This window comes from Argopecten irradians, chromosome 6 (assembly GCF_041381155.1).
Source record: "Argopecten irradians isolate NY chromosome 6, Ai_NY, whole genome shotgun sequence".
NCBI classification, from domain to species: Eukaryota; Metazoa; Mollusca; class Bivalvia; order Pectinida; family Pectinidae; genus Argopecten; species Argopecten irradians.
Window position 1 is genome coordinate 3,515,242 of NC_091139.1, and position 144,179 is coordinate 3,659,420.

The following is a 144,179-nucleotide window of genomic DNA, read 5'->3' on the forward strand; positions in this document are numbered from 1 at the left end:
CGAACGCCTGTGTTTGTAATCTTTATAATAATACTTCAACTTACTTTTAGAAGGATTTGTTGGTGACATTTTAACAGTTATAGAGACCATAAATATCGATATATTGGAAAAAAACTATTGAGTTTTGTAGTGGAAAAAATAGTAATTACGTTTTTTACGAAGATTTTTAAATTAATGATGAATATTACGATTTAGAATGGCTGAGATGAGTTTTACTATGTATTTTGATGATTTTGCGAGCGCCCGAAGGCGCGAGATTTTGGTGTTGGGGGGGGGGGGGGGAGTCTCCCCCGGGAAAAAATATTACGATTTAGAATGGCTAAGATGAGTTTTACGATGCATTTTGATGAATTTAAAGCGTTCTTACCATGGTAATTTTTCGACTTAAAGTAAGCTGCATTTAGAAATGATAATTGTGATAGTTGTGTTGTCATATCATTGTGCAACCCTGCTCGATCTGAACATACCTGATACCGGCTTCATACCATCGGCACATTGTTTTGTAACTCAAAATAATAATGAATTAATTGTCTTGCTAAGACATATAAACAAAGTAGTCTTTTAAGAGACATTTTTTGAAACACAAATGTAGTACGTAGAATCCCTTCATGGACATTTTTAGTGTAGTTCATGTGTATTGAGATTCTACTATTAAATGTTTGACATTATATGTGCTTTAACATTTTAGGAAATGCCCCGCGCAGTGCAATTTTTTTAGAATGAAGTATGAAAAATGAGCAGGAGGACCCTTTTTTCTTTCAAATATGCATTTCTAGAACTTTTCAGTCGGCGAAAATGGGTGGATGGGGGGGGGGGGACAAAAAGACATGTTTGCCCCCCCCACCCCGCTTCCTACGCCCCTGCATGGTCACATGATGGTGGTATCACAAGCGTTTGATTTTATAGACATTTTTCTATATATATATATGCTATAGGTCAATTAAGCATTGACGTTACTATTTTTAATTTTATAGCGGATTCTCACAAAAGTTTGCAAACAAAATTTATTTCATAACCCTATGAAGTTAAAAAATAGTTACATCAATGCTTATAATTAATTTTTTCAGACTACTTGATAACATAATACACGTTTAAACGTATGATTCCATTGGCTATCAAATGGATGATTTTTTCTATATCAATACGCAACATTGACGTCTCTATTATGACGTCATAACGTCGGGTTTTTGCGCCATTGTCAGAATTTTTTTCTTCATAGTATATGAAAAAAGTATCTGCCAATCAGAAAGCTGGATTTAGTATGAAAACAAATAAAAATTAATTATATATATATGCTATATGTTCAATGTCTATAGTCAAACGCCTGTGGTGGTACAGTACCTATGCTCCGAACATTTTCGAGGCTCCTCGTCAACGCGAAAATGCGGACTCACTCCAAAGTAAGTCAATTTAGAGTAATCTAATATGGCTATACAACATATAAATCCTGTTATAAATTTCACTAATATAATACCGATTTTAGCAAGTCAATAAATCTATTTACTCTAATCAATGTTAACATCATATGCAAAGCAAAACTTATTTTGCACTGAATTTGTTTCTTTTATAATTAGTTTAACGTGTTATTGTCCCTGTGATCAAGGTTATCTTTCCTCTGCATTAATTCAATACATTTCACTTCGAGAGAAGGTTGACGAAACTAACGAGGCGACAGTTGAAACCCAATCTATGAGTGAGACAGGGATATCGACTCACAGGGCAAAATTCTCACATCAGCTGCCAAACAGAGACAAAACTTGGACATTATTCATCCTCGATACTCTAGGGGTTACTATTACCGACGTTATAGAATATCTCGCAGAAAAACTGAAAGCAGTTCTGGAGTTAAAAACCAGACAAATCATAGGCACGCAGAGATTTCCTTTGAAGATGACAGAGAGATCGAGAGAAATGTCTAACTTCAAAGCCACAGTCAACCAAATTGTACCGGTATAAGATTCTTTTGATGTTCATCGAATGATCAAATTACTTGTGTTTTCTATCGTCTTTAGTTTTACTTTGATTTAGTCCAGGGGTGGATATAATGTCAGTGATAATAACCCCTGGATTATCGAGGATGAACAATCTGAATCCCCAGGAGGAAGGTTGAAAGGTTTTTTTTCCTCTCCTCTTGCACTTTTTGAGGTAGTGCAGATGTAAGCTTACAAAAACACAACAAAGTATTTTAACATACAGGTACAATGTATACAGTTTATTTTGAATGATGTTTAACAAAAATAATGGCTTTTGTTTATCCAGAATATGTACACCCCCTTAATGAAGTATGAATCTGTTCCAATCTATGTTTTCATGTATTTCTAAAATGAAAGTAAGATATATTGTCTTACTAGTAATATATGAATATATTAAAGTACATATTATTTTTAAAATGAAATATTTGAACTGCAGCATTTGTACTTATTTTAGAGGTATTCTGATTTTAGAATCTTTTGCACTCACAAAAATTTGTAAACATGTACGGAACAAGATATTGTGGTTGCACAAATTTTAGAGCTAAAATTTGAGTGTGCTTTGTAAAGGACATCACAGGAAGTAGAATTGAGGGACAATGAAATCATACATCCTATCTTTTTTTTTTTTAACCGAAAATCCACAATCTAATGTAAAATAATTCTGTGAGTAAACAATATGAGTTTTATTTAAAACAAAACATGATTATGGATAGAAAAACACCTTAAAACAAAATACGAGTATAAAGGTTTTCCTGGATTTCAGGTCCCCTATTTAAATTTCTAATTAATTTACCGTAATTAACCAACTTTGGTTCCTGATTTATAATAACTTACACAACAAACAATAGAAAAGTCAAAAGGCACCATACTGTCCACATTTTCAAGATTTTGGCACCAAATTTATCATTCTTCACATGGATTCTGATCATTTCATAGAAATGGTCCACAACAAAATAAATACATGTATCCAGAAAACAAATATCAGCTTCAACATCACTGTTATGATGCCAGAATGTACATCAGAAATATAATTATATAAGGACTCCTTTCCGTTTTTCAGGCGGTAATTCAAGTGGTGGTATCATAATCATTTGCTTCCTTTAAAACGGTGTAGGAAAGCTTGGCTTCTTCTGAGCGTAGGTTTTTCATGCTGTAGGTATTTCCTGTAAGACAGAATTAACTGGATTATTGATAGATATACAGTGAACAGCATGTAACAAATAAATATGGGAGGTTTCATGATCCCAAGATGACGTTGGTAAAGAACAATTTGCTGTGTGTTAGTTCTTCTTTTTGGTGATTATGACGTCACAAAAATCACGTCAAAATATTGTTGAAATATGTCAATCACTAGAAGGTGAGACTAATTGACAATAAATCATACTTTTTGGGACCTTGAAACCCCTGTATAAACCAAATATCAAAAGAAACAATACCATAAGTCACTTGCATTTGTTTGGTGTTGTAAACTTAGGTCATCAATACAAATTTTCTTATTCAATATTGTTTTTTAGAAACGTTTATTTTTTGTTTTAGAAAGATAGTGGGCCTAAAAGGATGCAACAAAAAAAATCTTTTTTAAAAGAATTTTGCAACGACAGATCAGAATAAGAACAGAAATTTTGATTTTACTCTGCAATGTTAAAGATGCTCCATCGCCGCTGATGTATTGTAATAAATAAATTCCTTTACTTCATCAGAACTTCATGTGCAATCACTTTGAATTTTTGTTAATTGTGCTATTTGTTACATAGAAATCAATCAGACACTTAGAATATCGTGACCGATGCAAGAGTTTGTATGATACGCCACTTGAAATTTACACAAAACGATTGTTTTTAGCACTGTCTAATGTCACTGTTGTGAATTTATAGTAGAACATTGATGACAGGCATCTCTTAAAAAGTTGGTGTCACTTCAACACAACGAAATATATTAAACTTGAAACATTTATGAGAAGGTATAAGTCAATGACTTCCCGTATCGCGTGTGTAGTTGGAATCTGCGTCCAGCGGATGTACACGGACTCCACACCCGACAAGGAAAACAATAGTGTAAGAGTACGCTCACAATAAAAATACCATTTGCCAGCGGTTGAGCATCTTTAAAGTTGAGTTAAGGGTACTAGAAATTTTAATTTGACCAAGATGTCTGTAATGTTAGAGGGAGGACAAAGCTGATGTTTTCACTAACCTCTGGGTACAAAGGCGGAGTCGCCGGCCTCCATAACCATAGAAGTCTTGTGTACAGTTAAAGCAACCACTCCTCTTTGTAACTGAAAAATCTGAAATCACAAGCTAATGTTAATATTTTACTTAATCCAAGACTGTTTAAAAACAAGCATAAATAAATGTAATTTACACATATTAAAGACAAAATGGACAAGTGGAGTGTTGCCTTAAGATTTTTTCTAACCCAAAGTATATGCCAATTCTTATAGTGTCTGTTAGGTATAAATGTCTCAGCCATCATATAAAATTACGATGAAAAATGAACTCCAAAAGGAAATAAAATCTACCATTGATTAAAAAACAGAATAGAGTAAACACGACATAATGTAGACGTGGAAATTTACGGGTATATTTTTGCTAATTACGCAAATGCCTGAATATTTCCACTGCACTTATAATATATAATCCATATTACCAAGCACCCAAAGTAACATAGCAAAAAATAATATTTCTGTAAGGTATTTACTCCTATATATCGTGAAATTAATAATATTTTTATGATTTCGCAGCACATTGCTATGACCGCGTAAATTTAATCCGCAAAAACAAGAGGCCCAGAGGGCCTGTATCGCTCACCTGGTTTGTAACGCCAAGTAATGATCTGAATACAGGTTCATCGTTTCTTTTCTGAAGGAATTTTAATATTAACCTCTAAATCCCCTATTGGGCCCCACCCCTCCCGCCCCCAGGGGGTCAGAGCTAAAATTTATACAAGTTCTGTTCCCCTTCTTCCAAGGATGTTTATGGCCAAATTTGGTCACAATCCAAACAAAACTCTAGGACAAGAAGTGATTTATAGGATTTACCTCTATTTCCCCTATTGGGCCCCACCCGTCCTGCCCTCAGGGGGCCAGAGTCAAAATTTATACAAGTTCTGTTCCCCTTCCCCAAGGATGTGTGTGGCCAAATTTGGTTACAATCCATGCAGAACTCTATGACTAGTAGCGATTTAAAGGATTTACCTCTATTTCCCCTATTGGGCCCTGCCCCTCCTACCCCCGGGGGGTCAGAGCCAAAATTTATACAAGTTCTGTTCCCCTTCCCCAAAGGATGTCTGTGGCCAAATTTGGTTACATTCCATTCAGAAATCTATGACAAGTAGTGATTTAAAGGATTTACCTCTATTCCCCTATTTGGCCCCGCCCCTCCTGCCCCTGGGGGATCAGAGCCAAAATTTATACAAGTTCTGTTCCCCTTCCCCCAAGGATGTTTGTGGCCAAATTTGGTTACAATTCATGTAGAGCTCTAGGACAAGTAGAGATTTAAAGGATTTACCTCTATTTCCCCTATTGGGCCACGCCCCTCCTGCCCCCAGGGGGTCAGAGCCAAAATTTATACAAGTTCTGTTCCCCTTCCCCCAAGGATGTTTGTGGCCAAATTTGGTTACATTCCATTCAGAACTCTATGACTAGTAGCGATTTAAAGGATTTACCTCAATTTCCCCTATTGGGCCCCGCCCCTCCTGCCCCTGGGGGACCAGAGCCAAAATTTATACAAGTTCTGTTCCCCCTCCCCAAAGGATGTTTGTGGTCAAATTTGGTTACATTCCATTCAGAACTCTATGACTAGTAGCGATTTAAAGGATTTACCTCTATTTCCCCTATTGGGCCCCGCCCCTCCTGCCCCCGGGGGATCAGAGCCAAAATTTATACAAGTTCTGTTCCCCTTCCCCCAAGGATGTTTGTGGACGAATTTGGTTACAATTCATGTAGAACTCTATGACTAGTAGCGATTTAAAGGATTAACCTCTATTTCCCCTATTGGGCCCCGCCCCTCCTGCCCCTGGGGGTCCAGAGCCAAAATTTATACAAGTTCTGTTCCCCTTCCCCCAAGGATGTTTGTGGCCAAATTTGGTTACATTCCATTCAGAACTCTATGACTAGTAGCGATTTAAAGGATTTACCTCTATTTCCCCTATTGGGCCCCGCCCCTCCTGCCCCCAGGGGACCAGAGTCAAAATTTATACAAGTTCTGTTCCCCTTCCCCAAAGGATGTTTGTGGCTAAATTTGGTTACATTCCATTCAGAGCTCTATGACAAGTAGCGATTTAAAGAATTTACCTCTATTTCCCCCATTGGGCCCCGCCCCTCCTGCCCCTGGGGGACCAGAGCCAAAATTTATACAAGTTCTGTTCCCCCTCCCCCAAGGATGTTTGTGGCCAAATTTGGTTACAATCCATGCAGAACTCTATGACTAGTAGCGATTTAAAGGAAATGTTGACGGACGGACGGACGCGGACGGACGACGACGGACGGACGGACGGACGACGGACGCTGCGCCATGACATAAGCTCACCGGCCCTTCGGGCCAGGTGAGCTAATAACAGGCTATATGGTATTGATTTTCACAGTAAATATATGATGACGTACCAGAGTGCCTCGGCTGACCATCTGTATTGTTTTTTCCTGCAGCGGACGAAGTAATAACACCCCAATACCAAAACTCTTTTGGTCAAGTGTGCGAGACATCACAAACGGGTCCTCAGGTGTAGGTGCTTTACCAGAGGGACCCACGAATGTGTCATTATCTTTACTAGCAAACAACTCTGAAAAAAGGTAAATTGATAGTTCTTGAAAGATGCTCTATCACTGACAAGAGAACAATAATCGATGTTTAATCGTGTATTTATATATATTATGTCTAATTTACACAAAAAAAATGATAGAAAATAATTTCTTTTGCTTTTAGTGCATGCGCATTCATTACGTCATTCCATATAGGACATAGTGCCAAGGAATTTTTTTTTTCAGGATGCAATTAATTATTTTTAATATTTTTGTCTGTATCAAAATCAGAAGCTCACTTTTCAATGGTGGAAAGTAAGTAGCTTTTGTAACTAAAGAAAAACTAATTCGTCTACTCTTGTTTTTGATAGAGATATACCATTTGTCAGCAGTGGAGTATCTTTAATACTTTCATGTCAGAAATAATCTACTTCACTTTTTATTGTATATGATACGTCACAGCTGACTTGGCAACCACAAACTTTTAATTTTCATTTCATTTCAACCAATTTTATTGGATAAATCAAAAGGATTGGGCAACAGTCTAGGCCGGTATAAGCCCTTTCCTAAAAATTTTAATGAATACAATCACATCCAAATTACTCACCTACAAACACTTCCTCACCCGTGTCTGGGTTGATCACAAGAAGTTCATCAAATTCTGTCAGGCTCATATCTGATGGAAGTTCTGTGTGCATGGACAGATTCCTCGGAGGAGACTGGCCTTTTCTTCTCTCTAAAATCATTACATGTTATTGAAAAGACTTCATCATGTTATTTGCTGTATACAACTTCACCCAGAATATATATTATTTCAAATTATATAACCCACAACCTACTGCATACATGTATTTAAATCTACAGGGTCTGTATTTTGCAGTTTCGTTAATGGAACCTACCCACAAGGGGTTTAATTTTGCATTACGCTAATTCCTCTAAATGCAATATTTAGAGATCAATACTTAATATTTATCTAAATGATGATGTAGCAATTGTTTCACTAGTGTTTTGAATAAGTGGATTTCAGTAAAATCGTGACTATAGAAAAAATAAACCAGTCATGTAATTTACCAGATAATATTCTTTTTTATAACACTTTCATACTTTTGTGAAATTCAAATATTTAATCCTATTCCAACAGATTCCAAATAGTATATTATATCGTTTTTATAGAATAAATAACAAAATAAGAATTAGGTGGATGTAATACTCAAATCTTCTTCAGATAGAATAAGAAAATTTTCAAAAACTTTGTATTTCAAAACCTTATGATTTTAATTTTTATTTGTTTTCATACTAAATTGGACTTTCAAATTGGCAGATTATTTTTCTTCATACTACTATGAAGAAAAAATCGAAGAATGGTGCGAAAACCAGACGTTATCATGACGTTACAATAGAGACATCAATGTTACATAATGTTTTTGGAAAAAATAATCAATGAAATCATATGTTGATATCAAGTAGTCTGAAAAATCAATTATTAGCATTGATGTCACTATTTTTTAACTTCATCAGGTTATGAAATAAATTTTGTTTGCAAACTTTGGTGACTGCACAGTTTGCTATCAATGCTTAAATGAGAGTTTTATAATTAAAACAAAAATTATACTGTTCAAACAAACTTCGTAAAATTGAACCAATGCAATATCATTTTATCAATGTGGTGTGATTTTGTTTTCTTCATTTACTATATACTGTATGTAAATGTGAATCATTTACTTCATTTACTATATACTGTATGTAAATGTGAATCATTTTCTTCATTTACTATATACTGTATGTAAATCATACAGATTTGAAGAAAATCTCTTTTCCATACATCAAAATGTACTTACTTTTCATTCGTTTATTTACTTTCTTTCGAGCTTCTCTCTTCTGACGCTCTTTTTCTAAGATTTTGGCTTCTTGAGAGGGAATGATCCCAGCAATAACAAAACCGCCTGTAATGAAAACAGTGTTACCCATGATAGTAGCTTACGCAGATAAACAAGAGGTCCATAGGGCCTACATTGTCTAGCCATATTGTTATCTGAGCAACACCGCGAGTAGAGATCGTAAGAATGATGGGATTGTTTCAGATTTCTTATTTCGTACAAAATATGCGTTAAATTATAAATGTAATGCAGCCAGAAAAGAAAGAAAAACATAAAATATGTTTTACAAAAATATCTGACATACAAAAAAAAAACAACAACGCAAACAACATTACATTTGGCTGGATATAGTACTGCATGTTAAATCATGAAGACATTTCAATCATTGATGTTTGCTAAGTTAATAATTTAAACGGTCAATTTTCTATAATTTGATTGAAAGACAAGAAAAAATCCTCCATCTACGATGTGAAATTCTACAACCCCATTATAACAACCTACCCGACTTTCTGTACTGGTAATTCACTCTTTCATTCTTGTGCCCCTCCAAAGTCCGAACTCGTGTCCTCCTTGACCTCCTCAGACCTTCAGGGGGAGAGGGATCAGGTAGTACTGAATTAAAGAAATCAAAATCTCAATTACTAATCAGTCAGTGATATTGAGGCCTCAATAATTAAAAGGAGGACTATTTATAGGGATAGGAGTGTTAAATGGGTAGATTAGGGTGTTGTTTCTCTTGTTTGATTTAATTTCATTGTGGAAACAGTTGAATGTTGGATAATTCAAGGATTTGTAAGTAGAAGGATTCGTGACTGTCTCTTTACACTACCAAAAACCGCTCGAGACGCCTATGAACTGGGAATAAATACCATTTTTCTCAACAACTTGTCTTATCGAGTCAAAAGAAATACCAATGTAAATTTCACAATGTGTAGTTCTTGTTTTAAAGATGGTAGATTTAGAAGAAATGCCTTAAATTTTCATTAAAAAAAATACGAAAGGTCATGAAATGTTGATCCACTTCAGAAAGTAAGACAGTATGTCTGGCACCTGCAAGCTATATCAAAGGTCGGGCCGGAGGATATCAAAGGAAAATCAGTCATCGTCCAAAGTCACAGTCAGTGCACAAACACAAAAGCACTTGTGACATAATTGTCCAAAACTCAAGTGACGAATCCTTCTCACTTATAAATACTTGGTTAATTAAACCCCCATGACTTACTGATTTTGGATTTCTCTGGCATCTGGAACGGTTTGGGTGATTCTGTTGTGGTCCTCTCACAGACGTGTATAGGTGTGGATGACATGGAGATGTACGTCGTCATGTCTCCACCTGTGTAATATAACAGTCCAGAGTTGATGACACAGTATATATACACTTTTTTTGTATATAGTCAACATATGCTGACTATATATATATACTATATATTCTATATACTATATATTCTATATACTATATATATATATGAAATATTTTAGTCCTGCATTAATCAAAGCAGAGTGGACAAATAGTTTTATTTCTATTCTATATTTGCATATTATAGAGTTAGCTGCCCTTGTGGGTAGATATTGATGTGTTTTCACGTATTTGCGAGCGTTGCATCATACTTTTGGCTACCAATTGCCTACCTACCTACAAGGGAGCTAACTCTGTAATATGCAAAGATGAAATACAAGAATTTAGACCCAAATATACATGTTACAGATTGAGGCTCTCCCCCTCCCCTTTTGAATTTATTCAAAACGTTAAAATTCCAACACATCTTTGTGCTGACTAAACTTCTAATGTAATGGTTCTCGAAAATAATACACCGTCAGATCTAAGATTCGCTGAAAGTTTACAAACAAACAAAACATGATAACTTTTCAGTATATCGTACCTGAAATACTGGCGCGTGGACTGGATTTGGCGGAATCGGACGCTAAAAAGATAAACATTATCTTTGTCCATAATCTTATTATAGTATAGTCATCAGAGGTCAATTAAAAAAACCCAGAATGTGGCTCAAAGTGACCATTTTAACGTACTGTATTTGACCCAATCAGCACCCCTCTCCATTTTGAGGCCTCAATTTAATTGCCTGTGTGTAAATAAAGACCATAACTATACAAAATTATTTAGATTTGCAATAATTTCGTCTTATTAAGCACCTTTTCGTTTTTTCAATTTTTTAAACGCTCTGGGCACTCATTCGGTCAAATGCACTATTTACTTGCAGCCAAAATCATACTTATTCATGAAAAAAATAATTTTGTTTTATACATCTACGTGAAAATGGAAAAGAGTGTTATTACTCGTGTTAAGTCCTCCTGACAAGTCCTTTTCTGGCTTACAACAAAAGTGAGGATATTTCTAGTTTATATCTGATTTCCTTGCCTATTGCTACACGGCAAAATATTACAAAGAAATGTAAAACGTAATAACTTACATGACAAATCTGACGGTACATGATACACAGCCTCTGTGACTTGGTGACTAATAGTGACGCGACGACCTTTACTTAAGCTCTTCCTGCCGGGAGCCACAAGGCATGGAGTCAGGTTTAACTGTGACTCAGAAGAAGATTTTGGTGTGGAGCCTAATCCCAGCAACACTTTTGACTTTTTTGTAGATTTTCGTCCCTTAGGAGTGGCATTGACATCCTTATCAATAGAAGACTCGTGCTCATCCTTATCAACATAGCCCGTCACATCTTGAGGAAGATCTCCTCCAAAATCATCATTATCTATTTCATTAGGCATATCTGGTACAGCTTCTTCAATCTCAGCATCATTTCCCTCCTCATCATCTTGATTATCATCCATAGCATCTTCAATATCTGATGTTCTGCTATCTAAAATGTGAAATCAAAAATGTAGATCATTATAGATCATGAGAAGTAATCAGAATTTCATAATGAGTATGTAATATTAAGAAAAGAGAAGATTCTCTGAGGGGTTTGCTTCATTGAAAGAGATATATAAACACCAGTACCAGAGTCTGACGTGGTTAAGCTGCACAAAATTTTCTGCAAAATCTTACACTAAGGTAGACTAGAGATATGGAGACCCAGATTTCAAAAGAAATTTATTTCTTTACAATTAAATCTAGATCTCCTGCCTTCTTCCTTTTTGAGAAAGGTGTTCTAGTATTGAACGACAGTCTCTTTGTAGATGCTATGATACAGAATCATTGTAATTCAATGTTACATAAAATCAGGTGACTGCATTACATGTGAGTACCATACACTAGTAATTACAGTATATAGATTTTAATTTTTTTTTTTTAAACAATATATTTTTATTTTCAAAAACGAATTACAGTTATTTTTCTACAAATCTTGTCCTCTCGCAGGAGGGTTTTCACATAGCATTCTCCTTTCATTCTTTATTTTCAATCAATCAAAATATCTCTTTCATACTATTTCACTTTCTTTCTGTTTGTTTTTATTTTCTTAAGGCAGTCAGAATAATTATTACAATATTTTTTATACATTTCGTATCAGGGTATATATATATAAAAAAAAATGTTCCGGAATATATTTGAGATATCCTACAAAAATTAGGTTTTACCTGCTAGTTGTAGAGATGGCGTGCGTACGTGTTGAGTGTTGCGGTGTCTTAGATACTTTTCGGGTGCTGCGGACTTCTAAATGTATGTATATCATATATTTATATGTGTTGTATGTGAGTATATGTGTTTACTACGAGATAGTTGTGGTTAAAAGATGTTAAAATGTTAGAAATACATTTTCTTGTTCTGACTGCACCACCGTCCACGTGTTCCGTACATGTGTTTGCTGTTATGTATTGCTTTGTTAAATTAATAGACATTAAATGTTTGTTTGTTTTTCCATATTTTTTATTTTGCTTTTGTGTTATCATTATGGTGAGTTTTTGACATTTTCTTTCTCTGACCTTTCTCCCTTCTTTGGCATCTTATATGAATTAGGTCAACGTTAACGGTCAAAGGTCATGTGTTTACATTTTAGTGCGGGTATTATTAATGTAGGCCTACATGTGTACGCGTGGTTTGTGTATAAAGTACAATACTGTGAGATTTTATCTTTTTAACCTAGCAACCATGTGAAAATCCTGGCTAAACATTATGTAAGACCAACGTTAATATTGAAATACCAAAAAATGTACATACTATTTCGTGACTTGGATTTCTCTGCTGACCGCTCTATTTTCTTTTGACGAAATGACACTCCACTGCGAAACATTTCTTCTCTTCTACCCATAGTGACTGCAACAATTACAAAACTGACATTAAAACTTGACTCAATAATATTTTTTTTTTCTTTTCGTTTTTGTAATCTTTATTAAGATCATTATCATCAATTTTTATCATCTTATTCTGTTAAAGTGGTAGTATCTTAATACATATTCATGACAATTCTCAAACTAGCTCACTCAATGAATATTCAAATAATAACACTTTTTTTTAATCACTAGTCCCCCAATCTGCTCCATGTCCATTTGGTAGTTACAACATACTGGCAGTTGGTTAGTGGAATATTATAGGCAACATTAGTTAAAATGCAACAAAGTTCTGCCTTGGGAAGTCATACAAACATAAACACAAGAACTGTACTTACATTCTGATCCAGGTGTAGCTGAGAAGGGTGTACATGAACCTACAATTAGATACAGGACATAGTTTAATACATGTATCAATTTCATCCTGCCAGCCCATACAGTTAAAATTGAAAACGTTAGAGAGAAAGTAAAAGCTTGTGTGCATCACAAAAATGTCATCACCACTGGAGATATACCAGTCCTGAACAAACGTAATCGGGTATCAAGTAGCAGGTGAATTAGTCCCATTGACCCTTACGTCAAATAAAACTAAATTACAACTTAAAAGTAAGTACATCAGAATTATTTTGCTATAAAACGATGAGCTAGGTTTAATGCTTCCCTAATATGACATTCACCTACTGGTGTAATATGACACTCACCTACTGGTGTAATATCACACTCACCTACTGGTGTAATATGACACTCACCTACGGTATGACACTCACTACTGGTGTAATATGACACTCACCTACTGGTGTAATATGACACTCACCTACTGGTGTAATATGACACTCACCTACTGGTGTAATATCACACCACTGGTGCACTACTACGGTGTAATATGACACTCACCTACTGGTGTAATATGACACTCACCTACTGGTGTAATATGACACTCACCTACTGGTGTAATATGACACTCACCTACTGGTGTAATATGACACCACCTACTGGTGTTATATGACACTCACCTACTGGTGTATATGACACTCACCTACTGGTGTAATATGACACTCACCTACTGGTGTAATATGACACTCACCTACTGGTGTAATATGACACTCACCTACTGGTGTAATATGACACTCACCTACTGGTGTAATATGACACTCACCTACTGGTGTAATATGACACTCACCTACTGGTGTAATATGACACTCACCTACTGGTGTAATATGACACTCACCTACTGGTGTAATATGACACTCACCTACTGGTGTAATATGACACTCACCTACTGGTGTAATATGACACTCACCTACTGGTGTAATATGACACTCACCTACTGGTGTAATATGACACTCACCTACTGGTGTAATATGACACTCACCTACTGGTGTAATAAGACACTCACCTACTGGTGTAATATGACACTCACCCACTGGTGTAATATGACACTCACCTACTGGTGTAATATGACACTCACCTACTGGTGTAATATGACACTCACCTACTGGTGACTGATAAGTGTGAATAAGCTGGCTCCTACCATCCATTGACTTTTTAGATAGTGACAGCATAGGCACATCCGAATCAGAGTCTTCTTTCTCATTGTCTGTGACACTCTGTTCAGCAATGGATTTTTTTCCTACTATAACACTTTTTCTTTTATCAACTTCCTTCTCATTGACATTATCCGTGATACTTTGTTCCTTGATAGATCGTTTTCTTCCTTTGACACTTTTTCGTTTGTTAGCAATTTCCTTCTCGTTATCCGTGATACTCTGTTCCTCAATGGAGTTTTTTCTTCCTCTAACACTTTTTGGTTTGTTATCAACTCCTTTCTCATTGTCTTTGATGCTCTGATCGTCAGTCAAAACTTTCTTTCCTCTAACACTTTTTCGTTTGCTATCTTCTTTCTCATTCTCTGTGACACTCTGTTCAGTATTGGATTTTTTACTTCCTCTAACAGTTTTTTGTTTGCTATCTTCTTTCTCGTTGTCTGTGACACTCTGTTCAGTATTGGATTTTTTACTTCCTCTAACAGTTTTTTGTTTGCTATCTTCTTTCTCGTTGTCTGTGACACTCTGTTCAGTATTGGATTTTTTACTTCCTCTAACAGTTTTTTGTTTGCTATCTTCTCTGTTCAGTATTGGATTTTTTACTTCCTCTTACACTTTTTCGCTTGCTCTCTTCATTGTCTTTGACACTCTGATTGTTAGTCAAATCTTTCTTTCCTCTAACACTTTTTCGTCTGTTAGATTTGTTATCAAAGCTCTGTTCAGCTGTCACCCCTCCATCCTGATCAGTAAGCTGCTGTTCCTCATCTAATTGTGAGTTATGACTTTGGTTGATGTTAATAAAACTGTTCCTCTCAACCAATGAATTAGCAGAGTAAGGTGAATTTTCAGTACTAACTACCGGTGAATTCTCCACAAAACCAATGCTGATTTTTTGCTTCTTTCCCCTGAAAATTTTTGCCACCTCCTTGGTCTCATTCACTGCCACTTGTTCTTTTAAGATCTTGCCCTTTGCTTTGGAAACCTTTTTTGGAACGGTTTTACCAGCTTTTGCTACATTTGTTTTCCCACCGACTCCTCGACTTGTTTTTCCCTTTGACAGAGTTTGTTTTAGGGATCCTTTGCCTTTTCTTTCCTTCTCAGGCTGTTTTTTTCTGGACACAGCTAAAACACAAAACAGGTATTTTTTTTAAACTGTCAATGTATAACTTGTTAGCATGTGTGCGTTGGTAATATGTGTGTTTGGAAGAATGCTACAAACATAATTGGTACACATAGCAGCTTACATAAAATATTTTATGTATTAAACACAATATACCTCTTCTTCTGCTTCGAGTCTCTGGAATATTTTCATCCTGCTTCTCATCGTCACTGTCATCAGGTAAGTTTTCCTTCTCACCAGGTAAGTCATCACCAGGTAAATTGTCACCAGGTAGGTTGTCGACTGATATGTCCTTACCAGGAATCCCTACATCAGACCCTGTAACATTGTACACATAGATTACAAACATGGCAATTTACAACAAAACTTTGAGTGGTACCTTACTAAACCAAAGTTCTGGAAATTGACATTCCAATTCTTTTAAACTAAATTTTCATTACTAAAGACAATATTTCAATACAGTTGTAAATTATGGTTAAAATCTAGAGGGATCTACATCAGAGTACTTAGAAAGGAACTTGAACTGTCTTATCATATATCTATTGAATTTGACTTGAAGTGAACAGTCGGGCAAGGATGGCTAAAATCGGTAAAAATGGTGTGAATGTATCCAGTATAATTTCTTATGAAATAGAAAAATAAAATCTCTCGCCAAAATCTGTCTGCGTACGAAGAAATTAATTTAAAGTATAGGAATCCTAAAACGTCCTCCCGGCTCACTATGTCCGTGGTTACATTTGCACGCAGCCTCGCTTTCAATGCTTTCAACTTTCCTTTACTTTAATGGTCAGAACTGGGAAACATAAGCAGAACTTGGCCGTCGTATTAATATGTGAGAACTTTTGGAAGGCCAATGAACGCATTTAAACTGGTTTTCTTTGCCTGACTTTAACATTTATATAGGCCAGGCAGCAAACCAAATTCTGATAACTCTTCTTTTAAAACTAGATGTATCGTGTATGTTAAATCCATTGGATGGGAGCATTTATACAACTTCAACTCTTCTCCGCAAAAGGGGAAAGACACTTATTGCAATGAATACGGTATTCCATTTATATATTTTTTTTTTTACCTTGTGGCCGAGTGGGGCTTATAATTAGAACGCTTTTGTCATCAGGTGGGGTAGATACCAAATGAGATTTTCTGGAAGTACTGGTAGAAAACGAATGAGATTTTCTGTCATTAACTTTCGAAGTACTTGATATTCTCCTATCAGTAACACCTGACTTTCTTTTCTTGACATTGTCCACTTCACCTTTTTCAGACATAATACTGGAGTCAGAATCATAATCTCCCAACACAAATGTTCTTCGTTTTTTCTGCTGTTCTTTTTTCACCTCTGGGCCCTGATCATCTCCTTCAGATTTACTGCGCTTCCCTGATGTTGTGTTCAGTTTATGTGATCTCCTAATTTTTAGTTTCTTTAACATTTCATTTTCGAATTCCTCGATAATAGCACTGCTATCGTCATCGTCAGACTCGAATAAATACTCTATCTTTCTCATTTCTCTTTGCTCAGTGGTAACTTTTTCCTTGGTTGATTTTGATCTTGTCTTTTTTGACTTTTCATTTTCATTACCTTCCTTATGTTCATCAATAGTCCTACTTTTATTAGAAGCTTTAATCTGAACCAAGGCATTAGATTTCCGTTTTGATGTCCTACTGGGTATCTGAGGACCATCAGCCATATCCTCAGTTTTGGAAGTCACTGATTTCTTCTGTGATTTTTGTTTTCCCACCGATTTCACATTTTCTGATGCAGACACATCATCATCAGACTTCCTTTTCAGACTTTTCCGCTTTAATGTTTTATCAGTATTTTGATTATCTATTTCACTGCTTTCCTCCACTGATTTTGAAGGTACAGCTAAATTTGCCTGAGATTTTCGTTTTCCTACAGATTTGGTTGTTTGTACATCCTGTGATTCAGAACCTTCATCTCCAATCACATTTTCACGTATTACAGACATTTCATTAGACTTATGACCCTTTGACAGAGATCTTGTTCGTCCTTTTAGAGTAGATTTGGACTGCTGTTTTGTTGTTTTTATTTCAGAGTCACTCACAATTCTATATTCATCTTCCATAGAAATGTCACTTTCCTGGTCGACAGACTCAGGAACAGAGGACTTGCTAACATCCTCAACATCTTCAACAACTGAATTACTTGTTGATTTCACGCTGGACTTAATGAACGGATTACTGTTCACTACGACCTGAGAATTGTCCTCCACATCCTCAACAATTGAATTACTTGTGGATTTAACCCTGGACTTGTTGAAAGGATTATTGTTCACTACCACTTTACTAGTATTCCGTACATCCTCAGCCACTGAACTGTTTGCCGACATGTTCAATTGGTTGCTGGTTACAACTGGCAATGTCTTGCTCCTGGAAATATACAGATTTTAGCAGCAATAAACAACTCAATCTCCTACAAAGACAAAAGAATTTCAGCGTTGTTCAACATAGCTGGTTATATAGATCCTACTTTTAACCTATATAAGCATTTTGTGGAGTACAGTATCTTTCAAATATACTTTGTGGAGATAAACTTTTGGGAATTTACATTCGTGAAAATAAAATACATACAAAAGAAAATAGGTTGACAAGATAAGTTTTAAATTGTCACTGTTATGTCCTCATTATCTAGGAATTTGTGAGCAAATTTGCTGTTTTTGTTATTTAGAAAAAAAACTGTATTAAAACATGAACAAATTTTGATACTGTTATAACTTTCAACTGAATCATCGAAAGGGTTTGTAACCAAACATTATGTAGTTTTTTTTTATAATTTTTTTTATTTTTGGAAATCATTTTCATTTTTACAGACAATACAGACAAAGACAATTAATTTAACATCATAAATACAAAAACAAAAGTATTTCATTTGTATCAATTTTACATGACATTCACATTTATACTTTTACACACACAAACACACACCCTCACACATATACCAAAGAGTTTACTTAAATTATTATATACATTCAAAGGTTTCCATACACCCACATTCGTTCAGACATACATGACATTTATAAGAGGTTAAGAAAGATAGGTTAGAGAGGAAAAAGTTGTATAGGAGGATAGAGTCGAGATGTGGAAATATGTATTTTTTATCTAATGGTAGAGAATTTGTTGTAAAAGTAATACCGGTAAGTTGTCAGGATTTAAAATTAATTATCCTTGGTTCTTAATTTTTTTCGTAAAAAGAGTTCATATATCAAATTGTATAAACGGTGTCCACTTACTCCAACTTTTTATAAATTTTGCTTTCAAAAAATCATTTTGACCATTTGATATGTGTCTGTGAATATTATAATATTCTTTTATATTTTTTGCCAATGTGTTTATATTTAAGGTTTTATGAAAACATCTTGTTCTGTAAATGTATTGTTTAATGATTAAAAGTATAACATTATCAACTGGTGCATTAAGGTTGTTAGTTGTAAGACCAAGAAGAAAAGATTGTTTGTTAATTGAAAAAGGAATATAAAGAGCATCTAAAATAGTTTCAAAGTTTTGCAATAGATTTTGTACTTCTCGACATTCCCACATTAAATGAATTATTAATCATTAAATGAAACATTATGTAGTTATCCTTTGACATGACACAGTATTTAATAGCAAGAGGAATCCAGTTATTACCCAATCTTGTTCTGGTTCTCCATCATCACCAAGCTCTTCTCTAGGGCTGAGAATGATAATCTGTCAAAAGATATTAATGAGAATATTTTATTGCATTTTTCAAACCATAAAAGAGATATACTTCACTCCAGGGAAAATTTTGATTTTGATATTTTCACTCGGTTTTGACTAATAGGAATACAGTATTGACAGTGAAAATATCATTTTGATTGTTACCTCATTAGTTTGTGTGCGAAACAAAATCACATTTTTGTGTAGCTCACAAAATTATGACATAATAATCGCAGGGGCAAATTAAATAACTCTGTAAAACACAATGTAGAAGAAATACAAAGTTTTTGACCACACAAGGTTGCAATCAAACATTTCCATGATCTTAATAGAAATTGTCTAACATTATTACATTTTAAGTTAGATATCAGATAGATAGGAGTATTACTTTTAAGTTATATGTATAGATTCCGTATCAATCAGTACCAGTTTGAGACAATGTACTTACTTTTTACGAGTTCTGAAGCTCTGTATTGGGCCTGTTGAGTCCTGACCTGAGTCGTCAGGCTTGGTAAGAGATCCAGTCACATTACCTCCGATGTTTATTGTGTTGCTGGCGAAGCTTTTTGATGTTTTATCTGTGATCTCTGTTGTTACGTCTGGAGCAATTGTGACCACTGATGTTTTGTCAAGGGCAATTGCCACCTTCGGTGTTTTCCTTTGAGCGACTGTATCCTCCGATGTTTGACTTGGAGCGACTGTAACCTCTGATGTTTTACTTGGAGCGACTCTAGCCTCCGACTTTTTATCTGGAGAGAGTGTAGCCTCTGATGGTTTTTTTTGAGCGACTGCAGCCTCCGACACTTTATCTGGAGCGACTGTAGTTTCTGAGGTATCATACGAAGCAGCTGTGATGTCGGTTGCTTTATCTGGAGCGACTGTAGACTCTGATGTTTTAACTGAAGCAGCTGTGATGTCTGATGTTTTATCTGAATCGACTGTCTCCTCAGATGTTTTGTTTCCAGTAGCTTTTGCTGCTGTTAACTTCTCCACTGTACCAGTGTTACCAGTAGGAGTTGCCTCCCCCTCATCCTCTTCAGAGCCCTCTATATAATGAATAAAACATTTAGCACAAAAAATACCACTTAATTTAGAAAAGTCAAATACAATATCTAACTCATCAAAGCAAATAATTTTAAAAAAAGGAGCATTGTGAAAGTCTGTTACAGTAAACATGCATATAGAAAATATATGCCTTTTAACCTTTGAGACGCATTATTATGTCGTGATTCACATGTAAAAGACTCACAAGTTTATGTAATATGGGATGCAATGCTGATGTTAGTGGCATCAAATGTTGTAAAGCGTCGTTAAATCCATTGGATTGGGCATTTATACAACTTCAACTCCTTCTCAAGAAAAGGGGTGGGCGCTTATAGGGGGAAGAGAGCTAATTATGTTGAATACGTGAATTATAATATTGGCAGTTCATTGCAATGAGCAATAGAGAGTTCAGGGCTTACCAAAGAAACTCATTTTAACAGCACTTCAAATTGCTGGCAAAAATATGACAAACCAAATTTTATGTGAAAGGAAGCTGTTTTAAATTATCTAGAGTCCTTACCAGGTATGGGGGAAACCTGACTGGCTGTTGGAGTCATTGCGTCAGAGGAGTTGATATCATCTGTCAGTCTGTAACATTAAGAGTGAAATACCTCAGTTATCAAACTTAATTGAGTGAAAAATTTAATCAAGTAAATAAATGACAAAACTTCTCAGAATTTCATTGAAACGTAAATTCACCAAATAACAACCTATACCTAGAGTAGAACACAACATAACAATGGTAAACTTTTGTAAGATACTATAAACCACTTTCATTGAAAAAGTAATAGATGTTCGATGATCATACTTAGTATGTTTTTAAGAGGGCTGTGTATTTATTAGGATCCTCCTGACAACCAGAAGATGAACCACAACACTCATGAACTTATAGCAGGATGTTGGTTCTTCAGAATTTATCCTTCTGGAGTTTTTCTTTTTGTTCACCTATAAACCACTTTGTTTTCATGTATACAATATTTCGCATTTTCTATATTTTTAACACGTTCAGGAACACATAAATTTGTTATCTACAATGCTCTAAGTTACACTCCAATAAAAGATCTAACAGCACCCTGTTCGGGGTTACCTAATAGCATGACACCTGGCCTAGAATCGAAACATTTCGGTTCATACTGTTAGCCATTTCTACTTTTGAGAAATCAACAACACCAAAGATTTTATAGGCAAGACGATGATTGGCTAACCACAGGGGTCATGATGAGGTGGGGGAATTGTTAAATCTTGTATTGGAGCATATCGTAGAGCATCGTAGTGGAGTGGAATTACAAGTCCAATTTTAATTAGATTATAGCTCTTCCTGACCATTGTGAATTCACATATTGCTATACAATTTTACAATTATTAGCGAAACATTTGAATTTGCATTCCAGGTCACTCGCGAAATTCTCAAAAAATAAGTAGTTTACAGTAGATTACATTAGATGGAATTAGGATATTTAACATACCACAAATACAATATTACGAATTTATGAAATGATCATATGAAATCAATATTTCTTATTCTCAGGATTTATAATCATAAAATGTTTACTTACCCAGCATTTGGCGTTTCATCGTCAGTCGTAGTCGAAGTTACCTACAATTTAGTCAAAGAGAAATCTAATAATAATGCAAGCTTTGAAAATACAACTAAACACAGTATATATAATATTCTCATATATATATGTATTGTTAGGATTTGTCTAAAATTTTAGGATTAAATATCATCAATTAAATACATGTGTAAAAGAAGCAGGTCAGTGTGGTTTGTACATAGTGTTAAATGCTCTCTGTCACTCAACTGACGGAACATGCTTCTTTGGCTCAGTTAGTTTTCCATGTTCTTGTACACATGTAACAGTGATTGCTCAACAAATCTTTTTAGAAATTTGTATAGTCATAAACAAAATGATGTGCTGATTTCTCTATTCTATATTTTCTGAATTTAACATGTGACTTAGATACGTTCCAAGTTTTATCAATGTTCCTTTAGATGGTTTCCTCGACTTCATCAATGTTTCTTTATGGGGAAGTTTAAGCCATTTTTAATAGCAAGGAACATAGATGAAACTGGATTTTTTCCTATAAGAATGTGAAACCTTACAGAAGTGTACGGGTCCGACTTCTCCACGTCTGTGTGATCTAGACCTGAACTTATACGACTTTTGGACATAAACATACTCTCTGCATCTGAAATAATTAAAATATAGATCTTAATATAGAACAGATAATCAGTCAAACAATGATAATAATGAATAAATAATAAATGAAACTTATATTAAGATGCGCCACCGCTAACCAATGGTATTTTTTCTCAATCACAATCAGGAGCAGGCAAATTAGCATTTTCCTTCAGTTACAAAAGTTACTTACTAAAGCTTGAACTTTTTATTTTACTCAAGATAAAAAATATTGAAATATCAATTGCGTTCCTAAAAAAAATCCATGGCACTATATGCTCTATGGAATGAGGAAATGATTGTGCATGTACTTAAAGCAAAAGAAGTTATTTCATGCATATTTTTTTGTTAATTAAACACATATATACACATTTAAGCATCAGTTATTGTTCAAATGATGGGGTATCATTTATGCTCTGTCAGCGGTGGAGCATCTTTAAATAATAACAGAACAAACCATCGGGCAAATGTAAAAGCCATTAAACGTACATATTTTATTTGAAATTCATGCATGTTACTCTTAATACCTAACAATGCCATTCCATCGATGTTGATCCTTATATACATAGATATATGAAAAATAGAAATACTATAAATATCCTACAAAAAAAAATCACTATGTAATAGTCCAGTCAATATCATTAAACATAATTTTGAATGTGACTGGAAATATTCAATGTAAAAGATTTGGAGAGAAATATATAGATACATTTAAGTTAACTACAAAACTATTCCATCTTTTATGGTTACTTTTAAACAAGAGGCCCAGAGGGCCTGTATCGCTCACCTGGTTTTTTGTTAGAAATTATCACAAGACCCAGACAATTAGAAAAATAAGCAAAATTGACTCCCAAAGTTTAATTTTGAATCACAACCATACAATGATGCTATTGATACCATACAAATATGCTATCCAATACATAGGTTCAGAGACAAAGTAATTTATAGTAAAAATAGTAGCCTAATTGACCTTTTGACCTCGCATCTATTGCCGTCTAAGGCCCCGGGGGTCAGCCCTATCATTTGTACAATTTCAAATCCCAACCCTATAAGGATGCTACCATTGCATTATAAGTGCTCTTCCATTCTTAGTTGCAGAGAAGAAGTCGTTTATATGGAAATAGCTAAATTGACCCCTTTTGACCCCACCCTTCAGGCCCCGGGGGGTCAGCCCCATCATTTGCAAAATTTTGAATTCAAACCCTATAAGGATGTAACCATTGCATTATGAGCGTAATCCCATGTTAAGTTGCAGAGAAAAAGTTATTTATATGGAAATTGACCACTTTTGACCCCGCCCCTCAGGCCCCCGGGGGGTCAGCCCTATCATTTGCACAATTTTGAATTCCCACACTATAAGGATACTACCATTGTATTATGGGTGCTATAACGTGCTTAGTTTCAGAGAAGAAGTCGTTTATATGGAAATAGCCAAATTGGCCCCTTTTGACCCCGCCCCTCAGGCCCCCTGGGGGTCAGCCCCATCATTTGTACAATTTTGAATCCCCATCCTATAAGGATGCTACCATTGCATTATGGGTGCTATCCCATGCTTGGTTTCAGAGAAGAAGTCGTTTATATGGAAATAGCCAAATTGAACCCTTTTGACCCCGCCCCTCAGGCCCCCGGGGGGTCAGCCACATCATTTGTACAATTTTTAATCCCTACCCTATAACGATACTACCATTGCATTATGAGTGCTATCTCATGCTTAGTTTCAGAGAAGAAGTCGTTTATATGGAAATAGCCAAATTGACCCCATTTGACCCCGCCCCTCAGGCCCCCGGGGGGTCAGCCCCATCATTTGTACAATTTTGAATCCCCACCCTATAAGGATGCTACCATTGCATTATGGGTGCTATCCCATGCTTGGTTTCAGAGAAGAAGTCGTTTATATGGAAATAGCCAAATTGACCCCATTTGACCCCGCCCCTCAGGCCCCCGGGGGGTCAGCCCCATCATTTGTACAATTTTGAATCCCCACCCTATAAGGATGCTACCATTGCATTATGGGTGCTATCCCATGCTTGGTTTCAGAGAAGAAGTCGTTTATATGGAAATAGCCAAATTGACCCCATTTGACCCCGCCCCTCAGGCCCCCGGGGGTCAGCCCCATCATTTGTACAATTTTGAATCCCCAACCTATAAAGATACTACCATTGCATTATGAGTGCTATCTCATGCTTAGTTTCAGAGAAGAAGTCGTTTATATGGAAATAGCCAAATTGACCCCATTTGACCCCGCCCCTCAGGCCCCCGGGGGTCTGCCCCATCATTTGTACAATTTTGAATCCCCACCCTATAAGGATGCTACCATTGCATTATGGGTGCTATCCCATGCTTGGTTTCAGAGAAGAAGTCGTTTATATGGAAATAGCCAAATTGAACCCTTTTGACCCCGCCCCTCAGGCCCCCGGGGGGTCAGCCACATCATTTGTACAATTTTTAATCCCTACCCTATAACGATACTACCATTGCATTATGAGTGCTATCTCATGCTTAGTTTCAGAGAAGAAGTCGTTTATATGGAAATAGCCAAATTGACCCCATTTGACCCCGCCCCTCAGGCCCCCGGGGGGTCAGCCCCATCATTTGTACAATTTTGAATCCCCACCCTATAAGGATGCTACCATTGCATTATGGGTGCTATCCCATGCTTGGTTTCAGAGAAGAAGTCGTTTATATGGAAATAGCCAAATTGACCCCTTTTGACCCCGCCCCTCAGGCCCCCGGGGGGTCAGCCCCATCATTTGTACAATTTTGAATCCCCACCCTATAAGGATGCTACCATTGCATTATGGGTGCTATCCCATGCTTGGTTTCAGAGAAGAAGTCGTTTATATGGAAATAGCCAAATGGACCCCATTTGACCCCGCCCCTCAGGCCCCTGGGGGGTCAGCCCCATCATTTGTACAATTTTGAATCCCCACCCTATAAGGATGCTACCATTGCATTATATTTACACTTGCTAGGCTTGGTCACTATACGCTAATACTAGCCGATTTTGTTTACCATAACTGCATGGTAACATTGAACTTTGAACTTGCGTAAGGAAATGTTCTGTGCAACGTAAAAGGACTACTTTTTTTAAAAAAGAAACACATGGCTTTGTTTACATTTTGACGCAACATTACGTGTATATTGTTGTTTTTCATAGAATTTTGGAAAAATGTAAACAATATATACATGTTTTATATTTATATATGATTCAAACAATTTTTAAATTAACAATTGTATAAAGAAACGGAAAAATATCCCGACCGGGGCGACGTGCTTTCATTTTTGTTAAAAATGATGGGTGTCAAATGTAAACATTACCTCTGTGCCTATGTTCGTCCTACGATCGAGCCTTTGGGGTGGACGGGTGCGAGACACTCTGATAGAGGTCAGTTATAAACATATCCTCTTGTCTTTGTTCTTTGAGTATTTAATCATGTGTATTATAAAACATGCACCGCTAATAATCCACGTGTTGACAGTTCCGCGTCACCACAAATACATTGTATCCATCGAACACAAGTGAATTTGTTTCATCTATCGATGGCGATATGGATCTAAGCGTAGATTATATAATCACATGGCTCCCAAGGATGTAATACCGTCAAGTCAGACGACATCTCAAACACATTGAGCTACTTGAAAATCGGTGTTTTGCCAACTTCGGCAAACTAAAGTGTGTAAGCGTGCGTCAGCTTGGCCTCGCTGCACAATAACGGTCACCGAGTTCACACATGTGGCCGTGTACAAATTCTTTATGTTATTACGCTATATATTAACTTTTAGCAAAATTGAATATATATTTAAAGTTCTGATCTGATTAAATAAAATTATCTCTGAAATTTACTTTGTTTGTCATGTTTATTTTACACTAAAATATTGAACTTTTTTGTCGTCGCGGAAGAATAATTCTACCTTACGTGAAGCGTCACCATTCGCTGTTCAAATGAGTAAGCTCCTCCCACTTTTGACCGACTTTTATTGAATAATTACGTCACTTTCAAATGACGATTTTATTGCATAAAATATAAATAAAAAGTCGTGTGAGTGTAAATATAGGGATTGGATTTCGTTTTTATGTTAACCATGCTTGTATGGAGCAATTCCTCTAAGAATATATCCAATATGGGGCGCGTTAGCGCCCCATATTGAATATATTCTTAGAGGAATTGCTCCATACAAGCATGGTTAACATAAAAACGAAATCCAATCCCTATATGAGTGCTATCTCATGCTTAGTTTCAGAGAAGAAGTCGTTTATATGGAAATAGCCAAATTGACCCCTTTTGGCCCCGCCCCTCAGGCCCCTGGGGGGTCAGCCCCATCATTTGTACAATTTTCAGTTAGTAGCCCATAAGGATGCTACCAGCCAAATTTTGTTGAAATCCGACCAGCGGTTATGGAGAAGAAGTCGATTGTTGACGGACGGACGGACGGACGCCGGACGCCACGGTATGGCATAAGCTCACCTTGGTCCTTCGGACCAGGTGAGCTAAAAATGAGACTGAGGATACCAACCTGAGGATTCAGAAAAGTAGTCTTCAATGTTTTCGAACCCATGACTATTTTTGGTGATCACTTTCCCAGCCAGAATATCCTTCCCTGTCCTCCTGTTTGAAAAAAATAGAAATGTTCAGTATTAAAAATATCATGAGCAAAGTAATAAGTGACTAACTGCTATTTGATCTAGATATTCTGGACTAGTGTTGGTTCAAGAAATCTCTAATATTTAAAGATGCTTCACTGCGACAGAGCATAAACGATACTCATTGATTGGACAAAATTGGCATTTAATCCTGTATGAATATGTCTAATTAACACAATAAATAATATCAAATAATTTATTTTGCTTTTGGTGCATGCACAATCAATAATTCATTCCATATATACCATATATAGTGCCACAGAATTTTTTCTGGATACAAATAATTATTTTTAATATTTTTGTCTTTGAGTAAAACAAGAAGCTCAAACTTTTCAATGATGATAATGCTGTAAAGTAAGTAACTTTTGTAACTGAAGAAAATACTAATTCGTCGGTTCCTGTTTTTGATAACAATAAAAGTCAATTGTCATAGGTGGAGCATCTTAAACTAATGCATTACTTGGGTAAGTTCTTTGGATCAAACAGTTTCGCATTGAAATGTATCAACATTCAGAGATAAAAGGTCTTTAATCTGAATAATGAGTATAGAACTTTTCCCCAATTTGTAGATCTAGGAGATAAATTAAACCATGAAATAATGATTTTGTAATTTTACCTGCAATTGCACAAGAAACTGTGTTAATAGAAAAGGTACATACATAGAATTTATGTTGTAGGTAACAACATACATTTAGCCTTGACAAGAAACTTTTCTGTACATACCTGCCAATGTTTTTGTTCTTGAGATATCCAAACATATTACTGGTGGATTGACTTGATCCCAGTAGCTATAAGGGAGGAAGTCATGCCATTGTCAAATCATTAGGAAATAAAAATATAGCAATTAAAATGTTTTATAATAGCTTGTTTGTCCATGTATTTTAAGAAAGGTTGTACATAGATCTAAGTTGGGGGAATATAATGAGTGCCGGCATTTTAATATTTTATTGTTTTCATGCTTTTAAACAAGGGATACAAAAACACATTTTACAGAAGATAAGCAATCATAAAATCAGCTAGATAAACAATTTATAAATTAGATGAATGAAAGTACATATTTATCAAAGGAAATAAATATTGTCATAATCAAATTAAACAATTTAATACAGTCCAGTACATCTTCAATTTTCAATCTCGATAATCTAGTAACTATCACTGTTGTTATATCCATCTCTGGACTAAGTCATAGTAAATCAGAAGGCCATAGCAGATCTAGATGAGACAGGTAGTAGATAGGTTCCTTTAATATACATCGAAAAACAAATAATAGCAGATTGTATGGCTTAGAAATTGGCTGTTGCTCTCCTGTAATGTACAAAGGAAGTCTTGGTATAGGACTGTGATTGGTCAGTTTTTCTCTCCTGAAATACCTTTAGTTTCACTATGACATAGTCTAATTATGGATACTATAAAAAGCTATCATTTGCTGCTATTAAATTTTGTGATTTTCGTTTCAAAACAAATTTGTGAAGATTAATGTTTGTGAATTTAAAAATGAAATCAATTTGTTATCAATATAAATGATGTAAATGTTAATTCACAGAGACAATTTTTCACAAAAGTATTTGAATTGCGAAATTTGTTAAAGTTAATCATACGCGAAATAAAATTGGATTGCAGTATTTACAACAGTGAAAAGTAACCACTAGAATATTGAAGATGTATATTTCTATGAAAATAGAGCATTGGCTTGTACTGACCCCAGACTGGACTGACGAATCATATCTAGTACTTTCAGGCAGAGATACATTTTCTATGTTTGATTTCTCAGCAATGGATTTGTTTCTGGTAACCCTGGAAATGTTGACTGACAAGTCTTGTGTAAGATCTGCATCTGTAAAGATTAACAGATTAAAATAATTACAACTGTTAATTTTACTTAAGCATTGAACATCTTTCAGTTGGCATTCATAGCCATTATGAATGACAACTGGAAAAAGGCAAATTCCATTAAGCCAACTGAAAGACCTTCAATGCTTATATTTACATTTGGTTACAATCTTCAGGAATTTTGCATCTATAATGAATTAAACATTTGTTATTATCAAAGATGGAACAACCATTTGAACAGCCATTTTCCGTGACCGCTGGCACGACAATTGTGACGTCGCAATGATAATGACATCATAATATAATAAGCGCTTAAAGTCCAAAGACTATATGAATGCCAACTGCACTAGGTAAGGTTACATAGTAGGACTGCAGTGAAAATGTAAATATTATACAATAAAGTTGTTCATATGCTGTTGTGTTTCTAGTTTTCTTTCCTTTTTCTCTCTTTTTAATCATGATAAACCTTGTGTTTTTGTTTCCATTTGATGTCTTTATGAATATTTTATAACTATAAAGTGTAAATTTACAGTTACATTGTAGAAAAGACTGGATTCAGTATTTTTAAGACTCAGGTGAAAAAAAAAGAGTAAAAATATTTTAACTACAGGCTGTATTTATGATCATTATCTGGGGCTGAAACACTAAGCTTGAAGGTGGACTTTCGTTTTTTTTTTATTAAGTCCCAATATCCATATCTGTCTTATTTTTTCCATGATTAAGAAGAGTTTTGAAAAAAAAATCCTGTTGTAAATCATTCAGAGACAGGACTAAATCGAAGTCAAGATGAGCGATAATGGTTCGGAAACTTGTGTTAAAAATTAAATAAATATTGAAAATCACTAGGTGGGTCCCACTTAGTCAAACAAACGGAAGTTAACCGACATTGTAACGTCCTTGCCAAGACCATCATGTGACTACCGTAACTAAGTAACGTGAGTCCGAACTCTTCCGAGCACGGGTCATGAACTTTCCGACTTCCATTCAGCAATAATCGTAACTTCTCTGGCGACCAGTTTAAAATGAATTCATGCATATGTTTACAAGTATCAACTTTCAACAACTGCTAGTGCTATACCAAAGTTATTAAGAAATCATTATAAATATTCTTTGATATAACTTAATTTCAACTAGATCTACAAATGCTAACAATATAGGGTCAAATCAAACTTGATTTTTTGTGGATAGTTACATAAAGTGTGGCTTTAAAGTAACAACATGTTGGTGCCAATCATAATCGATATCCTGACTGTATCCAAATTTTTACCTGACTCTGAATAGTAATCTTCCAAGTTTTCAAATCCCTGTTCATTTACTCGGATGTTCTTTCCAGCAAGAATGTCTTTCCCTGTTCTCCTACAACATAAACAAGACTTTGTCAAAAGAAAATGATGACAACTATATATATATATTCTCCAACATTAGAAATTAATTCCACACTCAGCCATATAAACAGCTAATTAACTGTATAACCTTTTTTAATACTTATAGGGCCATGTTTTGAATGATAATACTGTAACATAGCTGTACTTGCATAGCAGACACCAATTACTCAAAGAACTTGATTCAAAGGGTGGTATATATATTCATCCCAAAAATTTTAATATACCGCATTCAACCCAATAAGCACCCATATGTCCATATTTGTATAAGCGTGTTAGCGCCCTTCTTCTTTTTGAGGCCTCATTTCAATCGCCTTATTAAGCACATTTTCATTTTTTCAATTTTTTAAACGCCCTAAGCACTTATCGAGTCAAATTCGGTATTGATATACAATACACATACCATCCAACATTTTTGTTCCTCAAAGGATTAACAAAGAATTCTTTCTTCTTTTTCTGAAAAACAATTTTAAAAGAATATAAATACATATTATGAAAAATTATATTTGCATCTAACATTGATTATCATACCCATCCTGGACCCATTTCTGTAAATAGCTAGGTCACTTTAACTGTAAGACATATTTCTAGTGATGATTTATGATGTAGGCTTAAATCACAGGTGTCTTGGCTGAAATTAGCATACTGACGCTGATGGAATTAATTATTATCGTAATCATAAGAAAAAAAGTATTAGTAGTGTATAAGTATGTGGCCTTTAAAAATCAGTATCAACCATGATAAAAAAAAACACTAACAAAGTTTAGTTAGCATTTACAACTGGAATATGGAAACGGGGAATGAGTTAAATAGGTAGGAAACGGGAAGTCATAAAAAAATTATAAGGCAAATGATTATATCGGCTACGTAGATAGTTGAAAAGGTTTCACTTTAGTTTCATCACCATAATCAGTGATAATACAGTTACATTCTAAAATGATCAACACTGAGACAACCGAGATGTGATCACTTTCATTTGCTTGTTCGTATAGTTTTAGTTTGATGCACCAACGCCATCATTGCATTTGTAATAATTAACAGTAAAATAGCAACATGTCGAGTTTACCGGTTTCCCCATAGTTAAGACAGTCGATTCACAACATATTCCATCGTTTGATTATGCCGCCTTTTCTCATTTTGACCAGTTTTCAAATAACCGGAAGTCTCTTGTCTAACAAAATTTTAGAGTTTGTCCGGTCTGATATTTTCCGGAATTTTATCACTTCTAAGAAAAAAATGTTGTTGAGATTAAAATCATAATTTACATAAGTCAAAAGCAATTAGTCATAAAAGATGAGTACCGTAAAAAATATCAAATTTCGATTTTTTTTTCTACTGGAACAATTCCGGCTTTACGTTTCCGTATACAATCGTTTTCTTTTTTAGTTATATTCTGCGCCATCCTTCCGCGGGAGTGTCAAATACAAGATCTGACAGAAACAGTCGGCCTAGCCTTAGGCTACTTGCTGATACCAAATACATCGATGGTATTCATTTGTTTTCTTCATTTACTGTAGGGCTACGTACCGGCATAACTTTTTTGAAAAAATCTTTTTCTGATCAGTAGCTAGTCACCTTACTCCGATAACATGAGAGTCGACTGGTCAGCCGTTTCTTTATCGGACGTTAGTATTTTGCTGACGTTAGACACGACGTAATTGTCTCATCGCTCTATACCTCTAACTTTGTTGGAGTACTAGTCACCTGTGGTCTGGTAAAAGTATTGCTTTACTGTAAAGTGACCTAACTATTGGTATTTACATAATTACTGAATTGCACAAGTGATATCAATTTTCATATAGCTTATACTAGAACATGTATCACTAAATTTAGCTGCACCTATTATATTATGATTTTAAGCAAAGCTTTTCTGAGAGCGCAGCTGTTTATCCATTCTTTCTTTGTTTGTTTTTAAAACTGTTATAGAAATATATAATTGTTATATATATGAATGCAGTCTAGATGCTATGCAAATAAACAATACATCTACTTTCACTTTATGCAAAAATATGTGACTGCAACTACAAAATATATCTCTGCGTCATTGTCCGTTTCCAGGCAGAAAATTCCGAAGCAAATGGCTACATAGTGGCTTTTAATTTAGAGTTGCACAGTCTGTGACTTCTTGTATTTTTGGCATAGAAAAAGTATTTAAAGTCTTCTACATATTTTTCTCCACCTCTCTAAGTTTTACTTTCAATATTTACTAACTTTTGTAAAGTTCGTAATCGCAAAGTTATTAAACAATTAAATTATATTATTGATTTTTAATGTGTACACATTTAAAATAGCTTGGAAGTGTCCGAACTGTTCCGATCTATTCCTATCTGTACGGGTGTTGCCGATATTGACCATGTGATACGGCTCGGGAGATTCAACTTGGTTTTCCGATATTACCGGAAAGTTTGAAACATAGTGTTGACTGTGGCGGTTCTTTCAAAACATGTGATATTTCATGCGACATTTACCACTATGTCAAAAGAATATTGGTGCTTTCATGGATCTGAACCATAATAAATGAGCATCCATATTCACACATTGTACATTTTATGAGAGTTTGTGATGGTGAAAATTACAAGAAATACAACTTTAAGGTTCGGGACAAAATGTAAGAAGGAATCAAATTGGAAGGTTTATCTTTCACTGATGTTTTAGTTCAATTTTTTAAAAAGTATATTGTTTGAAATGACTCAAGAGTGTGACTTTGGATACTGTCTTGCAGAACACTGGATCTTGTTTGACTTCTGGTTTCCGGTTTATGAGAAAGTTTTCAAACTCTACATATATGGATGATTTACATAGATTAACGTTTCCGAGACACCTCTATCACAAGAGTTTGCTGCGCTCTTAATTAAAGTGCTAATTGTTTATATCTATTATTTGTTAAATGTTGTAATTAAATAATGTCGGTTTGCTTATACAACCTAGACATTATTCATTAATATTTGTTAACAAAAACAGTTTTCCGATGATGTTGGACTAATGAGGTGAGTGTTTTGTATTTCAGAATTTCAGTAACTGGTTGTTGAAGTTGTGAAAATCTCATTGAAATCATGAGTGGACGCCAATTTGTCGACACACTAGTCCGCCTTGGCTACCCAAAGGCAAAGAGTCTGGATCCACAGAGCTTCGATTGGATGTTTGAAGGAGAGAGCGTCATCTCATTCTTGGATTGGTTTTGTAACAATGTGGGCCCCACCAATATACTCCATCCTAAAGATAAACAGGAGTAAGATTCCTTTTTAATCATTTATTTAAGACACGAACATGATCATCAGAGAGTATAATGAAGAATCAAATTTATTCTCCAAAATTTTGCTCCAGTCCCATTGACTATAAAATCTAGTATATTATTTGTGGTATATAATTTATAATGTTAAGGAATCTGATAGGATTATTGATTGATGACCTGCAGTTAACTCAATTGGTAGAGCTTTTGACTAGTTTCAGAGGTCTAAGGTTCGAAGGTCTAAGGTTCGAAACCCTCTCTTCCTGCTACATTTTCTCTTCCATGTTAATTAGGAAAGATTTAAGTTATATGTGTGAAAAGAATGTAATCAGATCTAGAAAATCATGATATTGAAAAAAATTCAATTTCATTATGAAAAAGTAGGACAGAGGTCAATTTATTTGTTATTGTTTTCTACGTTGTTATGTCAGACATAAGTCCTGACCGGATTCAACTCAACTACACAAACACATCCGAGTTCAATCCATGTGTTTTATTAACTGACTCTATACATATAACGCTCGCGTGTGAGCGTTCCCCAAACAGCGTCATACATAAACATTGGCGATAACTCTAATTGACTTATACTAGCAAGCATATAGGTATCACTACACTACATACGTCAATCTTAGCTTTGATTTTAAGACAATCAGTTTTAAAAGGAAAATCAATTATGATTTATATATTTAAGATCCCCTAAGTTGAAAAAAACAACCTATTACACAGCATTCATAAAAAAACCCTGTTATTATGAAATTGGTTCTGTTAATATTTGAAACAATATAAGAGTGCTTCCAGAACTAAAATATTGTAATCATTCTATAGGTATGACAAACTAAAGGAGTCTAAGGAAGGCGTGTTACAAGGCAGTCAGCTAGAGGAGGCTTTACGATCTGTGACGGATGGAGACGATGAGAATCTTACAGATGATCAACTCAGGTCTGGGGGCAAAGTTACAAGTCTGATTCATTGCTCATTTTTAATAATACAAAGGTTTTTGATATCCTGGAAGGATGTGGGTAAAGCATAATTTAATGTCGATTAATCCCACCACCCTGAGATTATGACGTCGTCACTGGAAGGTGGGACTAATCAATGGTAAATCGTAAGTTACCCACGTCATTTTGGGATCCTGAAACCTCCGTATTAACATCTGAGTGTAATGGATTAAAATACTGCCAAATTAAAGACAACTTGAATCCAATACCTAGTATTCTGTCTTTGCATACAATAGAGTTATCAGCTTACAAGTGTCAGTATTTTGTGTGGTAAAATTGAGGGTTTTTCCCTACCCACGACATAACAATCATCAATACCTACCTACAAAAGCAGATAAATATATAATATGTAAATTTAAATGATTTGTGACACTGTTTATTATTTGCCCTTTTGAATAGATTTCCATTTGGGAAGATGTTTTATAGAGCTTGCTTTTCTCATCTTATCTTATCAACTCAACATTTCATCGCTTCATCAACATTCTGCATGAGTTTTCTCATGTGTTTTAGCCAAAACTATTTTATCCTATGCTAATCATTTTCTATAAAATCAACTTTTAAAATATGTATTTTAGTTCTTACTTGCCCTTTTCTTATCCCGATCTTTTAGATGCAAAACTCAAACAAACAAGCTTGATTTAATTCAGTATCATTGATTATTAGTGCAAAAATTTGCATTTATTTATTAACATGATAATTCAATACTTTAGATGTAATTTCTACACTATATATACCTTAGTTTTGAATTATAAAATTACATAGAATTTTTTTTGGTTACAGGAAAGTTATAAGCCAGACAGAACATGACCTTGCAATAAAGAAAAAGAGAAAGCATGTTCTCATTCAGAAGAGGAATAAACTGAGGTTTGTCATCATACAAACTTATTATTTATTGCAGAAATTGATTCAGTTTTATAGAAATCTTTGATGATTTAGACCACTTTTATTTGTCTGTGGATGAAGTAACAAAAGGTAATATTAAATCAGGGCTTTTTCTCACTGATTTGGGAATGGGGCATGTGGCTTTGAATTTGGGGAAAAAATGGAGCGCAAAAACCAAGATTTGGGAAAATCATGATATATGAAATAAAGCATAACGATTAAGATTTTTTATTTTCAGTGTATTTTATATACTTTTTTGAAGCCAATTCACAAATATTTAAAGCCTTAACCAACTAAGTTCATGCAATATTTTTGGATAGTTTTCAAGAAACTTTAATTTTGGGAAATTTTAGAGTTGAATTGGGAAAAATTAAGAGGTTTTGCCATGGGGAATGGGGCTGATTTTTGGCCCCAAATCATGCTGAAAAAGTGCCCTGTAAATGCTGTTACTTTCTAACGAGTTTGACCTTTATCAGTATACATCAGACGAGGCTTAGTCATCGGTTGTCCAAGGTCAAGGGTACAGAGGCCAAGGTCAAATCACAGTTCAAACGCCACAAGGAGCAGTGCCAAACTGATTGTACACAGGTGAAGTAACTTATTTTAGTGTAATTATGAATTCACTTTGATATCATTATCAATACTTTGTAATAAAATGTTTGAATACAGAGGATTCCGCTTATTTGCATAGGTCATTTTCCAGAAGAAAATATGCAAATAACCGGAGTATTCGAATAGGCGGAGATGACATTTTGCACCTCCGTTTGACCCCACACATATGTATGTGAATAGGCAATAGATATCGTTTCGTTTACTTGATAAATACGTAAATTATTTACACTTAAAACGAACCACAAGTAATTATTTTCGAAGTTGTAAATCGATTTTAATTGTTTAATAACAAAAAATAATCCAATATTAGATTCTTGTTTACGTTAGATCGACACGTGAATATTTGAGAAACAGCTAAACGATCGATCAAATGCAATTATATTCTACTAAACAGGATTGGATTTGTGTCTACAATTCTAAACCTAAATAATAAACAAATTTACGTACATTTGCCTGGCAAAATGAACTTACGATCGTGATTAAACTTCAAAGTGCCGATCAACTAGTAGTGTTGCTTTTACACATGTGCATATGAATTCGAAAATGGCGGCAGGTGATGAAGCCATGCGTTCACTCGACCTAAATGTCTTTTGAGAATTCTCCCTGTATTGTTGATCTATACGGCGAATAGCTCGATAACATTTCAGAAATTAATGCATATTCAAGTAGCAATGAAAACAATTAACGTAGCAGGTATCTTTTGTATCCTAAGCTTACATACTGTAAGAAACTTGCGGTAGTCATTGCACGCCGACTTTGCATGCTTTTATGTCTCGTTCAACGAGACGCTTGATACGCACATGTCTGTCGTAGTCAACAAGACTCTGGTTGAACGAGACTACTCATGAATGGCGATTGTTGTAAGGAAGCATGGTTTCTCCAACCGATCGCGAACTAAGGTACGTTACGTTAATAAATAAACATATTTCAAAGTGCAAATGCTTTAATTAGATGTTTGAGTCAGTGAATATACTAAAGTTATGATCAACCGCTGCTGATGTAAATCGTAACAGCGTCGAATACCTTTTGCAGATTCATGCATAAAATAACAAGCCATACGATAACGTTAATCTGTCACCATGATGATTTCTAGTAAAAGCGAAGTATTTTGAAACATATATCGGCGAATTTCGCTAAAAATATATTGCAAAATTGAAAAATATTCGATTTTATTTTTAGAATTTCCCAAATATTTTATTCAAATAACCGGAGGTCATGTAAAAGTCTATGCAAATACACGGAGTTGAAAAACAAAGATAAAGAAGGAAAAAATCGGGACCGCAGAATTTTATGCAAATAACCGAAATATTCGAATAACCGTTATTCGATTATGTGGAGTCCTCTGTATAACAAATTAATAAACATTTAAATGTTTTTGGGAAAAAAAGTTAGGATTGAAATAATAATTTTTTTGCAGATGAATGCTAACATGGAAAATCTTGTGACGTCTGTTGAGAAACTCCACACTCTTTATGATTCTGATGGCGGGAAAAGTTCACCAAACTTCTTGTCCCAGTTGTCTCTTGATGAATATGCAAATGCTGAGGAGAAATTCTCACAGGAATTGACGGCTTTCACCAAGAAGCAGTTTTTTGAGGTACATTGAAGTTTATGATTGATAAGTTTAGCATACAAAATCAGTGATATTTGTAGTGAAATCTGAGGTATCAAAAGATTCATGTATACTCCTAGAATACAGCAAAGAAAAAGTTGTAGAAAGGTTTTATATTTTCATGGAAGTGCTCATACTTTTCTGTATAAAGTCAAATTTGGAAGTTTTTAGCTAAAACACCCCGTTAAATCTTGCAACGGAGTGATCCATGATCATCACTATATGAGAGATATTTCAAGAACAAAGATTATCATTGACCAGAATATCACTAATCATATATTTAATATTTATTCATGATCAGTAGCAATAGCAAAAAGTTTTAAATCATGATCATGCCAAGTGATCCATCATCATATGAGAAGGACATTTTTTCCACCAACATTATCAAACAGTTAAAGATCAATAATTATATTTATTTATGAACTTTATGATATTAATTTTATCAAAGCTTAGAAATGAAATGCTGTCAAGAGCACATCTGAAGTTTTTTTTATGATATTTAATTTGATGTAGGGGATATCTGAGATGGCTGGTGAGGAAGAAGAGGTATCACGGTATCAGATCTTAGAGATTAGTGATCCAGATAGTCTTCTGATACGTGGGGAGAGACAGGAGGTCAACCTCAGAGAATGTAAGGAGCTGGCCAGGATACGTGATGGGTAGGTTACTAGATCTCTCCAAACAGAGCATGGCTACATGATGGGTAGGTTATTAGATCTCTTCAAAGAGCTAGGATATGAAATGGGTGGGTTACTAGATCTCTTCGAAGAGAGCGTGGATAGGTGATGGGTAGGTTACTAGATCTCTTCAAAGAGAGTGTGGATAGGTGATGGGTAGGTTACTAGATCTTTCAAAGAGAGCGTGGATACTTGATGGGTAGGTTACTAGATCTCTTCGAAGAGAGCGTGGATAGGTGATGGGTAGGTTACTAGATCTCTTCAAAGAGAGTGTGGATAGGTGATGGGTAGGTTACTAGATCTCTTCAAAGAGAGGGTGGATAGGTGATGGGTAGGTTACTCGATCTCTCCAAAGAGAGCGTGGATAGGTGATGGGTAGGTTACTAGATCTCTTTAAGGAGAGCGTGGATAGGTGATGGGTAGGTTACTTGATCTCTTCAAAGAGAGTGTGGATAGGTGATGGGTAGGTTACTAGATCTCTTCAAAGAGAGTGTGGATACTTGATGGGTTGGTTATAAAAGACAACATAATCCACACAGAGATCTTTTGATTAAAGAGAGATAAAACACAGTGAGCAGGAATGGTTGGTTTTGAGGATACATTCAAAGCAAATAAAGATAACCAATGGGAATGTTAAGAAAAAAGAAAACAAGGATGTGAAATGGTCATATACTTAGTCTAGATCTCTGCAAAGAAAATGATGACATTCTACAAGTAGAGCTGCACTAAACCGTGATAGCTACCTGCTATTTATAAACATTATGAATTAAGTGTGTGGTAAGTTATATGTTTCTGATTAAACGGTTATAAATGTATTGAAGGAGTATACTGGCAGCTTAAACTTTCTGATTTTGATATTGAGAGATTTATAATACAGAAAAATCTTCATTTTTTACATTACCTACAGATATCCCAAGAGTGAGTCTAAGAGAATTAACGCCTTGATGAAGAACATGGTGTCAAATCATTGTCTAAAGTGTGCAGAGAATCTACTTCATTCCATTCAAACAGGACAGTTTGGGACCAACATCCAAGATATAAAGTAAGAAAAAGATATCAATTATAGATCCATATCCATTTTTAGAAGCTTTACCTTGTATACAAGATATAGGAACTGTTCCCATTATTTTTCTTATATCATGATCAAGCAAAGTGTTAGAGTTAATTTGTGATATGTTTGCTATATATATTGATCTACACTTTTCTTATTTCTCCTTTGATGCACCCTTGAGGCATACCACCTAAAATATACAAGCACATAGTCCTTGGATGACCTTCATTTTTGACAGGTGTACATAATAAAATAAAATTCCAGTCAAATTTTTAGTCATTCATCTTTTACGGCAAACACATTTCTCCATAACCTCTCTAATGGTCAAGCATTTATGGCTTTTTAATATTAGATTGCTGTCTTGATAGCTTCTTAAATTCTAGTTGTCAGCACATAAATCCTATTTTGAAATGAAATCACTGAATTTAGAAGCCACAATAGAAATTGGTTTGCAGTATGTGGTATAAGTTATCCTTGATGCTTACAGCTCTGGATTGTTTCTGGTGTTTCAGTAAGCAGTGTCAGGAGAGACAGGAGAGTATAAATCAGGTTGATCGTGACCTGTACAAGCTACGAGAGACGGATATTCCCGCTCTAATCATGGAGAGCACTTCCTCCCAGGAGACTCGGATACTGACGGGGGATTACAACCTTAAGCTGAGTCGACAGGATTACTTTGCTTCTAAACAGGATCAGGTAAGAATTAAAGACATCATTCAGGACTGCCGGCACTGTAGAGGTAACATGACCAACACCTGTGACCAAGATATCGAGAGTTTAGCGACAGCCTGCCAGGCAATAGCAACAGATGGCTGATGTAGTGATCAACCGAAACCGTTCACACTATTATTGCGTCGACAGTAAAAACAAAAACATTAGAATATATATATCAATGGCCTAAGATTCCATAAACTGTGAATATTCATCTTGCCATCTGACGCAGTGATAATCAACTAATTTGCAGAAATTAGGACGACTACGGAAAACGACCATCTTATAAAAGTTTGATTTATTTTTAACTGTAGTATATATTAACAGTTAGCTATAAACTTTTGTGATTCCACAATATTACATATCTTGTTTCACATTCCCATTTTTTTCGAAAAGGTAGTGGGCCTTTATAACGAAAAAAAAAAGAGAAACTAAAAAGAATTTTCTTATTTAGTGAAAAATCCTTGGTGTTAACATTTTCCATTTGTTGTATAAACTTAGGTGATTGGTGAATTAGTAAAGCAACGGTCAAGGAATGAGTTCTTAACGATGGCCTTTGAGGTGGAAACACAGGGTCACCGTGACACACACCGTCTATTGACCGCCGTCCAGCAACAGCTACAGGCACAACTACAGTCCTGGACAAGTCGATTGGTAAGCTTGGAATAGTGGTTTTGGTTGATTGGTGTAACATCCTATTCAGTTACAGCTATGGTCATTTAGAAGCAGGTTTATGAGGTGGCAGAAAGCCGGAGTACCCAGAGAAATACTCAGCTGTCAGTGACTGGCAACTTGATTACCCACTCGGAATTTGAACTCTAAACCTAGAGATGGAGTATTATACCTTGATATCTTAGTAACTACTCAACCACTACGGCCCCAAATAGAGTGAGAAACACCTGGAAATTTAAGTAATAATTTTTCATGTAGGTTACATAAAAAGAAAAACTTCTTCACTTCTGTTTCGAGAAATCGGGGCCTGTTCAGGAAACTTAGTATGCAAATTGTCATGCCTGGTGTGTGAGGACTTGCAGGTTTACTGTTGCATATCCAACAAGATTTGCTATTGTCTAGTTCAGAAGTCTAAATCATACCTGTATAGCTTTTACCAAAAGTACATTGTGTTGTTCTGTAGTTCATCTTACTAGATCTTTACCTTCTGAATAATATGTAAAACTTTTGTTACAGGCGATGATGGATGAGCCATCGCTCAGTGTGACAAAGTATGAGAGAGGAACGGTAGATTCCCGGGACAAATTTACAGCACGTCTTCATCATTTGTTAGGTAACTGTCTGAAGAAGTTTGAAATGCTCTGATAAAGCTGAATATACACCATATATGCAGCAGAATACTGTTTAACATTTCAAATGGTTCTTAATATTTGTGTTGAATGTTCTTATCTTGACCTCATTTCAGATATGTTTAGTAAAGAAGATACTTAGTTATTTACCTACACACTGATCTAGCTAATTAATAATTACCAATATAATTATTGATTTTATTGTGCTATATGCTTGATGTTAAACGGTGATTTAATAATGAACTTATATGATCCCGAAAAATTACTTTAAAATATTTGTCAGACGTACATGTATTTCAATTTAAAAAGGTGAGAACTTTTTGCTATACTGTCTAAGGACTGGGGTCTTAACTTTTAAAATTAGATTGATAGAGGTAACAATGGTCAAATTCATTCTAAGTTGAAAAAAGGACAATAAAAGTTTTGATCTTTTCACAGTTGAGAGAGGTGATAAGGGAACTGATCAGTTGTTCCTCACATTTGACGGTATGGTTGAGGGTGCGCGTCGTCTCAAGTGTGACTTTGACGCAGCCCAACACTCGCTATCATCGACAGCTGTAAAACAAGAGAACAGACTGGACTTGTTGTAAGTACTTCAAATGCTGCCAGAACTGCTATACCTCCGGAAACATTTCATTTCTTGTTGAATAACCACTCAAATGTAATTTTTGTATTGCCCGCGACATTACTTTTCTGGTGACGGTGGCGGCGTTGTCGTCAACATTTCACTTCAAAATTTTACGTTTTATTCTATTTCTCAAAATGTTCAAGTCCAATCTTAACCAAAATTTAAACAAAGCTGAAGGACATCATTATCATCTCAACACACCTAATTATTGCAGGATTCATTTCAGGGTGTGGGATGCAGAAGCTATGAAACTAAGGGGTACTAAACAATTTATAAGACTTGACTTTAAAGTTTTGCGTTTAGCTGTTTTTCAAAAACTATATATCCAATCCTAACCAAACTTTAAATATAGCGAAAGGACATCATTATCACCTCAACACACCTAATTGTTGCAGCATACATTTTTGGATGTGGGATTCAGAGGCTGTAAAATTTAGTGATGCTAAACTACACTTTTTTTTTTCTCAGATGTTTTTAAATATTTCATTATTATGTATTGAATCAACAATGTAGTATATGCGATACTTATAATTACGTGTAATTCATGTTTTTTAGTATGTAACTCATTTACCCCTGGAAATTTTAATTGGACTGTTCTTATCTTTAATTGGTAGAGTTCAAATGTGTCTTTAGGGGTAGAATGAGTTAAGAGGGTGACCCGCCACCCCCACCCCCAACCAAAGTTAAGAGGGGTATACTGGAGTATACTGGAATCGGGTTGCCTCTGTCTGTAGACTTAACTTTGTCCTGCGAACTCCTGCTAAACTACTTGACAGGTTTTGATTGAATTGGGTACACGGAACCCTGACATAAAGTGGAGTTGAGTTAACTCTATAGGGTTCTGCAATGTCCCCTATTAATGGAGTTATTACTAAATTTTTGCAGCGGGTGGTATTAGTCGTCCACTCTGGCAACAGTTTTAGTTTAAAATTGACATAATGTAAAATATATTGCATGTACAAAATTAAACTGGTTTACATTATATTTTGTGTATAATTGAAAGTTGTGCGTGTTGTTTTACAGAGAGAGTAATCTGTTGACCTGTCTGGACCTTGTATATGCTGGCTCGAGTACAACTAGCGGTCAGCCCACACTGATTCCACGACAACTAATAGACTCCATAACAACACTTGATAACCTGATTAATAAACTACAAAAATCTATTAAAGATGTGGTCAAGGACTTGGAGACTAAAAAACAGGTATGTGTAGCTATAAAGTGTAATCTTTTCAACTTTTGCTCTTTGGGAAATAAGATTCATTTGACGAAATTTCTAGTACCATAATGACTTGAAGATTTCCAATTTCTTTATCGATTGCACAATCAAATCAGATTAAAAAAAAAAATCTTAAGTGTTTGAACTGATGGATGTCATTTGATTCTTTTTCATGATTTATTTGAATTTCTTAGATATGATTTCTTTTACTGCTGTACTATTTCATAGAACATAAATTACTTTTATTTCACTTGATTTAAAACATGATGGAAAAGTAGATCAGACGATGGGAAAAAAAAGGTCAGATAAAAAGGTAATTTCATTCATTTCTTGAATTGTTTTCTTGTGTTGTAATATCTTGTTACTGTTTCAAAACTTTCAGACTCTGAGGAATGATCCCTTGCTCCATAAAGAGAGAAAGATGTTTGCATACTTCTTCAATAACCCTGGCCATATGAAACAGATGTTTGATGAACTTTCCTCTCGGCTCCAAGCACACAGAGTACACTGAAGGAAAACGACAACACACCAAAGTGATGGATATATCAAGGACTAGAAAGGATGGTGGAAATTCAATCCGTGACATACAATTTTGGAAATTCATTCTGTTATATATCAAAGACTAAAGAAGGATTGTGGAAATTCCAGACTGAAAATATGCTTCATATTGGTGCTATGTATAGTTACATTGACATTTTCTCGTGATAAGTCAAGACTTTTTTCCCCACTTTGAATACCTGAACTTAGCTTGATGTAAAAATAATAATTTATAATTGTATATCTGATGACAGCTACAAAAATATAGTATCACTGTAGGCCTATAGTTATTCTAGTTGTAGTACTTTATTGGCCTTGATTGGTTGATATATCATACACAAAGAGTGCCTTATGCCCATTTCATTCATAGATAGGTTTCATTGGTAGAATATTACTGAACTGGTTATTTTTTGACTGTTCCATAATCTTTGGGGCCATGGTCATACATTATTTATTGACCATGAGCCAAAACCAGTCAGATATGCATCAGAACTGCGAGTTTTGGGCCAATAGGCATTTTGCTATATGTATACATACGGTAAACCAATTTTCTTTGAGTTAATTTTTTTTTGGTTTCTGATATAAGAGAATATGGAGCAGATCAACTTTAACAGAATACCGTTCAATACAAGTGAGATGGATATTATGTCATTTGTGGAGATTTACTTCCAACTTTTGCAATTTGCTTTGATGGAGAAATTAGAAAAGTAAATCACAAGCGAAAGAAAATTGGTTTGTATATTTATGTACTGCTCTCATTTTATGGTATATGTATGAATTATATTTCATTAAGTATTAAACATTGCAATAGTACATTCCAAATAATGGAATTGCAATTTATACAGGTGAACTTGATAGTCATGATTCTGCTTACAAATTTTAAAGAATCCAACTAAACAAGGGGGAATAACTCAATCACTATCAAATTTCAAGAAAAAAATAATGAAACAATAGTAATACTTGCTACAGTGATTTAATTTGTTATTCATGACACATGTACAATGCTAAATATACAAACAGATGTGTCTCATAAGTACAATACTTCATCTTCTCTATCCTATATACAAACAATACAACAGGCTTAAACAGACAATAATGTAAAAATTACATCAACAAATACAAGGAATAATCCCGTGTTGGCGGCGTGAATCACAAACGTCCCTATCACCATAAAGAGCACTACAAGTCTAACAAAATACTGTCGTCTACGCTGTTCAAAGTCATTATACCTTGATGATCATTTCACCAGGATAGTCAGATTTATATCATTGAAAACCTGGACAATGTGTACTCATCTCACGATGTCCCTTATCTTATCTATTTTACAGCGCTTTTGAAAGTGTAAATTATGCATACAGGTAATCAATTTTATCTCATTGAGCAAAAACTGATGAAGCATGCTTATACAAGAACATCCTTGATGCTCAGGAGTTACTATCACTATAATTATATCTACCCCTGCATTATGTCATAGCAAAACTGAAGGCACTGTGCAACAGCGGATGAAACAGGTAATTTGGTCATCAAAAGAATCAAATAACGGTACATTATCCTGCCTCAGACAAGAATCTTTTTTCCTATTGGTTAAAATGACGTCACGTGATATCCAAGATATAGACGTATCAGGTTAGTAGAAATCGTGTCAGGTTTATACGATAGAGTTGTTGCTCTTCGCCCCTAACGTCATTAGCAACAAGATGATGGTCAAGTAACGGCACTCAAAGAGATGAAGACAAATTGTTTGAATGATAGCGCTGATGACCACTTTCAAAGCAAACCGAAATCGGCAACACTTATTTAGAATTATTTAACAGAAATGGACCATGACAACGCATTTGAGTCTTCAGTGAGGTGAAAATTGTTTTAAGTTTTGAGTCGATTTGGGTTCCATACTCATTGCATAATGCATTTTGCAACTACTTCATGGAAAGGGTCTTTGATGGGCTAAATTTGTTACACAGTTTGTTAGTGACCTAATACGAAAAAAATATTGGGTCTAAAACAAACTTGTATCAGGCGAGGCGAATATTTTCCCCCATTATGTCACTAACATACTGTAACTAATATTGTATGACTTTGAAGTTGACCTTCACTCTCTGTAAATTTTCAAAGGAATTTCAGCAGGTCTTTAATTCTGTCTTCAGTTTTACTATAACATAGTCCATAGGTGAATATGACGAGAGTGATAGTAACCCCTGGAGTATCAAGGATGATACAAGTATACATTCTATATACTCTGGTATACTTAACTGCATAGTATTTTTATCTTCAAAATGTGAATTCACATAAGCTTCACATCGACTGGTAGTCAATACTGAAACAAAGCATTACAACTTCTTCAACCAGAGGTAAAAATAAACTGGTCATCAGAACATCCGCCTAGAACACATGAGAAATAATTAACACATATACTGGGACCCTTTCAGTACTCATGAAGATAAAGAAGTCGTGATTTGGGAAAAATTTAAATGTTTGCATCTCATGAAAGACATTATTTCCACAAAAACAGAACAAATCCATCATTAAGTATTCGTCGGTAGCACCAGACATTTGGAAATCTGGACGCATAGTAGAATATGCACACAATCACAACTAGTTGGGTCCCAGTTTACATGTATGATTTTATGGTTCAAACTTTGCTTAAACTTTATTTTAATGATTATGCACAAAGACTTAGCCTATAACACACACTATTCCCATGTACAGTGTATACAAATAGTATTGTGTGAAGACTCTTTCTTATATGTAACGATAGCTATCATAAAGTCTGCCTGTCTCTTCTATGTTTCTACCATACACATCAACATAACACTGGGATTTTTTTTTATCATTTTGATATTTCCTGTCTAGACACTACATACCTGTCCCAACACCAAAGTTAAATATTCTGAGCTACGTCGTCATGACCAGAGGAAATTGACTATTTGCTGTTTCACACAGAACAAGGAGATTGTGTGATTACATACATCAGGAACTGGATATTTGGAATGACAATGGAATGAATCTTTTGTCTATATAAAGTACTGGTAACAACCTTTATAACATGGTAGCATATGTATGCAATCTATGGTACAAGTCTGTATCCGTGATCTGTGATATCAATATGACGAGAGTAACTTTTTAGATATATATAGTACCTTGCAGGAAATGTAGAGTGAATTTTGATTCCATTTATAAAAATAATGTGCTAATTTGAATATGTAATTAGTGATTATATTTGATTTCAGTATGTCTAATTAGCATAATTTGCTGGCTAAACATGTTTTCCATTTCTGTGATACAATGGCTTCCTATACATGTGCATGTATTATAATAATTTGGTACTTTACTCTACCTAGCAATATATCCTAAACAAGAGTACACATTGTATATTGTATAACTGTGACAGTTAACAAACCTAATTACAGTAAAGACAAATTTTACAAATACATTATTGCACGGTTCAATATTCTAATAACATGCAATCTCACACAACATACATGACTTCTACCGGTATTATTGTTCTGCTCATTAAATTGTACACCATAAAGAAAAGACTAATGTTTAGCAGTGTTGCTGCTTGTAATATCAAATTGAAGCATTTTCAAGCAAATGTATCTTTTTGAGCAAAAATTGATAAAGTTATCTCCCCTTCCACAATGTGAGACTTGTGTTTAGCCGTGTTACTTGTACTATTACATGCTTAAGTTGATAGAATTACTTAATGAGAAAATTGCTGACTGAAATATCAAATTAAAGCATTTTAGCTTATGTATCGTTTAAGCAAATATTGAAAGAGTTATCTCCCCTTATATTAGAACTCTTTCCAGAATTTTCTTCATGTTTAAGTTACCAAAAATGGATAAACCTTAGCATAAATGCAGCAGGAATACAATGTCAATAGCAAACGGACATGGGGTTAATCATATATAATTGTAACAAGTAATTGAAAAGAAAATGCCTCCATCAACAACTGACCTTAAATCAAATATTTTGTGTTAGTACCATGTTAACTTGTTCAGATAACACACAGGCATTATATAACTAGTAACAGACATAATAATGGTCAAACGTCCCAGCCGTGTCATGAGATCATGTCAACAAGTCGAAACATTCTCAAAGAAATAAACTTAAATAAATTCCTTTAACAGAGATCTGAAACAAGTTTTAAATTCAGGGTTTGCTAAAGTCAATAGTCGTGCAAAGGAAGGCTGAAGTCTGTCAAAATGGTATTAATATATATCCAGTATTATTTTTGAAAATAAAATTTCCTGTCAAAATCGCATGCAAAGAAGTTAATTCATATTATAGGAATCCTAAAATGTCCTCCCGGCTGGCTATGTCTGTATCAACATTTCCACGCAGCCACGCTTGTAAAGAGTTATTTTTGGAATAGTGGTTAATTTACACAGGACTTTTCCATAATTTCATTGGTCAAAACATGACAACGTAAGCAGAACTTGACCGTCGTTTTGATATGTAAGGTCTTTTGGAAGGCCAATGAATGCAATTAGACTGGTTTTCTTTGCCCGACTCTTAACTTTAATAATGACAAATATTTGTCAAAAAAACACAAAGGATGAAATATTGTTATCTATATATCTGTAACCATTACAACAAACTTGTGAGAGACACAGAGGGACACAGGGAGAGAGGGGAACACACGACAGTCACAATAACAACTCCTTTGACATAAGGCAATGGTCTAAAATCTACAGACTTAGCCCGGTATACCTCAACTACTTACTGAAAGAACTCCTATAAATACATAATGATCTTATATAGATTTCAATTTTTTTATAGTTGGTTATTCATCAAATATCTAGTCACTACAGTATATCATGTTTTCATGCAAGTACCAGTACTTTTAATTAAAATCTCATTTTTGCAACTTTTCAATCTAAGCTATATATACACTAACAAGTAATAGTACCTGTAAACAAAGTTAAGGTATACAGAGCCAGTTTGGTCCACCATTGATGCATTTCATCATAAGAAAATGAAAAAAATCAAGTCTTCTTTAATTAATGAATCTTCTAACAAGAAAATATCACACAAATACACAAAACAATCTTTAAACATAACAAATTTCAAGATTACAAGTTCTTTGGAAATAAACATATGGCATGATGGAGATGAATAACAAGAACATAAATGGTTATCAAAATGAAAATATTTAACAGAATGGGATACAACATATCTAAATAAATAAAGGCATTCTAAGTTAATAATTAAGCTTCCTTTTTTCTATGCAAAATCTCCATTCCTTAAAATCTTGTTAAAATAATTAACATAATGATAAATTCAACAAGCACAATTCTGTCTTTGCACAAATAAAGAGTTATCTTCCCTTAGGGGTAGGTATTGATTAAGACTTCATATGTTTATATATACTCCTGCTCCAATAATGTCAAAAGTATACCACGACGAGACACTTTTGAGTCATGATGTTGTGTCTCTACATTGTCTATCAGAAGTTTTGAAATGTCGTGCATCTAACATATAACACATAGATCAATGTTTATGAGTATAACATCATATTTTTCAAATGAAAATGAAGTGAGTTTTGCTCTGACAAAAAAATATGATGCCACAATTGATACCTTCACACAGGGGAAACAACTCTGAAATATGTAAAGACGTAGGTAATAATGGGCAATCAGAAATGAAATTTGGGTAAAATAACAACAACAGAGATGAAATATTTAGTATGATTTCTATGGCAAATGTAAATAATGATATCACATACTTGTCAAAAATATCAAAACCAGTAATAATTTATCGTACTGTAAATACAACTATTTTCGCGGCAACATAATTTCGTGTTTTCATGCATGAAGAGTTTTCATGGTAATTTCATTTACGTCCGAGACAGCTTTGGTTCTACATTTTCTGTATTTGGAATATTTTCATGATAATTTAAAAAGTCCACGAAATTCAATCGTACACGAAAATAAGTCGTGTTTACAGTAGTAAACAATTTATCAGCTCTGATCGAAGTGACCTCAAAGAGCTGATAAATTAATCAATCTCTAGACTGGTCTTCGTCCTATGGGAGAAGAACAAAACTAAAACACAAAGGTCTAGATATCACAAGTTTCTCCAAAACTTCAGAGAATAAGTAATGATTAATACATTTACAGATCAACTGCATTAAATAGCTGTAACTAATTTAACACATTAAACATAATTCATACTGTAATTAAATAATGCAGGTATATTTTGTAGCATACCATAACAGTATTTCTAATTTCGATGTCACAGTCCATATGAAGGGAAAAATTCCTAGTCAAAGTAAGGCTAAAATTAAACACTGTTTTGCAGTATCCTGTCTCCTGAATTTGCCAAATAATTTTTAACATTTGAGTATTTATTCTTTCTAAATCCAACGGAGGATACAGGATTTTTTTTAAAGATAAAAGGTGAACAAAGAATAATACATTATGGGCATTTCTTGATAAGAATCTCAACTGCATGGAAATGATGTTTAAATACTTCATCACAGGAACCGTCTGTCACACCGCGATATTGCATACAGGTGATATCTCTACAGGTAAACTGATCAAGCTCGTTAAGGTGTTTTACACCGATGTCTACACAAATTGCATACTCCCTATCACAACACAACAGAAATCTGTCTCACTAAGGTACTAAGTATGCTGGATATGAATTCATCGACCGTATTGGCGTAAGACTTTGTAGGATTCAGTAGAGTGATTTCATCCCTTCCTCTTCAAACTGTGCCCATGCATCATTGAGTTCAATAAATATCAATTTAGCTATATCTTCAAAAGGTGTTCCCGCGAGCTAAAATAAAAAGAAATTATTGTAAAAAATATCAAAATAAAATTATTTTTGCATACTCCCATTCTTAAAATATTTCTTTCTTAAATAATTTATAAATGTAAGCAATTAAAATACTTTTCTTGGCTTTAACTTCTTAAATATCTTTGAAAGCTCGCATGAAAATAATATTTTTCCAATACTAGGCATAAATAATGCCCTTCATCCCCAAAAGAGATAAACGCTAGAGCAGATCGATAGGATGGCGCATGGTTGGACAGAGATGGGCACTCTATAGCAAGTGCATATATAATTACAACATTAATGACCTAGTATAAAAGTAAGTAAGGTAGAAACCTTTCTAAATAAATAAATGACTACAGCTTACCTTGTCCGGGTGGACACACAGCACCGCCTTCTTGTACACCTTTTTCACCTGGTCTGCACTAACAAGCTCTGACATGCTACAACCTTTCCAGCGTGTTTCTTCCTCCCACAGTACCTTGTCCAGTGAACACAACAGGGCACGGATGTTACGCTCCTTCCCCTGGATCCAGTCCATTATCTACAAAGACAATTACCATGTGGGACACAATTCTGTGAAAATTACCTTATAAGTAGGGAAAATATTAACATGCTAAGATGTTGACTTGCAAACTTTAAACAAAAAAAGAATATTAGAAATCTGGTTTTGAAGACTTTTTCATGGTTAAAAAAAGAACACATGTGAAAAATATTCCTTTGAAAAAAAATGATTTTATAATAAATATTCAAACATAGAACACAAATTGACAAATTACCATATAGCCAGTTATTTTCGCAGGGGATGAGAGCTTCGTGATTTCGTCATAACTATGATTGCGCAAATTTTATCCATGAAACATGGAGCTAAAGTTGCGAAAATTTTGACCTGCATAAATACCCGACAATACGCTACTGAATTACATTTAAGGATTGATTGTCAATTTTGTTGCTTGCATTGACTGATGAAGAAAGTTAATCTCGTGCAAATGAAGTGAACTGCGAAGCAGTTCATGTAACATTTGCACGAGATTAACTTTCTTCATCAGTCAATGCAAGCAACAAAATTGATAATCAATCCTTATATTTACGTTAACCAATTTAAATATCCCGCTTTTGAAAAAAGTCAAATTATATGTATTCGGTATAAGATTATTATACAATTTGCAACATTGTACCAGTTATCGTACATGTATGTACAGCTACGGAACAGCCGCCAGTCAGTTCTTTTCGTCACCAAGGCAACATAAAATGTAGTTCCGAAAATAACTTCATTCTTTGCGCGTTGTTACAATTACAAACGGCGATTTTGAAATATTGTTTTGATGTACAGGAATTAATGGCTTAAATTGTATCATAAAAACATGATCATGTAGCTTCAAATAAAAAAAATACTGCGCAGTACTAGCAGTGTAATCCGGTTGCTCGATTTAGCAGGGGTCCGGTTTTGAAGAAAATGACGATTGTGGTGAAAATGCTGAATAGTTGGTATCTAAACATAATCAAATCTTTTAAAAATCAATTGCGATTGTTATGGAATGTACATGAATGTTGTATTTCCGTCTGGTAATTGTTTGTAGCTGGCAGTTAAATGTTTATTAACTAAACCTGTTGTGAAATCCAACCCCTGTGTCTATGGTATGCGATGCAGTCCAAGAACCATGCTTCAGGGGCTCAATAAAACGTGTTAAAATGTGGGATTTAGTCGCAGATCACTGGAAGACTTGTGTGTTATTCTTGAAATGTGATAACTTCTCTGTCAACTGGAGTTTTAGGATTAAAATTCTGTATAAAGTAAGTAGAGAAACATTGATTTGAAATGTTCGTGGTTTCCAACGACCCTCGAATGCCGTGGGTTTTGACACTCGCAGAATCGTTTCGTTAGGCTTATGTCACTGAAATCAGCCTGTTTGGTATTTGAGCGTATTTTTATGGAATCTATCGTTTCTAAGCTTACATGTATGTCACCGGTTCACATATAGATCTATATATTGTACACATTATCCTAACTATTTGCGTTTGATCATCGCTGCGCTCAGTAGCCTATGTTCAGCATTTTCCGGGGCTTGAGCCTAAGTCATCGTTTCTTCAAAATACGTGTAAAATATCTGTAATATCATATTACTAACAATTTCTAATATCACTTTATCAAACATTTCTGTCTGTGTTTCTAAATGTACAGCGATAGGCCACATCCCAGAAAGTTCATTCAAAACTGAAGCGGCGTAAAACTAGGTTAAAATGTAAACAATGTCAAAATGTATTCTCACGCTGGTCAGAGGTCAGCGCGTGACCAAGCATCTTCATTGGGAAATGAAGTGATCGGAGTTTACTAGTTTCATTGAGGCGGAGCGAAGTGAAAATGTAAATATTGAATATTGGGAAACACTTCAGTCTGAAGAGCTACCATAGAAGAAACTTTGACTCTCTATATGTTCATAATATCCTACCTTGAGTTTGACGGGGTCCATTTCTTCCTCAATCTCCTTTCTCTTCATGTCTGCCAGTGACTTAGGCTCATCAGACTTGGTGCTAGTAAATTTGTGATCTCCCAGCAAATCTCCAAATGTGTCAGCCCCTAACTTTGGTTTGGTACCTGTAAACAATTGGTATAAGACACTGAAACCCATATCTTTTTGAAAATATCCATCAATGTTAAATCAGAGACATCAGGCTTGTTCATCTACAGTTTTATTTTTTAGATATGCTGAAAAAATTGAAAGTTTGTTAAATTTTTATTTTCTGGTATATTTTGGGTAAAACAAAAACAAACATGCCATAAGTCAAGTCATAAGATATGTAAAACACAAATTTTTTTTTCTAGAAAGATATGCCAAAACTCGCTTCCAGATATGTACACAACACCACAAACGTACCATTAAAAAAGCTTTTTCTTTCAATAATGAGGCTAGTATCAATTTCAATTTCAACAAATTTTGGTTCATAGAAATATGAAAAGGGATCAAACAACAGACTACGCCTATACAGGCGAATGAGGCTAGTATGAATTCCTGAATTGATTGTTATTATTTGACATTTGTTTACCTAAGAATGGTTTCCTAGTGCCCCTCTCATCCCGACTGCCCAGCACACTTGTGTAGCCCACATTATAGTTAGGTTTGGTTTGCTGGGTTGGTGGAGCGGCCGGCCGCTGAGGTTTGGGTGATCCCTGTGGAGAGTTACGAGGCTGCTGTTGTTGTTGCTGCCATCCTCCCCCACTACTGAAGGCGGGTTTCTGTGGCTGGGAGGACTGAGCACCTCCTGCAGACTTGACCCCGGTCAGGGTTTGACCTTTAGGCTTGTTCCCAAAACTCCCTAAAACCAGAAACAAATTCAAAGTGCAATATACTGTAATTATATTGACAATTATTTACTTTACCATTAAGAAATTATAAAATAAATATACTAACAACAATGATTTTTCTTTTTTTAACAATGTGCTTAATTTAATATTTAAGTTTTATAATAGCTGGTGTATGTAAACTAAGTTGAATCCTGTTATTCCAACGGAACAACCAAATTTTCATTTAATGTAAATCAAAATTAACTGATTCACTCTTAAAAACAAAGAAACTCTCCTGAAACGGTTCATTTAATATAATTTTTAGGGGTGAATGAGTTAAAAACATAAGCAGAATTTTTTATATAAGATTCTAATGATTCCAAATATACAACGAACTTACCAAAGTCAGCAAATGGATCAGCTTTCTGTTGTGGACCTAGATTACCGGTGCTACCTGATGCTGGTTTTGCTCCTCCCATGGCTGTTTGTCCCATACTTCCCATACCTCCCATGGCAGGCTGACCACCCATGAACGTACCACTATTATTACGGGGAATGTTACCTCCGGGGAACTGCTGCTGGAAATTTGACGCCGAGTTACTCTTGGTCAAATTAACAGAGGAACTGGAACCCCCTGGAATGTTGATGATAGGTGTGGACCAGTTACCCATCAAATTGGGTTCATCGTCGGTCCCACTGTCCGTTTTACTTTCCATAAACTCTAAGAATTCATCTTTTTCTTTATGCTTTGTGGCTGGTTCTGATTGTACTTGACTAAATGGATCAAATGTGTTACTACTACTACTCGATTCAGTATTTCCTAACAAATCGAACGCAGTAAATGCTCCATTTTGATTGGTTGAAGATTGCGGTTTACTTTCCTCTTTGTTAGTTGAAGCAAAGTCTTGGAATGGGTCAAAGGTATTGGAAGTTTGTTTCTGACTGGGAGTAGATGATGATAATTCAGCAAATGGATCAAATGTACCGCTTGTGTCCTTGGCTTTCGTATTGTTCTGTTGTGGTTGTGATGAACCTAGATTCTGGAATGGGTCAAAAGTGCCACCGGTATCGGCTTTTCCTGTATTGTTTGTGTCACTACCAGAAAGCAAGTCTACGTTACTTGGATCATTAATGTTCAGTAAATCAATTTCACGTTCTACATGCGCTGGCGAACTGTTGATATTCAACAGATCTGCATGTACCGTGTTCCCATTTTGTTGTGGCTTTTGTCGTTCTGGCGTTCCCATATTTCTATTATGTGACTTCCTGTCATGTGACAGCGAAGCAAAGTCATCATCATCATCACTTTCACCGTCAAGCAAGTTCTGTTCCGATTCCATTTCAAAGATGCTTTTCGGCTTTGAATCACTTTCAGCACCTTGTTCATTAGCATCGCCCTGCCAGTTCAGAGAAGCAAAGAAATTTTTACCAGATATGGGAGCTGGTTTTTCTTTGACTTCTGTTGGCTTGTCCTCCTGTTTGGTCTGTCGGTCCTGTGTACGTGGCACGTGGACTGGGCTGTCCGTCTCACTCGATGAACTCTGACTCGATGATCGTGTCAGGCGCATTTTGGCTCGATCTGATACACCTGTTACCAAACAAAACAAATCATTAATATCACAGCTTTCTAATGGCAGTTACAAAATTTTCTAATCAGAGAACTTCTTACAGCATTTCCCATCTTTAACATATTTTTACTATAATATATAGTAACTTCATCAGAACAGAGTGCAGGACTTTATATAAATTTAATAACTGCCTCCATCAGGGATTCAACTCAACTGGTTAACTAGTCTTACACTCAATAACTAGTCTTACACTCAATCAATCAAACTTAAATCTGTTCATTTAGTTATCAAATCATATTACCAAAATCTGAGAATGTCTGATGAAGTTCTTCCTTCGATGAAAACAAGATTTTCGGACTAAGTTTGGTGGAGTCAAACTTTTCCCACGGATAGCTAGGATCTGTCCGAGGTCTCTCATTGGTCGCCACCGCCACATCCATCATCACGCAGAACATCTCTGGGTATTTATCTGCAGAGTCTAGCTGGTCAAGGTCAAATCTATAAAGTAAAGTCATAGGATCAGAAATGAGAATTTCATTTTAAAACTAAAATAATTTCTAAGACTAAACTCTGCTAAAGAAATTAAAATTTGTTTGATTTCAAGAATAAATTGTCAGTTAAGGTGTCACCTGCCCGATCATGTGGGTTTTCTCTGAGCACTCTGGCTTCTCCCACTTTAAGAACTCTCGCAGGCATACAGTTAGGCCATTGAAAGTGATTTGCATAAGATGTATAACTTGTTTCACAATCAATGTTAAATAAATAAAGTTTATATTTTAAATTTTAAATGTATATCACAGTCATACTTACTGTGTGAACTTGAGACTTGTAGTTCCTTGTTTCACCATTCCGGTATGTAACTGTATTTGGAACATTTTCATCGATGTGATCTACAAGTAGCACAAAACAAAAAGTTTTCATTTATCAGTCATTGATGCAATTTTACTTCACAAATCCAAGCAAATTGAAATATGTAATAACTTAGCATTGATTTGAATCTCTAACTTAAAATTACAGTCTCAGATTACATATATAAATCACTGATGGACTTACGAACTTACCTTTCCCTGAACTTTGCCCCCAAACGTTGACCTTGCATGGTACGCTACAATGGTAACGTCGCCTACTGCTGATATATTGAGCGGAACAGTGGCCCTGCCGTCCTCAATCACAAACCCTCGCATCTTTTCATACTCTTGGGAAGTTGTTAAGATCCGATCTTCGCCAACATAGATCTCCACAAACGGTCGACAACCATTTCTGTAGTAAAATAAGGTACACGGTTGATAAAATCCTCTTATCATAGTTACATTACTCATTGAAAGGGCTTATTCCAGCTTAATTGATTCTTCTGCATGGAAATATTATGGAGTACAAATTAATTTTGCTTATGATGTTTGAAATATTGAGAATAGACAGAACCAGAGGACACTTTCAGTGGTATTGTTCCACAGGTCATCAAAGCAGCAACAAAATGTAATTAATCATGTCCCTCAAACGAAGTTGGGCGTCGGATTGGTTTCATGAAGAAGGATCTGAAGGATCATTCAAGATGTTCTCCCATACTTCACAGTGTATCTCGCGGAAGCTAGGGAAAGATAACTCTCTCTTTTACTTGGATAAGGAAAAGACAGCTCATATATGCTAGACAATAACGAGATGTCATCAATACATAAGGCCACTATTGTCAGTGATGTCATTAATTTTGACACATTGCAACATTCCTGTAATAGTAGCATTTTGGAAATGTTTCTAAATAACTGCATTTTCATAGTATTTTGTAAAAGTATGGGAGAAAAAGAATAAAACATGAACAAGCCTCAAAATTTTTCACTCGGACTGAGATATCCCTATCCACTTGACTAACCCATGTAGGATTCTATTAGTCTTTTCACTATTTTATCAATTTCACCCTCCTTGTACATAATGTTGAGCAATGTTACCTCATTTTACTGAAGAGTGGTACGGGTGACATGGACAAGGACTTGAACATGACAGCTTTGTTGTGTGGGAGAGTTGGCGGGTCGCCTACGATGTCCGCTATATATTCCATGTATCTGTAACACGAACATAAAGCTTACAATACAATTACAGCCGCCTAAAAGTACACATCTTTTTCTACTAGTCTGACATCTGTAAAATATTCATTTCCTTTATAGGTAACACATAAATTTTGTGATATCAAAAGAGTTGGATAAAGTACGATTTACGGTCAATTAGTCCCAACGTCCTGTGATTGTGGTGTTATTTTTTGACATGATTCTTGTGATGTCACAATCCAAGGAAGGAGAGACTAATCCACAACAAATTTTCCTTTCCCATGTCGTTTTGGTACATTGTATTTTAAAAGCCCTGTATTCACATTGAATTCCATCTTTAATATCTTCTGAAGGAGTAGATCTAAGTAATTTGAAATTGGGGACAAAATGGGTTTTATGCACTGTATTGAAGCAAATTTGCTTCTTTGTTCCTTGAAAAAAATATTTTGCACAGATTATTGTAGTAATCAACCAAAAGGGGGAGGGGAAATTGCAAGGTTAGCCTGTGTTGTAAATCTGTGCCTTTATTGTTTACAAACACTGATCAATAACTACCTCCTCTGTGCTGGTGAAGCTCCAGGAGCAAATCGCCGTGATGTAAACATGTGCATAGCCTGCTGGCTGGACTCAAACAGCCGTGTGAACACAAGGAAAGCTCCGACTACGGTAGCTGAGGATGCTTTACCGTCCTATCAACAGATAAGGTACATCTATAGCTCCATACACTTGTTTTAAAAAAAATTGGGTATATCTACAATCTGATTAGGTAAAATACTGATCCTTATAACCACTCTGTTAAATAGAGGATCTGACATTATCCGATAAGAGGTCATGTTCGGATGACCTTTATACCATGTGTACTTCAGATCAAATGCATTTTCTACAACTTGCTACATTATGAAAACGCTATTTCGCCCCAGTACATATATACAATTAATTCTGTTGTGCTCTATGGGTAAGATGACTACGTACATGAAAATAATTCTGACATTTTTTTTCAAACTATTTCATCCCCTGAATGTCAAGATTCTGCAGACAGCAATTTGATTGGCCATTTCCAAAGGTAACCTGGACATGACCCCTTCTCTTATCAAACGTACTGATAATAAGGATCTGTATTTTAATCACATTGGGTATATCTATAGCTTAATCATCTATCTTCAAACATTTGTGTATATAGCAGTCACGTTTATCCCTTTAACTGATTTTCAGTTCTCTAGTTCTTCTTGTTCCCACCAAAAAGCCTTATCAAATTCAAAATGCTACAACTGCACTCTCGATATCCTAATACTTTTTGTATTCCGTGCCTCCATGATATACTCACCAAGCAGTGTAGAACACAAACATTTTTGGGATTCTGTCGTAACCATAGATGCATATTTTTACAGATGGCAAACAAACTAGCCAGAGTGGGAGCCTTCCGTGGTGCCCAGCCACATTCAGATACCTGACAAGTAAGAAAGGCTGTGTCAATTTTAAAATATTAACAAAGTAAAAATTTGATATCAATTTGTAACACTATTGAATTTACCTGTATTAAAATACTGAGGATAATTAAATTCTCGTGACATGTCTGATTACAGAACAATGCAACAGTAGCATGATCACATAATTTGAGAATAACTTTTAAAAACCAAACTTCAGTATATCAAACTTTCTACAGTCACTGATCAATGTTGAGTGAAAAAGATTCTACACAAGTTATGATATACGCTTATAATGCCCAAATTTTTTTTTTTCAATTTCTAAATATTTCATTGGCAAATAGATGACAATATGTCAGTAGGATTGGACATCAGGCTATCTTATTCCCCTCCTGAAAGTATCATAATAACATTCCAATATATTTATATGTTAGAAGAGCTTACCCTATTATCAAACTTTGCTACTCTATACGTTCGTTGAGATAAGTTGTAGACAGCAAAGCCATTTTTGTATTTGTACTCCAGGTAACTTTTAACATCGTCTATATGGTTCTTAAACGCCGATTCTACTCCTTCTGCTGGGAATGACATCACTGAAACAACATGGAAATACATTCCAAACTTTGTTCACATAAACATACATATAAGTAACATTAAGTCAAATTTCTGTTGTTTTTTTTTAAATGAAAAGTTTTTAAAACATGTTTAAATATTAAGTCATGAATTCATTTCTTTTGTTTTTTGGATTTTTTTTTTTTGGTGTAACCTGACGAGTAAAATTTTTAATACCCACCAGTGTGGCAATAACAAAATTATCCACCAGCACCTTTAGGTAAAAATTGTAATTATACTCTAGATGTTATACAACTCAACCTTGACAGAGCCTTACCTAATATTCTAGATGTTATACAACTCAACCTTGACAGAGCCTTACCTAATATTCTCGATGTTATATTACTAACGTCCAGGTCAGATTTGTTCATTGATCTGAAAAACATTCACAAGTAAGGACAGTTATAAATAAAACTCTCAGACAATCTGATATCTCCACTCCTGCTACCAATCATGAGTATAAATTTATAACTTGCCATATTCAAGCCAATAAGTGCCCAGGGTGTTTAAAAGCTTGACAAAAATGGAAAGGTGCTTAAAAGACAAAATTATTGCAAATCTATACAGGTTGTGTTATTTTGGTCTTTATGATGCCTGGGCAAAATCGAGGCCTCAGAGAGAGAGAGAGAGGGGCACTTCTAGGGACATGGGCACTTATTAGAATGCATATGTTATATAGTCAAACCTGTTTTAAGTGACCTTCCAATGGAAGTTCAAAATAAGGTCGCATAAGACAGGTGGTCGCTTAAGACACGGTCAATAATGAAAATAATTACGTACCAGATGCATGATTAATTGTAAAATGCTCCATTGGGACGCATAATTACGTCGTAATTTACATGTGAAAATCAAATGTTTTCATCGCTGAATCTAGGTAAAAGTGTCTAATAGAGATCATATCAAATGGAAATATAATAAAGATGAATATAATTATGTACCAGAAGCATGATCTATCGCAAAATGCTGAAGTGTAACTGTTTACAATGACAACAAATGCCAGACTTGATTTGGCTTCAGTTTTCTGCGGGGTCGTTATCAAGAAAAAACAGCTTTATAACCATAAAAAATGATGAAGTATCAATACACAAGTTATTTTTATTATTTAAATGTATGTTTAATAATTGTCTGTAGACAGTGATAAAACAATGTTATGAACGACTGCTAAAATGCACACATGTGACACATATGTTGTCAAACAGGTTATTTCCAGGAATTCTATAAAACAATTTCGCTGTGTTTTCAATGAAATAATTGGCATTCAAGTTTATACACATGCATTTCATAAAATATAGTATACAATATTGTGATCTTATAATCATCATTCTGTCGTAAAACATCGCCTAACCGAAATACGCATGGCACAATGCATTGTATCAAGCGTCTGAATGACTTAAACTCTGTTCACAACAAAATCACATGAAATTGCGCAAGATTTCATTCCAAAACATCCGGTTTCAGTTTCAAAATAGTCGCTTGAGACAGGTTAAGAACACGTTGTGATGTGAATTTTTATGATCGTTAGTTGTGTTAGGCAGGTGGTCGTTGAATACATGTCATCTATATAGTAAATATCATTGGGAGAAATAATTAAGGTCGCATAAGATAGGAAGTCATCTATATAGTAAATATCATTGGGAGAAATAATTAAGGTCGCATAAGACAGGAAGTCGCTGAATACAGGGGGTCGTTTAAACAGGTTTGACTGTATATGATTTGTAAATTGACCACGAATTCTGCTTCCCTACATTCCACGTTCATGTGAATTTTCATTTATAGGGAGTTGTATTTATCAAAATTTATAATAAATTAATAATAATCTATCTTGCATTTTTTCCCAGAGTGTGCTGTGTATACTTACAGCTTTAAAGATAAACAGTAACTACCATTATACAATACTTACGCTGATACTGTTTCCATGACTTTAGATGAGGCATCTTTGATATTTTTCATCAGATTTCCTGCCCCGCCTCGAATTGAGCTGAACAGCGCATTAGCAGTAGACTGCTGACCAGCGCTGCTGGAGTCTGAAGCATTGCTAGGTGGTGGTCCACCACGTTCACGCTGCATATGTACTTCATTATCTTCTGCAAGGTATAATAGAGCAATGAAAATATACCCTCTTAAAACACTTCTTAGTGTGAAATATCAATTCTAATCTAAACACTGTCATTATGAATATAAGAAAAGCTGATTAGCTCAATACCTAATAATTCATTTTCTGTAAAACCAGTGATTATATCTTCACTGCAATGGATCAAGTTGGTAATGAATACTTCAGAATTATATGAAAATTTTGTTGTACAAGATATTATTTTACTTTGATCTTAAAATTATCATTTAAACAGTGATAAGAATAAATCATAATGAGGAAAAACGGTATAAAGCTAGTATATTAATAATCCGAAATAAAAGGCCAAAATAAATTCAAAGTAAAATCAAAATCATTTCTATGGAATATATATTCAGCCACTATAGGGCCTTCTTCAGTCCGAAATAACACTAACACAACGTGTTCGTCTACATGTTTGTTTACATCTATTGTGTGCAGGTACGAAATGTCTCGGCCCGTTTGATGTATACGGCGGGTTATTTCGACCCAACATGCTATGTGCACTTAATCAACCCCAGTGTTTAAACGATGGTTATAACCGCAAGATACTTTATCAGATAGACTTGTGTAGCCATAAACATAACACTGACGTATATGGAATATATATTCAGCCACTATAGGGCCTTCTTCAGTCCGAAATAACACTAACACAACGTGTTTCAGACCTCCATACATTTTTTGTACTTCTCATAGATTTATTATTTCTATTTTATTTTAACAAAAGATACAGAGAAAAGTGAAAGAATGAAGAATATATCTTTTCAAATTAACACCTTGATGAAGAAGACATAACACGATCGAAAGGTCACCTACCCATAACATTAAAGTCAAGGTCGCTGACCAGTTTGAGCTTGCCCTTAAGGTTAACGTTTCTGGCCGCAGCAATCTGTTGTAACTGGTCCACTACTGCATTTATATCTGGTCGATCATCGGGGTTCACCATCAGCATAGATTCTAAACCAAACATATTAGGTTTCTAATATGTAACTCACTCCAATGTGACCAATCAGATGGAATCAAACTTTTCATGAATATTCTCCTGATTGTTAATTTTTAAATCAGTCAAGACTTTTGTCATACCTTAAAATCTTCAGTTTATAACTTTCTTAACTATTGAAATTGTTATTTCATTTACAGTTGTAAATTGAGACTGATTTAACTTCTTTTTTTTTTTTTAAATAATACTTTGTCTTAGACAAAAAGGTCATTTTCTTAGATAACTTTTTAAATTATAGCTGGAACATAACTACATGTATTCCACATAATAACATTAATGGTATTTCATTTCTGAACAATATTTCATCAAATTAAAATTAAGATATGAATGCCACTACAGTTAATTCAATGGATGTACACTCTAAAACCTAAATATCAAATAAAATAATATGATAATTTTTCATAAGCTATCTCCCTAATCTTTTATGAATACTCACTAAGAAGGTCATGGAAGACAGTGTAGGTAGTATCAGACTCTGGGATGGTGTAGTTAGCATTGATGATCCTGAGCTTGGCCGAGTCCTCAAACGGGTGAACATTGTAACATAACATATACAGCACACAGCCTAAGGCCCAGATGTCACCTGGTTCTCCGATACGAAAGTTCTGGTACAAGTCAAGCATCTCTGGGGCTCTGTACATCGGTGTAGTGTTTTTAGTAATCTGAAAGTTTCAAAAACATTGTCTCATGTTAATGGATTTATGGCACCTTATTGTCACAACATTTATTTATGTAATGCATTACTATAATACCTTATTTGTTCATAATACGTAATTTCTTAATAAAAAAACAGGAATTATATGTACAACATTAAATACCACAAGCGGCCAGGACTACTTTTACAGTTCTAGATATTTGTACGAAGTCCTAACCTCATCCTCAGCTGACTCCATTTAGAGTTATATCTAATATAGTTATACCACTACAAGCGACCAGGAACACTTTTACAGATCTAGACATTTGTCCAGTATTACTTGCCTCATCCTCGACCAAGCTCCTCTTTATGGCAGACCAGGAGTTATCAGGTGCGTGTGTTACTGTAGTGGCACTTCCAAAATCACATAATTTCACACTACACTGAGAGCTCAACAGCAAGTTTTCAACCTGAAAAACAGTTCAAAACTAATCATTACAGATATTTTCTAAAAGTGTATACTATAATGGTTTGATAGAACATGATATTTATTTTTGTGTCCCATAAACAGCCAGGGTTATTTACTGATGTGCTAAGTTTTGGAGGTAGAGGAAAACCTACAATAGGTCTGAAGAAACATCTTTGACCTATGGTCTGTGACTACCCCACATGAGATTCAAACTTGAAACCTAGAGGTGGAAGGCTAGTTGGAACAACTCTGCCATCATGGACTGTTCACAAATTGACAAGATATGTAAACAATGTAGTCATTAGATGAGATAAATTCTCTAACAAGTTGAGTTCCACTAAGCAGCAGTACGGTATATGAATGAATCATAAATTAGAGTTATACTTGCCTTGAGATCGCGATGTATGATGGGTGGGTTCTGACGGTGCATGTGCTGTGTGGCACGACATGTCTGGTAGAAAGCTTGGAGCACCTCATCACATCCAAGAGGTGACGATCGCCTGTTTAGAATGTCTACCAATTGTCCTCCTACAAACAAAATTATTACTTTTAAAATCCCACATCTTCACAATTTTCAATCAACCAGGAAAGAGTATTCATGGAAAAAGCCTTGTGATACACTTAAATAATAGAGATTTTCAACATTATAAACATCCAGTAATCAATATTTTAAATTTTTTACTTTATAAATTTACCTATCCAATGCTTTATAAAATCCATCCTCTAACGTTAGAGCCCATAGCCTTTACCTTTTAAACATTTTAAACATTAAACCTTTGACCTTACAGCTCATCCTTTAACCTTTGACCAAATGACTTTATGACCTTACCACTACACAGTTCAGTTAAGAGAAGGTATTCAGCCTGTCCATGTCCTGAGCTGGATTTGTCAATGGATGCAGCGGCGATGAACTGGATGATGTTTGGATGTCCTGATAGTTTTTTCTGTGATGCATTTAAGGATTATAGAAATATTTCAAGAATGTACAAAATTTAACACAGAGTACACTGTATTACAGGCAATCCATTACTGATGAGAAAAAGATTCATGACCAGGCCCAACTATCATGAAAGAATCTTAAACTTAACTTTTGACTTAGTCAATCATAAATCACATGACTTTTTGTAACATTATCTTTGATCAGCTAAGTCTAAACTTATGACAGTTGGACTTAAGTATTTTTCATAGTCCTGAGGCCAGAACTTTACATATCAAAGAAGTAAGTAAGCTTCTTGGCAAATAATATAATTTAGTTTTTGTGATACTGGATGAATACAATTACTAAACTTGCTAAATTATCACAATTATTTAAATTAGACAGCACAAAAGGTGTTTAGAGCACTAATAAATAAGCGTGTAACCAAGGATACCAGGAATCGAATCTCCTGCATCACCGCTTTGTTCTTCTCTTCATCATTGGCCAGTAATCTCTGTAAGTCAATCAATTACAAATCAAAACTCTATCTACAAAAGTATAACATAATAATGTTTTTTTACAGCAAGACACGTACCAGTTATAGTATTACTTTCTATATAAGTTAACAGACTAAATCTTTGAAACTTTCAAACAACAAGAAACTAGGTACTTACTCATTTTTAGTTACTAGTTGCATGGAGTACAGGTAATATAACGTTTCAACAATATTCATGTGAGCTTTTAATAAACTCATGATATAATAGAGTAATGAATCTACCCCTTGCAATCCATCCAAATTTCTCTTAATCAATTTTTTTTTTTAATTAGAGATTCTACAACTTGTGCCAATATAACATTGGCTTAATGAATCACCTGTGTAATGAATTGGGCATTTCAGATATCTAAAATTGCAACTCATGCCTATCTTTATAAATGCTGCAGAATATTTTTTACAATTAAACCAGACACAAGGTTTGCTATATACAGATAATGATACAGTCAACTCCAGTCAACAGTTTACCTTGAGAGCATAGTCTTTTCCTGTTGTTATATCTTGTGCAACAAATACAAAGGCAAATCCACCTGCAAACAAAGAAACCATATTTTAGTTTATAACTACCAGGTAAATAGATTGTTATAACGATAATTTTGGTACCTTATAATATAAAATTAACATAAATCTTTTTTCACAGGTCACTATAATTTCTGTTAAATTTCTTTGTATGAATTTATTTTTTTATATAGAACTTGTTGGGTTTGCTTTCAGATCTATGTCACCATTCTGTAACTCATAGGACATCAGAGACACTATTAATTCATAAACTAGAAATGTCTGCAAAACATAAACTTGGGCCCAAATTACGTACTCAAAATGAAATTGGGACATAACAAGACATATAACAGCCATAAGAAGACACCACAAGAGCCCCACCTCCCCTCCACCCGAGGGGACCCTTTATTAAGTGCATAAAAAGGAAGCCACTGTACTGGATATCTAAATCATCTGATATCAGAGAATTTGTATTATGTTATTCGTAAATGTTTGATCAACACAGCCAGTACTGACAGTTAGCCTGAGTTAGGAAACTGGCAGTTTATTTTATAGCATCATGATATAACAGAAAGATAAGTATTGATTGGTTTGAAAGACATATGTCTTTCTCACCAAATACAAACCTTAAATCTCTAACTTTATTACAACATTGTGTGCACCTACATTTTGTGACAGCATGGATAACAGGGTGAATATTGATTCAGTGCGCTCGGACCACTCTTTGTACTCCGTTCACATTGATTTTTTTGCCAAGTGTACAACCCTAAGCTAATCTAGCTAACGGAGCACAAATGGAGGTTGTTATAAGATTTATCTTGGAGAATATAACTTTCAGCATTTGTCAGCTTGGGTCGGGTGCAGGACAGGCCATCCTATACTGTACCACAAATACAAGTCAAATCCATGTTTAAATGTCAGCACTAAATTATATCATGCTCATGTTTTAACACACACACACATGGCCTAAATGTCAGACAATGTTAATTTAATTTCTGACACACTAATTAAGTCTCTTATCAGAAAGCCAAACTTCAGCCTGTGTTATGTGATAAATTCTTGTAAAGGTTGCTGCTAAGCTATATAGAATACACATGTGGAAAATTGAATATTACCAGTAATGAAACTTTTTCCAGAAATCCTTCTTTCATCGAAGTTAATTTCTAATAATCAATTAACTGACTAAACAACATAAAATGATGATTTAATCTAAATCTACAGTGAATTTGATTTCAACAGCAATGTAATTGTTTTGTTGTTTTCTTTCTTTTCAAAACATCTGGATCCATTCCCCTACATCCCCTGAATTCTTTAATTGAATTACCTAGCAAATACATATATACGTTCATAAACGGTGACGTACTATTTCAACTGAATTAAATTTTATTGTAAAGAGAAGAAAATAAAATAAAACCATCTATCTCACATGGGTCATGCCATAGAGACAGCCAGACAATTCAGAGCAGCAATCCATAGCAAAATCAAAGGCACAACATAGCACACTTCAGTGTGTATGATCATACAACTACATTTCATGTTTCCTGAATGTCTGAATAAAAATCACAGGAAAACTTTTTTTCTTTCATTCAATTCTAAGTATATACTTTAGTTTGCTATGTCAATATGTGGGCGACTAACAATTTTTTTACTGCTTGCTAAATTGATTGAACATGTACTCATTTGGTCATGTGTTTTGTTAAAAAAGAAGTACAGTGCTGTACCGGTATGGAAGTTAGATAAAGCTACTAACTGATATGATCATATTTAGTTATTTTGTTTTAGCCTATTATAAGTTGATACCAGGTATGTATATATGTAACCCTGATGAATACTATAGCCACAATATACCCCTCGGCTAGAGAGAGCTTCTCTTTAGCTCGATCGGTTGAGAGTCAGACTATTAGGGGTGTAACAATACATCAGACTATCGATATATTGTGATTGTATGCCTCTCAATTAGATTAATCGATGGCATTTTCAAAAAGTCGATAACAATCACCAATATAATAGTACGCCAAACTATCGATAGTTTCATTAGTCAGATATTTTTCTGTAACTTGGACTAAAATCTTACTCACAAAGTACTCACAAAGGTTTGATACAGTAACAGACTAACAGTCACAATAAAATGTCATTTTTTTCAAAATCAAAACGCAAACACCGACAATGTTCTCAATCACAATCTTCATTACGTTTGAGTTGGTGCTGATGCTAGCAGGTAAAGGGAAGTAACATTAATCCAATACTGCACTAGATGTATGGGTGAATCGTAATAGAATTCAGAGTGCAATACTATCACAATACTTTTGCAATTGTAATCTGCAATAGTTAAACTATCGCAGTAGTGTTTCCCTCGATAGCAATAGCATTGCAATAGTTAAAATTGTAGGTGATAGTCACCCCTAGTCTTATATAGCTAGTAATCCAGAGGTTCCAAGTTCTCTCCCTGGCAGAGTCAGTGATTGAATCTACATATAATAAATCCTGCACCCTGTGGTGCCCATCCATGTAGGAACTCAGGAATGATACTAAACGGTGGGGCCGAGGTGGCCGAGTGGTTAAGATGTCCCGACATATTATAATTACCACAAGCCCTCCACCTCTAGGATGCGGGTTCAAATCCCATGTGGGGCAGTTGCCAGGTACTGACCGCTGGTCGGTGGTTTTCTCCAGGTAATCCGGCTTTCCTCCACCAACAAACCTAGCACGTACTTACACAGGGCTTTTTTTCAACATGATTTGGGGCCGAAATTCGGCCCCATTCCCCAAGGCAAAACCTCTAAATTTTTCCCAATTCAAGCCTTAAATTTCCCAAAATCAAAATTTCTTGAAAACTATCCAAAAATATTACATGAACTTAGTTGGTTAAGACTTTAAATATTTATGAATTGGATTCAAAAAAGTACATAAACTACACTTGAAATAAAAAATCTTATTTGTTATGCTTTATTTCATATTTCATAATTTTCCCCAAATCCTTGTTTTGTCGCACATTTTCCCAAAATCAAAGCCACAGGCCCCATTCCCAAAGCAGTGAGAAAAAGCCCTGTTACATGACCCTGGCTGTTAATAGGACGTTAAACTAATAATAAATACTAAACTGTACCTCACAAGAAATTGCTGTGAAACCCTGAAAACTTGAAGACAAGTTCATCCCTGCAAGGGGAGTATGTAATCCTGGTGAATATACTCTAGAACCATAATATACCGCTCAGCTGAACTTCTAAAATAGAAAATTTCTCTTAAGCTCAATCAGTTGAGCATCAGACAAGTAATCCAGAGGTCCAGAGTTCAATCCCTGGCAGAAGCACTGCAGTGATTGAATTTATTATAAATCCTGCACCCTGTTACATGTATTGATATTTACTACTTATCTTTTCTCTTCTTCCTAACTGACTATCTTTCCTAATGCCTCTCTTGGCACCGCCTCACTTTTGGCCTTGAGATGAGCGTTCGCCCCTGTGAGGAATACTCGTGGTTCTGTCCCCTGGCCGAGACACACCAAAGTCTATAAAAGTGGTAGCGTCTGCTCCTGCTTAGCGCTCAGCATAACGGGAGTGGGACGACTGGTTCGCCCGTTGTCAGTATAATGTGACCGGGTGGGGTGGGGTGCTTGTTGTCTTTGGTAGCATGCTTCAGTTATAGCACTATAAAATGGGCAACAGTTCAAATATACAAGAAGTCACAACACGAACATACCGCGGTCTCCTAAAACATGCACCTCGCACACATACACGCAACACATCGCATACATGGGAGGCCCTCCTTACATGACCCTGGCTGTTAATAGGATGTTAAAATAAACAAATAAACAAACTTTGAAGCTTCATTTCTCCTAAATAAGTAAAATAACCATTGAAGATATTACAGGGGCAAAATATATATATTTCCCTGTAAATATTGATAAACTGGGTCACAACCTGGATCTGCTTACTAATGTATTGGTATACATACATGCATATGTGTATACTAGTGGGATTGCTGGAATGTGTACTGTTTGGATTAGTGATTTATAACATTGCCATATGTATGCATACACTTGTGAATTGTGTAGGACCAATGTTGAGTGTGACCAATGTTATCATCTCTTTAATTTAGAATCAAATTTCAGTTTTAACACTATTCTAATTCCTTTTGTCTCAAGATTCTGATATATAGAACCTTAGATGAGTGTTCATTTCAAATGAGATTTTATGAAAGAAGTTTTTATTTTTGCTACAGTAGCCTTGGCATAAAATATTATTGAAATTATCACAAATTTAAGATACTTATTATCATACAACTACAACACTGAAAAGCCTTCAATTTGAAGCATGCTACCTCAAAATATATATTGTGGTAACCCAACGGTGGTCACCATTTTGTCCTGACATCACAAAATTTTTCCTGACATCATTTGATTGTTACTGTCTTGATGTCACAATGAATTTCCAGCCAATGAAAAGCATTCCATGTCATATTACAATTTACACTATCTCTGGTAACTCTAGATAAAAAAACGCCTTAGCAAAATTTGCTAAAACCTTTCTTTTTTCTTTAGCAAAAAAGAAATGTTTTTAAGCAGAACATACTTAGTGCCCAACAAAGAAACTTGTCTTTTTAAAAATTATGATATCTACAATAGCGCATTGGGCAACATTTGCAATGCTTTTAATTGCTAAAAGTAAACCAAGAAAATAATAAAAGAACATGATATTTTCATACTGTTCCACATATTCCTCCCTATTCCTCAAGGCCATAACCAGGCCATTATTTTTTCAGTGTAACACTTGGAATGAAAAATGTTTAGGAACTTGAATTCCATCTTAAATCATATGGATTTGATAGCTCAGGTATTTAGAATAAAAAAAGAAATGAAATGACAAATTTATTTTCTTATTCAGCAAAAAAAAAAAAAAAAAATGGCATAGCAATAAATGCTAAAACGATTATTTTTATTTTAGCAATTAGTGTCTGCCATTAGCAAAATGCCCAAAATGCTATCCATAGAGTGAGCACAGACTATATAGTGACATATGCAAAAATATTACACAGGCAAAATCATTGGATACCAGGCAGATTATGTGACGATTAAAAAATCTATATTATGGGCTATTTATAGCTTTCAATATTTTCAACAATTCATTTCAGATAAAAACAAGGACCTAACATATGTTCAGTTAATTATATAATTACTGGCATGACCTTTCTGCTGTGATGAAACATTTTAGTTTTTCTGATAATCTGTCTATCGCATTCTGATCTCCTTTTTTCACAGGTAGTTGGCCTCGATTGTATTAAGTCCTATGGTGATAGAGGCATTCAAACACTTACAGGCTCAAAAGTCTCAATGCATATGTCCTAACAGATTTTTTAACACCCTCCATCGGACCATCCCTCCTTGCACTGATAACTTCTTTAAGTAATCAGTCCTAAATCATCTTGTTAGTACCCAAGAAAATTAATTAAGGATCAGGGCTGTGGAAAAACTCTGAAATGCATTTGTCCATTGGACAAGTATGCTGTCAACATTCACTTGTCCGGCGGTCAAATCCACTCATGATCGGACGAGTTTATTTCCCCAGCCTTGAGGATGATCCAGATTGCATAAATTAAACATTGGGGATTAATGTTGTTACACTGGCAATTTTAACTGCCAGATTCAGATTCACTGTCTCACGTGGCTCTAGTCCAAATGTTCTGCTATTAACATACATGTAGGAGATACAACCATTATTAACATTAGAACCCTTCAGATTAATGTGGCTCTATAACTTTTGATCATATACCCCAGTATCTTTACACACTTTTTCTGATTTTTAGTCTGCAAATTCAAATGAAATCTAATTAAAATTCCATGTTCATCATCTACTCTGTAAACTCTGTTCATAGTCTGAGTTTACAGAGTAGATAATGAGCATCAACTTTTCATTAGATTGATTAAAATGAGATATTTCCCTTTGATTGAATTGTGATTTAATCTATAATTCTCAAGTCTATAAATAATGCTGGTTTCTGAGCTTAACCTGTTTATAGATAGTCAGTCTTTATACAACAATAGGATTCCTACCTGGCTACATGTAATTCATATTAGATCAGTATCAGATACATGTAGGAGCTTCCAGGCATGATTGGCCTTTGACCTGACACACACCTTACAAATTTGTATATCTTTGATATACACTATCATATATATGTATATAGACTGATATTAATTACAAACTACAGTTATGTTTCTGTCAGTAAATCATTATTAAAAACAATAGTTTTAACATCTTTAATAAGAATTTTTCAATAATCATTTCAACCAGCATATATAGCTTAAGATTAGTATAATCGAACCATGTCCACAATACCAAATCAATGTGTGTACTAAAAATAAATTTATGTCAGATGTACATGTTGTACTACCAAATCACAGACTAAAATGGATGGTTTTGATATAAATTTAAGATGTAACACGTGTTATCAACCTGACAGGTAGAGCATGAAAAATCGGCTGCGGGCAAACTGTATCAATCAATCGAGTAGTGAAGTGGTCTGCTATCGTGTATCTGACAGGTGTGGGAGGAGGGATCCAGGGACATACCTTCAGCTATCACACGCCTCACTCGTAATTTCTGGTCCCCCAGTTCCACTTGTTGACCAACAAAATCATTGTCAGTCCCTCCAGTACCACTGCCACTGATATAACCCAGTGCAGACTTGAAGAAATCCGTCATTTCGGTAAAATCACTACTCTATGTTGAAACAACAACCATCCTTCGTCGACTTCAGTTTTCTCGTCGATGACGTCAAATTTCGAGTCAGTTTACGGCATGTCTCAAATTGTAAACTCTAACATCGTATTAAATACGTTTTGAAGTAGTTTTAGCACACATAGAATCTTTCACTTACTTAAAATATCTCTCTTTTCAATTTTGAATAGTTTATGTAGATTATATCCAGCTTTTTAAAAAGAAGACTTTTGCGACATTGATATTAAAAGCGCGGGAAATTTGAAATCCCTTAAAACAAGGCAAAATCATCGAATTTCATTTTAATTTATTATTAGATGTAACATTCGGGTGTTGTTGTGTTTGCTACATCAATTTGCACCCGTCACATTAATGAACTTCTATAGATAAAGTGTCATTTAAATATTTGTAAAGAATTTTGTGCTTGGGGTCAAACGCATGTAGATAAGTTAGTCCGCTAAACCCGTCTATATTGTTAGGCTTTTTTCTTTTTTTTCTTTTTGCCTACATTAGGTGGATTTTAAAAAAAAGGCTAATAATCTAGGTAGGTTTAGCGGAATAGATCTATATAATACAATCAGAAAATGTATATCCCAAGTTATTCTCAAAATCAGAAAAAAAAAACACATCAGAGATTTAGATAGTATAAATTCTTAAAGTCTTACCTCTGCATACATTATAGAGATTGGCAACTCCGGTATTTGTAGTTTTACGATACCGTGCCAAAATAATTCGGTCGCAATGTATACGTACCGAAGTTTGTTTTTCTCTATTCTCCTACATACTTTTAAAATATAGGTGAATTACTCTTATATGTTATAACAGTTCAATAATTTTTAGATGGTTTGAGTAAATTTTCAATATTTTAACAATCATATTTAAGCAGCTTAAGGATGTATTCTTCTGTGGTTTCAGTCCCGTTAAAGTCTCGTTTCGACATAGATCAAAAACGTTATGAGATTTTCAAATACGATTTATCAATATCTGTAGCATGTGGTCTGTAGCAAATTTTGTCAAAAAATTACATTTATATTTTTAGTAGATTTTTTTACACAGCGATTTTTAGAAATGGCCAATTTGGCGGCCATTTTGAAATTGTGTCTTTTTTGGCTTTGAGAAGAGCCATCGTTTTCCCATTTTTTTCTTAAATTGTTTTTACTTAAATCATCACCGCGTCAGCATTTTCAGCTGTATCGAGTTAATTTTTGCTGTTAATCTTCACTTTTATTTTTTAGTCAAAAATATTGAAAAATAACATATATTTAAATGGGGCAAAAAAGTAAGCACACGGACCCCCCATTTTTCTGCCTGATTTAGAAAGAACAACCCTTTCCCTATTGATATGCAAACTATTGACAAAAGTTTAATACCAGAACTTTTTCTATAAAGTATTAAATTTGACAAAAATGGCTGAAAATGGTGCATTTTGGAGCTCAAAATTAAGGGGTAGGGGTAGCATATGTTGTTATTTTGAGAAAAAATATGACTCTTATTAATCATAACTGATATATTTTTAATGAAGACTACTGGAAAATAAATTCTACAAACATCCATACATATCAAACACCTCATTAGGAAATTATGGCTTTAAATTCTAGTGTATGTGGTCAAAACGGTGAAATTCCAATAAAATCCACTATTTTGTCATTTTGGTATCTTTGAGTGACAATAACTCAAAAACGAGCACACGGACATATGTTTTTTCTTCCATTTTCTTTCATGGTATGAACTCCTCTTTCCAAAAATTTATATGAGAAAAAAAGTTTAATACAAGAAAATTTTGACTTCTCAGAGGAGTACATCCTTAATATGGAAAAAAACAGCTATATCAAACCGTATTATAATGTTTAAACTTCATATTTATGCAAAATAACATGTTTAAATAATACACTTAAAAGTTGTAAGCCAAGGGAAAATGCCTATAAACCGGAGATCCCTCTGTCTATTATCTCTTTTCCAGTTCAGATCACATCATATCGTGTAAACATTGCACAATATGTACTGAAGAACAGTATTACTATTTCATAAACGTCAGTTACAAATCTCCTAGGCCTATATTCAGATTTGTCAAACATTTATATTTTCTTCACTTTATGCTTCACTAAATGTACATGATAAAAGCTTATATAATAGTGTACTGTATAGATCTATGAAGCTGAAACATGCATCATTTTATCCTGATTTGCATTCTAAAACTTACAGGAAATTAAAATTTATGCACAGCTAAAATGAACTGACGTGATATGCATACAATAACAAATATAATTTGTGGAGTGAAAAGGCTAATGGAGAAGTGTGCATAAAAAGACTAACTATTACGTCATTTTGTTAAAAACATGATGTAATAAAATATTCACGCTTTGTCATCACTTCTCTATAATTTGTTCAAGGTCAACAGTTATTTATAACTTGTATATAGTAATACTAATAGTATTTCAATCTGCCAATCAATTTTATTTTAAGCCAAAACGGAGATCTAAACTTACTACATGAAAGATGCATTAGGACAGAGATTTAAATAATACTATTTAAATCTCTGATTAGGAGAATATCAGATGCCGATTTTTATCGCAAACTGAACTAACTATAGTCTGCTACCTAAGTGTAGCAGTCGAGGCGATTATCTCCCCTGTTTAGACAATTGACCAATGGAAATCGACCATCTCAGAGAAACCGGTGTTGTCAACTCATCAACTTGTCCAGCTAGCTACACCATCCTAAAATGCTCCCGAAGCTCATTCTGATATGCTGTTTGGCAGTTATCACGTCGGGTTCCATCCCGAGACCACGAGGAGTAGCTGATTCAAGTAATATACTACGTCGTTATTTCTCAAACATCGAACAAAGGAGGTGGCTATGAACCGCTTCATGCACCCCCCCCCCTCTTTTCATCGACAGTAACTTACTGAGAGCAAGGATTTATAAGTGCGAAGGATTCGTGACTGTCTCTTTACATTACTAAACACCACGCGAGACGCATATGAACCGGGAATAAAAACCGTTTTTCTCAACAATTACTTGTCTTATCGAGTCAAACGAAACACCATTGTAAAGTTTATTAAATTTCACGACGTTTATTACTTGCTTTAAGAACGAAATATTTGGAGGATAACGTTATGTCTTACATTTGCGTTAAAAAAGTAAGACAGCTCATGAAATGACGGCCACGCTTCAGAAAGTAAGACGGTAACGCTCGCACCCGCAAGCTACATCAAAGGCTGCGCCGGCAGATATCAAAGGAAAATCAGTTGTCGCCCAACGTAACGATCAGTGCACAAACAAAAGCACCTGCCTTGGACTTCCCCAAAACCCAGTGTGACTTATTCTTCTCATATACGTCCTTGCGGAGAGTAAGAGTTGATAACTCTTCCAACCTGTCTACTGACAGGCTACCAGTTCTCGCCGAGTACAAACTCTAGCCATCGCATCTGTATCCGTATGATTTAGACGCAAATCTAGACATTGAAGCATTTTTCTTATAGAATACACCACTACCATGCTGATTTCCACCAAAAAAATGTCTTAAAATTCGTCTGTGATCAAGTACATATGCAATGGCGAGAATTTGTCGCTTGCCAGTACCGTAGTCGGACGCTCCAACAACCCATTGCCAAGGTTGCTGGCGATTGACCCGACCCAGAAATGTTATACCCCTATCCCCTCACAAAACCTAAGCCATAACACCGAAACACCATGAAATCTGTCTATAAAGACCACCTAAGGATGCTAGAAAAATAAATGGTCTTTATAGCATGTGGTCTTTAAACACAGGTCAAATTGTGTTTGAATTGACCATTTGGAACCCCAAGAAAGAGGTATTAAACAAGTGGTTTTGATACAGATATTCCCTCTAGTCAAACTTTTGCTCAAGTATCTGACCCACTTGAAACAAAAAGCAAACATAAGAACCCTGAAATTCTAAACTGGTCGGTTGCTTTTATCAAATTGCTGGCTACCATGCCAGTGTTGATTAACCTGATCCATAATTTTGACAATATTAAAAATCATTATATCTGAAGCTGAGTAAAAGATATAGGATTTTGAAGGAAATGGGAAATAAATAATCCACAACACTTATCATGTAATTTTTAAGCTAATCATCTCTTGAAAAATGTTAACAAGGGTCAGATAGCTCTTGGTGGTATCCGCCTAGTTTTGACTTTTCACAGAGATCTACACTACAATTCTTTTACTACATTTTGTTCTGTGACCAGACCCTGTTTCAAATGATGTGAATACATTAGGAAGAAACGTTTTGACCACATCTAACCATCTTAATATTGTGTTAGTGGATGATCAATATTCAAAATAACTACCTTTTTAAAACTCAAAATTTTTCCAAACCATGAGAGGATTGCCATTTAAATTTGTTATTGATAATATTATCTTTCTTTTCCTTGTAGATGCCTCCCACTACCAGCCTAACAGTGAGAATGTGTTTGTATGTATCGACGGATCTCAGTCCTTCCCCTACACCTATGTCAATGATGATTACTGCGATTGTGCTGATGGATCAGACGAACCAGGTAAGATTCTTAACAACCCCGTACAACTAGACATTGTTTTAATTCAATAATCATAGTTGATGTTTACTAACTTTGTTATTTTATTTTATTGATATAAAAAACATTACAAGAAAAATTAAATTTAACTAATTCCAAGCTGAAATTTCATAATGGACTGCTCAAGTCTTTTACTTAGAAGAGTCAAAATACATCTTCAGGGTTGAATGAATTAAGGTGATTTGTAATGTTCAAACTAATGCAATAAATTTTCTAGAGTCTTTTTGATATATACCCAATTATTTATGTACAAAACAAATTTTTCAATAATGTAAATGTAAAATTTAACTTTTTCTAGATATTGTTTAATTCTATTATGCTTTTCTAAAATTCCTAGGTTAATTGACAGACAGTTTCATATTACATATATGCATTGTATATCATTTCATAGGTACATCTGCATGTCCAAATGGCAAATTCACTTGTACTAACATAGGACATAGGCCCCTGATTGTTCCTGCTTCTCGTGTGAATGACGGTGTCTGTGGTAAGGACAATTGTTTATAGGCTTCTTTTAATTGTTGGAGATCAAAATAAAATGAAATTAGTTTTTATGTGATAGATGGGTATAACAGGTGATCTAGTTAACCACTGAAAATTTCATAATGATCTTTGTCCTGTTTTATAATTACAAGGGCTTAAGTGTGTCTTTGGGGATGGGTTGGTTTAAAATGTTACTGTCGCTGAAGTGTTCATGAATTGAAATATTTGTAAATGCTTAAAAACTTAATGATATTACTTTAAAGTTATAATGAAATTTCCTGTATGTGTCATGAAAGAAGCATGGAGTATTTCACTGATTACATTGATAAGTGTTATAATTCATAACATAATATATTCCCTGATGTTGCAGATTGTTGTGATGGGACAGATGAATACTCTGGAAACATTGCATGTGTTAACACTTGCAAGTAAGTATCTTTAGACATCTATTGTTTATCTTGTGATTTGCATCCTCAGAAACTCCGTGCCAGATATATATCATTTACTGAAGATAGATTATTTATACCTGGGTAAATGAGGATGAATATGTCATTATTATGTTTCATCCCTTGTCTGTCAAAAATTACCAGGTATGAAAATCAATAATGGATCTCATTAATAGCATGATAAATGTATATAATCCTCATCAGAAGGATTTGTCTTTTAACTTAGATAATATACGTCTGTGATATTGGTTTGAAAAAGTAGCGCAAATGTACGTCTGTGATATTGGTTTGAAAAAATTATTGTACAGTGTAACAATCTGTCAATTTCATATTTAGCATGATGGATACAAACTGTAGTAACCGTCTGTATATGTTGACAGTGAACTTGGAAAAAAACACAAAGAAGAGGTGGAGAGAATCATGAAACTTCAAGAAGAGGGTGTGAGGAAGAAGAAAGAGTTCGCCGAAAGTGGCAAGAAAATGAAAGAGGAGAAAAAGGTCAGTTACTCCAGTGAATTCACGAACCTTGCACATTGAAAATTTAGTGTTTTGGTCACTTGTTTTATTTAAATGTGGAAATGCAAAACATGCATTGAAAAACTATTGTGTATGTTTTCAAAATGTTGCATTAACAGCATTGATTTATCTGTAATTACCATTCAAATTTTTTTTTTATCTTTTGTGTTCAGGCACGACTTGAGCAGTTACAGGCTGACCGAGAAGCAGCAGAAACAGAACGTCAGGAAATGGAAGGTACGTTGGATTGTTTGTTATAGCCAGGCTAACGTTAATTAACTTGTCTAAAAATATTTAACAAATAAGTCGTACAAAACATTGATCAATATTGACTTTCCTGGATGTAATCAAAGCAAGAAAATGTATTTGTTGGATATTTTGGTTTCAGAGAAAAGATGAATAAAAATATAAAATGTCCTTTTGTTACAGCCAAGAAAGATGAAGCTGAAGCGCCAGAGAAGGAAGCTAAAGACAGACATCAAAAGGCCTGGGATGGTAAATATTAAAGATGCTCCACCGTTCACAAATGGTATTTTTTCACTATTAAAAACAGGAGCAGACGATTTAGTATTTTTCTTCTGTTACAAAAGTTACTTATTTTACACCATTACCACCATTGAAAAGTTTGAGCTTCTAATTTTACTTAAGTTAAAAATATAAAAAATAATTAATTGCATCCCGAAAAAATTCCGTGCCACTATATCCTATATGGAATGAAGTCTGATTGCGCATGCACCAAAGGCGAAGTAAATTATTTTATATTATTTTTTGTGTTAATTATACATATATATACACGATTAAACACCAATTATTGTTCAAATGATGAACATCATTTATGCTCTGTCGGAGGTGGAGCATTTTTAAATCAAGATCTGGTGTAAATCTGACGCATATACAGGAGTTTTTGATATTTTATTCTAGGTTTTAATATTAAACTGTGTATTTGCTCTTTGTAGAAGAAAAAGCTCGCAGGTCTGCAGAAAAGGATGCTGCTGCTGGCATGACAGCCTTTAATGAACTAGACTCTAACAATGACAACTTGTAAGTCGTTAATATCTGTTTAATTCCTAATATTATCACAGACAAACTATGAAGTGATATTGATTCCATCTTTGTATATCACAGAGTTGTCTTTCTCTGCAGATAGATGCTGATGGTAAACGTCATTTGTTTATATGCATGTTTTCTTTGAAATATATGAATTTACATACTTGTATGACTGCTAATCATTACCTACCTGCAAGGGTAGATAACTATGTCATATGCTAAAAGAAGATAATAATAGTTGGAATGTTGTTGAATATAAATTGATGTCAAGAGAAAATTAAGTGCCATATGATTTTCAGAACCTAATTGTTCATATTAAAATTGAAGAGATTTTGATACTAGTACTTGTTTAATTCCGTTCCAGTGTTGATGTACTGGAAATGGTCGTCCACAACGAGTTTGATATAGACTCTAATGGTGTGGTTAGTGAAGAGGAAGCCAAGGTAAGACTTGTCTGTTTGAGGTAATATTTCGTATCATATTTGATAAATAAATCAATGCTCAGCAAACATCAGATGTTCACGCGCCCCATATTGAATATATTCTTAGAGGAATTGCTCCATACAAGCATGGTTAACATAAAAACGAAATCCAATCCCTATATTTACACTGGCACGACTTTTTATTTATATTTTATGCAATAAAATCGTCATTTGAAAGTGACTTAATTATTCAATAAAAGTCGGTCAAAAGTGGGAGGAGCTTACTCATTTGAACAGCGAATGATGACGCTTCACGTAAGGTAGAATTATTCATCCGCGACGACAAAAAAGTTCAATATTTTAGTGTAAAATAAACATGACAAACAAAGTAAATTTCAGAGATAATTTTATTTAATCAGATCAGAACTTTAAATATATATTCAATTTTGCTAAAAGTTAATAATATAGCGTAATAATATAAAGAATTTGTACACAGCCACATGTGTGAACTCGGTGACCGTTATTGTGCAGCGAGGCGAAGCTGACGCACGCTTACACACTTTAGTTTGCCGAAGTTGTCAAAACACCGATTTTCAAGTAGCTCAATGTGTTTGAGATGTCGTCTGACTTGACGATATTACATCCTTGGGACCCATGTGATTATATAATCTACGCTTAGATCCATATCGCCATCGATAGATGAAACAAATTCACTTGTGTTCGATGGATACAATGTATTTGTGGTGACGCGGAACTGTCAACACGTGGATTATTAGCGGTGCATGTTTTATAATACACATGATTAAATACTCAAAGAACAAAGACAAGAGGATATGTTTATAACTGACCTCTATCAGAGGGTCTCACACCCGTCCACCCCAAAGGCTCGATCGTAGGACAAACATAGGCACAGAGGTAATGTTTACATTTGACACCCATCATTTTTAACAAAAATGAAAGCACGTCGCCCCGGTGGGGATATTTTTCCGTTTCTTTATACAATTGTTAATTTAAAAATTGTTTGAATCATATATAAATATAAAACATGTATATATTGTTTACATTTTTCCAAAATTCTATGAAAAACAACAATATACATGTAATGTTGCGTCAAAATGTAAACAAAGCCATGTGTTTCTTTTTAAAAAAAGTAGTCCTTTTACGTTGCACAGAACATTTCCTTACGCAAGTTCAAAGTTCAATGTTACCATGCAGTTATGGTAAACAAAATCGGCTAGTATTAGCGTATAGTGACCAAGCCTAGCAAGTGTAAATATAATTTAATGCTTTCCATTCTGATTCTGATGACAACCAGTTCAGACAAGTCATACAATTACAATTGTATTATTTTTTGACAGGAACACCTTGAGGAGGTGGAGAAGGTAGACCAGGACACATTTGTGTCCAAAATCTGGCCTAACGTCAAACAGATCTACAAACCTTTGGTTCCTGAAGAAGCACAATCTGACGGTGAGGCGTCGCCCCCAGCAGAGCCACAGGGAGAAACAGCTACACCTCCTACCCCAGAAACTCCGGTGAGTAGGGCAACTGGTTCACCACTGATGTTGTTTTTTTTTGGGTTTTTTTATCACTTTCCCTTTACCATTCAATAATTTTTCCTCTTTGTTCATTTATTTAGTGAAATTTTTACCATTATTGATTGCAGTTTTGTGAAAATTTTCTTTAATGATTTTTCATAAAGAGTTTTCCTGACAACAAGATTGTTTGATAATTCAATGGAACTAAATGTTGTTATATGTCTATTACTAAAGGTGAAACATCAATTGATAGTTTTGTCTAACTAAATGTTGTTAGGTGTTTTTTACTAACAGTAAATAATTAGTCAAACTAGATGTTGTAAATTGTCTGTTAGTAAAAGTGTGATCATTGTGGTCAATTGGTTATAATATCCTGACATATATTACCACAAGCCCTCACCTCTGGATTGCAAGTTCAAATCCCATGTAGACAGTTGTCATTTTTCTCTAGGTACTTGGTTTTCTTCATTTTCTTAAACCTGGCGTGTCCTTGAATGACCATGGCTGTTAATAGAATGTTATAAACTGATCAAAACCACATTTGGTTTTGAAACCAAACTGTTAGTAAAGATCAAATGATGTTATAATAAGTCAATTGAATTATTGATTTAAATAGATGGATAGTAAAAACCAAAAAAAAGAACTAAATGCTCAATCTAATTTAAGGTCACTAATTAGATTTGTTAGGTTGAGTTCATATTTAGAAATCCACATTGACAAAAGGAATTACTGTCTTTAGGTATATCTTTATTTATATTCAATATATTTTTTTTCATCAAATTTTTGGCACACTAATTATTTTTTAATGTTGTTTGTCTGCATCTTGATACAAACATATTTGTACAAATTAACATCATAATTATTACAACTTGCTGTACATATTGATTAACACCAGAATTACTCGGAACTTTCCTCATATAATTTTATGTGTCGGTTATTCTTATCGGTACTTCTTAAACCAACTTTGCTTTGTAGCTACTTTTCGCAATTCCCATTACAAAGCATATTCACAAAGATAAGTTTCGTGAATTTAAAATAAGTGGTTATACTTTTTAATATACTGTAATCGCATATGATATTAATTCACAGCAATAATCTTTGCAAACTTATCTTGATTGTGAAATTTGTGAAAATAAATAGCATGTGAAGGAAAGTTGGTTACTAGACATGGAATGACTTTCAAAACACTGTTTCTTTTCCTGCTAAATGTCATTCATTGTATTCCATCCTATTATCTCAATAAAGTTTCATATACAGATACAAGTTCAAGCAATATCTAATTGACTCATTACAATTTTACTGCAAAAGTTTTGAGTCATCTGAAAGATTAGTTCACAACCATAATACCGTGCAAGTGGTCAAAGTGTCAGTTGTATCACTTAGAACTTTTTCACATGATTAAATGACATTGCCAAAATAGAAGCTGTATCATCTAGTGGATAAAATTTAATGGTTCCATTTTTAATAGTTTATGCTTTTCTGTTATTTAATTATTAGCTAGATTTTCTTTGGTGAGGTGTTCTTAGCCGACTAGATCAGTCAAAATTAGATATTCATGAAGATACATTAGAACTTTACTGAACTGTCAGATCAAGTGTTGGTGAGTTAATTTTTCACTTTGAATGGATTATATGTGTACAGTTTGCGATAGTACTTCATCCCATTAAAATACTGTACTATATCCGAAAATGTGTAGCTGGGTGGGTCTTATGCTGAGTTACCTCCCTTGTAGGGCTCGCCCGACTCCCTTCCTCCCCCTCCTCTGGACCCTGAAGATTATTATGAGGAGGATGAGGAGGAGGAGGAAGAGGATGAGGATGAGGACGATGACTTGGATGATAGGGATGATTTTGATGATGTGAGTATATCTGCGATATTCTTCCTGTTTGTGATCATGTTTTGATGTCTAAACTGACTGCATGTGGGAAATTGTTCTAAAAATTCAGTTTGTGGTGAATGTTTATGTAAAGTTGTTCACTGATCATGACTACAAGGAAATGTAACTTTCCTCGTGTCACTTTGATAAAATTATTAAGGTTAGCTTCAAAAGTCTTTTGGGTTTGGCAAAGAGGCTGTGCCAGACATAAGCCCTAGTTCCATTGATGGATCTAAAGATAAGGATCTGCCGGACTGCAGTAAAGTAATATCTATAAACTATTAGAGATTTTTAAGATAAGGAACATTGATTAAACTTGGATCTGACTCCATGTTGTTCAGTTTTCTTAACATAAGTAATAAAATCTTTTGTAGTGTTGTTTCAGTAGACAGTTGTATCTTCATAACTTTCCAAATTTATATCAAGTTTCAGCTTCTGCAGACAATATTTCTTATCTGATATATTTGCTCTTTCAGTAATTCTTATTGCTTTGTTGAAGCTTACTTTCTCTAAGAGTAACTCTATGCCCTTGTGCGTGTACTTTATGTGTTTGACTAACTTGACTGGTATGGGATTTATTGGAAGTGTGATTGACTCGTACACGTAGAAGGAGTATAGCTGTGGACATTTTTAAGATGCATTTTACTTCAAAATGATGATAGTCTTAACCAAAATTCATGCTGGCCTCTTCCCGATGTATACCTCCAAGAAAATATGTGTATTACAAAGCAGCAGATATATGGCTATAATGAAACGCAATCGTTTGTAACTAAAGGATATTGCCCCTTTGATGATAAACAAGATGATTTTAGGTTGGGTATCATTTCCCCTGTTATAGCTGTTCAAATTTACTTCGTAAAGTAACTTCCAATTATAAGGTTTTTCATCCTCAACGACTGACTGTATTAAGCTAAATCTTCAGCGACGGAGCTTTATTTTCACAGATCTAGACTATGTCAAATTTTAGGTGATTGTTCGAATTCAATAACACCAAACTTGACTATACAGGGGAAAACCTAATAATGAGAACTTGCCTTAGTAAAATTTCTCTGTGCAATCCATTGTCAGAAACCCACAAGTCACTGCTGTACGTTTATGTCACAAACATCGCTCTACATTGTGTCATAAACGTAAAGCCGTGACTCATGGGTGTCCAACGAAAAATGTAATCAGGGATGAATTATCCTGACCAATGATACAACCACATCAGCACACCAGTTATGATGTCACTGAATAATACTCCTGTACAGCTCTGGATGGCATTTGGTTATGTTTTGTCTTATATGAGTAAAGTTCAGCAAAAAAAAAAAATCCCCCTACAAGTTTAGTCACCTTATATTAATATAATATCTAACATCATGATTGTCTCATTATCATCAGTCTTCTAGCACTGCCACACCCTTACCTTCAATCTCAGCAGACGGCACTTTGGTTTCACCTGACCCACCTACTAACGATGTACAGGTAACTAACAGGTGTTGGGTTTAGTAACATACCTGTTGGTAGTCCATAGCCTTCTACACTGGAACAAACTGCCAATTTTTCAGATTTATATAATAGAAGGGCATGCTTTATAATTTAACTTGCATGTAAATTTTACTGGTAAATTAATTATTACCTCAAATTTTTCTTTTCAGATTTTAATTTTCTTTTTGGAAATAGTCTTTTTGTGTCTTTTTCTATTCAGATCTTTCAATATCTCACAAACCAAACTTTTTCCTTTAATATATCTTTAGAGAAGAGGGTACCTTTTGGTGTTTGATTTAAACATACATAGACTGTTTTGACATGTATTGAGTATTTGTTGCTACAGTAAATGAGTTTTATGTATTCATTACTGCCCTATGTAATATAGGATTCTGCAATGCAAGCAGCCATCGAGAAAGCCAGGGAAATGATTAATCAGAAAAAAATGTCTGAAAATGAGGTATACTTTAATTAAAAAAGCTCCATGATCCTTGAGGCTGTACAGGTAGAGATGGTTTCCAAAGTTTTAGTTAATTTTATACAGATTTCAAAAAAGTAGAGCCTGTACAACACCAAGGATTTATCATAGTGTTACTGTGTCTGCTGTTGGCTAGGCTAGCTCTCGACAAATTGTTCAAAGTGATCGTGTGATTTTGTGGTGGCTTAAATATCTGTGTGGAATGGTGTTGTTTAGTGATGTTTTGTTTTTCCTTTTACATCTGAAATCAAGGAAAATATGTAGGATAATAGGCTGTGTGATGTTTGCTTTGAAGATATTCAAACTACCATATACATTATGTATGATAAGTAGTTAAAAAGAGTTGTAAAATCTATGGATTCCCTATAAATTAAGTGATGATAGATCTGATTAAAAAATGTGTGATGGATTGACCTTGTCCTTCATAAATTAGGAAACCTATAAAGAACTCGTTTGGACACAGCAGAGTGTATATTGGTTAAGCACTCCTCAGCACAATGTCATTGACCTTTGTGGTTTACCTTTGGTAAAATGTCCTTGGTGAATGGGTTGTGCTTTACAAAGTATGTTTGGTGCTTGTGGTGAAGGTCTGTAACCAGTACACATTTCACTCGGGCAGTTCTCTGGTGTATCTTTATGATATGATTGATATATAAGTTTAAGTCCACGTTAATAAATAAACCAAAAGGCTAGTTGACTTGCTGCATGTTATTTCACATATATCATTAGAATATTGTATTTATGCGTTTAAGTTAACAAGTGTATACATGTAGACTGTACACTGCGGTCTGTATAGAACGTCATATCCCCAATAATTCGTAAATATTCTGTCAATTAAATGACATGATTGTCTTTTGGAATAATAAATGATTAATTACAAATGTTTTTGTATCTGTGTCTAGGATTTATTGAGTTATCTGTTTGTTTCAGACACAGGACGATTCTGACGAGAAGATGCCTGATTATGATGATGAGACAAAAGTGCTGATAGAAGGTGTGTATATTATCTAAGTAAGAGAGAAAATATTGTGAATATATTTGCAATAATTAAAATTCCCTAACATTCACAATTGGCCCCTTTTCAGCAAAGCCTTGATCGCTTTGTACATGGGTGTAATATTCTCTAACATATGTCATCTTTTGTTCCACAGCTGCTGATGTGGCTAGGAATTCTTTTAATGCTGCTGATGAAAAACTGAAATCAATAGACAGGGAAATATCGTGAGTATAATATTTATATATATGAAGTTTAAACAAAAAATGTGTGCTATTTCATGCAAATATACTTCAAACTGTTGGCAGACTAAATCAAACTTTATGATGCTTTGAACAATTCTTGATTTTCCAATTATTATGTACAAATCATAATATTTTGATGCTAAACACTTCCAATATTTTTTAGGTCGCTACAGAGTTATATGAACCTAGACTTTGGCAATGAGGAGGAGTTTTCTGTCCTGAAGGATCAATGTTTTGAGTACACTGACAGAGAATACACCTACAAGTTGTGTGTGTATGAGAGGGCTTCACAGCGACCAAAGTCGGGAGGTTCAGAAACAAGTCTAGGGTAGGTATCACACATAGAATACAGCAATTGTGTGTGTATGAGAGGGCTTCACAGCGACCAAAGTCAGGAGGTTCAGAAACAAGTCTAGGGTAGGTATCACACATAGAATACAGCAATTGTGTGTGTATGAGAGGGCTTCACAGCGACCAAAGTCAGGAGGTTCAGAAACAAGTCTAGGGTAGGTATCACACAAAGAATACTACAATTGTGTGTGTATGAGAGAGCTTCACAGCGACTAAAGTCGGGAGGTTCAGAAACAAGTCTAGGGTAGGTATCACACATAGAATACTACAATTGTGTGTGTATGAGAGGGCTTCACAGCGACCAAAGTCGGGAGGTTCAGAAACAAGTCTAGGGTAGCTATCACACATAGAATACAGCAATTGTGTGTGTATGAGAGGGCTTCACAGCGACCAAAGTCGGGAGGTTCAGAAACAAGTCTAGGGTAGCTATCACACATAGAATACAGCAATTGTGTGTGTATGAGAGGGCTTCACAGCGACCAAAGTCGGGAGGTTCAGAAACAAGTCTAGGGTATGTATCATACATAGAATACAGCAATTGTGTGTGTATGAGAGGGCATTATAGCGACTAAAGTCGGGAGGTTTGAAATCAAGTCTAGGGTAGGTTATATCATATCGGAAGGACCAAGGTGACCTTATACCATACTGTGGCGTCCGTGTGCTGGTCAACAATCGACTTCTCCTCAGTAACCTCTGGTCGGATTTCAACAAAATGTGACTGGAAGCATCCTTATGGGCTACTTACTGAAAATTGTACAAATGATGGGACTGACCCCCCAGGGGCTTGAGGGGCGGGGTCAAAAGGGGTCAATTTGGCTATTTCCATATAAACGACTTCTTCTCTGAAACTAAGCATGGGATAGCACCCATAATGCAATGGTAGCATCCTTATAGGGTGCGGATTCAAAACTGTACAAATGATGGGGCTGACGCCCAGGGGGCCTGAGGGGTGGGGTCGAAAGGGGTCAATTTGGCAATTTCCATATAAATAAATTCTTCTCTGCAACTAAGCATGGGATAGCACCCATTATGCAATGGAAGCATCCTTATTGGCCGGGGATTCAAAATTGTGCAAATGATAGGGCTGGCTCCCCTGGGGGCTGGGGGGCAGGGTCAAAAGGGATAAATTTGGCTGTTATCATATAAATTACTTCCTCTCTGAACCTATGTATTTGATAGCATATTTGTATGGTATCTATAGCATCATTATATGGTTGTGATTCAAAATTGAACAAATTTTAGTGTCAATTTTGCTTAATATTTTGTTTATTTTTAGGTCACCCGAGACTAATTGTAAGAGTCTTTGTGTTAATAAAAAAAAAAAAGCAAAAAAAAAAAAAAAAAAAACCATGTGAGCGATACAGGCCCTTTGAGCCTCTTGTTTCTTGCTTGAGAAAGTCCTTAATTAATAGAAATTCTTAAATTGATATGGAAATTTCAAGTTAGTACTTATAAGTATGTGTGTGTCTTTGGACCATAATAGAGATGATTAAGAATAAAAAATCAAATAAAATGATAAGATATTGAATGTAAATTAAGTGTTTACTTGCTGAACAATTTTTCACTGTTAATTTAATTTATCGATTAATTTTTACGATAATTAATTTTCAAGAATTCTATTCACCTGTAAAGTTTCCAATTTGAAGTATGTCTGTAAAAATGCATGACTGGTTTTGTTTTTAAGGACCTGGGGAAGATGGAGTGGCCCAGAAAATGACAGATATTCCTCCCAGCTTTACGAGCGAGGCCAGAATTGTTGGAATGGTCCTGACCGATCAGTTAAGGTAGAAATTCAATATAGTATATCTCTATGACAATACAAATATTCAATATAGTATATCTCTATGACAATACAAATATTCAATATAGTATATCTCTATGACAAAAATATTGACATCTCATCATCTGAAACATTTCTCAAGATGTAGTAAAATAACATTTCATGACAATTTACAAGACAAATTTCATTAAATCCTAAATTCAATTACTGAAAATATTTTGTATAGTTATCCTATAGTGTATTGAAGCTAAAACAGTAATGATTTTTCAAATGCAGACCTTATATATAGATTTATTGTTCTATTTCTAACATTCAAACATTTGCATAGAAACATGAAAAGGACCTTATAAATGTTTTCTACTTTAATACCATAACTTGATGCACTTATCCTGACACATTTATTTAAGTTCAGACAATTCTTTAAGCTCTTACTTTGATTATTTCCAGGTACATTTTAAATGTGGTCCAGAGAACCAGTTGACCAATGCGTATGAGCCTAGCCGCTGTGAATACGCCTTCGACTTTATCACACCAGTCAGCTGTTCCGGGAAAGTGTCACCATTGGATACACATGCTCACGATGAACTCTGACCTGTAGTTATTCACTGATAAATCAAACTTTAAACATTTCTGTCACATAAACAAATCTCATCTTTTTGTTACCATTTCTATTAACAGCCAGTATTTGGTTACACACACCATATAAAAATGTATTCAACATTTTATACTAAGAATATTGAACGAGAAATCCAGTCATCAATGGAGATCATTCCAGTTAAAAGGTTGTCAAAGAGAGTCATAATTAGTGCTACTATGTTTCATCAACATTATTTTGTGCTATCTTAGGGAAACAATTTTATACTTAGATTTTTTTTTCTCTGAATAAAATATGTCCAACATAAAATGTTAGTTTGTTTTACTTTTGATGCATAAAATGTTAAGTTTGTTTTACTTCGATGCGTTAGACGTTCCCTGTTGATCCCTGCAAGCTATTACACTGACCCTTAAATTGGCAATGCAAGTTAAAAAAAACATGCATTTGAAATTAAAAAAAAAATTATATAACAATTTTTTTTTTTTAAATTGTTTTGGAGACATCCCCCAGTTATGACAGTGTCGTATCCAAGGCAGCCATTTTCTTTTTGCTTTGCTTAGTAACCTTCACTGACCAATCCCCTATATAAAACATGATTCAGCATGTATTCTATTTAATACGCAAAAGCCACAAGCAAAAGGGTGATCGGATGTTGATACTACGAAACATAAGTACATCACCAACAAAGTCTATCATTTGAATGTATATCTATAATAACATCTGTTAAAGCACAGGAAGAAGGTATTTGACTGAGTGGGAACATAACATTTCCTTCTTCATAGAACATTGCATTTTGCACTATCATTTAACTAGTAACTATGTATGAAGTTTGTGCTTTTAGTGTTTCTGATACACGTATTCTAATGTAAAAATGTTTAGTGATGTTGGTTTATAGAGGAAAAAGTAAATTCATATTTTATATGAAAGATCGACTATTTCATATATCGCTTGGCTTGGGCAAACTATTAATAGCATTGATTGCTTCGTGCACAAGACACGTTTAGGAAAAACATAGACTTAAAGTTATATGTGCCGTAATTTTCATACTCACGAAACAAGCAGAGCTTTTAAATTGTAATTCACCACCAAAAATTACTAACATTTTGAGAATTTCAATATTTTTTAATTTTTGGAGAACAATTAAGAGTTGAACATTATTATATGCAGTACTGCCAAAAATCATTATATTGAAATAGATCTTTCGCCCATACAGTCAAATCATGAAGCCATTTAGTGGTGAACAATTTCATGTCGTATTTTATAATGTTATTAATAATCTCAAAATAAATTTCTGTAGATGTGTTTAATTCCAAATTTACATAAGCATAAAAAGCATGAATTTTACAGTGCACAGATTCTGTGTTGTACCTATTGTTTATAAGGCACCATTCATGTTTGTCTGTCTATTTCAATGCTTTTCACAGATTTATTCATCAAACCTTAAGATTTTCGATAGATTACTAAAGAAAAATTAACATGCCTAAATTTTCGCTGAGTTACGGGACACATAACTTTAAGTAGAGGAATTGTGATACTGTAAAATCATCTATTTTCGTTGGGTTCAATTTTCGGGGATTGTAAAATGTTAAACTACCTAAAAAACAAGAAGTTACATGTATATCAATATAAAATAACACTTCATGGGCATAATTATTACTCTTTAATGTATTTTTAACTTTTATTTGTATAAAAATGTTACAATGTACTTAGTCTATCAGAAACAACAGTTAGGACTTAATGCGTAAAAATCTGTGTCTAATGTTATACTGGTTGTATAATTGACAACAAATATATTTAAAATATTTGTCCAGTTATGCAATGACCTTTTCAAATCAAACATGCGAACAAATTATAAGTGAAAAGTATTTGATTAGGTTCTTGACATTCGTGTAATTTTTATGCGGTTCAGACATGGGGTAAAATAACGATTTGAACAACGAACAATACTTAGCTCTAAAGCTTTCCAAAAGAGTAAACTTTTTTATGACATACAATAAAAAGAACAAATATAGCAGAAATGAGGAAGGTAAAAGTTACTATCACTGGGCGTCGCTCTTTCAGTAATCTTGAAAGGAATTTCTTGCTGGCCTGTGATTGGTTCAGATTGTTTCTACTGGGCTGCTTCAGTTTTACTATGAGATGGTCCAGGGGTGGATATAATGTCAGTGATAGTAACCCCTGGAGTATTGAGGATGTTGGAAAGTATACGTCAATGTTTTCTGAAGTCTGATGACAGTATAATACTTAGATACTTTTACAGGAGTTCAGGATCAAGCTAATAGAATCCCTTATCTTTGTCATAATTTATAGCCTATGAAGAATATTGCTGCAAAAATCCTGGTCATTGTTTTTGGACACTAGCAACAAAGTAATATCGATTTGTCCGATTAAGAATATTTAGGTAAGAATACCGATACCTTGACTACACGAAATGACAGCCGTCATTTGGTTAACACTTGATTGATATACCTATTACAAAAATATCATCCATTTGTTCCTTTCGAATTTCTTGTTCACTGGCTTGTCTATGTCTTGGTACGCGTTGATCAACACACACTTTTTTTTTCAAAAAGTTTTAATCCCAATATAAACATTTAGAACCATCCAATTATGTGTTAAAGACGCACAAAGCAGCCCTGACGCAGGATGGTTTTTGATCTTCAGTGAAGCATGGACACCGGATATTTTCTAATTATCTGATTCACAAAATTTTGTATCATCCAAAGGACACACAGCGAGGTCCACATTGATATGAGTTATTTCTTAAACCACGACTTATGTTTCGTATCTGATGATTTTCGTTTCAGCTCCCTGGATTTTGATCCAGAGGGAGTTGTCTCCCCGTAGACTGATACACCAAGGCTCCCCTCCAGCTGAGACAAAGATTGTCCTGAGAAAGTCACCATTGGTTCCGACAATCAGAAGAATTGATCTGGTCACCCTTTCTGCCACGAGGATATCACCAGTACTGTCAAAACAGACATCATCCGGATAGAACTCTGTCGGAGGAATGTCAGCGATTTCCACGTTGAAACATTGGAACTTAAGGTTCAGATATTTATCCATCACCAAGACTCTTGGTTGTTTATCTGGTGTCTGACCAGCTATGTAGTTTCCAAACTTGACGCCATTAGAATCAGACACAGCGATGTTGTCCGTCTGGATACAGTGCGCCATGTGATGAGGTGTCAAGGCCTTCTGTTTACAGACACGACCCGTGTCGTCCACTCTCCGTCAGACGTGTACAAACCTATTCCCTCATACCCCATCCCCACCACAACCAACTCCCCAGGGTGATACCTAAAGTCCGTGGGACATATTTCACATTAAAACGTGTCACTACGGTACTATCAGACATTACCTCTCGGATACTCTTGTCTTCCTTCACGGAGAACCATACCCTTCCCGTTTTGGGGGAGATGGCGATAGAATTGACGTTGACCCGACACTCTATTTTCTCCAGTATGCTTCCCGTTTGATCAACCCTGTATATTTGTTCTGCATCCCAGTACGACAACCAAGCTTCGTCGCCTGAACGACATGTATGGCACGCATCATAAGGAAATGATGCTAGGAAACTTGATATAACAATACATGGTGGACTTTGTTGGAACGAAACGCTCTCTCCGTCAACTAGTACCTTACCAAACATCTGGTTGAGTAGGACATTTGAAACGGTTCCAGGTTCGAAAACAGCAGACTTTCGGGCTATTGGTGTTGGCGACGTAATAGGTTCGGTATTCCGGATTTCTTTTGCTACTTCTATGGCTTTAGTACTAATATCTGACGTCAGTGCTTGTTGGCATCGATCTTGTTGTCTTAATTTTCCTCTTAGAAAATCTGTCAATACACTTTTGTTCTTCTCTTTCGTTTCCCTATTCATCTGCTCCAAATTTTTACAGAGTGCCACTAGCCTGTCACTGATTTTGTCTATTTCTTTTTTCATCTGGTCCCCATGACGGGTGATGTCGTTATTCATTTCCATCAGTTCCTTACTGGTTTTCGTCCAAGATTTACCATTTTCCAGGATTTCACTTTCTAACTTTGGAATGTCACTTTTTGAAAGTTTTTCTGTATATTGTTGCATTTTATGTTTTTGGTCCGAGGCATGTTCCATTAATTTGACAAGATCGTGTTTATTATGAAAATCCAAAACACAATCTAAGCAAATTAGTTCATTGTCACAAGTTTTACAGACAAAGACGAATTCTAATCCGCCATGGCGAGAACAGCCCGAATCTGGAGTCTGTACCGCCATTGTAGAAGGAACTGGGACCTGCCCGTTGTTTTCATAGAGTAGTACTGTTTCATATATATTATATATATATATATACGATACCCTGACATCATTATGACAGGCATTCTAGGTATATTGATGAATGACGCATGTGTTTCATTTCCCCGTATATTTTTGTTTCATTATACAATTGTACTATGAGTGGTAGGCATTTAATACCTATTCAAAATTACTGTGATTTGTGTACGGGCGTTACATATGTAATGGTACGTTTAAGCTTTGAAAATATGATATCTAGTGAAACCAATATAAATGTAGATCCATCATGCTAAAGAAAATGATACAATGCATGGGAGAAGTATTCCCATCTAAACTACTCCTCTATAGCGGCTTTCAACATGCATCATTCATAGTTGAAATAAATATGCTTTTTGCCACTTTATTGTCTATCGACCATGCCGTCGTGTTAACTTTAATCACACAGTGCTGAACTAATTTTACATTACCAGTTCGTTATTGGTACAACTTAGCCCGAGATAATCTAGCCCTGACACCAGACTTCAACATTATGACAGATAGATGTCTGGTGTAGGACATCTAGCTGTCATAATGGCTAAGTCTGGTGTCAGGGCCAGAGTATCTCGGGCTAGGTACAATTTTGCATTGTTATTTTTCACTGAACAATTTTTAGAGAAATATTTAACATGCTGAATAATATACCGGCCTCCATTGAAGTGTGAAGAAACCGTGGAATCCATCGATGAAGAAGAAGGGAAATATGTCATTCATGAACAGGTACTATAAACTTTACAGCTGAATCGTTGAAAGCTGTTGTATATAACAGTTCTATGTACATAAACATTATCCAGCATACTTTTCTAATAAATAAATGTGTTAATTGGTGAAAGAAACTCAAGAAATTACAATGTCTATTGGGAGGAAAACGTTCGAAAAGTTCTTGGAGAAGAATCTTTCGTTATTTGATAATATATACTGGAAACCAGCTTTCTTTCGCGACTAGTAAATATCGCGATTTCCATTTGAAAACAAGTTCGCGAAGATTAACATTCACGGATTTAATCTTTTGTCCGGAAATTGCACTCAAAATCAATTATGTTAATCGCGATGACAAACTTTCGCGAATTTACTTGGACCATGAAATTCGCGAAAATAAATCACACATGAAATGAAGTCGGTGTACAGTATACAGAATTCGCGGTTTCTGACAACCGCTATTTTTGTATATGTATTATTGCCATGATTGTTCCATCGGCTAATCCCACGTTTGTCCGTTTTGGTAATGAATTGTTACATGTGCGGGATAATTGTGTGATCACCATTAGGATATTTCATTTGACGTATCAAAACAAAAACAAAACACATTCATTTAATTAAATATAATCAAAATTAATTGTCTACTATGACTTTGCCCTTGATCTTGAACATCATCGGAAAAGGTAAAACAAATAAAGGATGCATGACATTTGAAAAAGTGATTACAAATTAGATGTATTTGAAACCCCGTTAAATCTCCTGATACAGTATTCGGCATGCCTGTAAATCGCTTTCACTGCACCAAGTGAGTTACAGGCATGTAAAACATCAGTAGATTTAACAGGAGCGTAATACTAAGAATTGAAATATTGTATAAATATCTAATTTATATAAAATAAATCTAAAAAATAATTTATGACATACCTTAACAATCGTTGAATGATATATATATGATTAATTAACATTGAAGAAGTTGGAAGAATAATCGATGGAAGCTGGTAATGAATACTGAATAGATGCATTTAACTGGGCATGATATCTACTTTGTGTCTATTCAAATGTAAGAACGACTGAACAGCGATAAATTTCTCTACCCTCGGATTTAATTCAAAGGGGAAATAACTCTGTAGTGCTTAGGAGTCGAACGCTGACGGAGACATTAATTCATGATGTCAATGGAGAAAGCTGGTGTGTCGGATGCTTGATGTAGGAAGACTTTCTAACTTGCCTAATGGTGTCTTTGTTTAATGAGAATATGGATTTCATTGGCGGTGTAAATGTTTTATAATTTGTTTTTTTTTAATGTTTTAGAGTGGGAGTTTGTAATAGTAAGTTATGATTTTTAGCAACCTATTAAAGATATTTCATCAAATTTCTCAGAGATATGTGTCATTTGATGGATTTTGAAATAAAATCAATCAAATTTATTGCAGGTTACCCCCAAGAAACGTTTTGTTAACCATACCGCAAATAGTTGAACAAAATACCGGCATGCATTCCTAAATGAGTCGTTCTTTTGGATGAGCACCTTGGCGCGTTAAGCTTGAAACATCGATACAAGTTTCATAAAATGGGAAATGAACATATTAAAGATTCCAAAAGGCTACATTCTGACAGATATAAAAGTAATAACATGAAGCAGAGATATAATAATGCATATACATAGTCATATACTCCTACTAGCATTGAGCGTATCATAGCATTTTGGCGCCTGAAGCCTACGTTCCTGATTTCCACTGTCCTCAAATGAATGGGTAGTTATCGTCTGAAAGGTTTTTATCAGTATATCAAAGAGACAAAGAAACTTTCTATTATCATTTACATTTATATATATGGTGAATGAAATGTGGTATATTTGACTGATTTCTAATTTCACATATAATATATAATGTAATGCATCTGTTAAATGTATATATAAAAAAAAACAATAAATATTTTTTAATCAGACTTCCACAGTTTAACTGCTTTTGTAGATGATTTACAAGACCATAACGTCTCTTATTTTGTTATTACTTTGAAATTGTTGTTCATGTGAGGTTTTTTTTCAAAACTGTCATGTTACATGGTCAATGGCGACAAGGAATACTAAATATATTGTTCATTTTTTTTATTTATAGGCCTATACATCATCTTTTAAGGTTCGATGTAATGGTCATTTTAAGTATGAACGTTCGTCTTGAACCAAGTTTTAAATGAAGAATGAAATTTGAAAGTTTGTCACAAGAAACTGAAATATGTTCTCTCATATTTGTTAAATATCGTGGTAGTGCGATGCTTTTTTTCCAATTATGGAGTGTAGTACAAATGCATTGTGTTTTACAAGTACGCATACCCACCACAATAAAATTATACAATTTTGGACGGGATATTTGTATACATCTGTTTAGATATGTTCACACGTTGTATTTTTTAATTTGCGTCTTATTATGCTATGCTATTAAATCACTCGATTAACATTACAGTATAACCATATATTTGGATATTTCAAGGTAGACAATCTTTGTCTTCTTGTGTGCTTCTTTGTTTGCCTTTTACGATATTTTTGAATAGGATTGGATAAAACCAACCAACAATCAAGATTTTTTAACACAATTATTTTTTATCAAACGTAAAACATATTTTTTATCCTAGTTGAAGGACGTTGATGTTTTTTAAAGACAAATAAAATGCTTATCAAATGACCCAAATACCCGCCGTGTAGATATTGTCATTCATTATAACGCACACAATCTGCAGACACCGAAAGGAAAATCTTAATGAAAATATATTTTAGATCGATTACAGATGCACTCTTAGAAGGGCATTCACGAATCCACTGATCTTTACACAAATACAGTATGTTACGGAATATTTATTTTGTATGAACTGTGTTAATCTTTGTGTAAATAGGGATTTAGCCATGCACCACTTAGATACGGAAGATGTTTCCTTTCAACCGATCTGGGCCGACTCTCGAGTCTGTCTATGTGACAGATACACAGTACTGTATACCTAGACCCGTAATATGCACGGCCTTCTTTATAATAACACCTTTGTTTGCTTAATAGAACTCACACAGAGAAATGATTCATTTATTTCAAGTTTTCCGCCCACAATGTCAATGAGAAAAAACAAAGCAAAACAAGAAAACTTAAAGCAGTTTTTATTTTTTGTATAAATGCTTTCCCCTTTGAATTCTTAAAAATATTTTGACTTCTAAAGTATCGTTTGCGGAGAGCTAGCTAGCTGCTTTATAAGTGTTGCGTAATTCTTTGATCATCAGAGATATTGAAGTAGTAATAAAATAATTCCTTTGAATATTTTATGATACTACCCTGAAACTGTTTAATATTTTCAATGTCGTCATTTTCCATCAGTCGCTAATCACTGGAAGGATAATCCATAAGCATATTGCAGTGTTTTATTTCAAATAAGCAAATAACTTGGTTTTTACAATCCTCTATATAATACATTTTACAGAAGTTAGACGCTACGCATGACCTATGACGGACCCTGTCTATAGTTTGATAGTGGTTTATATTTTTTGTTCTTAATAATATAGATGTCAGGTACTGACCTCTGGTCGATGGTTTTCTCCGGATACTCCGGCTTTCCTCAAGCAACACAACTGGCACTTCTTTACATGGACCTGGCTGTTAAAGTTATATGTGTCGTAATTTTCATACTCACAAATCAAGAAGAACTTTTAATATGTTATTCATCAACAAAACTTCCCAACATTTTGAGAAATGTAATACTTTAATTGCATAGCTTCTAATTGTACACAGACAAATAAGAGCTCATTGAATTTTGGCAGTGCTGACAAAAATCCATGTATTTACGTCTACAGTGCAGTGAAATAATTACATATAGTCAGATACTTAACCCAAGTTTGTGGTCTACAATTTCATTGTACGTTTCTACAGAATAATTAGTAATTGTAAAGTGACTTATGCAGATATTTTTTCTTCTAAACATACATAAAGCATAAAAACAGGAACTTTTACAGTGCAAACTTTCTCTGTTGTACCTGACGTTTATAAAGCATGACACAATTTGTCTGTGCCTTTGAATGATTTTCACACTTAATTCATCAAACCTTATTGTTTTCAATAGATTACTGAAGAAAAAGTTACATGTCAAAATTTTCACCCAGATATGGCACATACAACTTTAATAGGATGTAAATCTCATAAAACTTAAACTCGCAATACGTCATACATCCGTACAATGATGTGATAATGTGTAATTCGTTACGCATACGTCATTTTTTGTTAAGGAGAAACAATATACCGCTGTATATTACTCTTAATTTGCGTTTAATTTCTAGACGGAAATAAATTATCTGTTAAAGCGACTGCAAGAAAGTATCAAAATGTATTTCCTAGTATGCTAAAGCACGGCTATTTTCTGCGCTCAATTTATAAATTATGACCAAATTAGTGCATACTAAGTAAGCATTTTTACGGCTGTTTTGCTATAGTATGTCTTTGGCTTTATCAGGAGAACATATGCCTGGATTAAACAATGGATATAAACCTTTGTACATGTATGTTAATGTACATAGATAAGGTCATTTTGATCTGATCAGGATTTCGCCATAACCCGATAGCTTAAAATATTCTAATAAAAAATGTGGTCCCAAGGAAACATGGATGTGGTTTTGAAAGAAATATTTGGCGTCATCGATATCAATTTTCTTATGGTATTAATGTTTTTTAACATATTTTATTTTATTTCGAAAAAATACTGGGCTATTATGGTTCCTATTTATGTTCTTCTTTTGTGAAAGAATATTGTTCTGATAAAAGGTTTGATGATAGAAATCTAGAACCAAGACTTAAAAAACAGGATAATAAATTCAATCATGCATATTTCTTAAATTGGTTAGTTTTGTATTATTTACACGGATTCACACAGTCTTCAAACAAAATCTTTCATACCCTGATGAAGCTAAAAGCTAATGACATCAATGCTTATAATTAATTTTTCTTATTAATTGATAACATAAAATACGTTTAAACGTCTGCTTCTATTGATTTTCTGTCGGATTATTTTTCCTAAATCAATACGCAACGTCGACGTCTCTATTGTGAAGTCATGATAACGGCGTATGTTTATGGTAGTATAAAGTAAAAGAATCTACCAATCAGAAAGTCGGATTTAATATGAAAACAAATAAAAATTGATTATTAGATATTGAAGACTTTACTGCTTGATATTTATTCAGCATGTTAAAATTACCCAATAAAGAAGATATTTTCATTTTAGATCTTCGATAGTCCAGGGATCATTACCACTGTCGTTCTATTACTGTTGTTGCTACAACTACAGTGAAAGTAACCCCTGGAGTAGCGATGATTACTTAACTACTATGACTTAACACCTGGATCGGTTAGAATTATGTTTATGAACTACAGCGTATTTTCATTTTCATCAAAGAATGTAAATCAGATTCTGGAAGACTTTATTTAGCATGATGGTTTAACATTGAGTACGAATCTATTGCTTCTTTGAGGCCGCGGTGGCTGTGTGGTTAAGATATCGCGACAGAAGACCTCCACACTTGGTCGCGAGTTCGAATACCATTTGAGACAGTTGTTATGTACCTATAAAACTGGCATGTCGCTTAATGAGCTTGGATAGGACGTTAACCAATTAATCCATTGTGATACATTGACTCATCTATTGCCAGATAGTTTGTGCCAATCAGTTCGTAAATATTATGAAATAAAGTTGCGGCTAATTTATCTATAATAATATCTACGCCATCACAGATAATCTGTGTTTATTGATAATTATCTATATATCTAATGGATATAGATAAAACATCACCGGAGGTTGTATGATCGTGAGAGGCTGGGAGACGATATCGGCCGCACTGGACCCAATGTATATACTCTGTTATAAATACATAAATATTTATCACTATACAGCATATGTTACCGCTTTGTATCACAAATTTCCTAGATCGTTCTAACGAATTAAGTTTATCTCCACTAATCCACAGATACTCATCTAATAAAGACCAGACTTATAAACAAAGAGGACGAGTTCTGAGCCTTGATCTGGACCCTATCTCCCGGGGGTTCGGGAAGAGCGGTGTGCGTGTACCCCTAGATACTATCTCAGCCACTGGACCCGCGGGATGGCGGACATACACATATAAATAAAGTCTATTATAGGGGATAGTCTATCTACGTTTTGTATATTTGTCAAAATAACAAATTCTACATCTATCGGAAAGAGGAAGCAGATTTTTGATCTTATCTCTTCAATCTTGGATGATGATCATTCACTACGTGTACGCTTGTTGTGTTCTTATATTGACTATTTGCTATAATCTTTTCTATGTTGGAAGAAAATTAATAAAAAAAATCATTGTTTATCATTATAAAGAGAGAACAATTAAACAAAGCAGTAATGTTTAAAAGTAATCTTATAAGCGATATATGTTAAACTTATTATTCTTCGGGATAATCTTTCCAGCAAGATTTTAAGGTTTTACGTTTTTTAAAAGTTATATGTGCCATAACGGGATGGAAATTTGACATTTTATCTTTCTTCAATAATCTATTGAAAACCATAAGATTTGATTAATTCATCTGTGAAAATCATTCAAATGGATGGACAAACATGTATGATGCCATATATACATTACTTCATAGAATTTATGCAGTGTCAAATTCTTGTTTTTATACCTTATGCATGTTTGGGTGAAAACCTACCCACAGAAATAACTTTAAAATTACTAATTACACTGTGAAAATGTCGGATGAAAATGTAGACTAAAACTTAGCTTCATGGTCTGTCTCTTACCGTATGTACATAAGTCATTTTCAGCTCTTTTTGTACTTGTAAAAATAAAAGTTTCTTCGAAGCTTGAGTTTTTTCTTTCTTACTGAATCGTAATAGACAATTTAAACCCGTTAAGCGTTTTGATTTATCTTTTATTTCGTTTGTATATAAATACATGAACTTGTTGAATGTGATGTCCGTGTAAGATGATACTTTAATTCCCCGCTTTGTTAACTACAACCTCCCTGAAATTTCCCTCCTTTGACATAAAAGTGATTTAAGATAATTAGTACTAAATCTGTATACGATACCAAAGAGCACAAATCAATTAAAATTAACATGGTTTTGGATGTTTAACGAGTACGAAATACGAATCTCTGATGTTATTGAATAAAAAAAGTCCAAAATGTTCATCTATGAAATTGGCAATACAATTTTTAAATATAGTTAGAGACTTTTGAACGAGTGCATGACGATGAAAATGTTCATTGTCATCAATATGGTTAGGCTAAGTAATATATGCTTTAATTCATAAACGGATCAGACTCAATGTACAAAAAAAAAGTGTACGTCCACCGCATCATAGGACACTTTATCAGAATTGAGAAATGGCAAAGTGATTAGTAGCTGTAAGTCTCGTCTCGTTGTGAACCTATAATTTGACTTGATTAGAACTTTTGTAATATTACAATGATTGTAATATTGAACAGAGAAATAACATGTAGTAAAAAAATTATTCAACAAAGACATTAAGCAAAGGATAAATTAGACCCAAATTTTTACATTCGTAAGATGGAGTAGACCCATTGTTGCGTGCCCAGATCATATAATCTTATATTATCATAAAATGTTAAACATATTTTGCGAATTTTAGGTCCACTTACTCTCCTTGTATCCGACAATGGAAAAGTATTTTACACACATGTAAACATTTTTTTTTGTTATTGATACTATTTATCAAAAGATAGTTTGGTTAAGTATTTGGAGAAAAGTCATATCCATTAGCATTATTTATTTTCTTTATTTGTATACTCTGGGAGATTTATATATTATATATAATAGTTTGTGTTTATATATCATAATTTTCTTTTAGCAGCAATATCAATAATTGAACGGCTACTTCAAGTAATTTAATATTTGCAGTCTTTTGTTATATACTAGATATTGTTTCCAGCTATTTAACTTAATCATTACATAATATTTTAAAGTATTTTGGTAGTTCCTCTCTGCAATATATAAAACATTATAATGTTCGCTTGACGAAATTGAAATTATCCTAAAGGCAATATCTTAGATCAACTTAAATTTAGTGATAAGCTTTAAAGTAAAATTATACAAAAAGTTAAAATGCATGAATATTTACGTTAAGTGAAATTTTTAATCGACTTAATTAAATGTGTCCTGTATTTTAACCTGACGTTACTTTCGTTGGGTGTCCAGTATGTGTGTGTTCCAACCACAACAAGCATAAGTATCTTCTACTTGTTAAAACACAAACGGTTTTAATTCTATGACGTTAAAACCGATCCTTGGATTTGTATGAATCATTTTAAATTATTTGGTTTGAAATTGAAACGTGTGTATACTGAAGTATATACAGAGGTTTCCTTTAGTGGGCTCGGCGAAACCTGGAGCCAAAGTTGTTGACTTTCGTCGACTGTCAAAACCGCACAAGTGGCAGCATGGAGGTGAGAGAAGTAACGTGAATGTTTGACTTCAATACAACACGATTTAAGCTTCTTATTTACACTGATTTTAACATTAAAATAAGTGGTGAATGGAGTCGACAGAATTTTGTTAGTGCATAAACAGATACCTATTTTGAAAAAAAATGAACAAATATAATATATTTTATAATCATTATATCCGTAAATTAGAAATTTTAAAAATATATTTGAAAAAATAGATGTTAATGTGTAATTAGAGATTATATAGACTGATACAGTGATGTTGAATTTTTTTTAAATGTTGTTTTGGAATATAGTTTGATCATTTCATGTACATGTAAATAAACAATGTCTTAAGAAATATCATATTTTTTGATGAAATAGAGATATGACTACATACTGCTAAGCCTATTGATTAAAACAATGAGCAACTGATAATGTCCTTTATAGTATTGTAAACGAACTTTCATTTGCGTGCGATTTACGTTCGCCATATTTGCGATACAGGGAAATTCGCGAAAGATTATTTCTGCAAATTATTATTCATTTTGATAATATTGAAAAAAAAATAATTAAAATTTTGAATACGCGAAAATAATGTCCACGATCTTAATTGGAATCTGAAATCGTGAATTTAATAGTCGCAGAAAAAAGTTGGTTTGAAGTAAATATATGCATGTTTACGTCACTGTTAGTTTTGCACTATTTTTTTCCCGTGAAAATATTTTTTATCTAGTAATAAAAAATAGAGGTAAATAGGTCCATATGAACATCATTAGGAGTATGTTGGACACTCCTAAAAAGGCAAGGATAATTTACCTGTTATAGTTCAAGAAAGGTAAAAATTGGTTTGGTTTATTTATACAACATATAATGTTAAATGTAGATGGAGGTTAATTTGCATCAAGTATCATTTTATGTTGGAAGCAATACATTAGTAAATTAAAAATAATTATACAGAATTAATTGATATTACCTGTTGGTTTCCGAGTGATAAAGAAAAGATTAAAGGAAATGTGAATAAATAAATGTCAGCTTCAAATACATAATCGGCTAAGTTTTAATTAAGAAATTAAATGACAATGAATATCGTTGTATATTGCTATTCTTATTTGACATTGACAAAATGTATACTCATTCAATACTAAAAGACAACCGTCACGTAGACCATTCTGTAAGTCACATCAAGTATAATGTATGTACTATGTAAGAGTACTTGCACCACTCTCAGTGGAGACAAATCATATCTATATTGACATTTCTATTTATAGAATATATACATCTTAATATACCATTGTTTTAACATCGACGTATGGATAATGATCAGACCCTGCAAGTAGGGCGTTAGAATTTTACCTGTAGCCAGTATCGCATGATTGTAAAAAAAAACGACTAAATTTAGGATAATATCTTTTCTCACTTTCCTAACGTCTCCCACTGCTGAGTGTTTGCACCTGTGATGTAGGCTGTGGGTTCTGTCCCCTGGCCGGGCACACAACAAAGTATATAACAGCGGTAGTTTCTGCTCCTGCTTAGCGTTCAGCATACAGAGAATGGGACGACTGGTTCGCCCGTTGTCAGTATAATGTGACCAGGTGGGGCGTGTTGCTTGGTATCTTCGGCGGCATGCTTCAATGACATACATGTAGCACTATAAAAACATAACATGAATATACCGCAGTCTCCCAGAACACGCACTTCATACACACTACGCATCGCATACATGGGATGCCGTCCTTACTTTACATTAGCTATTAAAAGGACGTAAATTAATCAATGAAACAAACAAACAAACAAACAAGAGAGTGATCAGAGAAAACTAAAAAACTGTTTCAACCAACAAAATGACAAGTAATAAGCAGCGGAACTAAACGTTTAAAACATTCAGAAAATTCGAAAAACAGGAATGCAGCTTCGATAAAAGATACACTATGTATTATAATCTACATCAGTCTAAAATGACAATTCAAACGCAAATTACATTATCAGATCTAGCTTTGGTCTAAATTGAGAAATATTTGACATAAGTTTTTTTTCATTTCATGAAAATCGACAAATGTACCTATATAACATACCAGGAATGAGATTTATGATTTTCAAATTTCTATGTTACCTTTATAAGTTGATACACCCGACAGTTGGGATCATTTCACACCGTGAGACAAATCAGCGATAGATACAAGCGGTCTATGTGATTGACATGTCAACTTTCGGGTCACAATTCCCTTCTATTTACACGCCTATGTAACACTTTATAACGTTAGTGTAAATACCACAGCTATTAATGTATCGGGCGGTCAGGGAAGTGTCGTGGCAGGCGACAGATAACTGGAACTTGAAGAGCACACTCTAGTGTTCGTGATGACGGAGAAAGTGGCATGTTGAGTGACCGCAGATACAATCAAGTGGGAGACAGATTCCGATAGCGATATTTCACGAGATCTCGCGAGGCATTTAACTGTCAAGAAGCGCTCTCATTGACAACAATGTTTATCTAACAAGTGCTGTGTATTTTGATAAACTACAGCGACGGGGTTAAAACAAATGCTTCATGTCGAATGGGATTACTGAAATGATGAGTCAATTTGCGTGACAGATGTCATAGGTCGGGTCACGTGATCCATTCGCCATAGTATCGTTACTCGATTTGCTTCAATATTGAAATAAAGCTTTTAATCAAATGTCAACTAAAACACTCACTCCTACTTCAGAATGTATTTATATTTATGGATTAAATCATTTCTATTGTTTATTAAGCAGTGAAGATCATTGGATATTTATAAGTATACAATGTTTGGGTCTTGGTTGTCTCGGCAACGAGACGTCGCTAAGCTTATGGCGCCATTTCTCGTATGACGGCGAGAGTTGAAGCTGATACAAGGCCGACAGTAATTGTGGGATCAGCAGGCGGTCCGATAAGTCCAGCTGTATGAGGAATGCATATCTCTTCATATTGTCATCACGTCGTGATGATCACATAGATCCAAATCGATGATATTCATTAGGGAACACCTTACCAAGGTTGTCATACAGAACCTATCATGCGATAGAATTGTACCTGTCGCCCCCACTACATGACCATAAAAGGCGACTAAATTAAGGACCTTTTTCTGTTTAACAGAAACTGACAGTTGACTTCCTTCTTGTATATTCTTCATAGCGTCTCCCTTGCCTGACTTTTGGCCTGAAGCTGAGCGTTCACCCCTACAAAGAAGACTGACACACATTTTAGTCTGTTCATGCCTAGCGCTCAACATAAAGAGAATAGAACAACTAGTTTGCCCATTGTCCGTATAATGTGACTGGGTGAGATGTGCTTGCTGTTTGATTATGACCGTATACTTCAGTAAAATAACACTATGAAGTACAAGAGCTCCGCCGTTAAAAAGACTAAAAACACAAACATACTGCAGCCACCTAAAACGCACTTTAAACATACAATACATCGCATATATGAAAGGCTACCCTTAAATGACGCTGACGTGTCACCGTAACTTCTGACCTTCTGGTATCGACGATGGCTCCAATGTGTTCCCGTATCATCTGAAAGCGTGGCGGTAGACCATCAGTTATTAGCCTACTTACAACCCATGTGTCAGTCCAAACGAACGATAGCAATTGAAAAGTTTATAAATGTAAAGGTAATGTTTTGAAACAGAAAAACTCACTTAGATTGCTGGAGGGGTGGCAATGCAAGCAGCTCTAAACACGTTCTCCATTTGTTTTAGTCACTCGGCTCTTGTTTATTGACTCGCTGTCAATCAACCTGCCAAAAATGCTAAGACTCCCGTTCGGAACCATGGTCCGGTCGCGGTTCTGGTTATTAGACACCTTTGATAAAAATCTTATATAAATGAAACTGATTTAAATAAGAATTGTAGCATGACAGTATAGCAAGTTTAACCTTGTTTGTATTAACTATCCGATGTATCTCGGATTTACAATACAAATAATTCCACAAATTGCCAGCGTTAGATGAAAGGATAATCGTATTGATAAGAGAACATACAGTATATAGACATGTATAAATATATAACTTGATGTAGAAAGTCTATCTCTATGTACAGAACTACGTCACAGCTTGATAACAATGTCTATCTCGTTACGATAAAGTGACGTATTTGTCTCCCCATATCTATCATCTGTTTTTATCCATGTATATAAATGTTATCATTGAAGCTTCTTCTGGTTAGTACTATTTCATATTGCCGCTCATCTCCTGGCCACACACAAAAGCGTAAAATTAAAGTTTCACTGTAAAAGTGTTTGACAACATGGCAACTCGCTGCTTTCATGGAATCATTATAATTGTATTTCTGCAGAAATAGGCACGGTGCATTACAACGCAAGTCTCACGCCACGTCCTACCAGGGATGTCTGCCATGCGCCGTCTACAAACGCATAAATAAATTTTAGTCCACGATGCACTACTTTGGACAATTTGAATGAAAAGAGAATTAATAAAATGATCTATACTTGTACATGTACATGTATGTGAGTATGGTACGGAAACATATTCATTCATTCATTACTTTTACTGCAATTTTGAAAATCAGGGAAAGGTGGAAAATTGACAAGGGAAATAATTTGTAATCGTATTGAAATGATACAATGACTTCAAACCTAAATAAAAAAAACCAAAGAAAAACAAAATAAAATTAGACAATACGAACAATATCGATATGTTAAAAATCTATATAAAAACAAAAGGAAAAAAGATTCAAAGTCTGAAGTTGATTCGGTTATCACACGTAAAAATCATTAAAGATTCAAAGTCTGAAGTTGATTCGGTGATCACACGTAAAAATCATTAAAGATTCAAAGTCTGAAGTTGATTCGGTTATCACACGTAAAAATCATTTAAGATAAAATTTAAAATTGTAATGTGTCATAAGACTGATTTTGTTACAGCTGTGTAAGTGTAATAGGAGAGGGACTACCTAACAGTTACAATAATGTCATGTTATATGAGCTGACGCCTGAAATATACTAATTATGACAAATCTAAGAGTTATTGCTTGTAGGCAATTAAAAGTCTCAATAGTAATAAAGAATTACATTATCTTGAATGGTTTATTTGTTATAGAAATACGAAACAAAAATCAGAGAGGTTTATGATGAGAAAATCTTTTTATTTATTTTTATTTTGTAATATCACTGGCTTCATTTTTATCAAGAAATCTAATGCCGTTGTATCGGCCATTCAGAAACGACGTCACAAATGGCGAAGTCATTTCCTGTTATTAGACATTATTTGTATACAAACGAAAATGTTCATTACCAGGCTGGTAATACCAGCACGATATGACTATTAGTAATTAGAAAGTAAACCAAATTAGTAATTCCAGTATATATACATATGCATAACCATTTCACAGCAAATTAATATCAAACTGTTGTAGAAAAACCTTCGTGAGTGAAATGTCAAATATTTCAATGATAACATCGTTTGATGAAAAACCTCAGGAAATTGAAAATTATTTTAGATTCATTCTGATTTTTGTCTTCTCGTTTTATTTAGATTTAGTATAATAATACGTATATACAAATAATAGATTATATATCTTGCTTTTGGTACATATGCAGTTGGCACTTAAATTCAATATTGGGGCAGAGCAATTTCTGATGTTTTTATTTTTATTTTAAAGATATTAAGAAAATAACAATATTAATTGTTAGCAAATGTGCAAAGTAGCTTTTCAGAAAAATTGCAAAAAAAAACCAAAATTAATTTCTGTTATTCATCAATAATGTCAGCAACTTAAAATCGTTGACAATAATGCTATACACCTACATGATATACTGTTTGTGGTGATCTTATATCTGTGCTTTTGTGCCAGAACAACAAATAACAAAACCATTCTCCTTCCCAACAATAAAAATACTAAAAAAAACTAAGTATATCCCACTCTTTACAATACATTGATAATATAAAATACAGTTAACATGTTTAAAACAAAGCGCCATATACCTTTACAACAATAAATAAAAAAAAAATCATTTTTATTTCCCATTTACCATTTAAGCTAGGGCACAACATACCATACTACTTACATTTGATAACAAACTTATCATATAATTTATTTTTGCAATAATTATGGAACATTTTTTATGTGTAGAAATACAAAGATATATGAGAAGGATAAGCAAATTGCACACTTACACCAGATAATTTCTCTTAACTGAGTGAAAGGCAAAAATGATAAAAACAAAAATAAAGAAAATAAAAAGCTATTTACTTTAAACACTATTGAATAGCACTTCATTTATATCAAACATACCTCTGAGTCTCCATTTACATAAAATTACAACAAATTACAACTTCTAAGTATTAAAGATGCAAAACACTTTTCATCAATAAAGTAGCATACCATTTACTCTAAAGCTATATAAAAATCCATACAACTTTCTTTATAATAGTAAGCGTCATTATTAACTTTTTAAAAAAGAAAACAACTATTTAATAATATGATGTTTTTTAAAATAACAAAACCACAGCGTCATCCTTTTCAAAATAAAATTGCTAAACAATTTACTTTTCAATAATAAAAAGACGCGGTTTCCTTTAATACCACATATTTACGAGGGTAAAACGATGAAAAACATCCGCAATTAACGTTAAGCAAAGATTCATTGTCATTACATTAACACATAACATTAAATACCACTTTACGTTCTATGTAGACTATCGCGTCATGTACTATTTGGTGTACTATTCTGTGCTTAAAAAGTGTTCAATTATCTAACATAAGCAGCTGACAATTAAACCTATCCCGGTACCATTTCTGGTATTAGGGGGGACACATCCGGACTTCCACAATAGGACAGATACCACGATGTTGTTTGATATAGGAAATCCAACCGTCTGTTCAAACAGTAAGGATGATATTACATCATTCTGAATCTGAGGGATGATCAAGCTGCTGCTTGATTTCACTGCTCACGACTCGAGTTTAGTACCAAACAATTGCTTAATGATCCATCTTGATGAGTCAAAGTCTTGTTAGCTTAAACACACCGTTATGTTTTCATTAAACATGCTGCTTTTACAGTAGAAATCAACACGTAATCAGTTGACATATATTTTAGTGATAACGTTTCTAATTTCGAATGCTCAAGAACGTACCATCTTTTTTCTAGAATATGATTTATACCTCCGACTTCAAAAAAATAAAACGATTTTTTTTTCGTCAGGCGTACAAGACTCGACATGGTTTAATAGGGGTTCTAATTTAAACAACTTACCTGCGGTGTTATTACCTAAAGTTGTTTTGATTGACGGGACAGCAGGCTTTGGTCACGCTCAAGTGTCACTTTAAAAGCTCCGACAAGTAATAGGTTGGCCACACATCGGGTGGATCAACGCGGCCAGGCTCCTCAGGAGACGTATCGAATGTCCCAACCGGCCATGTATCTAAACATACTAATACTACTGACCAGTAACTCGCCGACACATTCTGGACAGTGCATTGTTAACTTAACACACCCAAAAATAAAATCGTTTTAATTAATAATTTTGATATATTTTTAATTAGAGAGATTTTACTTTAAATTCTATGCAAAATATCAATATATCAAAATTAACGACAACATTTTATAGTCATTAATGTGGTATTAATTTACATTCATTTATTTATTGACTGTAAATTAAGCTGACGGGCTATGAAATGGATACGATTCTTGCACAGGACATCTCCAGAAAGGCGACATGTGGCTACGTACTCATAACCACATACGTTTGTTTAGAAGTCGAGTTAAACAAATTGTGATTTACTGGTATCACAAGATAATCCATTTTCTTTTGAAATTGATCTGTAGTTTGTTTTCATGTTCCAACCATTTTTGTGTCATATGTAAATTTGAACGGGAGTCTTCTGAGAGATCCACCAGACGTGCTGTCTGTTACTTTACACACGCTGGTCACCAAGAGCGTGCTTTTGACTTGAGTGGCCGACTTAGAACCCGTTCGTTAGTTTGCGGACTTTAGTTTCGGTAATAGCTAGGTGGGTAAGACAAACAGGATTGAGGGAAGGAAACAATTAAATAATTACACCTTATTGACTTGGATATTCCCACGGTATTCCTATACGTTTACACTAGAAAATTGCTATTTGTACGAAACTAAAAATTGTATTTTATACCAGCTTTACTTGTTGTTAACGCTTTACTCGCGATTGTTAATGTGAATGTTTGATAGATATTGTGTTTAAACTTAAGGTACCACAGGTCAAATATGGCTTTGGATTTATGCATGATCATGAAATTCACACAGATCATATAAGTTTCAGTTGAATCCTGCCTTAATAAGAAACCGTAACAAACCGGCGTTCCTATACAGTACAAAAAGAATTTGAAAAGAGTGCCATCTTAAATCTTAATATACATATCACCTATTCTCTGTATTAAACGCCCACTCTCCAATAGTGTCATCGACGATTCAAGAGATTCGTGTCTATTATATACGAGTCCTACAAATAATTTGATACTTAGATCACACTCAATTAAAAATAATTGATATAAAATTTTCTCAAAATTTCATTTGAAAAAAAGTTGAGAGAAAATCTATAAGAAAGATACACGTGAATATTTAATTGTAAAGGTTTAATTAAAACTTCTCTGCTTGATTACACGACCACCCTTGTAACTAAATACACAATACATTAACTATTGTCGACAGAAACTGTTACTTTAATTGAGGGTACCTGTACTCTCCGGTTTCATGTCGTAATCAATTATATCTTATTTCCAATGTTTTTAATTACAAAATGTAAAGCGAAGGACAAATTTACTAGACAATCTGAATGGAACTTACCAAACGCCCCCTTCAAACCTGGCTTAGCTAATTGATTAAATCTATAACTCAAGAGCACGCTTCTTACAGTATATATAGACGTTTGATTTGGCTGCGTGGGAAACTAGTTTAAATCGAATAACGCAACAAGAGTAAAAATGCATTTATAAATTGTTACATCAATATCGAGACAAAAATCAAATTGTTATAAATGATGAGTGGAATTCGAATTTGAATTGTAAACATCATCATAATCACAAGGCTGGTTATAACTAAGGATTTGAAAACAGACACATGATGACACCAATGACAATAAACCGCCTACACATGTTTCGGCTCTAATTCTACACACCAAAATGGTGATGATGTGGGCGATCAAATTAGAAACTATAGATCTACCAAACAAAAAGCAAAATATGAAAGAAAAAAAAATCGATTAAATTGACATTTTCAGGATTTTCGATACTGAATAAGAATTTGCACTACACTTACCAAATGTTAAAATATATTGAAAATTAAATCATAACAAGAAAGTAACGATAATAATTCACAAACAGTGCTTTAAACATTTTGTATGAAAGGATCTTAAAATTATTGACCATATATAAATGATCAATGTTCTTTTTGTTTCTGACTTTCTTATTGGCCAATTCATTTTTTCATTCCGCGATGGAAAAAAATCCGAGAATGGCGCGGAAACCTGACGTTATCGTGACGTCACAATAAAAACATTGACGTTGCGTTTTGATTTGGAAAAAATAATCCCTTGGAAAAAATCAATGGAATCGTACGTGTAAACGTATTTCATATTATAACGTAGCCTGGAAAATTAATTATAAGCATTGAAGTCACTATTTTTTTAAATTTCATCGGGTTATTTTGTTTGCAAAGTTTTGTGAGAATTCGCTACGCGGATTCACATAGATTTTAAACCAAATTTTTTTCATACCCCGATGAAATTAAAAAATAATGACTTCAATGCTTAAATGTAAATGGGCATAAAATGGGCATGTTATAAAGCGGCATGACTTATTTCAGATTAGAGTTCAATAATTAATTAAAAATTAATATTTATTTACTATACTACATGTAATTATTATTTATTTGTACAAGTATTCCATCAAATGTTTTAGCAAATGATTTGGTTTTTATCTTCTTATCTAAAAAACATTAATTGTTATCATCTATTATGAATTTATGTACGGGGTATCTGATATGTTTTGGTTACCAATAAAAAATTATGCATCACATCATCCACTTTTACAAGGTTTCAGTTTTGCTTTTCTAGCTTAAATATACACTTAATCAAAGAATTTTGTTCATGTAAATATTGATTGTTAAGGTTAAAATGACTTTAATGTATATTTTCGACAGAAAATTAAAACCTATGCATTGTAAGTGTTGTTATTTTCAAGATGTTTGTTATATTTCATGATGAATAAGATATTAAACGTGAATATGAAAAGTAAGGCACATATTACTTGTTCTCTTTCAAAACTATTATTCTCGTTAGTGACACGATGAAAATAAAACATGTTTAGGTCGATTTCAAAAGATCTAATAATAATTTTGGTTCATGTTTTAATTACTTTGTTATAACGATACATTTCTACCATATTCAAATGGTGGTGCATTGGACTCTATAAAGACACGTCAAGCATCATTGTTAGAATTTTTGAAAATAGATTCGTAAGTTGGGACGATAAATCAACTAATGAAGTCAATTAATGTGAAGCAGTTTGAAATAAGCTCGGGTGAAGGAATGGAAAAGAAGACAACGAAGAATAACTCGGTGAAGGAAGAATAACTCGGTGAAAGAATGGAAAAGAAGACAACGAAGAATAACTCGGTGAAGGAATGGAAAAGAAGACAACGAAGAATAACTCGGTGAAGGAATGGAAAAGAAGACAACGAAGAATAACTCGGTGTGAAGAATGGAAAAAAGGAAGACAACGAAGAATAACTCGGAAACTCGGTGAAGGAATGGAAAAGAAGACAACGAAGAATAACTCGGTGAAGGAATGGAAAAGAAGACAACGAAGAATAACTCGGTGAAGGAATGGAAAAGAAGACAACGCGAATAACTCACGGTGAAGGAATGGAAAAGGATACAACGAAGAATACAAAACGTATTGCGAGTCTGTTGTCTTTGCCGTAGCATGTGGGTGATGAATAATTTATTTTCGTTTCCTCATTATGCCTTGTCGTTGATGATACTTTATACCAATGGATCTCAGGTGAGTTTCAAAATTAGTATTGGATATATTGAATATCGATAAAGTGTATTATAACCTTTCATTTCGTAGTTTTTGGTCATAGCATGTGAAGCATCTTCTTACGATTTAGATCCTTTTTTCATGCCATAACTTGGATGACCTGACAGTCCATGACATGTGGTGTTCTGATGACATAAGCAGTTCCGTATTTTTACGCTTAAGACAAACACTGAATAGCGATGCCATTTACAGCAGTGTAAAACCATTACAATGCGTAGTGTTTTGCGAATCATCATTCACTCTAAAAGACAGCCACTGCTGATTCAAAATGATGTCATATCTGATTTAGAAGAAAGGTAGCGGTACAAAATATTAGGCTTGCATTTATCCAGGCTTGGCTTGGTGTAATGTTTAAAAGTCTCACTGACGTCATTTTTTGAACTAGGTGCATTCCATCCAGTGTAAACTAAATTTAATTTCTCGAAGCAAAACGCATCGACTTAGTCAAAAGTCATGTGGCATACTTATGGAAGTTTGGTGTTTTTTCTCCACTTTTTTTTTCAAAAAAATTGTTTCAATACATTGATGCCATATCACTTGAATAAATATCGGATCTATCAATATGTTTTCAAATTTTTGATGCTTCAAGGAGATTAAATATTGTAATGTGCCATTATTAACATGTTGTGACCATCATGATACGAGAGGTGATTTGAGGTCAGATGTGTGGCCTAAATGATACTAAATAACGCTTTGTAGGTGTGTGGTAAGCCCGGGTCTATAACCTGTCAGTATATGGACCTCTAGTGTCAGTAACTGGGAAACCTCCAGCCCGGTCAACAATGTCCATTAATGTAGCAATAGGACCGATAAGCTTATGACACTTTAAAACAAAACGCTACAAAACATGAGCTAATTATCTCCCTTTCTTACTAGGTATTTGCCACCAGGGTGCGATTGAGCGCTAACTTTATGGTTCTTACAGGGGGTCGTAAATCCACATATCAACCTCCCCGGGTATCTACTCTCCTCCACACCGCATACAACTAATGGAGAAGTCGTGTACGGACTATTTACCCGGAAAAGATAAAGCGGACTAAACATTGTTGCCAATGCCATATTTCAATTAAAAGACAAGTTTTAAAAATCCTCTTTCTGTTCTTATCAGCTGATTAGCATATTTTAATATTTGTATTAACCTAATTTTGACGGATATTTTGTGTACCCTGACGAAATCGCCGAACTACCAAAACGTTTAACAGTAGGGATCCTTCTCACACCAAACGGTGACATCTCAAGTGCCGTTGGCCAGGCAGACAAAAATATATACAAATCTGGACATTTAACATTAATCTTCTCCGACCTGACATTCCGGAAAATGTCTACCGGTACTCTAAAATTATATTTGTTAAAAATGCGTGTAAGCAATAAGAACAGAAAATAACAATAATATTTAATAATTTTATTGCAGGAAAAACAACACAGTTAACATGCATGAATATCTATTTTTCAACGTATGTAGAGGAATACCTATCATTCACGAACCATATATTGGTAAATAAAAAAAGGAAAATTTCAAAAAAAAATAGAAGGGCTTACGAACTCTGCGTCGATAAAAGCACAATCACATCCGTAAATATCTGCTTTTTCAAGTATCTTTGGTTGAAAAATAACAGTAAAAAAAAAGAAAAAAAGTGGAAAGGAAAGGCCTAAGAACTCCACGTCAATAGAAACATCTGCTTGTCTTTAAAAAATCTGTGATGAGTAGGAACGCGATTGATGCAACAATGGTTTCTGGAAATTTGGTTTACAAAGAATCGTTTATTAGCGATAGTTTGTCGGTGTATATACGCACTGTGTGGAGTTTATATGTGTTTGGTGATGTATATACATCGTTAAGTGGACAACCCCTGCCATTTACCCTCACCACTTCCCATGTGTTATACCCAACATGTTACACAAAGCCAGATATCTGTTCCATCGTCACACATAGGAATGGTGCCAATTTAGCGATTGGTTAGCTTCTATTGAAATGGCTTAAACTTCTTATTTCAAATTCCACCATATTTTCCGTTGGGAACAAGAAATAAATAAATAGTAATCTTAATTGACTTATTGTTCAATGAAAATCGCGATTTAACAGTTTCATTAAAAAGTGCGCAGACGACATTTTTGAAATAAACTAAAATAGCGGGTATTCAGATGACAAAGTAAATGCGATTTGTATTGAAGTATACTGTGTGTAAACCTACGTGTGTTCGACTAGGAGGTCCCCCACCTTGACTTTAGACAAATCTAAAACACATTTTCAACATCTTCTGTTGAGCTTAGAGACCAAACAAAGTAGGAATTTCCCTCTATCTGGCGATGGAATCTGTAAATGTCATAGTAGCACGGCGGTCGTTGTGATGGTGTTGGTGTGTATCCGAGGCCGAACTGTTTATTAGTTTTTCCTCGCCCTCGGCCAATATTGGCCCTACTGTAACATGTGGTTCGCGTCAAATGGCTGAAAATGTTTTCACAAATAGTAGCATGATGGGTGATACTGTCAATTTTATCCTATTTTGTTCAATTATTACCAAACAAACGTCTCGCTTCTGGTGTGGATGGCGGACCACCACAACAGTCTGGGGAAATCGCGGAGTGATCTGTGTAAAACGTCACCATATCGGGGCTTCCGAGTCACATATCAAATTAATTTGCACCATTATTACTAGAACGAATAGATGTAATGGTTTTGGAAACCTTTCGGCCGGGTACGAATTGGAATCCCTATGTGTCCTTTGTCCTAGTGGAGCAGTTTATTAGCGATAGTTGTCGGTGTAGGTTACGCACTGTGTGGAGTTTATATGTGTTTGGTGATTTTTGTGAAATACAAACATCGTTACCGCACACAAAACCCGTCAAATTCGTACATTTACCCTCACCACTTTCCATGTGTTATACCCAACATGTTACACAAAGCCAGATATCTGTTCCATCGTCACACATCGGGATGGTGCCAATTTAGCGATTGGTTAGCTTCTATTGAAATGGCTTAAACTTCTTATTTCAAATTCCACCATATTTTCCGTTGGGAACAAGAAATAAATAAATAGTAATCTTAATTGACTTATTGTTCAATAAAAATCGCGATTTTACTGTTTCATTAAAAAGTGCGCAGACGACATTTTTGAAATTAAACTAAAATGGCGGGTATTCAGATGACAAAGTAAATGTGATTTGTATTGAAGTATACTGTGTGTAAACCTACGTGTGTTCGACTAGGAGGTCCCCCACCTTGACTTTAGACAAATCTAAAACACATTTTCAACATCTTCTGTTGAGCTTAGAGACCAAACAAAGTAGGAATTTCCCTCTATCTGGCGATGGAATCTGTAAATGTCATAGTAGCACGGCGGTCGTTGTGATGGTGTTGGTGTGTATCCGAGGCCGAACTGTTTATTAGTTTTTCCTCGCCCTCGGCCAATATTGGCCCTACTGTAACATGTGGTTCGCGTCAAATGGCTGAAAATGTTTTCACAAATAGTAGCATGATGGGTGATACTGTCAATTTTATCCTATTTTGTTCAATTATTACCAAACAAACGTCTCGCTTCTGGTGTGGATGGCGGACCACCACAACAGTCTGAGGAAATCGCGGAGTGATCTGTGTAAAACGTCACCATATCGGGGCTTCCGAGTCACATATCAAATTAATTTGCACCATTATTACTAGAACGAATAGACGTACCCGGCTTGCTATACCTTTCGGCCGGGTACGAATTGGTCCCTATGTGTCCTTTGTCCTAGTGGAGCAGTGCCTCCGAAAAATTTTCTATACTTTTTGTAGGTTTCCAATTATTTTGTGAGTATACAAGCATTTATATATTATTTTTGTCGAAAACAAACACAAGAACCATTCTTAATATCTACCATACCGCACACAAAACGTCAAATTCGTACTTTGTAGACTTGCTGTATAAATTCTCTTCAGAAACGCCTTCATATGTGTGTATATGTAAAAGAAAATTTGATATTTCATATGGTTCATTTTTATGGCCTAGTAGGTAAGCTATATAAAACAAGTTAGATAAAATGCATGCAAACGTTAAATAATGGTTTGCATAACCATTTCTTTGCTCCATTAGCAGTATTAGGCACCAATTGTAGCTCTAAAGACGATAACATTTTCTGTCTAAAAGTCTTTTGAGCTACCATATTGCAGCTACATAATTACTAACAGGCGTTATCATACATCTTGTGTTGTTTTTATCATTTGAAATGCCATAAATAAGTAATATATGACCTAAATTGACATAAATTGACAAATTAAGATTTTTTCAGTGTACAAGTGTGCGTTTAATCTTGAATTTATTCTTTGTATTTAATATAAAGTGATACAGAGTTAAGACTTCATACATTTTTGCCTTTAGCGATGAACCTTTTCTTGTACTAGTAATCAAGAGGTACTCGGTTCGACATTCCTAAACGACTGAGCGGGGTAATTTGGGGATAATTTAGATATCAATTATTAAAGATAAAACAGGGATTCTCCAAGGTTCCACATTGAGCCCATATCTGTTTTATGGTCATAGAACAAAAAGTTATATATATACAGTTATAATGGATCCATATAAACCAGCTACATAATATACATATCAATTCTAAAAAAACATGCCATGCCAGTCAAATGAAGATTATTGAAAATAAGTAATGATCAAGTTGAGCCATATCTTATTTGTTAAATTTTTCATCATTTGGATTTACTATAAGATTGAACTTTATCCTTAGTTTTTTGCAGATGAAACGATTTGATATCTTTACGGACTGGTGTAATGCTAGGTTTACGCTATGTTCCCGGCGACCAAGGTCGCCCCGTTTGCCCGACACGCGGTTCGCCGTGCTATTTTGGCTATTTTTGTCTCTGTATTCAAGTTGAACTAGGTCTTGTGAAGTTTTGTCACGATCTTTTACGGATTACGTGATGGACCGTAAAATATTGGGGAAAGTGCTGTTCCCGGACGTTAAAGGTACACTACGGCTTTAGCACGGTCTATCAAGGATAACACTACGTTCTCTCTAGGCCTGTTACGATCTGATGAGGTCTGCTACGTTTTACATGTTTGGTGAAGCTCCGATACGTTTTTCACGGTCCGCCAAGGCTTACTAGGGATGAAAGTCTGATGCCGGGCTTTTTTGGAGCAAATGAAACAATATCTATTGCCGAAAATGTCATTTCAAACACGTTTTAATTTCAAATTGTGTTAAAAGAAAGAACATTTTAACTATATTTGGTACAAATATATAATTATTATAGTCAAGTGTTTTTATGCAAATATTTTTTTTCTGTAATGGTTCTCACTTAATCTGCCTTTTGAAATAATAATTTTGGTATAATTTGATGGTTTAAATTTGTTTGATAATGACTATTTCTATTTATTTATACAAATAATTCCATGAAGTAGCAAATATATACCAGGCCAGGCAATACGTAAGACCGTAATAAGACGTAACAAGCCGTATCACGTCGGGCTTTCAACCGCTACAAGCCGTAATGTGCCTTGACAGAACGCATCAAAACGGTTATCATCCACCTTGGCTTGCCGTCAAAACCTTGACAAACCTGAATAAAACGGCACAAAACGTGCAGCCAATCTGCATCAACCGTGATAAAACGTGGCAAAAACTCAACAGAACGTCACAAAACTTGAAATCACCGTGAGATTTCGGGGAACGTGATTGCTGCCCGTTCCACCACGGACCGTCTGGAAGTTTTGTTACGGCCTCGTATGCACTGTTACGTTTTGTTACGTCAACCCCGTTTTATTACGTCCTGTGGCGTTCACCATCTGTACCGTGACTGACGAGGCAAATTTTTGACAGTTTAAAAATCTGGCACGGCATCCACGGTAATCACGACCGCTCACGTTTGTCTATCACGTCCTCCTGCGTTGTTTCTCGTTGTGTCGCGGTCACCACGTTTTGCCCACGGTGGCCTGAAACGGGGCTGCCGTGGCCGCCGGGAACATAGTGTAAACCTAGCATAAACTGTAGCTATGATGTGTTAAGTTTGTGAATACCAAAGAACTTATTCTGGAATCTAAATAATAAGGATAACGTTTAGTTCTTTTAAAAACTTTTCAATAACCGCCACATATTTTTCAAATTAGTAATCCGCTCACCTTTCCAAATTAAGGACACTTGTCCCTTAATATGTGGTTTAAAGGTTTTAAAGATCAACTCAAAAAGTATTTACAATTAGATTTACCCTGAGTATTTGCTGATATTAATTAAATAGCCATCTTATGCACAATACCCTACTGCGAATAATTGTAAGTGTTACGGTATTTGAGGAAAAAAAACGATACTCAAATGAAACCTAATTCCTTCAAAATATTTATTTAGACACATTTCTTCCTTGTCAAACCCCTCCAACATTGAAAATGGGAGGGGAAGACATGTTATTGAGATGATGATAGAACCATAAACACCTGTACTTATATTCTGTCAATCAATTCTAAAGATAGCCTACCTCTACCAGGTGACAAATACACCTTTTTGTAACCAAATGGCGAAACATGATGCTCAAAACATGAGTACTCCGGTATAACCAGGGGATGTTTGAACAGGTTAATGATAAAATTGTCCAATATTAACAAATTTTAATTCATCCTTACCTGTATGTAATTAGATTAGCGGATTTCTACTCACCTAGTAATTAAAATTTTCTTTCCGTTAATAACGTATCATTATAGCTAGTCGACCTTTTCATGTATGTTTTAGCTGTCTTTTTGCTGATTACGTAATTGAAAATTATCAAAAATTTCTCAATTGTTACACTTTATTTGAAGTTTAAGGTTTGTTTATACGCTTGTAAAATTCAATTAAGTTTAATGATTGAGTTAGCCCACCTTGAAACTGTGTATATGTTTAAAATGACGATAATGATATAGTTCCAACCGTTTTACTGAATCATATGCAAAGCACATTAGATAACAATATATTATGTGACAATACTTCCATTTTGCGTGATGAAAAATATCGTCTATTTTCTTTTTACGGGTACAAATGACGTCATCATCAATTTTAGAATTATCCAATTTTTATTGAAATTATTATATTCTTAGATCTGAAGCCGCGACAAAGAATATAGAGTTCGTGCAAATATGTAAATATTACTTATATCGTTTAATTTACTTTTGATGTGGTATGATGAAAATAATTTGTAATAATATGGGATCGTAACATAGTAGTTTAAATGTGTATTAAAATTAGTCTATATGTCTTTTTGTATTACTGTGGGAACCTATAATAGTAGCTGTTTCGGCGTCAAAGATTACAAACGGCACTTCATACAGCAGAGCCCGCTGGGATAAGTAATTTACCGTTCATCTATTGACGATTCTAATAAAATAACTTGATATGCGTAATACACGATTGAAATTATAATAGGACAATTTCGAAATTTTCAAATTATAAATGGTAAGACCATAACGTTAATCCTTGAAAGAATATCCAAATTAGAAAAAATAAGATAATAAAACTAAAAAACAAATTGTAATTCAATTTATGCATTGACAAAAATAATGGTATCATGTTTTTATAATTTTTTTTATATGTGTTTAGGTTTGTGCCATAGGAGGTATTGTGACGTCATGGATTGATGGCGTTTTAAATGAAATCCAGATTGATGCTATATACATAAAACTGCTGAAATAATACCCTCCCTCTCCCTCCCTTCTTCCCCTCCCCCAGCATATCGTGTATACATTTCGCAACTGTGGCAGGATCCAGACCTCACAATCTATGTACATATTTTACTTATATCTATAACTTTGACCCGACAGGAAATATACAAACCAGTTACATTAGTTAATTCTGTTATGCTACTGCTTCGACAAATTATGATAGATTTATGAGATATAAATAACATTTATACTTCTATTTATAGGTCCGAAAATAGGATGATACTTCTGTAATCAACAATAGTCTTACACAAATCAGGGCCTCGATCTCGCTTCACAGCTATTATTGGGAATATTTGCCAAATTCAAAGTCGTAAGCAATCTTGGAATTGATTTTTCAAACTAAGATATTTTTATTGATTTATTTTCTATATACATAGAATATTTTAAATGATACTTATATTCTCTTTATTTCCACCAAAATTGAAGATTACACAAAGAATAGCATTTAACATGAAAACATTAAACAAACTTATAAATATGTACAAGTTCAAATAACATAATTTGTAATTAGTTGAGATTTAATCGTTACTTCCTGTGAAAAGTAATCCGTAAATACTTCTCCGGGCCATTTATCTTAAATAAGTTAGTTTGTGATCTTCCTTTGATGACCCTGCATGGATGCTAAAAGAAAAAAAACAAACGAAAGAATAATAAACCAACATTTATTTCACAACAAATGTGAAATAATACTTAAAATATCTATTAATCACGTTTGTCAGTCCAGATAGTAGCGTTTAAGTGGTCTTAATAATACAGAAAACCGGAGTACTTGGAGGAAAACCGAGTGAATCCATAGGGGAATCCAACCGCGGTTGTCTTTGTGATCTCACTGTATCGTCCAGTTATGTATGTTTTTTGTTTTTTATTTTTGTTTCTAATTTCAGTTTTTGTTTAAAACATTTATCGTTATATATTTCGTGTGTAAATTTCATCTGTACACCAATAAAGAAAATAAGGCAACAAATTCTTTGTTAAAATGAATAATTCCCGTTTGTAAGCATATGGATATATTTTCGAATAATCGAAATCCTGTGATGTACTGTACACATTAGTATGAAAGGTTCATGTATATCGCAGATAAATATTAAATCAATATTGACGAAATTTGTTAAGATCATTCTTAAAATGTATTTCCGCTTGTCATGTAATTACAAAGAATAGAAAATACAACCATTTGGTTAAATTGCATACTATAATCAATAGGAAAAATAGTGACTGTTTGTGTGTCAGATATTTTAAGATGTTTTTTGTTATTTTCTGCGTGGGATAAACTTGCATTTTGCGCCGTGTAAAAAGGATGTGGTGTTTTCACACGCACTTGCGTAAATAAGATGAATATTCGATACAATAAAGTATTAAAATGGTGTAAAGGAAATTACAGCTAACGTTTTAGAAATAACTATTTAAATGTGCACTTTGTAGTTTTATTGAAAAGAATAATACGGCCTTAAACTCCGTTACACAACTAAAGAAGTAACAAGTTGAGCCGCTCAATACTTGTACGAATGTCACAGTCAGACCCGCCCCGCCCCTCCTGAAAGGCGACCTTCCGTTTTCGATGCAGCCTTTTTACGACAACAAGTAGGGTATAATTATAATTTAATGAAAATGAATTGAAATAAAATTGTAATCGAGTTGTCAAATCCGATTGTCAATAAACTTGGTTACATTCTCATTGAGTTTCTGTAATGTCCATTCTATCAAAATAGCTATGTTGTAATTAATTTAAGTGCTGAGTAGAATAGGACTATGTGTGAACAAACTCGATAAAATACTTTTAAAGGAAACTACGTCATTATTAAATATAAAAGATGAATACTTTTCCACCAATATTTGACGATATGTCGATCAAATTCACTTTAGATAGCGGTCTTCTGTGGAACGCTTGTGGATTATCTTACAGCAAACAAACCGACCAATGAGCGAGCGGTAACAAGACCAATATTTATCTTACTCCGTTTACCCTTTGCCTATCGGAAGTAGGGCCACCGATTTGTTCTACTGTTTCAACACAATGGAGGTGTGGCTTTCAAGATGTTCCCACAATTTACAAATAGGGTATGACATCGGCGAATAAATCACTTGAACGAAACAATCGGACAGCGAAACATCCAGGAAAAAAGACTGGGAAGTTGAAATCATCGAAACTTATAGCAAAAATTGACAAAGAAGATTTCATTGATGCTATAGACTGACTGGACTAAACATTATTTGTTGGATTTAGAAGCTGCTATATCATAGTGAAAGAAGTCAAAAATCAAGATGAACCCAGTGACTTTGTATCCATTGACCGAGAAGGGTTCACGGAAACCAAAATGCGCTCGCTGCAGGAACCACGGAATGGTCTCCTGGCTCAAAGGCCATAAACGTCATTGCAAATTCAAGGACTGCGCGTGCCAGAAATGTAACTTGATTGCTGAACGTCAACGCATCATGGCGGCACAGGTCGCGTTAAAACGTCAACAGGCTGCTGAAGACGCCATCGCTTTAGGGCTGAGGGCCTGCGCACAGGACCACATAAACCCAGTGATGACTTCCGGTCCACTGTGGGGGCCGGGTACGGTGTCCCCACCTCAGGGCGACAAGGAGGGGAGATGTGACGAGGAGGAGACAAACGGTAAGTTATCTGTAACATCATTCGACGTCTGAAAGAAAACAAAAAACTCTTACCTTGTTTGTATGTATTGATGTTGGACAAATTAGACGCGAGACCAAACTATTTCGCATGTCTTTGACCATTTTTCTGCACGTTTGCCATGACCAGATAGTTATTGCAACTATATTATTATCTTATTGAAATCCTAACAAAACAACAGCAAAACTGTTTCTAAGCAATATTAAAATGACGTCGAGTTACTCCATATCCTTCTTAATAAATTGTTTTATAATTGTCCTCAAATCATTTTATTTGTCGCGTTTTCACATTATTTTAAACATTTTAGAGTATATAGCGAAGTCATTATACCTAAGTATTCAAAATTAGCTCATTGTTTTTGGATGGTCAAGTGTCGCTGCATATAAATGTAGATAAATCTTTTTATTATTACACAATGTCATTACTGATTAAAATATATATTCTATTTTCTTCATCAATACTGCTAAACCTTCTACTTTATAAAACAGTTAGTATTCTATATTTCATGTCTTTAAAATGTCATCATCGTTTGTTATTTCTTTTGTATTTTGAACGGATTTTGTAAAAATAGCTTCAAGTGTAATAAGTCTAATTTAAAAGGATTATTCAAAACTAGAAAATATTTTAATAATAATGTCAAAACACTTTCATGAAAAATAAAACATATTTATTGAATATCAAAAACGGATATGATGGTTCCTTCTAAAGGTGAATTAACAGAAAACAAGTGTGATTAATAACTTATATGAAAACTTACAATAATTGGAAGTATACAGGTTAAACAATAAATATATCTCACATTAGGTAATTTATGTGTAATGATTATAAAGGAATCAAGGTGGCACACATCCATTAATTTCTTACATAACGCATTTCTCATAAACATTGTCAATAATTGTAACGCATGAAAATATTGGTTTGACAGGCCGATATCTTATTTAGCTGTCTGTCTTTTGCAAGTAAAAACGAGTTTTCAGGTTTTTGTTTTTAAACGAAAATCTATTTCTTAAATAAAAAACAAACAGCACTCACATTATATTAAACATTTTGTTATTTTGCTCTTTACAATCTAATCTATGTTACGTGCTGTACGAACGCAGGTGTACTTTTACATTAAACATATTTACATAGAAATCAATTGAAGCAATGGATAGATATGGATTTTTTTTTGTATTAAAACATAATAGATAAATTATTGTTAGTTGCAATTTTGAATTATCACGTCAACATCACATGTATTATAGTCATCAAATACTTTTCATAATTGCAACATGTAAAAATGATGTGTTTTTATTTAACTATGAACTAAATTATTAGGACCTTTAAACATACGTTTTCGCAGCTGAAATACAATTATTGTGAGAAAATTTCAGATTTTAATTGAAATCATATTGGCAAAAACCTTTGTTACCATTTATAAGTGACAGTTTTAAACACTTGTTACTTATGCCAGTAATTAATATAAACAAAGGTCCGAGAATTCTCACGGCCAATGGTGAGAAAATCCCGATCGATCTATGTATGTCCCGGGTATAAATGTGAAACTGTGGCTTTTCTGTTTGTTTGGATAATTTATCCGGAATTTAGTCCGTCCCCTGTGATGCGGATGGCGAGCGTTACTTTTGTAACCGGACACGCCCCTTCAGCCTCCCTCTCCTCTCATCACCCCCTAACTAGTACCAAATTATGTCGACCACCGTCAGCGATTGGACACATGATCACCTCATGAGAACAGATTTTTTTTGCATATTTAAAAATTAAGTTTCAAAAACGTGAAATAAATATGTGTAGTAAGGATATCAAGTAATCGTTTACTTGTTGTAAATAGTATTCTTAAAAGACCTATTTGTAAAAAAAGATATGTACATTATATAGGTGTCGTGTAATATATACTTGTGGGTATATTTCATTAAGATAATTAAGAGCTATCGTTTTCTTGCAAATGTTAACTGATAATCTAATTCTGAAGAGAGAGCAAAATACATTATTTTTAAAAATTATTTAAAGTTTTAAATATTTAGAAAAATATTACAGTATATATTAAATTGTACGTATTAGTTCAAAGTTATTATTTTTTTTTTTATTAATATTGTGATTTTTTTCATTTATCGCCTTATCTAAATACTGATTTATAGACATTGGTTCTTTAATAGAAATTATTTGCCAACAAATCAAACAAGAAATATCTTGGCATATCAGTTCCATATATTTTGTATAAAAATTTATAATTTTATTGACAAAATACCGAAACAATTTGCGGGAGAGCAAGTATTTTGTATTTTTAATGAAGGAATGAATTGGCTTATTGTTCGATTTCTTCTTCTTAATTAACTGATTTATTGGTTAATCAAAACTTCAATCAAAGACAGTCGTTTACATGAATCTTATCAAATCGGTACATCCGTGTCGTGTTAACCCTGTGTGAGGTCCAATTGTGTTTGTTCTGGGGGTGGGTGGCAGGGAGGGGAAGTTTGCCTAACGTGTTACATGTATCAGTTTAAGTAATGACTCTGTGTATCTGTACTGTGACAGTATTGGAATCTATTGATACAGAGAACGTAGTTATTGTTTATTTAAACTTTTCAATGATTGTACGAGTATATACAGTAGATACAATGACAGGAGAAATTAGCTTCTCCGGCAAGAGTTCAAATACTTGTGCACTTAGTGGTATAAAGTTTGAAATAACTTTTCCGTAATAGCAAATGAATTGATACATTATTGTATGTATTTAGAATGGAATTTCATGTAAAAAAGAAACTTCCTAAATTCCTTCGAATTCACAAGTATTCCATTTCAGTTGTCACCCGTTTTGCGTATGAACTCTTATTTCGTCTTTGCATATTACAGAGTTAACTCCCTTGATGGTTGGTATCGATTGTTACGTCATTATTTTGTGAGCGCAATTCACGTCGTTTTCTCCGAAAAGTATGACGTTACGCTCGCAAACAAATGAGGTTATAATCAATGCATACCATCAAAGGCAGATAACTCTGTAATGTGCAAATACAGAATATAAAAACCATCTTTATTCATGTTCGGATCCTGATCCGTTACAGCGTTTATTGATTTTTATTATTATTTAATGATTTCGTTTTTGTTAAATCGGTTAAGTGAAAATCTAACTTTTTACATGTATTCTCATATGTTTACAGAAAATACTCCGAAGATGACCGAGGACAGTAGCGAAGATGACCGAGTTGAAGCTTCATCACCCGAATCTTTAAACGAGGTGACGGAAACGCCCGAACGGCCCAAACCATATTCTCCTTATACGTCACTAACGCGGCCACGTGACCTACCTTCTGCAACATCTTTCCTTCCGGGTCACCTGAATAACCTTGAGATTTTGGAGCGTGTGTTTCCCTTCCAGCGGAAGTCAGTGTTGGAACTCGTCCTTCAAGGTTGTAACGGTGACCTTGTCAAAGCAATAGAGCAATTTCTGTCCACTCAAGATACATTAATGACTCAGCAGACGACACCTCGCTTAAAACAGGACTTCCGCTCACATCCTTATTTTGGACAATTGCCTCTTCATACCTTAAAATCACTCAACTCCAAACTGCCGAATGGCTCCAGCATGCGTTCCGCATTCACCCCGTTCTCATCTCCCGCTCCAATGGCACACACGGGTCTTCATTCAGCGTTTACGTCACCAGTGAACACTATGTCATGTGACGCACTAAGAGCACAGATGTTTCCTTCAGGTATGCGCTCCAGTGACGTACTTCCGCCTTCCTCACAGTTTTCGTATCCTAGTTTTTCGCACTTAACTTCCGGTCCTTTACCTGGCTTTATGAGTAGTCCATTCTCCCTATACCCATATAGAAGTGGAATCACAGATATGAACTGCTTTAGGAAAACAAGCGAAAAAGCCTCGGAGCGCGCAGCTTTAAAGGAAAGCAGTCAAAATGTGGAAAACTGGGACGAAAGTGCAAAGGAAAGAGATGTCGAATGAAACGGAAAGTGACGTTAAACGATAACAATGCTCTGTAAACACGGACAATAACTATTCTCAGGTTTTAAACACGCTTGAGGCGAATTTAACTTTGTTATTTATTTATTGACTCACTGCGTGAATATTTGATTGAATCTTGTATAATGGATGGTGTATTTAGACATAGGAAGAAAGACAATTAAACTTACTTTCTCACTGTTAAATAAAGGCCATGTGAAACTGCTATTGAGAATATTATGAATATGAACCTTGCAGTTCTATTTAATGCATAATTCTCTCTTTTTTATGTATAGTGGTTACCGATATCGAGTATGTGATATGTGTATGAATGCGAGTTGTATAATCAGACTTAAATGATTATTATATCGGAATGGAGAGAAATGCAATGTGTAGTTATAAAAAACATGCTACAATGTTTATATAGATACTAGAACTACATGTTTTATTCACTTTATTCATAATTTATATACATGAACAATGTATATGTACCTCATGATATGAATTGTATTTTATGTAATTAAATGTTGTTTAAATGCAAGGATGTAAAATTATCTTATTTTTGAATAATTGTACCGGTATATTATAACACTGAATATTACAGAATATATCCAGTGCCATGATAGTACTCGCGATAGAGACGTAAATACTCCCAAAATATAAATGAATACTCCCTAGTTTGTGAAATTTGAAGTACGAAATATTCTCATTATATTATGAATACAAATGTGTTTCCATCAAGGATGAGAGCAAGGATTTTCCTTGAAATTAAAGGATCTCTGAAATCTAAATGATTGTTTACAATAACGTAGCATTAAACATTTTTTGTAGAAACAGTAAGAAGTCTTTATCATCATGTAGATTTGTACAAATAGCTCACGTCTACACAACTTCAAATACTTTCACTGAAAGCCATTATTTGACGGTCTTCTAATTCAATTAATTCGTAAACCTCTATCTCGAATTAACTCCCTCTATCTCGAATTAACTCCCTCATGAAAAAAACCAGGAGAATGATACTTCCTTGATATAAGCAATATCTGGAGCACTGCTTGTGTATACTTAAAAATGCTTTACATTGTGATTTTCATAATTGCATTTGTATGGAATTCTTAAATAAAACGGTTCCCGTTCGTTACCTGACTAACGTGTATTCAATAAAACTGACTGAAATTATGGAACGTCAAACTTTAACAATATACTGGGATGTAATGCAAATATTTGGTAATAAAAACGTAAACCATTCTACATACAGCAGAAAACTTTACAAAAGTGTTTTATGAAGAAATACATTTTGAACATAACTATATCTTGCACAATCGGCAAGGTGACATAAACAGTTATGGCCAAATAAGGACAAATGGCAAGGTGACACAAATAGCAATTGAACAAATAAGGACTTATGACAAGGTGGCACCAACAGTCATGGCCAAATAAGGGCTTGTGACAAGGTGGCACCAAAAATCATGGCCAAGTAAGGGCTTGTGACAAGGTAGCACCAACACACATGGCCAAATAAGGGCTTGTGACAAGGTGGCACCAAAAATCATGGCCAAATAAGGGCTTGTGACAAGGTGGCACCAACAGACATGGCCAAATAAGGGCTTGTGACAAGGTGGCACCAACAGACATGGCCAAATAAGGGTTTGTGACAAAGTGGCACCAACAGACATGGCCAAATAAGGGCTTGTAACAAGGTGGCACCAACAATTATGGCCGAATAAGGGTTTGTGACAAGTTGGCACCAACAGTCATGGCCGAATAAGGGTTTGTGACAAAGTGGCACCAACAGACATGGCCGAATAAGGGATTGTGACAAGGTGGCACCAACAGTTATGGCCGAATAAGGGTTTGTGACAAGTTGGCACCAACAGTCATGGCCGAATAAGGGATTGTGACAAGTTGGCACCAACAGTTATGGCCGAATAAGGGATTGTGACAAGTTGGCTTGTGACAAGTTGGCACCAACAGTCATGGCCGAATAAGGGATTGTGACAAGTTGGCACCAACAGTTATGGCCGAATAAGGGATTGTGACAAGTTGGCACCAACAGTCATGGCCGAATAAGGGATTGTGACAAGTTGGCACCAACAGTCAAGGCCGAATAAGGGATTGTGACAAGTTGGCACCAACAGTTATGATCAAATAAGGCCATATGAGAAGGTGAAACACCAATAGACAAGGCTAAATAAGTACAAATGTCAAGATGACACCGAAAGTCATGGCCGAATAGGGAATGGTACAGAATATCTTCTCATTATGCATAATAAAATGATATTTAACAAAATTTGCTGCAAGAATAGGACCAAAACTCGGGCTGCAAATTTACTCAGCAATTTTACTCTGACAGGTAATTTATTTTGAAAAAATAATGTGTTAAAATGCTTTAGCGAGATATTAATTGTTCAAAGATGCTCCACCGATGACGAATGGTATTTTGCTTCTTATTTTACTTCCAAGATAAAAATATTAAAACTAATTGTTTCTCGAAAAAAAAACCGGCACTATGCCCTATATGAAATCAAGTGCTGATTGTTCATGTACCAAAAGTTAAATAAATTATTTTTATATTAAATTTTGTGCGTATTAGATATATATGTGTATATATATGTACGATTAAGCATCGGTTATTGTTCAAATGATAGATATCGTTTATGCTCTGTCGGCGGTCGAGCATCTTTAATTGTGATTTTACCTTGTAATCCTTCCCTTTAGTAGAATAGACGTTCAGAGGAGGAACGACCGAATGTTTATATCGCAATAAACATAGTAACATCGTTGTCAGCTACTAAATAAACAACAAACACACACAAAAAGACAAAACATCGACAAATTGTAATTTACATAATTTAAACATCAGTAAGATAAGTAGATAAAGGTTTCAAACAAATCACAAAGGCCCCAGATAAAAGCGATCACTTGATTTACAGAAAGCTCTAGTCGTAATACGATCAAGTTACAGTGAAGTCCAATCGAGTGCCAAATGACAGAATATAAGTACCAACATTTGTACACCAATGGATACCAACAAGTACCCCTCTTTGTGGTCACGTCAAACCAACCACGACAACTTAAGTTTGGATATTCAAATGAGGATTAGTGGTCAGTGTGTGGGTCAACAGTCCGTACTGGGACTCCGTGGAAGCGACATGAGTGTTTGGTCAAGGTGTCATGGACAATAGTGTCATGTAGCAATGTTGACTACCTACAAAGCCGATGTGTACCGAAGACTGTCATTTACAGCTCGCTGTCTCCGAAGGACAATTAAAAAACAAACATGGCGATGAGCGTTTAGGTCCTTATAAAGTAACGGCATTGACTTGTGTGTCTGAAAATTCTGTGAACCGGATTTATCTAGAATTATTCGAATTTAATATTTAAGACTGCTGTCATCACAAATATTCATTTTTCCATGAAATCATTTGATTCAAAGTACATAAAAAAATACGTATGCAAAAAGCTTCAATATGACAAATAAAAAAAACAGGGAAAAAGTTATTGAAATTATTTAAGGCAAATTTATATACTTCTCTATTCGTCTGTGTGTATTACGGATTTGTCTGCTCTTGCGAGTAGGTATTGATTGATATGTTATATTTTTTTTAAGAAGTTCGAAAATGGCAAGCCTTTATTGTTTTAAGTTTATATCTGTGATGGCTTCCACCCATGGATACAAATCCGTGACAGGTAGAGTCACGATTTTGGTAAAACCTGAGTGTCCGAAATGTTGGTTCATCGGGGTATGGTAAACACTACAACAAATATAGCTGTTCTGTCACAAAGTGGTGTAAGAACAAATACCAACACTATGTGATAAACCTCTTCAGTTTTGAATCAAGAAGACTAAAAGTTTTCATGGATAAAATACACAATGCCATTATATAATTAGTTGACTCACTTTATAAATAATGACACTAAAATAAAATCGTTCAGATATTTTATAAGCTATAGAATGAATTGTTGCTGTTTTGAGAAAGCAACAGGTTTAATATCTCTCGTTCCATAAGCAAAGGGTAGGAGGTGACTCCATCCCCTTAAAGTACACCACTGCTACCTTTAAACTACTATTTTAGACAATTAGATAAAATGTAAAATTGTCTACCAAAATGTTCGTCACTGAACATAGCTATCACATAGGCAACCAATATTTGGGGAAAAACCACCTTTTAAATTTTTGTCCTCGAGGTCAAGGCCACAGTGATCCCACGTTGCCAAGCCATCGTCGTTGGTCAAAAGTTATAACCCAAGAAAGAACTTAGTAGTATCTGGTATAGATTTTGTTTCGCTTTTTTTAAGTAGACTTTTGTCCAGTTGAATGCTCTCTTTGGATGGTTATTGCCCTGTAGTCCGTTTAGGTATTATTCAATCGAATTTCGTTGCGCCGTTAGCATTGCACGTCTTCATATGATTATCTTAATTTATCCTCCATTTATAAATCTTCTTTAATGAGACAATTCAGCAAAAGAATATTTTCACACATAACCACAAAGAATATTATCTTATTGTCATTATTATATTTCGGTCCCTATTAACATCCAGGGTCAGTTTTTAGGAGACTGTGGTATATTCGTGTTGTCCTCTTCTACAATGGAACTCCTGTCCTTTTTATACTACTATATCACTGAAGCATGCCACCGAAGACACCAGGAAATACATCTCACCCGGTTATATTATACTGACAACGGGCGACCCAGTCGTCCCACTCCTTTAATGCTGAGCCCTAAGCAGGAGCAGAAACTATCACTTTTTTTTAGAATTTGGTGTGTCTCGGCCAGGTAACAAAGCCCAGAGCCTATCTCACAGAAGGCCAAAATTTGTGGCGGTGTCAAGTGAGAAGTTAAAAAAAATTAAGTTAGTTAGAAAGAAGAGAAAAGATAAGATCCTGAATTTAGTCGTCTTTTACTATCATGCAATAGGGGCAGCAATTCTTACGTCCTACCGGACTAAAGTAGACATTTGCGGTAGGTCACAGCGATACCAACAACCACTACTTTATTAGTACCTGACTCTATAACCTAAATTTCAATACTTGCTTATCCTAAATGGCCCCTTACTTAGCCTAAATGGCCCCTTTAACAAAAACCAAAAATGGAAACAACTGTTACAATACTTAGACTTAAGAGTGTTTTAGAGGGAGTGTTCATGTTTGTTAATCCACTAAGCCTTACAGTTACCGGAAGTACCAGCAATCTACCTGTTCTTACACCTGGATACAGTAGGTGTTCACAGGTATCAACACTAAGGCTCTACTTAATTGATTCTAAGTACGTCAATTAGTGGGAGGGGCAGGCTCCTCCAGCACAAAGGGAGACCACCGTCATCGTCTCAACCTTTCGACTGGCGCCATCTGACACAGCGAGTATTTAACTAACACGAATTACTCTGATAATGAGCAAACAATGGAACCGATTCACACCTCACAGAAACATCACGTATCATCAACTTGATATTTATTTTAAATTAGTTATATAAAACCTATATCTAAGTTCATATCATATGATTTTGTGAAATTTTCACAATTTTGGATCACATTCAAACCATTTTTAAAAGCCTACTTCAGTAAAAGTGTTTGAAAATGTTGAAGTGTCGAGCTTTTCTTGGTTTCCTAAGCTGATACGTCGTCTTTCACACAGGTATTGATAACAAGTAATTGAGTCAACTCTCACCAGAAATATCTATATACTTGTAATTAGATATTTTGTAAGAACTGACTCAATATAATTGATACCAGACACTTTATTTTTGTTTGCTCATTATATTTACGATAATCCCCACCCAGTCCCGCTAGGATTTAAACCCTCTTCACCACGTCCACTCTAGGGTTTTGTAGACATAAATATATATTCACTGAACATCCAGTATCAAAGCTAAACAGAAAAATCCGATAACTTAGCTAGCTATGTTTTATGTGTATTTTATACTTCCCGTTTGTTGTTTATATCAATATTTAATTTCAGTTTACGATACATTTGTAAATACTTGATACTTAGGGTAATAGACAAGGCGACCGCTTGGCTCCTTTGCTTTTGTGTGGATTTATTTTAGTTAGGATAAAGTCGATACAGAGTGGAAGCGACACCTTACATAATCTTATTGATACAGTGTTACTGTTAAATCCCTTTCAACAAAAACCGGATAAACATCGAAGTTTAATTCAGGCGCTAGGAAATACAGCTTAGTTTGTTTATTATATTTACGTCCTATTAACAGCTAGGGGGGAGGGGGGAGGCTAGGGAATATAGTATCATTAAAATATTTACACTGTTAACAAATAACAACAAATTAGTTCTTATCACCACACACATTAAAAATGTACTTTTTAAATAGGCATTTCTTCGAAATATCCCAATTTTCAAAGAGACTAAATTAAGGAATGTGTAATTTTAGTGTCTCTATTTTAAAAGTGTAAATCAGGACATTGACTCCCAATTGTTGAGTATTTGCATTGCATTAAGCTAATGTGCAGTGCACTGAAGTGTCAGCGCAACCTTAAACTCCTGGCAAAACCTTAAACACGTGCACATTTTGAATGACTTGTTGGACTGAAACTTTGCATTGAAACACTACACATTTACAGACGGACGATGAAGATATGGCATGTTTTTTTTTATTCTTGGACGATATACACTGTGGAATTAACTAAGGTCATTTGATCATCGGCTTAAAAGTCTAGGCCCGTACTTTTCTATCACTCTTTAACGATATGCTGTAAAATAGACTATGGTCATTGTTGCATTGGCTGAAACGTCTGGGCTCAAGATTTTAGAGATGGATGCCAAATTAAGTAAATTACATTAGCATCTGATTATGTTAAAGGAGAAAAGACATACTCATGCTTGAAAAACCAACATTATGTTTCCATTCAAATGGTGGGAGCCGTATTAAAATACTATATCAGTTACTAGTTCTTAATACTGTGGTACATTTACGTTTCTTTGGGAATAACAATAGAACAATTTGACGAAACATATTACCTCTAACACCCATGGAACTGCACAACAACCGGATTAGTTAGTATGAAAATAACATTAAAGAAAATAGCCCAATGTCTTATTTTTCATGTTACTTGATCATTTCAAAGTTTTTTTGATTAAATAACCATCCTGTTAACAGCAAGGGCCATGTAAGCACGGCCTCTCATGTATGCGGTGTGTTGTATGCATGAAGTGCAGGTGAGTGTTTTGGGAGCCCTTTTTATAGTGACATATCACTGGAGCATGCCGCCGAAGATACCATCCCATCCGGCCAACGGGTGAACCAGCTGAGCCCTAAGCAGGAGCAGAAACTTCAATTTTTATAGACTATGGTGTGTTTCGGCCAGGGAACAGAACCCAGAGCCTTTCTCACAACCCGAAGACCAAAAGTGAGATGTTGTCAGGGGAGACATTAGGAAGAAGAAAATAAATCAGAAAAAAAAGAAAGGAAAATATCCGAAATCTAGTCGCCTTTTACGGTCATGCAATAGGGGGAGCAGGTACAAGTAGTACGCCCTACCTGCTAGGCATTTTCAAAGCATTTTGAATATTAAGAGACATGATGCACATCAATTAAATACCAAAGAAATGCAATGCAAGCCGAAATGCAATGCAAGCCGTCATTGTTCGCTTCTGCCAAATGTATTTTTATTTTTGTTCAATGGTGTACTGCAAGGTGCAGTCATAAGTCCATCAATTTTAAATCTTTCAATGGGATATATACGACGCTGTTAAACGAGCGATAAATGCCCTCAATACATTCAATTATATTCCTTATGACCAGTCCGAATGAACTATTGTGCAATTTAATATATTACCACAAATCGAATAAAGGAATTGTTCGAGAAACAATTGTATAAAATTAGATCTATTGTTACGCCAGAATGTCTTATACTAGTAGAGTGAAAGTAGGTCGTCTAATATATTACTGAAGAGATAAAGTGGCATTAACTACGTAAATTTGTTGATATTTTACTATAATTATTATTATTTCACGTAAGCATTACTATATACAGACATACAATTTGAAAACAAAAACAATTTATTGTTTTTGTTTTCAAAATGTATGTCTATATATAGTATTGGTATTCATAAAGCTTGTAGAAGACCTAGATGGCATTAATGGCTCCCCCACGTGTAACTGTCACTGTGTAATGCCTGAACAAACGAACGTTAAGCTTTAAAGTTTGAAAAATTAATCTCTATCGCCGACAAGCAAATAACATCATAGTAACAGCTTCGGCTTGTAACAATCCCCTCACTTATCTCGAGCGGTTTTCATCGCCCCACGTCCGTATTACATGATAAACACACACGCGCAAACAGTTTCAACAAATATGTCACTTCCTGTCGAAATGGATCAGTGTTTGCAGAAATGGAAACTCTAACGTTAAAATCGCTTATCGTTGCCGGATTAAATATAATATGAGAGTTTATAAACCTGCGTCTAATGGATTTTTATAATCTGTTAGAAAGTCGTGTTGGTAAATGGTTACATCGGATACCGAGTGTTATAAGTTAGCCACACATCATAGCTCGGGTGTGTAGCTTTTATATTACAGTAATGGAAAGTGAAAGTAGCGGAGTTCTTCCGGTTGTCAATTTCATTATATCCTCTTCGATCATTATAACATTAGCAGCGTTTGATAACTTGTATCACGTGTAGAACTACTGTACCCTTGTTTTCTCTTAAGCAAGGTTTAAAATATTGAGAGAGAAGTATAAAAGAATATATAAAAAAAAATAAAAAAAAATATTTTTACAAAAAACAACATAAAAAGAAATCTTCCGACCTTGGAAACATAAACTGTAAAATATGTTTGAAAAGTAGAAGGTTCCATGGCAATCTGTTTATAACATTTTTTGTATAATTTTAATTACTATTTTGCGATTTAATTTATCGAAGTTATCGATGTTGCTATTCATGGAATATACTTTTTTGATTCAATTATGTTGATCTGTAAATGATTTTAGATAATTACAACTTTTTATAATTTCAATGATGATTTAGAAATAAAACTATTATCAAAATAAGACTTCATCAGGGGAAATTTTACCTAGTACATGTAGTTACCCATTGGACTTTGAACAAGGCAAACTTTTACATGAGAAATCAACACATAATTTTTTTTAATCATTTACATTTTATTGATTTTCATCAAAACATGACATTACAAACATAAAAGACAATACACAATTTATCATTTCATAGTTGCATGATTTAGTGTTACCACTTAAAGTGCACACCGACTCACTAAAGATATGATGTAGATGACAAGAGAATCTTTACTATGGAAGTTTGAAACATCTGTGGTATTAAAAAGCATGTAATTATAAAAGGTGTATTATTCTAAATTATGAATACATGGTATGTAATCAACACATAAAGTTCATAACAACAAGCAAGGACACAGATACATATATAGTATTTTGCTTTCATCAGTAAAAGGCCGTTAAAACTGTTTTATTGCAAATTCTTCGCATTGTCATTTTCCCTCTTTGTATAGAATTGTAACTTTATCAAAGAATAATTCAATTTTGCTTGTTACGAGCATTTCCATTGGCTTAAAAATTTACTTTATTAGCACATAAAGGAAAAAATGGCGTCGCCGTTTGTAACGTTGCTTCTGATTGGCTGAGATAACGGCGTAATGATTTCATACACAAAAGAGTCCCAAAATGAATTTCTTCGCGGTTTATTTGGAGTACAATAAGTTTTTTGTGTGATATCTCCATAACATAAAAAATATATTCAAGTTAATCCTTAAATGCATAAACAATAAAAAACTACTGTAAACTGCAAACAGAAAGCACCTGAGCTGAAATCATTTATTTATGCACCAACATTAAGTATATTTGCAATTCAGAAGGATGGATGAGGCCATTGCAACTGGTAGTGCACATATAGACATAGTTATGCTTGCAGGTGATACATCGATCATCAGATGTTTCCAGTCTAATTAGCAATACAAATTTATTGAATTATAGCAGCATACTTCCAGTCTCCGATTGTTTCCTGCGAAACTCAACAAGCTTTGAGAAGTTGCAGCCGTTTCGCAGTACTCGAGATGTGAAACTTTCCCTCAAGTAACATGCTATGTACACAAACACATATTGGTCTAAAACGATAAAAGGTTTCAAATTACGCCGTATCGAACCAATCACACACATTGACACATGTCAAATACTTATTCAAATATGTTCTGTGTCAACACATCTCATTGGCTTCTTACACAGTTTATGTATTCAAAAGTCCGAGTCGCAGAGACGCTTAAAACAGTTTTTATGTTATAATCTTGAATGTCGATACGAGCTGTTGACTTTGGAATAAATATGAATTTTGATGATTGGTCGGTGGGAGTACCTGTCGGTTTGTACCAGGTAGCGTGTGTGAGAGGAGATGTTGAGGACGGTCCAAAGATCAATAAGGTTGAACAGCACTCTGGATGTGTAAGAGGAGTGTGTACAGAAGCTGGTGAGGAACACTTGCTTTGGTTACCAAGTAATTAGACAGAGAAATGACAAATCGATTTTAGTGGAACATTGAATGTAATATATACTATTAGCGTCCCATCCCTATAGCTAGACTATTTCCAAAGAGTAACAGGTATACTTTTTAAAATAGGTCTTCCAAAACAATCATCAATCCTTCCGTAAATTAGTTTTCGTTCATTACATTGTAATTTCTCGAGTACATATTTAAGCAAGATAATTTAAAATATCTATTAGCATTTTTTAATGTTAGAATGAAAACACACAAAGAAAGAAATGAACGAAATTAATACTAAAAAATGATGCTAAAACGGTATCTCAACATTCAGTTATTAATGTACACAGCTGCGTCTGTCTGTGAATTTTATATTGAATACGTTTTCAGTTGTGTTGGCTAAAAGGTGATAGATAAACACAAATACGATGAAATGCATATAAACGTTTTAATGATAGTTTTCATAATCATTACTTTACACTGATTTTAATATTGATGAACTGAAATCTTCCAAACTGAAAGACTATAGATGCTATACAATCTACGGCAACAAATCAAAACCAGAGACTGAATGACCCTCTTATATATGAGATCATATATGAACATCAGACTCTATTGGGCATATTATCTCTGGTGTTATTCCTTTGGGACGTCGTGACCATCACATTGTGTATGTTATCCGTAAGCTTAGGAAATGGTCCCTTAATTCTCACGAAACTGTTCAATACCGGAAATTCAACGACGTTCACCTGAAAGACCTGACTGCTGACATGCAACAGGTTCCTTGGAGTTCTATTGAGTTCTTTTCAAATCAGACAGGCCAAACAAAATTATTTAGATATGCAATGTTCTGTTAATTCCAAACAACGGTGGATAAAAATTAAAGAGTATTTATCCATTAGAAAATCACATCACCAATTACCGTTAATTTAAATGTTGATGTTTCAAAATCAAGAGGCCCAAGTAAAGGCCCTTAAGACCTTTCCATCTATCTTTACATTTTTTTCTCTGTAGTATTGGATATGAAATGTGATGAGTTTACCAACAGTATTTAATCATAATTTAATCATAGTCTTTATGTTATATACCAAATATGCCACCAGATTTTATTCTTGATGAATTCAGGCAAATGGCTGGTGGTAAGGCTACTGGTATTTATGGTATTTCTGTGAAATTGTGTTACCTCAACCTTTTTGTTTATTTTTTTGATTAATTAACGTCCTTATTAATAATCAGGGTCATATAAGGACGGCCTCCCATCTATGTACCAGTACCAGTCGTTCCACCTTAATGTTGAGCGCTAAGCAGAAGCAGAAACAAACACTTTTATAGACGTTGAAGTGTCTTGGCCAGGCAAAAGGACCAAGACCCTACCTCACAGGGGCGAACGCTTAACAGAAAGCCAAGTAAGGCGGTGTCTAGGAAACGTTAGGAAGAAGACAAAAGATAAGATCCTAAATTTAATCGCCTTTAACGATCATTCAATAGGGGTAACATGTACGATTAAAACGGAAGGTTTCACTTAGTTTTAAAGCTGGTGATTCCACATTGGTCAATAACTACAGATCTGTTTATATATTATCTGTTCTTAGCATGACCCTAGGGAAGCATGGCCATAATAATCTGTATGTTTTTCTTTCTCAGAACAAAGTTTTAAGTGATTGTCCAAATCATTCTACTGATACAGCTTTAGTCAATATTGGAGATAAATGGCTTTAAAATGTTGAAGCTTTTTTTTTACGGGAGTAGTATTTATCGACTTTAGATGGCATCTGGTACTGTTAATCATGCTGTTCTTCTGAATAATAAATAATCTTTAATCATGTGCTGTATCACTTAATTCATTAATAAGTTTTTGTTAGTCTTACACTAGACAAACATATCACAACCATTTAAATACAAGGATGTCTGATTTTAAACCTATGGATATTGGAGTTTCACAGGGCTTAATACTTGGGTCACGGCTGTTTATTTCAAATATAAATGACTATCCTAAATGTCTAAAACAGTCTACTGTAATTATGTATGCTGATTATACCTCACAAAGTGTGAGAAATCAGACAAAGATCTTCTAGAGGAACAAATTAAATGTAATTTACTTTGTACCATCAAGTGGATGAGAGAAAACAAAATCAGTCTGAATTTGAACAAAACCGAATGCATGATGATTGGATCAGCACAAAAGTTATCCAAATGCCGATAGTTGAATCTAAAGATGGACATAATTTTGCTATCGAATCTGCCCTGCAAGTAGGGCGTTATAATTTTACTTGTTGCCCCTGTTGTGTGACCGTAAAAGCGACTAAATTTAGGATATTTTCTTTTCTTTCTTCTGACCCCACATTCTTCCTCCTAACGTCTCCCTCGACACCACATCACTTTTGGCCTTCGGTTGAGCGCTCGCCCCTGTGATGCGAGTAAGGCTTTGGATTCTGTCCACTGGCCGAGACACATCATCGTCTATAAAAGATGTAGGTTTCTGCTCCTACTTCGCGCTAGCATAAAGCGAGTGGGACGACTGGTTCGCACGTTGTCAGTATAATATACGTCAATATATAGTCAATGTTGCTATATAACTGAAACTTGCTGCCGAAGATACCAATCAACATACCTTACTTGGTCACATTATGCTGACAACGAGCAAACCAGTCGTCCTACTCCCTGTTTGCTGTACGTTAAACAGGAGTATACTCTACCACTTCATAGACTATGGTGTCTTAACAGTGACGTTATGTTATGTAATGCCATAGCCTTCCTCACAATGGCGAGCGCCCAACTAAAGGCCAAAGTCGAGGCGGTTTAAGAAGGAGAATATCAGGAAGGCAGAAAAGATAAGATCCTAAATTTATTCGACTTCTACTTTTAGGCAAGGAAAATGGACTGTTACCCCACAGAGAGTACAATACTACGTCCTGGTGTTATGTACTGTACCCGATATAATGATAAACGATACTACAGAATATTCTGTATACTTCACCATAACGCAACATGATAATAATACAGTTTTATCTATAAGATCTTCAAAAGAATATCAAAAAAGAAAATTCATTGTTATAGTTTATTCTGTAAATATTACTGATGTGGAGTAACAAGCGGATTTGAAGGTATACGAGTTATGTCCCTTCAGTCACTCAATTCTAACCTTTTCTATTGTGGCCACACAAGACATCAATATACTTCTGATAATACATTATAATGCCTTAAATAAGGTTTTTAATATAACCACTGTCCAATACCTATATGTTGCCACTAAACACAATGTATGATAGTTTCCAGTATTTACATCTGTTCTTACGTACTAATACCTTCATCAAATCAAGAGATCACGAAAAGACTGGGTTTACGTCAGCGTCAGAATTCAGGGAAGACTTCAAAAATATTCTCAAAAGTCAAAATTGATAAATATGAAAATATTTTCCTGATTTAATATTTAAAATAGATTTAAATGATGTATTTGTGTTTGTATAACAGGATTAGCGTGCACCAATGAAGATGCAACTCAATGCATGTTTCACACCAATGCATTACTAACACAATATGCCAACCAATGCTTAAGTTCATAGTACTTTTAATTATACCATTTACCATAGTTGAGATGTAACGTTTCTTGAAATGTATCAACTAAAATATCTCATATTCTTAAAATATCTGACTGTTAGTCTTAAATCACATTTGAAACCTTAAATGTATTTTGCTTTTGATTGAATAGGGAAGAGTTATCCTTCTTTAACTGGCGATGCATCAGCACACCAGGTATGAGAACAGCACACACCATGGACTCAATGAGGTAATGATACATTTTTTTATGTAATACCGAACTTACTTATATACAGTAACTGTCTATATCTGCGTCTCATTTACTTGTCTTTATTGTCGTCGATAAGAGCATCACCGAAAAGGGAATGATGCATGATACTGTGAGAATATTTCTTAAAAACTGAAGAGCTATACGACTTTTTAACGATTTGATATGATAAATAGCGGACGAATGCTGCAAGCCTGTATGCCCATATATCATTTGAAACTACGCCTGTACAACAGTTTATATTTAAAATGTTATTGGACGCCTGTACAACAGTTTATATTTAAAATGTTATTGGACAACATCTTGAGGTAGACTGTTCCATTGGCTAATTACGCAAACGCTAAAAAGTGTTTCCTTAATCCAATCGACATCGTTCCTTGAACAATTTCTTTGTAAGAATTCTAGGGCTGCTGTTGGCAGCCATTTGAGAAAAAAATAATGTTGCGTTACATGATTGTCAAAAATCGCTTACAACCTTAAACGTATTGATCTAATCTCTGATTCGATGATGTTAATGTGTGAGAAGGTTTAAACGTAAGACGTTGAAAATTTATATAAATATAACTTCAACATTACCATGGAAACAGGTCACCATGTAGACGATACTCCATAATTAGTTTGGAAAATAGCAGGAAAACCACATTTTTTACGACCGGTCTCGGGGAATACTATTTAACTGGTAATGGCTACGTGAAAGAAACGTTCCAGACGTCAATATTTCTAGGAAAGTTATCAACCGGAAAACTGAAGTTTTAGCAGAGATGCATTTAGATTATTTAAGAATATTTTGCAATCATCATGTCCCATTGGTCTTCATGGTCCTGTAGTGTGGTAGAGGTACCATGGGTCTCATTTTAAGAACATTACTAATGTTCCCAATTTAATATGGGACAAAAGCAACACAATTTTTAATGCGCATTCTACGATTTTTTTCCGTTTGAAGTAAATAAATGTGCCATAACACTTTAGCAGTCTATTGCTTGTTTGATTTGACTTCCTATTAACAGCCAGGGTCATGTAAGGACGGCCTCCCATGTATGCAGTGTGTAGCGTGTGTGGAGTGCGAGGTGCGTGTTTTGCGAGACTGCGGTATGTTCGTGTTGTGTCTTCTGGTATAGTGGAACTGTTGCCCCTTTTGAATGCTATATCACTGAAGCGTGCCGCCGAAGACACCAAGCAACACACTCCACCAGGTCACATTATACTGACAATGGGCGAACCAGTCGTCCCACTCCCTGTTTGCTGAGCGCAAAGCAGGAGCAGAAAATACCACTATTATAGACTTTGGTGTGTCTCGGCCAGGGGACAGAACCAAGAGCCTTCCTTACAGGTGCGTACGCTCAACTCAAGGCAAAAAGTGAGGCGGTGCCAAGGGATGCATTAAGAAACATGAAGTCTATTAGGAAGAAGAGAAAAGATAAGATCCTAAATTTAGTCGCCTTTTACCATCATGTAATAGAGGCAGCAGGTACAATTCTAACGCCCTACCTTCAGGGCCAGCAGTCTATTGAAACCCATTAGGTTTGATGGATTAAGCTGCGAAAATCATTTCAAATGGATAGACAAAAATGTATAATGCCTAAAAAACATTAGTTTCAAACATAATTAATGCACTGCAAATTCTTGTTTTTTATGCCTTATATATCTTTAGATGAAAATATTACATACACAAATTACTTTACATTTATTATTAACATTTTAAAAATGTGAAATTACTTTACATTTATTATTAACATTTTAAAAATGTGAAATGAAATTGTAGATTATAACTTGTCAACATATGTCAACATAAGTTTTTCGTTAACGTAAATATATATATTTCGGGATGTTCCGCTGTAAGTCACGGAGTTTACCGAAACTGTCAATCAAACTGCCATATTCTGTCTGTATTCGGGTGTGTCCGTACCAGAAATTCGAGACTTCGTGGCAGATCGGATCAAGAATCTGATAGGCTATCACCTCGGCACATCAAGTCTTATACTGTGTGTTACTGTCGAGGGTAGAGGG

At 34.6% G+C, this 144,179-nt stretch overlaps 6 protein-coding genes across 9 annotated transcripts; 3 read left to right on the forward strand and 3 right to left on the reverse strand.

Annotated features, from left to right (window-relative positions):
* Positions 1-2,191: 2,191 nt before the first annotated feature.
* Positions 2,192-31,437, reverse strand: LOC138324741 (serine-rich adhesin for platelets-like). The gene is given in 26 exon segments (XM_069269856.1): positions 2,192-3,136; positions 4,167-4,257; positions 6,574-6,749; positions 7,316-7,444; positions 8,547-8,651; positions 9,087-9,197; positions 9,808-9,918; positions 10,466-10,507; positions 11,015-11,419; positions 12,718-12,813; positions 13,166-13,204; positions 14,320-14,950; positions 14,952-15,493; positions 15,648-15,809; positions 16,564-17,882; positions 19,140-19,199; positions 19,639-20,236; positions 20,755-20,822; positions 21,791-21,831; positions 22,339-22,424; positions 26,930-27,021; positions 27,780-27,844; positions 28,757-28,890; positions 30,154-30,242; positions 30,672-30,724; positions 31,335-31,437. Coding segments are annotated over 26 exon segments (5,352 nt in total). The 5' UTR covers positions 31,347-31,437; the 3' UTR covers positions 2,192-3,041.
* Positions 31,438-31,664: 227 nt separating this feature from the next.
* Positions 31,665-43,733, forward strand: LOC138324743 (HAUS augmin-like complex subunit 3). The gene is made up of 14 exons (XM_069269858.1): positions 31,665-31,755; positions 33,276-33,497; positions 34,323-34,436; positions 35,276-35,359; positions 35,854-35,965; positions 37,407-37,586; positions 38,115-38,260; positions 39,186-39,320; positions 39,842-40,025; positions 40,542-40,694; positions 41,229-41,325; positions 41,780-41,927; positions 42,993-43,170; positions 43,568-43,733. The coding sequence occupies exons 2-14, from the start codon at positions 33,322-33,324 to the stop codon at positions 43,694-43,696; spliced, it is 1,836 nt and encodes a 611-aa protein (XP_069125959.1). The 5' UTR covers positions 31,665-31,755; positions 33,276-33,321; the 3' UTR covers positions 43,697-43,733.
* A 946-nt stretch (positions 43,734-44,679) lies between these two features.
* LOC138324742 (cyclin-G-associated kinase-like) lies at positions 44,680-72,374 on the reverse strand. The gene is made up of 22 exons (XM_069269857.1): positions 72,177-72,374; positions 65,579-65,640; positions 65,012-65,071; positions 64,471-64,585; positions 64,030-64,169; positions 63,517-63,642; positions 62,975-63,200; positions 62,355-62,495; positions 61,332-61,515; positions 59,754-59,806; positions 59,264-59,412; positions 58,720-58,842; positions 57,951-58,084; positions 57,300-57,413; positions 56,418-56,616; positions 56,167-56,246; positions 55,658-55,854; positions 54,189-55,376; positions 53,551-53,820; positions 52,956-53,101; positions 50,873-51,049; positions 44,680-50,508 (listed from the first exon to the last, which is right to left on the reverse strand). The coding sequence occupies exons 1-22, from the start codon at positions 72,307-72,309 to the stop codon at positions 50,407-50,409; spliced, it is 4,119 nt and encodes a 1,372-aa protein (XP_069125958.1). The 5' UTR covers positions 72,310-72,374; the 3' UTR covers positions 44,680-50,406.
* A 2,590-nt stretch (positions 72,375-74,964) lies between these two features.
* On the forward strand, positions 74,965-89,433 carry LOC138324744 (glucosidase 2 subunit beta-like). Of its 4 annotated transcripts, XM_069269859.1 has the most exons (17): positions 74,965-75,131; positions 76,728-76,850; positions 77,278-77,373; positions 77,740-77,797; positions 78,196-78,313; positions 78,505-78,568; positions 78,761-78,826; positions 79,288-79,372; positions 79,743-79,821; positions 81,159-81,335; positions 83,071-83,196; positions 84,595-84,678; positions 86,090-86,153; positions 86,311-86,380; positions 86,562-86,726; positions 88,434-88,533; positions 88,977-89,433. In XM_069269859.1, exons 1-17 carry the CDS (start codon positions 75,047-75,049, stop codon positions 89,118-89,120), a joined length of 1,704 nt encoding a protein of 567 aa, XP_069125960.1. In that variant the 5' UTR covers positions 74,965-75,046; the 3' UTR covers positions 89,121-89,433. The 4 variants fall into 4 exon arrangements, with proteins under 4 accessions (XP_069125960.1, XP_069125962.1, XP_069125961.1 ...); XM_069269861.1 differs by lacking the exon at positions 83,071-83,196; XM_069269860.1 differs by lacking the exon at positions 84,595-84,678 and having other exon boundaries at positions 74,966-75,131.
* A 2,941-nt stretch (positions 89,434-92,374) lies between these two features.
* Positions 92,375-93,382, reverse strand: LOC138326155 (uncharacterized). The gene has a single exon (XM_069272284.1). It carries the CDS (start codon positions 93,380-93,382, stop codon positions 92,375-92,377), a length of 1,008 nt encoding a protein of 335 aa, XP_069128385.1.
* Positions 93,383-123,411: 30,029 nt separating this feature from the next.
* LOC138324746 (doublesex and mab-3 related transcription factor 3, truncated-like) lies at positions 123,412-129,044 on the forward strand. The gene is made up of 2 exons (XM_069269863.1): positions 123,412-123,933; positions 127,107-129,044. Exons 1-2 carry the CDS (start codon positions 123,579-123,581, stop codon positions 127,907-127,909), a joined length of 1,158 nt encoding a protein of 385 aa, XP_069125964.1. The 5' UTR covers positions 123,412-123,578; the 3' UTR covers positions 127,910-129,044.
* The last annotated feature ends 15,135 nt before the right edge of the window (positions 129,045-144,179 follow it).

Bases quoted from the DNA above. Each gene is read 5' to 3' on its own strand.
- LOC138324743 (XM_069269858.1), top strand. From the start codon at position 33,322: ATGAGTGGACGCCAATTTGTCGACACACTAGTCCGCCTTGGCTACCCA. The intron at 33,498-34,322 runs GTAAGATTCCTT...ATCATTCTATAG, and splicing joins CATCCTAAAGATAAACAGGA to GTATGACAAACTAAAGGAGT. The intron at 35,966-37,406 runs GTGAAGTAACTT...ATTTTTTTGCAG, and splicing joins GCCAAACTGATTGTACACAG to ATGAATGCTAACATGGAAAA.
- LOC138324742 (XM_069269857.1), bottom strand. From the start codon at position 72,309: ATGACGGATTTCTTCAAGTCTGCACTGGGTTATATCAGTGGCAGTGGT. The intron at 64,586-65,011 runs GTATCCTTGGTT...AATGCATCACAG, and splicing joins TGCAGGAGATTCGATTCCTG to AAAAAACTATCAGGACATCC. The intron at 61,516-62,354 runs GTAGGTGACCTT...TATACCTTGCAG, and splicing joins CCTTGACTTTAATGTTATGG to AAGATAATGAAGTACATATG.
- LOC138324744 (XM_069269859.1), top strand. From the start codon at position 75,047: ATGCTCCCGAAGCTCATTCTGATATGCTGTTTGGCAGTTATCACGTCG. The intron at 78,569-78,760 runs GTACGTTGGATT...CTTTTGTTACAG, and splicing joins AGAACGTCAGGAAATGGAAG to CCAAGAAAGATGAAGCTGAA. The intron at 78,827-79,287 runs GTAAATATTAAA...TGCTCTTTGTAG, and splicing joins ACATCAAAAGGCCTGGGATG to AAGAAAAAGCTCGCAGGTCT.
- LOC138326155 (XM_069272284.1), bottom strand. From the start codon at position 93,382: ATGGCGGTACAGACTCCAGATTCGGGCTGTTCTCGCCATGGCGGATTA.
- LOC138324746 (XM_069269863.1), top strand. From the start codon at position 123,579: ATGAACCCAGTGACTTTGTATCCATTGACCGAGAAGGGTTCACGGAAA. The intron at 123,934-127,106 runs GTAAGTTATCTG...ATATGTTTACAG, and splicing joins TGACGAGGAGGAGACAAACG to AAAATACTCCGAAGATGACC.